This window comes from Triturus cristatus, chromosome 1_2 (genome assembly GCF_964204655.1).
Source record: "Triturus cristatus chromosome 1_2, aTriCri1.1, whole genome shotgun sequence".
In the NCBI taxonomy this organism is placed as follows: Eukaryota; Metazoa; Chordata; class Amphibia; order Caudata; family Salamandridae; genus Triturus; species Triturus cristatus.
This window is the reverse complement of record NC_140580.1, coordinates 60,848,893-60,993,071: the sequence shown is the minus strand read 5'-3', so window position 1 is coordinate 60,993,071 and position 144,179 is coordinate 60,848,893.

Below are 144,179 nucleotides of genomic sequence, written 5' to 3'. Positions count from 1 at the left end.
TAGCAAGATCGCCCATTTTGAGTATGGGGAGGGTGCCGGGAAACTTCTTGCCTGGAAAATTAGATCAGACCGGGCAAGGAATCATATTAGTTCAGTGTCTAAATCTGGGATATTGTATACCTCTGATGAGGACATCAAAACACAATTCTATTCTTTTTTTTCAGACTTATATAAGGAAGAGGGTCACCATGACTCCGCTAAAGTTCTGTCCTTGTTAAACAATATAAACCTTCCTGGGTTAAATCCAGATCAACAAACGAAAATAGATGCACCTATTACATATGATGAGGTATATAGGGCTGTGATGAGCTCAAAGAAAGGGAAAGCAGTTGGGCCGGATGGTTTACCCTCGGAAATATATATATGCTTGGTAAAAGAGATCACCCCTTTCCTAACTACCTTGTTTAATGAAATCTTACAAGAAGGCACTCCTCTTCCTCCCTCGTGGAATAAAGCGACAATATCACTAATATTGAAGCCTGGGAAATCAGCTTCAAATTGCGAATCTTACAGGCCAATCTCAATTTTGAACACCGACTACAAGATCTTTGTTTCCATCATGGCCAATAGATTGGGAGGAGTCGTAGGTGCTCTATTACATCTAGACCAAAAGGGTTTTGTCAAGGGCCGTCACCTGTCTGATTTAACCTATGATTTCATTGGAGCCATTGATATGGCTTCAGCATGGTCCCTTCCTTTGGCGGGAATGACATTGGACGCGGAGAAGGCCTTCGACAGGGTCAATTGGCTGTTCATGTCGGAGGTCTTGGCCAAATTTAAGCTAGGTGATAAATTTAGACGAGTTATCTCTCTTATATACTGCAATCCATCGGCGAATATCATGGTTAACGGCTCCCTCACAAAATCCCTTGCGATAACAAGGGGTACGCGTCAGGGATGCCCTCTTTCCCCTTTATTATTTAATTTATATATTGAACCTTTTGCACAGATGTTGCGAGATGACATTAGGGTGTCTCCATTCAAATGCGGGGAGTGGGAAAGGAAAGTGGCATTATATGCCGATGACATCCTTATTCTGACAGACAACCTGAATATGGCATTCCCAGCTGTTATCGAACTAGCCCAGAAATTTGGATCTGTCTCAGGCTATAAGATAAACACCTCGAAGACGGAAATTATGGCCTGGAATATGTATGTAGACTTTCATCTTCCTTCCTTAAAAACCGATATAAGATATCTAGGTGTCCATATCCTACATGAAATTGATAAGATCCCCTCTCACAATTTATCATTAATTACAAAAGAAATCAGAAAACTATTGAAAAATTGGGCCAACTTACCTCTGTCAATGTTGGGTCGGGTTAATTTGATCAAAATGTCAATTTTACCAAGGTTTACTTTTCTTTTTGATTGTATCCCCTTATTTTTTGAGAGTGCTTCGCTAGCAAAAATACAGAGTGAGCTTAACACCTTCATTTGGGCTTCTAGAGGGTCCAGGATCGCTTGGAAGAAAATAAGAAGACGTAGAGAGAAGGGCGGCCTGGCAGCCCCAGACCTGCAAATATATGCTTGGGCCTTCCAATTCACCCATTCACGGATGCTATTAAAGGTTCCAACAAGTAGTGGTATGGGTTTGATGTTCCTGTCCATGCTAAGAGTGAGTGGCTTTTCCGAAGATGGCTTCCTATTTAAATATGGAGATCCCAAGTTTTTTAAAAAAGTTAGATTAAAGGTTTTATGGGGTTTGTTAAAAACTTGGGTTAAAATGCGAGCTGCAATGAAGATGGGGTATTTTTCTAACCTAGCCCCAATCTGGGACTCGCCTGGGACACCTGAGTTCCTAAAGGATAGTTTGTCCTTACCACTAAGGGTAGCCGGTATAGCGAGGTGGGGTGAACTTTTCGTGGAGGGCTCACTGATCCCTTGGGAGGCCCTCCGAGAAAATACTGGCTTTTCTATCTCCAGATTCAAATTTCTCCAGCTTTCTAGCTGGGCCACCACAAATTATGCTATTAGAAGCAATTACACTCTAGGTAGGGTTACACAGTTGGAGACACAGGCTACACAGAAACCTCCATTTAGAAAAGAGGTTGGTTTTTGGTATCGCACTATTCTTGAAGAGATCGATGGTGACTTTAAACTCCCAACTTCATTGTGGAATAGCTGCATTCCACAGGTTGATCTTGAGCTGTTGTGGCTTAATTCGTGTAAGACTCTATGGGATATTGTAAAGCCTGCCTGGTTAAGAAGGAATCATATCTTCACGATTCATAGAGCCTATTTTTCACCACAGAGGCTAACTAAATTTGCAAAAGATCTTCCTGTGTGCTGTGCTAGATGCGGTGAAGAAGCTGCGTCTGATGCTCACATGTTCCTGACTTGCCCTCTCCTATCGAGCTTTTGGTACCAAGTGGGTAAGGCTCTGTCTACCTCTTTGGGGATACCTATTACCCTTGACTTTTCTCTGATTTTCTTTGGATTAATACCCAATTTGACTGGTTCACCCAAGCATCTGCTATTTTATGCCATCTTAATAGCAAGAAGAGAGATTTGTATTAAATGGAAAGATCCCAAGCCTCCGGAATTTTTAGACTGGCAGACTTCTCTCTTAAGGATATCCAAGATGGACCTTATAAGACCAGGAAGTAAGAAGAAGCAGGAATTTTGGAAACTTATGAAGTGGTGACGGGGTTTTTTTTTTTTTTTTTTTTTTTTTCCCCCTGTCCAATGATTTCATTGCCCTTCCTGCCTTGCTACTGCCTTCCGGGCCTAGCAATTGGGTCCCTAGTGTATGTCGCCGCTGGCTAGTGTTTGAGAAGGAGATACACCGGTAAGCTTGTCTGTTGATAAAGTTTACAAATCCAGTGCACTGAGGCGGTGTCACTCTTTTCTTCTCGCTCCAATGCCTGGGTGGCTTCAAATGGGCTGAATATGAGGACAAAAAAAGGAGGGAAGGGGGAAAAACCAATTGAGAATCATTACACAGTGTCCGGCCTTTTTCACGTTTACTGTGTAATGACCAGAAGTTACAGAAGGTCCATCATGGAAAATTATTGTAACTGTAACAAAAGTTTTTCCAGAAATTGATATTTGCTGTCCTATATCCAATTTTGAACCATCAGCTCTACAACGTTGCATCATTAAAATGACATACTGTCCATATTTCTTTAAAAGTAACGTTGAAAACATGTCTGATTTACATACACAACATTCCATGTTGTGATTGGCATCTTTAACTAATTTACTAAAAGTCACTGATTTACTGTCTGGTAATGTTAAATAGATAAACCTTTCTGAATCAACATTAGAGCTGCATGTGTTGAAACAGTTTTCACAACTATGTTCCCATTTGTAGGAGAGACCAAACATATTCTCAACTTCTATGCCTTCATCTTCCAGTACCATAAGGATATACATCAAGAATTCCTGTGCATCTTGCTGGACATTTTGAGTAAACTGTTTACATCCTGAACATTCATCTAAAAGTTTTCTAATTTCAGTAGCACTTTCTATTTTAGTTTTATCAATACTCAGCTTCTCATAAAGGAGACTCAGCACAGAACAGAATCTTTTTTCATGATTTACTATTATCTGCTCTTGCAAACTTTCAAGATAAAAAACAACATTCAGCACTACATTACCGTAGCAGTTGACACCAGAGCTATTTTCAAAATGATAACCAACAACCTCTTCAACATTGTCCTTTTTCTTCTTGCTTGCAATCATATCACTCTTCTTCTGTTTTCTCTTCTGTAATTCTCATTACAGATATTCTCAATTCTCCTTTTCCGAGAAACAACACACTTTTCAAGCACAGGATACTGACCTAAATGAGGAGCATAGGTTCTTCTTAATCTATTATACTCCTTCACACAGTTTGCATCAGCACTAACTTTTGACTCATCAAAGTCTATCATGAATAAACCAGATAATGTTTTCACTCATGACAAAGCAACATATGCCATACCTTCTTTGAACACAGTAGAACCAATGTTTACAAAAGCACTATCTACAGTTAATCCTTGAGAATTGTGAATAGTTACAGCATATGCTAGAGAAAACGGAAACTGCTTCCTACGTACATATAAGTCTTTCACAAGCAAAAAACGGACTGAACAACGACTAATCTCTTTAACCTCTTCAATCTGATCAAATTTTATTTTTAAAAATTCAATTCCATCTTTTTTCTGGTACTTCACAAAACCCACAACTTTACCCATAGCTCCATTCACTAAACCTTTTTCAACATCCAAATTTCTCCTTAAGAATAGTCTACAGTTCATGCAAACATATAGATTTTTTTCTAATCCACCTGTTTTTGAAATGTTCTTCTCTAGAGAATCCAATTTATTTTTCAGTTTGCCTGTTAATGTAATAGTAATTCCTTCATGCTGAATTTTGTCCACTGCTTCCATTTTCTTAATCTCTTCCTTTTCCAATTTCAAAAGTTCCTCATTGAATATCGAGCATTCACGTAGTGTTGGCATTAAGCAGATCACAGTATTTTTTTCTGCAATGTTCTTATATATTTTCTCTGCAACTATTTCTTCATTTGGAAATAAATTATGTAGCAACCGACTTTTTAATGCTTTTCTGCCAACTTTTGTGAGTAGTCCAATTCTGATATCTTTCAGAATACTTGCATAATCTTCATCGTTTGCTTGCCTCATATTGGTAGTGAGTTCTTTGTACTCAAAGAACGAACAAATATTCGCATTACCAATACTTCCTAATGACTTCTTCGTGTCTTCATGTGTTACAGTATTGAACACTGGTTGTCCTTTAACTGGAGTGAGGTGCAGAAGATCCCCAAAAACTATAACATGTTTTCCACCAAATAACACGTCATAGTCTCTCTTTAGAATTTGCTGCATTCTTAAATGCACAAATGCAAGCATTAAGTTTGATACCATGCTTACCTCATCAATAATGAGAACTTGCATCTTCTTCAACACACTTGAAACTTCGAAGCATGCTTCTCCTGTTAATTTATGATATTCTATTTTGTTTTCATGCTCCACTGGTAACATTAACAAGCAATGTAAGGTAACTCCTTTTATGGTATATGCTGCTAACCCAGTTGGAGCAGTAACAACACAAGACAAAGTTGAATCTGTTTTTTGCTGTAGGTAGCTTCTGATGACTTTAATTAAGAAACTTTTTCCAGTTCCTGCTTGTCCACTCACATACATCCTGATTGGTTCAAATGATGTGCACGAGCACTCTTTATTGTCATGTAGTAATACATGATCAATTTTTTTTCTGACTTCTTCATAAATTTGTTGTTGTTCTTCATTCAGTTGTTGTTCCAAATTTGGTAAGTCTATTAAATCTTCCTGAGCTTGATTCATAGCCGTTTCCACTTCAGTCATGGCTATTGCAGCTTCATTTTCTACGATTGGTTGTCCTAAGGGATCTTGACTGAGTGTTCCAGAACTTTGGCTGTCTTGAGAACTGTCTCTAGCTACTTCAGCTGCAATTGTAGCTTCCTGTTCAATTTCTTCATTTAACATTTGTACATAATTTGTGAAAGTACTGCATTCAATCGTATCTTTACATGCATTAAAGGAATCTTCACAGCTTTGAAATTCTCCAAGTAGTTCATCCTCTAAACGCCATGGTTTAAACAGCTGTAAAAGTGCCAAGTAGTAAAATTCCTTTTTGTCAGTAGTGTCGCAACTCAGCTTTCTGTGATTAATCAAACTTCCTTTTGTTTGCTTCACCAAACCTCCTTCCTCACCAATGACTTTATATTTTCCATTGTTGATGTCTTCTGTGGCTTTCCGTGAAAAAATGTAGTTCTGCAGCACTTCATAGAGACACATGTTCTCAAGATGACGACTTCTTTTTGGATAATACGTGTCCAACATGTTTGATTTCAAAATATCTGTACTTTCCGGCTCGTTCTCTGCCAAATATTCAATTTCTCCAACAGATTTCAGAACCCGATTTCGCATTGCTGCTAGGCCTAAACTTACCCAAATTATTCTTCTTGATTTCGAGTACCGACTTGCAGAAGATAACCTATCTGAGCATTCGTAGGATACAATTTCTCGATGCGATAACATCTTTAAACTGAAACTGTATAGCTTCTTACTGACAGTCTTCTCGTGAGAAATCTCTTCCCACATTTCCTTCAATTCCGTTTTCTCAGATTTAGTGATGTACGATGTGACATACAGAGCAACAGCAATAGAATTGTCAGCCACATACTGAATATCCATGTTAGCATTCCACATGGATAAAATGACTGGGTTGTAGTCATTTATATATTTTGACTCTTCTTTTCTTCTTAGGTTGTACGTATTTTTTGGAGATTTTCTTGTAATAGTATGTCGCACAGCTGCCATAAAACTGTTTACTCTTCCTTTTGAAAGAACAGGTCTGGGAAATCCAAATCGACATTTTGTGTAGAATTTATCTTTGCTCTTGTACTTTCGACGATAGTATTTTCCGCACCGATGACTTTGGAAACGTAAAACTTGCTCTTTTAACTTTTTCTCTTCTGTGCTTTTAGTATAGCATATGATGCATATTCTTCAATGAAGGATAAAACTGCCTCATCAGAATCTGTTCCAAATTTTGGGGCATCCTTGATCCACAACAGTATACGAATATGAGGAGCACCTCTTGCTTGGTACTCTTTTCTCCAAAAGAAATCCACAACTTCTTCTCCAAGAGGTGGATTTTTCTTATTGCAGATGAAGGTCATCATAGCCTCAAATCTATGATTGAAATATCTGCAAACAATAACCGGATCCAATGAGCACAATTTTCCTGCTGTCTTGTATTCGATGTTTTTAATGTTTGAATTTGCCTCTCGTAGAAAATCCAGTAAATCATCCCAAGTGTACTCGGCACAGCTTAGGGTAAGGAACCATGTAGGAGTTCCTAAATTCCGTAACATACATTTCAATTCTCCATGGCGTCGGTACCAATATTCATTTGTCCCACGCTGACAAGCCATCAGATTGATCAATTGTGATTCCAAATGATCATCTCGCTGCTGCACTTTGTTCATAAAATCCTTAGCAGACACATTATGTAGATGTACTCCACTTTTTAAAATGTGATTTACTGCATAAGATAGTGCAGACAAGTCACTTTCAAATAACAGATGGAACAAATAAGGAATACTTTGACGAAATCTTGGATCTTCTGCATATAATCTTGTAGTCCGATACTCAGAAGCAGGAATCTGTACTGGGCGTTCATCGTATCGTCCACCTTCTCCTGTAGGAAATAGCTGGGGAAAACAACGAGCTTCCAAGCTCTCCTCCCATACACTCACGGGAGTTCCTTTCGCTTTTTTCATCTGAAACAGATCAATAGTGTTTGCCATAACTTCTTTTGAATTAAGAGGATGTATGCTGAAATGTTCATAAATTTCTTCTTCTTTTGACTTGTCCACTTTTTCAATTTGCCCAGTTGGTGTTTCTGTGTCTCCTAGTAAATCTTCTTCATCTTCATCTATATAAATTGATTCATACCATTTATTATTCCTTTTCAAATATAAATTTGCTCTTTGTACTTTCCGTACATCTACCAGCTCCTGCCAAATTTTCTTATTCTTTGTAGGTACACCATTAACCAGAATAACTAATGGTTCAGTTTCCAAAGTATCTGCATCAATAGTTTCCATATTTTTTTTCAAATCCAATGGCAAATACACAACTCTTCCTTTTAAACCTCTCTGTAAATCTGAAGGAGGTAATTTACCGGTTTTGGGCTCCATACGAACTATAGTCTGGAACGGATGAACACATTGAATAAGTATAGACTCATACGTATTTAAATCAGAAAGTTCAGCAGGAATATCAACCAATTCTAAATTATTATGTACAGCTCTAGCTGGCATTTTATTTTGTTCTAACTTGTTATAACAGTATTTACAAATACGCTGATCTTCACCCAAATCAAAACAATTTTCAAGAAATATATATGTTGCAAAATCCTTCCACTTATAATTATCGTCTTCTTCACTTTTTTTATAGAGATCAACATTCCTTGTTTGAATTTTATAATGGCTTCTCCGGCAACAAATACAAGTAATATTTGGTCTTTCATTAGAGATGATAGCAAATTTTGTCATTTGATCTTCAAATTTCTTACTTACGGAGGGTTCTACATTCTCTTTCACATTTTCCTCAATAACTGTGTCATTACCTGCATTTTCTTGTTCCGGACCAAAGTAACTAAACTGAATTTCATCAGTAACCTTCTCTACATCTGATACAGATCCACGGAACAGAGCCCTATTCAACTCATTTAATTTTAGTGCTGGACTTTTAGCAGAATACAATCTTCTCACAAATTTTCTTATCTCAGTATGATGTACTGCCAGCATCCTAAAATGGTGAAAAACACTTTGGCAAACTTTCCTAGCTAGACAAGCCAGAGAGTGTCCTTGCAAACCAGTATTCTCTCTCACTCTGCATGGATCTAGTTTTTGAAGCACCTTAATCTTCTGTTTAACACTTTTTTTTACTATATTCTCTTGGAAACTCACGTAATTTATCAATATATTCCTGTCGTACAGTACAAATACTACTACAATTCCAAGTATACACTGGGGCTTTAGGACGTATCCCCATAACCTCAGCCGCCATCACTTCTTCCTCATTTCTTGGAACCATTTTCTCCTTTTCCATTACACAACCATTTTTCACTTCATAAGCACGACCTCTGGTGTCAACTGCATGCAGCAAACTATTACTTTGAAGATAACTCTCTTCATTAAAAAATGGTTCAGAACTTGAACTATGCATCCATTCTCCTAAAAACACTTTACAAAATTTATTTCTTTTCACTACTCTTTTCGATTTGCTTTGTGACTTCATTACATTGACCATTTTATCTAATGTATGCATCCCGTTCAAAATTAAAATGAATAGTTTTCTTTTTAATTCTAAAGCCTTAGCTACAATGGCTTCAATGTCTTTTTTTCTCTTATAAAATTTTGCTTTTTTCTTATATTTTTTCACATCCTTTAGCAAATTGGACATCACTCTTCTCTGAAACATTTTTCTACGGATCTCTTTAAATGCTGTTTTTCTTCTTAAATCAATCTTTATTACTTCTGATTGTACATTAGCATTTAGTAATTTCTCACGTTTGTCCTGTTGTTTTCTACTTGAAATAGTATTTCCAGTGCGGATATTTTTTAAATTTTTCCTTTTTTTGAAGATATTTTTAAAGAACTCCTTTGTCTGCTTACCAGAAGACTTTTTCTTTTTTCCAACATGAGCATCTTCAACTAATTTGGGTCCTCCAGTTGTCTTCAAATATACATGTTTTTTCTGTTCTGTTCTTTTCTCTTTCTTGATTTTATAGGCATCTTAAATTTGCTTCACTGCTCTGCAGCAATACCTGAAAGAAACGAAAAAAAATACCTTTATGTAATTTAAATATATTACTATATTTTTTATGAGCTTTTCAAATCTTATAATACTATCTACCCCTTTCCTACGAGTGAAAATCACAATAAAACCAACACAAAATAAATCTCTAAGAACAATTCCTGTGTGCACACAGACTCTTGGTGTGATTCTAGGCAGAAAACAAAATTTGATCAGAAATTCAAACGGACACTTACTACTGTTTTTTTGCAAGTGATAATTACTTTAACAGTCTGACACATTTTCCTTATAGTTTTCAGAAGCAGAAAAAAGAACATGTCCTAACAGCTACTTGAGACTATGACCAGGTGTAACCTGGGTAAGTGACTACACTCCAGCAAAGGAAATGAGCCTTGGTGATGTTGAATGTATTAGCGTCACTCACTCCAAGCTGAAACACCACACAGTGCTGATTAGTAAGCATAACTGTGCAGGTGAAGCTGCTGGCTGTGTGCTAAGAGTGTACTTCTGGAGACTGTTTATTCTGAGGTGCAAGAGACGTCTGCATTGACGCTTGCACAACTGCCTGATCACTAGATAGATATATGTAAGACTACATGTGTGATAAGGGTTAATTTGAGTTTTGAACATGTGGAAACTGCATGACCAATTGCTCGAGCGGAAGGAAAATCTACCATGTTGATTTTGAATGTGTTACCATTGCCCTCTCATTTGTAACATATTAATTTGGGCTCAATGCTATACTCCAAAGTTCATAAAAAAAAACATCCCCTTTCCCACAAATGCAATTCTAAAAGAACCAGAGTGACAAGAATTAAATCTCTGACAACAATTCCTGTGTGCACACAGACTCATGGTGTGATTCTAGACAGAAAACGAAATTTGATTGGCGAATTAAAAGCACACTTACTACTGTGGTAGTGCAAGAGATAATTACTCTAACAGTCTGTCACATTTTCATTAAAGTTTTCAGAAGCAGAAAAGAGCATATGTCCAAACAGCTTTTTGAGACCATAAACATATGTAACCTAGGTGACTGACTACACTCCAACGAAGGAAATCAGCCTTGGTGATGTTGAATGTATTAGCGTTACTCACTCCTATCTAAAACACCACACAGTGCTGATTAGTAACCATGACTGTACAGGAGAAACAGCTAGCTCTCTGCTAAGACTGTGGTTCTGGAGACTGTCTACTGTCAGTTGCAAGAGACATCTGCATGGACCCTTACATAACTGCATACACACTGGAAACATGTATGTAAGACTACATGTGTGATAAAGGTTAATAGGAGTTTTTTACATGTAGCAACTACATGACCCATTGCACGAGTGGAAGGAAAATCTACCATGTTGATTTCAAATATGTTAGCATTTGCCTCTCATTTGAGAGATACTGATTTGGGCTGAATGCTAACCATCACAGTTCAAAAAAACAAGCTTCCCCTTTCCTACGAATGCAATTCTAAAAGAACCAGAGTGACACGAATTAAATCTCTGACAACAATTCCTGTGTGCACACAGACTCATGGTGTGATTCTAGGCAGAAAACGAAATTTGATTGCCAATTTGAAAGCACACTTACTACTATTTTTTTAGCAAGTGATAAGTACTCTAACAGTCTGACACATTTTCATTACAGTTTTCAGAAACAGAAAAGAGCACATGTCCAAACAGCTTTTTGAGACCATAAACATATGTAAGCTAGGTGACTGACTACACTCCAGCGAAGGAAATCAGCCTTAGTGATGTTGAATGTATTAGCGTTACTCACTCCTATCTAAAACCCCACACAGTGCTGATTAGTAAGCATGACTGTACAGGAGAAACAGCTGGGTGTGTGCTAAGAGTCTGCTTCTGCAGACTGTGTATTTTCAGTTACAAGAGACATATGCATGGATGCATCCATAACAGCATAAACATTGTAGTAATGTATGAAAAAGTACATGTGTGGCAAGGGTTAATTAGAGTTTTGTATATGTAGGACCAAGTTCACCCATTGCATGGTTAGAAACAAAATCTACTATATCAATTTCAAATGTGTTAGCATTTGCCTCCCATTTGTGTGATACTGATTTATGCTGAATGGAAACCATCACAGTTCCAAAAAAAAAGCTGACCCTTTCCTACAAATGCCATTCTTACAGAACCAGACCAACACAAAAAAAATCTCTGACAACAATTAAAACATCCCCTTTCCTACCAATGTAATTCCAAAAGAACCAGAGTAACACAAAATAAATCTCTGACAACAATTCCTGTGTGCACACAGACTCATGGTGTGATTCTAGGCAGAAAATGAAATTTGATTGCCAATTTGAAAGCACACTTACTACTATTTTTTTTGCAAGTGATAAGTACTCTAACAGTCTGACACATTTTCATTACAGTTTTCAGAAACAGAAAAGAGCACAGGTCCAAACAGCTTTTTGAGACCATAAACATATGCAACCTAGGTGACTGACTACACTCCAGCAAAGGAAATCAGCCTTAGTGATGTTGAATGTATTAGCGTTACTCACTCCTATCTAAAACACCACACAGTGCTGATTAGTAAGCATGACTGTACAGGAGAAACAGCTAGCTCTCTGCTAAGAGTGTGGTTCTGGAGACTGTCTACTGTCAGGTGCAAGAGAGATCTGCATGGACCCTTACATAACTGCATAAACACTGGAAACATGTATGTAACACGACATGTGTGGTAAGGGTTAATACGAGTTTTTAACATGTAGCAACTACATGACCCATTGCACGAGTGGAAGGAAAATCTACCATGTTGATTTCAAATATGTTAGCATTTGCCTCTCATTTGAGAGATACTGTTTTGAGCTAAATGCTAACCATCACAGTTCAAGAAAACAAGCTTCCCCTTTCCTACGAATGCAATTCTAAAAGAACCAGAGTGACACGAATTAAATCTCTGACAACAATTCCTGTGTGCACACAGACTCATGGTGTGATTCTAGGCAGAAAACGAAATTTGATTGCCAATTTGAAAGCACACTTACAACTGTTTTTTTGCAAATGATAAGTACTCTAACAGTCTGACACATTTTCATTACAGTTTTCAGAAACAGAAAAGAGCATATGTCCAAACTGCTTTTTGAGACCATGAACATGTGTAACCTGGGTAACTGACTACACTCCAGCAAAGGAAATCAGCCTTAGTGATGTTGAATGTATTAGCGTTACTCACTCCTATCTAAAACACCACACAGTGCTGATTAGTAAGCATGACTGTACAGGAGAAACAGCTGGGTGTGTGCTAAGAGTCTGCTTCTGCAGACTGTGTATTTTCAGTTACAAGAGACATATGCATGGATGCATCCATAACAGCATAAACATTGTAGTAATGTATGTAAAAGTACATGTGTGGCAAGGGTTAATTAGAGTTTTGTATATGTAGGACCAAGCTCACCCATTGCATGGTTAGAAACAAAATCTACTATATCAATTTCAAATGTGTTAGCATTTGCCTCCCATTTGTGTGATACTGATTTATGCTGAATGGAAACCATCACAGTTCCAAAAAAAAAGCTGACCCTTTCCTACAAATGCCATTCTTACAGAACCAGACCAACACAAATAAAATCTCTGACAACAATTAAAACATCCCCTTTCCTACCAATGCAATTCCAAAAAAACCAGAGTAACACAAAATAAATCTCTGACAACAATTCCTGTGTGCACACAGACTCATGGTGTGATTCTAGGCAGAAAACGAAATTTGATTGCCAATTTGAAAGCACACTTACAACAGTTTTTTTGCAAATGATAAGTACTCTAACAGTCTGACACATTTTCATTACAGTTTTCAGAAACAGAAAAGAGCTCATGTCCAAACTGCTTTTTGAGACCATGAACATGTGTAACCTGGGTAACTGACTACACTCCAGCAAAGGAAATCAGCCTTAGTGATGTTGAATGTATTAGCGTTACTCACTCCTATCTAAAACACCACACAGTGCTGATTAGTAAGCATGACTGTACAGGAGAAACAGCTGGGTGTGTGCTAAGAGTCTGCTTCTGCAGACTGTGTATTTTCAGTTACAAGAGACATATGCATGGATGCATCCATAACAGCATAAACATTGTAGTAATGTATGTAAAAGTACATGTGTGGCAAGGGTTAATTAGAGTTTTGTATATGTAGGACCAAGCTCACCCATTGCATGGTTAGAAACAAAATCTACTATATCAATTTCAAATGTGTTAGCATTTGCCTCCCATTTGTGTGATACTGATTTATGCTGAATGGAAACCATCACAGTTCCAAAAAAAAAGCTGACCCTTTCCTACAAATGCCATTCTTACAGAACCAGACCAACACAAATAAAATCTCTGACAACAATTAAAACATCCCCTTTCCTACCAATGCAATTCCAAAAGAACCAGAGTAACACAAAATAAATCTCTGACAACAATTCCTGTGTGCACACAGACTCATGGTGTGATTCTAGGCAGAAAACGAAATTTGATTGCCAATTTGAAAGCACACTTACTACTGGTTTTTTTGCAAGTGATAAGTACTCTAACAGTCTGAAACATTTTCATTACAGTTTTCAGAAACAGAAAAGAGCACATGTCCAAACAGCTTTTTGAGACCATAAACATATGCAACCTAGGTGACTGACTACACTCCAGCAAAGGAAATCAGCCCTAGTGATGTTGAATGTATTAGCGTTACTCACTCCTATCTAAAACACCACACAGTGCTGATTAGTAAGCATGACTGTACAGGAGAAACAGCTAGCTCTCTGCTAAGAGTGTGGTTCTGGAGACTGTCTACTGTCAGGTGCAAGAGAGATCTGCATGGACCCTTACATAACTGCATAAACACTGGAAACATGTATGTAACACTACATGTGTGGTAAGGGTTAATACGAGTTTTTAACATGTAGCAACTACATGACCCATTGCACGAGTGGAAGGAAAATCTACCATGTTGATTTCAAATATGTTAGCATTTGCCTCTCATTTGAGAGATACTGTTTTGAGCTAAATGCTAACCATCACAGTTCAAGAAAACAAGCTTCCCCTTTCCTACGAATGCAATTCTAAAAGAACCAGAGTGACACGAATTAAATCTCTGACAACAATTCCTGTGTGCACACAGACTCATGGTGTGATTCTAGGCAGAAAACGAAATTTGATTGCCAATTTGAAAGCACACTTACAACTGTTTTTTTGCAAATGATAAGTACTCTAACAGTCTGACACATTTTCATTACAGTTTTCAGAAACAGAAAAGAGCACATGTCCAAACTGCTTTTTGAGACCATGAACATGTGTAACCTGGGTAAGTGACTACACTCCAGCGAAGGAAATCAGCCTTAGTGATGTTGAATGTATTAGCGTTACTCACTCCTATCTAAAACACCACACAGTGCTGATTAGTAAGCATGACTGTACAGGAGAAACAGCTGGGTGTGTGCTAAGAGTCTGCTTCTGCAGACTGTGTATTTTCAGTTACAAGAGACATATGCATGGATGCATCCATAACAGCATAAACATTGTAGTAATGTATGTAAAAGTACATGTGTGGCAAGGGTTAATTAGAGTTTTGTATATGTAGGACCAAGCTCACCCATTGCATGGTTAGAAACAAAATCTACTATATCAATTTCAAATGTGTTAGCATTTGCCTCCCATTTGTGTGATACTGATTTATGCTGAATGGAAACCATCACAGTTCCAAAAAAAAAGCTGACCCTTTCCTACAAATGCCATTCTTACAGAACCAGACTAACACAAATAAAATCTCTGACAACAATTAAAACATCCCCTTTCCTACCAATGCAATTCCAAAAGAACCAGAGTAACACAAAATAAATCTCTGACAACAATTCCTGTGTGCACACAGACTCATGGTGTGATTCTAGGCAGAAAACGAAATTTGATTGCCAATTTGAAAGCACACTTACTACTGGTTTTTTTGCAAGTGATAAGTACTCTAACAGTCTGAAACATTTTCATTACAGTTTTCAGAAACAGAAAAGAGCACATGTCCAAACAGCTTTTTGAGACCATGAACATATGTAACCTGAGTGACTGACTACACTCCAGCAAAGTAAATGAGCCTTGGTGATGTTGAATGTATTACCGTTACTCACTGCTACCTGAAACACCACTCAGTTGTGAATACTAGGCATGATTCTACAGGATAAACAGCTGGGTGTGTGCTAAGAGTCTGCTTCTGCAGACTGTGTATTTTCAGTTACAAGAGACATATGCATGGATGCATCCATAACAGCATAAACATTCTAGTAATGTATGTAAAAGTACATGTGTGGCAACGGTTAGTTGGAGTTTTGTATATGTAGAACCAAGCTCACCCATTACATGATTAGAAGCAAAACCTACTATATCAATTGCAAATGTGTTAGCATTTGCCTCCCATTTGTGTGATACTGATTTATGCTGAATGGAAACCATCACAGTTCCAAAAAAAAGCTGACCCTTTCCTACAAAAGCCATTGTTACAGAACCAGACCAACAAAAATAAAATCTCTGACAACAATTAAAACATCCCCTTTCCTACCAATGCAATTCCAAAAGAACCAGAGTAACACAAAATAAATCTCTGACAACAATTCCTGTGTGCACACAGACTCATGGTGTGATTCTAGGCAGAAAACGAAATTTGATTGCCAATTTGAAAGCACACTTACTACTGTTTTTTTTGCAAGTGATAAGTACTCTAACAGTCTGAAACATTTTCATTACAGTTTTCAGAAACAGAAAAGAGCACATGTCCAAACAGCTTTTTGAGACCATGAACATATGTAACCTGAGTGACTGACTACACTCCAGCAAAGGAAATGAGCCTTGGTGATGTTGAATGTATTACCGTTACTCACTGCTACCTGAAACACCACTCAGTTGTGAATACTAGGCATGATTCTACAGGATAAACAGCTGGGTGTGTGCTAAGAGTCTGCTTCTGCAGACTGTGTATTTTCAGTTACAAGAGACATATGCATGGATGCATCCATAACAGCATAAACATTCTAGTAATGTATGTAAAAGTACATGTGTGGCAACGGTTAGTTGGAGTTTTGTATATGTAGAACTAAGCTCACCCATTACATGATTAGAAGCAAAACCTACTATATCAATTGCAAATGTGTTAGCATTTGCCTCCCATTTGTGTGATACTGATTTATGCTGAATGGAAACCATCACAGTTCCAAAAAAAAGCTGACCCTTTCCTACAAAAGCCATTGTTACAGAACCAGACCAACAATAATAAAATCTCTGACAACAATTAAAACATCCCCTTTCCTACCAATGAAATTCCAAAAGAACCAGAGTAACACGAAATAAATCTCTGACAACAATTCCTGTGTGCACACAGACTCATGGTGTGATTCTAGGCAGAAAACGAAATTTGATTGCCAATTTCAAAGCACACTTACTACTGTTTTTTTGCAAGTGATAAGTACTCTAACAGTCTGACACATTTTCATTACAGTTTTCAGAAACAGAAAAGAGCACATGTCCAAACAGCTTTTTGAGACCATGAACATGTGTAACCTGGGTGTCTGACTACACTCCAGCAAAGGAAAGAGCCTTGGTGAAGTTGAATGTATTAGCGTTACTCACTGCTACCTGAAACACCACTCAGTTGTGAATACTAAGCATGATTCTACAGGATAAACAGCTGGGTGTGTGCTAAGAGTCTGCTTCTTCAGACTGTGTATTTTCAGTTACAAGAGACATATGCATGGATGTATCCATAACAGCATAAACATTGTAGTAATGTATGTAAAAGTACATGTGTGGCAAGGATTAATTGGAGTTTTCTATATGTAGGACCAAGCTCACCCATTGCATGGTTAGAAACAAAATCTACTATATCAATTTCAAATGTGTTAGCATTTGCCTCCCATTTGTGTGATACTGATTTATGCTGAATGGAAACCATCACAGTTCCAAAAAAAAAGCTGACCCTTTCCTACAAATGCCATTCTTACAGAACCAGACCAACACAAATAAAATCTCTGACAACAATTAAAACATCCCCTTTCCTACCAATGCAATTCCGAAAAGAACCAGAGTAACACAAAATAAATCTCTGACAACAATTCCTGTGTGCACACAGACTCATGGTGTGATTCTAGGCAGAAAATGAAATTTGATTGCCAATTTGAAAGCACACTTACTACTATTTTTTTTGCAAGTGATAAGTACTCTAACAGTCTGACACATTTTCATTACAGTTTTCAGAAACAGAAAAGAGCACATGTCCAAACAGCTTTTTGAGACCATAAACATATGCAACCTAGGTGACTGACTACACTCCAGCAAAGGAAATCAGCCTTAGTGATGTTGAATGTATTAGCGTTACTCACTCCTATCTAAAACACCACACAGTGCTGATTAGTAAGCATGACTGTACAGGAGAAACAGCTAGCTCTCTGCTAAGAGTGTGGTTCTGGAGACTGTCTACTGTCAGGTGCAAGAGAGATCTGCATGGACCCTTACATAACTGCATAAACACTGGAAACATGTATGTAACACTACATGTGTGGTAAGGGTTAATACGAGTTTTTAACATGTAGCAACTACATGACCCATTGCACGAGTGGAAGGAAAATCTACCATGTTGATTTCAAATATGTTAGCATTTGCCTCTCATTTGAGAGATACTGTTTTGAGCTAAATGCTAACCATCACAGTTCAAGAAAACAAGCTTCCCCTTTCCTACGAATGCAATTCTAAAAGAACCAGAGTGACACGAATTAAATCTCTGACAACAATTCCTGTGTGCACACAGACTCATGGTGTGATTCTAGGCAGAAAACGAAATTTGATTGCCAATTTGAAAGCACACTTACAACTGTTTTTTTGCAAATGATAAGTACTCTAACAGTCTGACACATTTTCATTACAGTTTTCAGAAACAGAAAAGAGCACATGTCCAAACTGCTTTTTGAGACCATGAACATGTGTAACCTTGGTAACTGACTACACTCCAGCAAAGGAAATCAGCCTTAGTGATGTTGAATGTATTAGCGTTACTCACTCCTATCTAAAACACCACACAGTGCTGATTAGTAAGCATGACTGTACAGGAGAAACAGCTGGGTGTGTGCTAAGAGTCTGCTTCTGCAGACTGTGTATTTTCAGTTACAAGAGACATATGCATGGATGCATCCATAACAGCATAAACATTGTAGTAATGTATGTAAAAGTACATGTGTGGCAAGGGTTAATTAGAGTTTTGTATATGTAGGACCAAGCTCACCCATTGCATGGTTAGAAACAAAATCTACTATATCAATTTCAAATGTGTTAGCATTTGCCTCCCATTTGTGTGATACTGATTTATGCTGAATGGAAACCATCACAGTTCCAAAAAAAAAGCTGACCCTTTCCTACAAATGCCATTCTTACAGAACCAGACCAACACAAATAAAATCTCTGACAACAATTAAAACATCCCCTTTCCTACCAATGCAATTCCAAAAGAACCAGAGTAACACAAAATAAATCTCTGACAACAATTCCTGTGTGCACACAGACTCATGGTGTCATTCTAGGCAGAAAACGAAATTTGATTGCCAATTTGAAAGCACACTTACTACTGTTTTTTTTGCAAGTGATAAGTACTCTAACAGTCTGAAACATTTTCATTACAGTTTTCAGAAACAGAAAAGAGCACATGTCCAAACAGCTTTTTGAGACCATAAACATATGCAACCTAGGTGACTGACTACACTCCAGCAAAGGAAATCAGCCTTAGTGATGTTGAATGTATTAGCGTTACTCACTCCTATCTAAAACACCACACAGTGCTGATTAGTAAGCATGACTGTACAGGAGAAACAGCTAGCTCTCTGCTAAGAGTGTGGTTCTGGAGACTGTCTACTGTCAGGTGCAAGAGAGATCTGTATGGACCCTTACATAACTGCATAAACACTGGAAACATGTATGTAACACTACATGTGTGGTAAGGGTTAATACGAGTTTTTAACATGTAGCAACTACATGACCCATTGCACGAGTGGAAGGAAAATCTACCATGTTGATTTCAAATATGTTAGCATTTGCCTCTCATTTGAGAGATACTGTTTTGAGCTAAATGCTAACCATCACAGTTCAAGAAAACAAGCTTCCCCTTTCCTACGAATGCAATTCTAAAAGAACCAGAGTGACACGAATTAAATCTCTGACAACAATTCCTGTGTGCACACAGACTCATGGTGTGATTCTAGGCAGAAAACGAAATTTTATTGCCAATTTGAAAGCACACTTACAACTGTTTTTTTGCAAATGATAAGTACTCTAACAGTCTGACACATTTTCATTACAGTTTTCAGAAACAGAAAAGAGCACATGTCCAAACTGCTTTTTGAGACCATGAACATGTGTAACCTGGGTAACTGACTACACTCCAGCGAAGGAAATCAGCCTTAGTGATGTTGAATGTATTAGCGTTACTCACTCCTATCTAAAACACCACACAGTGCTGATTAGTAAGCATGACTGTACAGGAGAAACAGCTGGGTGTGTGCTAAGAGTCTGCTTCTGCAGACTGTGTATTTTCAGTTACAAGAGACATATGCATGGATGCATCCATAACAGCATAAACATTGTAGTAATGTATGTAAAAGTACATGTGTGGCAAGGGTTAATTAGAGTTTTGTATATGTAGGACCAAGCTCACCCATTGCATGGTTAGAAACAAAATCTACTATATCAATTTCAAATGTGTTAGCATTTGCCTCCCATTTGTGTGATACTGATTTATGCTGAATGGAAACCATCACAGTTCCAAAAAAAAAGCTGACCCTTTCCTACAAATGCCATTCTTACAGAACCAGACCAACACAAATAAAATCTCTGACAACAATTAAAACATCCCCTTTCCTACCAATGCAATTCCAAAAGAACCAGAGTAACACAAAATAAATATCTGACAACAATTCCTGTGTGCACACAGACTCATGGTGTGATTCTAGGCAGAAAACGAAATTTGATTGCCAATTTGAAAGCACACTTACTACTGTTTTTTTTGCAAGTGATAAGTACTCTATCAGTCTGAAACATTTTCATTACAGTTTTCAGAAACAGAAAAGAGCACATGTCCAAACAGCTTTTTGAGACCATGAACATATGTAACCTGAGTGACTGACTACACTCCAGCAAAGGAAATGAGCCTTGGTGATGTTGAATGTATTACTGTTACTCACGGCTACCTGAAACACCACTCAGTTGTGAATACTAAGCATGATTCTACAGGATAAACAGCTGGGTGTGTGCTAAGAGTCTGCTTCTGCAGACTGTGTATTTTCAGTTACAAGAGACATATGCATGGATGCATCCATAACAGCATAAACATTCTAGTAATGTATGTAAAAGTACATGTGTGGCAACGGTTAGTTGGAGTTTTGTATATGTAGAACCAAGCTCACCCATTGCATGATTAGAAGCAAAACCTACTATATCAATTGCAAATGTGTTAGCATTTGCCTCCCATTTGTGTGATACTGATTTATGCTGAATGGAAACCATCACAGTTCCAAAAAAAAAGCTGACCCTTTCCTACAAATGCCATTGTTACAGAACCAGACCAACACAAATAAAATCTCTGACAACAATTAAAACATCCCCTTTCCTACCAATGAAATTCCAAAAGAACCAGAGTAACACGAAATAAATCTCTGACAACAATTCCTGTGTGCACACAGACTCATGGTGTGATTCTAGGCAGAAAACGAAATTTGATTGCCAATTTCAAAGCACACTTACTACTGTTTTTTTGCAAGTGATAAGTACTCTAACAGTCTGACACATTTTCATTACAGTTTTCAGAAACAGAAAAGAGCACATGTCCAAACAGCTTTTTGAGACCATGAACATGTGTAACCTGGGTGTCTGACTACACTCCAGCAAAGGAAAGAGCCTTGGTGAAGTTGAATGTATTAGCGTTACTCACTGCTACCTGAAACACCACTCAGTTGTGAATACTAAGCATGATTCTACAGGATAAACAGCTGGGTGTGTGCTAAGAGTCTGCTTCTTCAGACTGTGTATTTTCAGGTACAAGAGACATATGCATGGATGTATCCATAACAGCATAAACATTGTAGTAATGTATGTAAAAGTACATGTGTGGCAAGGATTAATTGGAGTTTTCTATATGTAGGACCAAGCTCACCCATTGCATGATTAGAAGCAAAACCTACTATATCAATTGCAAATGTGTTAGCATTTGCCTCCCATTTGTGTGATACTGATTGATACTGAATGGAAACCATCACAGTTCCAAAAAAATAGATGACCCTTTCCTACAAATGCCATTGTTACAGAACCAGACCAACACAAATAAAATCTCTGACAACAATTAAAACATCCCCTTTCCTACCAATGCAATTCCAAAAGAACCAAAGTAACACAAATAAAATCTCTGACAACAATTCCTGTGTGCACACAGACTCACGGTTTGATTCTAGGCACAAAACAGTATTCCTCAGTGATACCAGTACACCTTAACTTATGGTGAAGACATACTCCATAATATTTTACAAGTTCAAGACAATTAAATATCTCCCAAAACACAAAATGTAAAACACAACTTTAAAAGATGAATCACAATTCTATTATTTATATCAAAATTCACCACATACATCCCCTCTCAAACTCATAACTCACCTTTAAAATTAGTTAGTTGAGAAAGAAATGTGGCACTCAAACATCAGATTATCAGAGTCAGAATCTCAGAGCTGTACACCTCTCTCCTCTCACCAGAACCAGTAAATGGCAATGTTTCCCTCTCTTTTTTCACACATATACATGTTAACTTCAAATCACAGTGCTTCCCACATTTTTTCAAATAAAATCACACATTTCTATTGGTTGCAAAATTCAAATGATCCCTTCCCCCAACATGACTTCTACCTGCTAGCATAGCAACAGGTCATGGAACACTGGTGTGAGCAGAGAGGTCAGAAGTTCAGCACACAATGTTTCTAATCCAAAGAGCAAGAGTGCTTGACCTGTCAAACCTAACATTAAATCCAAATGAATCTTCTGTGGGAACACAATTTTCTGAACCAATACAAAACATGCTTCTAAAAATGTAAACATACAGCCTAGTTTTAACTGTAAAATGGTTTGAATCAGCCAATGAGTTATTTGTATTAAAAAAAAGTATGCATGCCTCCATTTTACAACTGTCTTTCATTTCATATTGCCATTCTACTGAAAGACACCTCCTGAGTGCATCCAGATCTCCTTGAAAGATGTTCACAATGTGGATTGTAGGTCACAGCTATGTCTTCTGGAGTGAAAAGTATGCAGAAAAAAGAGGTATGGTGAGAGACCTTGCTTTGCCAAATGTAGACATTAAATGGATTGGTCAGAGAGGGTTAAAGTGGCATCAATTAATGCTTTTGGTGAATTCTTTTCTACATCTCCAACAGCCTAACCTTATTATTGTGCACTGTGGTGGAAATGACCTAGGCACTTTAACTGGGGTAGGTTTGGAAATGCTTGTCAAGGACACCTTTGTGCAATTGATGTCACTTTTTCCACAAACTGCCTTTGTATATTCTAATATATGCCAAAGGCAAAAGTGGAACTGGTCCAACCAATTTTGTCCGCAGATTGACAAAGCAAGGAAGCACGTCAACAAATCTGTTTCTGCTTTCCTCAGAGACTATGGTATGGGTTCTATATACCACAACAACTTGCGTTACAACATGCAAGGCATTTATAGAGGAGATGGTGTACATTTCACTGATGAAGGCAACAGAGTCTTCCTCTTGAACTTTAGACTCTGCAGCGGTACTTACTTGTAGGTACCACAAAAAAACACTTCATAAACACAACGGCTCTTTTTAGAGCCCCCTAATATCTAAACACTTAAATGTGATTTTTAATTCTATTTTTTTAATGGTTTTTTTTCCGCCGTGCGCGTACGGAAAGCTTACCGTACGCGCACGTAGCGATTTAAAAAAAATAAATATATAAAACGTATTTTTCACACTTTTGGGTCCTTCTTGGACCCCCTGACAAATGCTAGGGGTCTGCAACTCTCTTCGTTGCCCCCTTTTCACGTTCTCCACCTTTGTTTATCAGTGTGAGACACACAAAATGGCGGCCGACACTTCCTGATTTCGACTGATTCGAATGTTTACAGTCATGTAACCACCAATCAGAATTAAGCTCGCGCACGGCAGCGTGCGCGTACGGTAAGTTTTACCGTACGCGCACGGAGCGCGCTTATAGATATATATATGCTTTTAACTGTAATTTGCTCAGGAACTACTGAACAGATTAACTCCAGACCTGCAAAAGGCACATCCCTGACCTGAGGACTACCTCTCTGCCAAATATCAAGTAATTCTGTTCAGCCGTTTGGGCTGTAGCTTGGACTAAAGGTCCTATGGAAAAATGCATGGGGAAAATGCGTTTTGGGACCCCCACTTTTTCTCAGTCCCTGCTTTACGAATCCCCCCCGAGACTTTCAGGGAAGGAGCGGAGCGGAGCGCCCCACCTATTTTGAAAATTTCGCGAGGATTCGTCAATCGGCGCCAAAGTTATTCCAAATAGAATGTTGCGGATTTCCTATGGAAACACGGTCCTAACTATAACTATCTACTGGTGACCGCCAGTAGGTAATATATATATATCTATATATATCTATACATATATATATATATATATATATATATATTCACTGAAAATACCATAGGTTTCACACACATTATAGTTACGAATTAGCATTTAAAAAACCTTGCAAATTCACTTAAAAAACCATAGGTTTCACACATGTTATAGTTAGCTGGACATTTCACTCGTAAAAAACCAATGAAATTCCCCCTTTATAGTTAGTGCTGGCAACTATAACTCATGCGACCGCAATCCTCTGCTGATGACGTCAGATATTACATCACTGTATTTAGACACTTATTTACCCATGTCTTCTTCCATTAATCTTTAGCTATACATATATTACAAAATATTTATTTTTCAAAAAGACACATATGTCATCAGTGATGTAATATCTGACGTCATCAGCAGAGGATTGCGGTCGCATGAGTTATAGTTAAAGTTTGGGGCCCTTGGGGGTCCTTCTGGGACCCCCTGACAAAGGCTAGGGGGTCAGGAACTGTCCACCCTGCCCCCTTTTTACGTTCTCCACCTTTGTATTTCACCCCCTCAGACTGCGAGAGACAAAATGGTGGCCGACACTTCCTGGTTTCGACCGATTCGAATGTTTACCGACATCTAACAACCAATCAGAATTGCGCTCGCGCACGGCAGGGTGCGCGCACAGTGCGTGCAAGCTGCGGGTGTATAGATATTGATATGGTTTTAAATGCTATTTTCTCAGGAAATACTAAACAGATTTACACCAGACCTGCAAAAGACACTTCCTTGACCTTATGGGTACCTCTCTGCCAAATTTCACGTAACTCTATTCAGCCGTTCGGTCTGTAGCTGCGACTAAAGGTCCTATGGAAAAATGCATGGGGAAAACGCGTTTTGGGACCCCCTTTTTCTCGGCCCCCGCTTGATGAATCACCCCGAGACTTTCAGGGTACGAGCGGAGCGGAGCGCCCCACCTATTTTGAAAATTTCGCGAGGATTCGTCAATCGGCGCCAAAGTTATTCCAAACAGAATTTTCAGATTTCCTATGGAAAATAGGTTGTAACTATAACTATCTACTGGCGACCGCCAGTAGATAATATATATATATATATATATATTATATATATATATATATATATATATATATATATATATATATATATATATCAAGACCAGGCTCCCTTTGCACAAAGAAGCTCGAGCACACACGGGTCACCAAGAAAGAATGCTCCTTTATTTTGGCACACGGCATGACGCGTTTCGTCATGAAACTGACTTCCTCAGATGCCGCCAAACTAGTCAGTACTTTCCAAGCCCACATTTAAAGCACCATGCCCCGCTGCGATTGGTTGGGACATGATGACAGGCTAGCGAGGGGAGTGTCCCGAACTCGGAACTCCGAGTCCGTGTGGAGCAGAGGCATCGGCGTCAGTGCTTCCCCAGTGGGCGGTCTCTGCTCCTTCTCCACGTTTTGCCTGGATCTCTTTGCGGGTGGCGAACAGCTCCCCGGGACCCTCACCCCACCGCTTGCACCCCACTTCTGGCTCAGGGATCCCGCCTCAGTAAGTGGATTCCCCTTGTAAAATAACAGTGCTGGTTTGCGGGATACAGTGGTGGTTCGGCGTTTCCAAAAAGTTTTTAGATTTCCAAAGTTTGCCACTAATACGCCGAACAGCTTCTGGGGTGGGCGCTCAATGGTGCTCGTGGCTGCACCAAAATACCAAGACCAGGCTCCCTTTGCACAAAGAAGCTCGAGCACACACGGGTCACCAAGAAAGAATGCTCCTTTATTTTGGCACACGGCATGACGCGTTTCGTCATGAAACTGACTTCCTCAGATGCCGCCAAACTAGGAAGTACTTTCCAAGCCCACATTTAAAGCACCATGCCCCGCTGCGATTGGTTGGGACATGATGACAGGCTAGCGAGGGGAGTGTCCCGAACTCGGAACTCCGAGTCCGTGTGGAGCAGAGGCATCGGCGTCAGTGCTTCCCCAGTGGGCGGTCTCTGCTCCTTCTCCACGTTTTGCCTGGATCTCTTTGCGGGTGGCGAACAGCTCCCCGGGACCCTCACCCCACCGCTTGCACCCCACTTCTGGCTCAGGGATCCCGCCTCAGTAAGTGGATTCCCCTTGTAAAATAACAGTGCTGGTTTGCGGGATACAGTGGTGGTTCGGCGTTTCCAAAAAGTTTTTAGATTTCCAAAGTTTGCCACTAATACGCCGAACAGCTTCTGGGGTGGGCGCTCAATGGTGCTCGTGGCTGCACCAAAATACCAAGACCAGGCTCCCTTTGCACAAAGAAGCTCGAGCACACACGGGTCACCAAGAAAGAATGCTCCTTTATTTTGGCACACGGCATGACGCGTTTCGTCATGAAACTGACTTCCTCAGATGCCGCCAAACTAGTCAGTACTTTCCAAGCCCACATTTAAAGCACCATGCCCCGCTGCGATTGGTTGGGACATGATGACAGGCTAGCGAGGGGAGTGTCCCGAAATATATATATATATATATATATATATATATATATAAATAGTTATAGTTAGGACCGTGTTTCCATAGGAAATCCGCAACATTCTATTTGGAATAACTTTGGCGCCGATTGACGAATCCTCCCGAAATTTTCAAAATAGGTGGGGCGCTCTGCTCTGCTCGTACCCTGAAAGTCTCGGGGGGATTCGTCAAGCGGGGGCTGAGAAAAAAGGGGGGGTCCCAAAACGCATTTTTCCCATGCAATTTTCCATAGGGACATTTAGTCCAAGGTACAGCCCAAACGGCTGAACAGAATTACTTTAAATTTGGCAAAGAGGTAGTCCTCAGGTCAGGGATGTGCCTTTTGCATATCTGGAGTCAATCTGTTCAGTAGTTCCTGAGAAAATCAAAAGTAAAATCATATACATATCTGGGCGGAGCCCAACCACACATCTCATCGTGAGATCTGATTGGCTGTCAGCACTTCATCCAAGAAGTGTTGGCAGCCATCTTGGGACCAATATACATGATAGCACCTCATTAAAAAGCCTTGCAGTTAATAGAAGGTTTTAAGACTTTAGCTACATTATAAATCATTTGTTGATGGTACCATACTCATTTTAGGAATTGTGGTGTGTTCTAAGGTGATTTTACCATGTGAAAAAGCCTTCTGCTGTGATATCATGAATCATGTTTGAGAGAAAACTATTTTATCATGCTTTTCCCACAGAGGTTTGGAAGGTGATCTATAAGCTAAACTGAGAGCATATTTTCTGTAAATTCACATTATCTTTCTCAGTCATGGGAGAATGAAGTCTGACAGTCTCAGTAAAACATGTACATCCAACAAGGGCAGAGACTGTCAGTTGATTCCTTTGTGTTCTACTGCAGCTTCCCAGAGTGTTCTAAAGAACAACTAGAGTGCTAACAGTCCTACTTATCACAAAAGTATGGCACACCTGAAGCCATCTTGCTTGGAATAAAGTGGTAACTCTTAAAACATTTAATTTAAAAAGGAACAAAATGAGGGGGTTCATTTTGCCATAGAAAGTATGATTAGTGCTGCAGAAAGAAAAATTAGGGCATATTTTGAGTGACTTCTCAAATCCTCTTCTATTTCATTAAAAAATTCTGACATGCAGACTGAAACATGCACTTTCAATACCAGCAGCAGACTTCCCTGGTGAGCAGTAGCTTTACTACAGTGATCTAATAAGCAACTAGAGTGCTAACATTCTGAATTTATGGCAAATGTGTGACCCATCTGAATGCCTTCTTGATGGAATCAAAGTAAAAAACTGAAAGTTTTTCCTACTGAGGAGACTGTAGTAAATGAGGAAATTAGGAAACATCATAACAAATAAGTCTCCCAAAATGGCCACCAGAGGCAAAAGAGCCCAAATGTAGCACAAATATCACCCAGATGTAGCCCAAGTATAGCCCAATGACAGAATGTCCCAGAGTGTTCTAACAAACAACTAGAGCGCTAACAGTCTTACTTATGACAAAAGTATGGCACACCTGAAGCCATCTTGATTGGAATAAAGTGGTAACACTTAAAACATTTAATTTACAAAGGAACAAACTGAGGGGGTCATTTTGCCATTGCAATTATGATTAGTGCTGCAGAAAGAAAATTAGGGCACATTTTGACTTCTCAAATCCTCTTCTATTTCATAAAAATATTCTGACATGCAGACTGAAACATGCACTTTGAATACCAGCAGCAGACTTCCCTGGTGAGCAGTAGCTTAACTACAGTGATCTAATGAGCAACTAGAGTGCTAACATTCAGAATTTATGGCAAATGTGTGACACATCTGAATGCCTTCTTGATGGAACCAAACTAAAAAACTGAAAGTATTTCCTACTGAGGAGACTGCAGTAAATGAGGAAATTTGTAAACTTCATAACAAATAAATCTCCCAAGATGGCCACCAGAGACAAAAGAGCCCAAATGTAGCCCAAATATCACCCAGATGTAGCCCAAGTATAGCCCAATGATAGAATGTCCCAGAGTGTTCTAACGAACAACTAGAGCGCTAACAATCTTACTTATGACAAAAGTATGGCACACCTGAAGCCATCTTGATTGGAATAAAGTGGTAACACTTAAAACATTTAATTTACAAAGGAACAAACTGAGGGGGTCATTTTGCCGTAGCAATTATGATTAGTGCTGCAGAAAGAAAATTAGGGCACATTTTGACTTCTCAAATCCTCTTCTATTTCATAAAAATATTCTGACATGCAGACTGAAACATGCACTTTTAATACCAGCAGCAGACTTCCGTGGTGGGCAGTAGCTTTACTACAGTGATCTAATGAGCAACTGGAGTGCTAACATTCAGAATTTATGGCAAATGTGTGACATATCTGAATACCTTCTTGATGGAATCAAAGTAAAAAACTGAAAGCATTTCCTACTGAGGAGACTGCAGTAAATGAGGAAATTAGGAAACTTCATAACAAATACATCTCCCAAGATGGCCACCAGAGACAAAAGAGCCCAAATGCAGCACAGATATCACCCAGATGTAGCCCACATGTAGCTTAATGACAGAAGTGTGCAAAACACTTATTTTTTGTGTATTTGCAGTTTTATATAGTGCAGACTTGTCAGGTATTGGAGTGCTTTACATGAGCATTGGTTACATCACACAAGATCAAATTAATTTTGTTTGTAGACGTGGGGAGATTAAGTGATTTGACCAGAATCACAGAATGTTGAGCTGAAGCAGAAACTTCAACCTGGGGGGCGCTAGGTGGCGCGCGCACGGGATGGCCGCACCGATGTGAGGCTCCCATGGCCCGATGACTTTATCTTTCCATGATCCTGCTCGGCTACGGTTGCGGCTGTAACAGACTGGCTTCCCAGGTGTGGGAAACTTAGATGCAGACTCGCTGGCGATTTGGGGCGATTTGCGCCGAGGACTGAGCCGCTGGACCGAAGCGAAGTGGACCCGAGGAGCTGTGGGGAAGTGCCCTGGAGCCTGCTGGCGGCTGGTGGCGTTGCCTGAGACCGCGGCTGCCCATGCGGCGGTAGGCCGCGAGGAGGAGGTCCGGAGAGTGTGCGTGCCGGCAGAGAAGACCCGCGATTGCAGAGGTGGTGAGCGGCGCGACCTTGCGTCCTGCTGGTGGCTCTGAGCTGGGGCTCTGGCCGAGGTCCCATTAGAAATTGGTAGAGGAGTGAGCGGGACAGCGGAGGTGCCGTAACGGGGCCGGGAGGAGGTGGCGGCGACATACGGGAGAGCAGAGAGTGCGAGGGACGGAGCGAGGCCTCCCCCCCTCTCCCTGGCCGCGGACCTTAGCTTGGTGCTGGAGAGGCGGCGGGACCCTGCGGCGGTACGGAGCTGAGAGCTGCACTGAGCGCCAGAACTGATCGTGCCTGGCAGGTTGGAGCTGGCACCCGGCTGGGACAGTCTGCAGCACCCGGTGAGTCGGGAGTGCTGTGGGGGACGGGGGCACAGCCGGAGCTGCGGAGGTGAAACACACTGGCGGTGATCACGGAATGACTCTGCCTATTGCTGGCCATATCCTTCGCGGCCGGGATATTGACGCTGGTGGCTGTCGCTATTAGCGGGCGGAGGCTGCCGTGAGGTGGAGGTGGGGCGGCGCAGGAGTGCCCACGCGATCTGGGGCCTTAAGGAGAGGAGCAGAAGTGGCGCATTCACTGCGAAGGTGTGCTGAAGCGGCATATCCCGGGGCATAGCGCACTGTGGTGTGGCTGGGATCGGTGGCGGCGGTACGTGACTGGCATTGGAGAGTTTCCGCTGCGACAAGGAGCGACTGCTGGTAGGAGGGTGACAGCACCGCCTCGTGTAAGGACAGACAGGGATTGCTGGCCCCCCGGACTGGTAACACGCCACTGCGACAGAATGGGCAAGACGGATACAAGGCAGCCGAAAATGCAGTTCGAACCGGTGAGGTGCGGTGCCCAGGCCCCGCCGGCGGGTTCGGAGCGTGAAGGTCGCACTGGGACCCAGGGTGATGTGGCGGCACCGGAGACTGACGTCCAACGCATACTACAGGAGATGCGGCAGGGCTTTGCCACGGTGATGGAGAAGGTGGACAGTATGTCTACGAGAATGGACGCAATCGTTCATAAACTCGAGGGACATGAGAAGAGGCTCGTGGAGGCGGAACGACGCATTTCGGAGGCGGAGGATGCGACCTCCGGCCACGCCACGCGGCTAGCCCGGATGGATAACCTGCTGAGGGTCATTTCTGCGAAGAATGAGGACCTGGAAGCGCGCAGTTGGCGCAATAACATACGCGTTTTGGGAATACCGGAATCCACCAATGTGGGGAAGATGGAGGACTACATAGAAAAGTTGCTGCTGTCCTCTGTTGGCAGGGACGCATTCTCCAGCCAGTTTATAGTGGAGCATGCCCACAGGGCTCTGGGCCCGCGGCCGCCGCCGGGGAGCAATCCTCGCCCGATCATCGTGCGACTGTTGAATTACAGGGACCTGGATGTGGCATTGCGCGCTGCCAGGGGGAAGCAAACCCTGACGTACGATGGAAACAACTTCTCCATTTATCCTGACTTCACGCCTATGGTCCAAGAGGAAAGACGTAAATTTCTGGAGGTCAAAGCGAAATTGCGAAAGGCGCAGATTGACTATGCATTGCTATATCCAGCGCGCCTCAGAGTGACATACCAGGGGAAGCAGCATTTTTTCACCACACCAAATCAAGTGGAAGACTTTATCAAGCAGCAGAAAAGAGCAAATCGGAATGGCAGGAGTGGGTCTGCGGCACGACGGCTGGAATCGGAAGGAGAGACGGAGGACTCCATGGGGGCTGCTGCAGGTGGCACCCGAGAGGACGTGCACGAGACTTGAGGAGACCGCTTTTGTTTCTCCTTTATTCATACTTTTCCCCTCTTTCTCTTTTTCTTATTTTAATGGGAGGTGACAGGAGGCGAGTCTGGCTTGGTGTTATTGCTGCCAGCTGCGCTAGTCGAGCGACTGATTTTGCACACTGGGCTCCCTCTAGCCCCTGAGGCCTGAATGTCTCCCCAGGGGGGGCCATCGATTGGTATTCGGGGGCGGGAGATGAATGCGCGGCTACCTAGTTGAAGCCCCCAGCTGTGCGTCCACATTGGACGGTGTTATTTATACAGTTGACATGTTGGGGCTGGGGAGGGCGGGGGGGAACACATAGCTGGCAAGTTGGGGCTGCTTCAGTGGGTGGGGGTGGGACTTACGGGGGACACTCCTGGCCACAGCATGCCTGCCTCCTGGGGGCGTGATAACGGAACTGGGCTAGGGAGATGCTGGGGTAAGTTAAAAGTTGTGCATCTTGGATTGATTAGCGACTTCTTTACAGTGGGGGACGGCTGGATACACTATAATGCTGATATGATGTTTGGAGGCATGTCTGATGGCTGGGAGTATGGCTAATGGGGACACTGGCAGTCTGAACGTCATTACGTGGAATGTTCGGGGACTGGGGGACGCAAGGAAGAAGCGGCAACTGCTTGCTTATTTAGACAGGCATCACATACACATTTTCCTGTTGCAGGAGACACACTTCACTCCCCAAAACGCTGGCGGATTTGCGCGCAAATGGGCAGAACATAGAGTTTTTTTGTCCTACTCTTCCTATGCTCGTGGGACGGCTATTCTTATAAAAAAGCAGGTGCCTTTTCACCTAGCGGGGTCGATTACAGATACGCAGGGCAGATATTGTATAATGTGGGGGCGGCTGGGCACAGCCTCGATTACATTGGCCTGTTGTTACGGTCCTAATGTGGATGATCCAGTGCTTTTTAATACACTATGGGCCAAGATCTTTGAACTGGGTTCCCAACATGTTATATGGGGTGGGGACTTTAACGTCACATATAACCCAGGGCGTGATAGATCACACCCAGCCCCGCATCATTACACTAAAGCAGCTAGAGTCATTGGGGACACAATAGATGCGTATCACTTACTTGACGCTTGGAGGCATATACATCCCACCTTGCGAGAGGGCACGCATTACACAGGGCACGCTGCTTCATGGGCGAGACTAGATTATTGGTTAGTGTCCAGGGGGTTGGGACCCGCGATCACCCACATGCAGCATATGGCCAGAACATACTCCGATCATGCCCCGGTCCGGCTAACACTGTCATCGACGGACCTTAGCGTGCCGCGGGGGGGCTGGAGATTACAACCCACCATGCTTTTAGAGGAGGTTTTCCGAGAGGAACTGCTGGAGGAGGTGCATGGATTCTTCGCTCGCAATAAGGGCTCAGTGGACAGCGTTGAGATCATATGGGAGGCATTTAAGGTAACAATGAGAGGGTTCTGTATGTCCAAGGGGTTCGGAGTACTGAAGACTCTAAATGGCACATTCAATACACTGGAAAGGGACTTGAAACAGATGGAGGGAGAGATGGCTCAGACCCCGTCTGCGGCGGTCCAGGCTCGCTTCAGGGACACGCTCTCGGAATACATGACAGCGGCGGAGCGGGAAACACGATTTAAGGGGAAATATTGAAGAGCCCGTTGCTATGGTGAGGGCGAGAGACCGGGGAGAGTGCTGGCAGCCTCGGTACGGAAGCCTCGGTTTTCAAACTACGTCCTGGAGACTGAGGATCTGGAGGGGGAGGTGTACCGGGACACAGCTAATATTCTCAATGCTTTTACGAGACATTATGGACGGCTGTATACCACCACCAGAACGGATGAGCTTGATCTGGAGGGGTTTCTGGGGGATGTAGCGTTGGGGTGTGAAGGACTGGGTTATTCTAAGACCCAGCGGTGCCAGGGAACAACACCTGAAACCTTCGTGGGTTACCTGTTCTGGCGTACAAAACACAGAGACACGGGACACTTCCAGCGACGTCAGAGATCAGCGTTTATTTACTGCAGGGATACAGAGGTCACAAGAAGTACACAACGTGTAGGTTCTCGGAGACTGCTTCGATTTGCAAAAGTGGATCGCTCCTTTTATACACGTTTTTGCCCTTGCACAGTATGGCGAACAAAGGTTACAACTCAGTTCCCACAATAAACTTCAACAGAGTCGTGTTCATGTTTCAGGAGGCCGGAACATAATTACAACAGCATTGCCGGTTCCCAACTGTAAAAACATATCTTTTCTGCAATAAAACACATTCCATCCTGACCGTAAACACATTAGGAAAAGGGACGAAAACAGATGCAAAGAAAGGACAAGGATGCACAACAGATTACGAAAGAGTGTTGGGAGTAATAAAGGAAACTTGATAACGGGATCAAAGACCTCGTGTCCAATGTATGCATGACTGAAACAATAGACCGGCACGGCAAGATGAGCCTCGAGCGGGGCCATCTGCCTTCGCCGTGTCATTTCCCTCATCGTAAAAAGTCACCCTCAAAGAAACACGTGTCCCTCGTGTAAGCTTGGGAATCCCAGGGTCACGAAGCGGACAAAGTCCGTTCGCTGGCTACTTGAGGGCAAGAAACAAAATGGATGCTGTATCTAAAATGGAACCCGAGGGTTTGGATGAACAAACCCAAAAATAAGACGAACCATACGTGGTTGCATAGCGAAACTGAGTACACCCACTATACTCGTCATTTGCTGTTCGTAGACACCAAACTCATCCATATTCGTCACCACTCAAAAGTGTCATTCCGTCCCACACGGAACCTCAGACGCTCCTTTTGCCCTCATGTAGGCAAGCACTAGTCAAGATCGGAATCTATTTCAATATTCATCAGATCGTTCAGCTGCTGCTGAAACATCATTCTATTCATCAACGTCTCCTTGGTAACAGATGGCCGTCTTATACACGTTGTAGCACAGAGGCCACATAAGGCAGGACCACACTGTACACAAAGACAACACGTGAACAGAAACGTTACAACAACCCCTACGATCATCAGAATCTTCCAACCCCAAGTTGACCTCAGGCCCCAAAACCATCCTAGAAGCGTCCAATTACCTTCGTCCACGTGTATGGACTCGGAAATCTTGTGCAACTTCGAGATGGCTTGGTAGACAGTTGGAGCATTGTCAGGAATAAAAATGCAACAACTCGAATGGATAACTTTACACACACCACCTCTATCTGCAAGAACAACATCTAGAACCATACGGTTCTGCAACGTCATGAGTCTATCCGCCTGAAGTTCAGCTGTTAAATTACCAAGGGCACTTGCAGTAATATTAGCAGTCGACTCAACTACACGGGTCAACTGTCTTAGGTTCCTACTATTAACCATAGGCCCCCAAAACGGCAAGAAACCCTTAAAGAAGTCTCCTGCTTCTTGACCGGCAGTATCCTCTTTGCTAATAACGCCTCTCACAACTCTAGTTTTGTGATAGTCTGAGGCAACTGTGAAAGTCGGTGGTAAAAGATTCGCAATATAACAGGTACCCTAAAAATCACGGGGTAACCATGTATATGCGCGTTCATAACATACAAAATAAGTTCCCCTAGCGGTCAGAAAAACAGGGGAAGAGAGCATCGGTAGGACATACGTGTCAGTGCAAGCACTGTTCCCAAGTTGTGCTCTCGGATTTCGACCCAAACCTTTCAAGCAGAAATTACCGAGGTGTGGTACAATCCATATTGGGGACGAGCTCTTAAGCTGTCTATCACCCACTGACGTACTATACTCAGCCTCGCTCAGATCCTTATAGGCCTGCACTTCTTCATCTGGGATAAGCGATACATCAAAAACATCTCTATCTGAATCCGCTATCGCTATCGCCAAAGGCTTGTGATACGGCCCAGGACCAAAATTGACAGAACGTGGCTCTCGACTGGGGTAGGAATCTAGTGCACTACGGAACATAGTTTGGAATGCTCGAGCTGAGCCCTGGGAGCTGTAAGGAAGGACCAAATACGGAATACCCCTATCCATGGTATGTGGCATTAACCCACACACCCAACAATTGGTAGTATTCATCACCAACTGATGCTGATGTAGAAGTTGAACGAAGGAGTTATTCATAAATTCCGAATCTAACCTGTTCATGTAGAGGCAAAGGATGAAAAGAATGTGGGGAAACAGTGGTGAGGGAGCTTAGTTTGGGAGAAAGAGTAGGTGGAACAGAAGGTAATAACAACGGTACTCCAAAATACACTCCACCCACCAATAGCATAGATACGGTCAGAAACAGTAGGAACACCTGAAATAGAAACCATTTTGTTCGTACGACCCTCCGTAACTCTAATCTCTGCGCCGACATCCTTTCTACTTCCAACAGCTTAGAGAATGCCATCCTCTACAAACCGTCCGTGACGTACTTGACGCACTTCGTTCTGAGTAGCGATTATCAATCCCCAGGAGTTCCCAGGAATCAACAAAAGTAACCGACCTAGCGTCAGAAACCTGCTAAACAGAAAGGAGTACCCGCACGGCCCTACGGTAACCCGGATGGTAGGGTTTCCTCAAAACATTCAGTTTTATTACAAATCTCTTAGCAGTGAAAAGCACATAAGAACTCAAAAAGAAAGGATATAATTGTTCATAATACTCATAGCATCAAAAAGCAAATATACAACTAATTTTCATTAGTCCTTGAACGAAGCAAGTATCGACTTCTTCCAGGTCGAGTTTGCTCTACAAACAATTGTTCAGCTGGCGCAACAGTGTTCGATGAAGTGAACGACGAGTCAGACCTTGGGTTCTCTGCTACCGATGACTCCACATATGGGTTTGGCAGTGACAAATCATCCCCTAGAGGTTGAGCGTCACTAAACGGCACAAAGTGTAAAGGAGTCTCAGTTTCCGTTGCCGAAATCCCAGTTCTCACCCAACCGTCTGTTGGTAAGGGGATCGGTACCTTTTTCGTATGGCTAGCGTGGACCCAGTTTTTCCGGCCCTCCAGTCAAACCGCAGTCCTCGTTGTCAACAAGACTTGAAAGGGTCCTACGAATCTCGGCTCCAAGTTACGTTTCCGACCAAAATTTCGGGTAACGACCCAGTCGCCTGGCCGGAGCTGATGTCCAGGACCCTCTGTCTGCGCCGGTAGAGCTTCAAAGACCTGTTGATGGATTAACCGTAGTTTAGTGGTCAAATCATGAAGGTAATCAATTAGCATTGGATACTCAAGACTATCAAAAGCCTTAGGTCTCGGGACTCCCCAAATGTTCGCAGGGCGGCCGAACACAATCTCATATGGGCTAAGCCCTACTCGAGAGTGTACAGTCGCTCTGGTTGATAGGAGAGCCAGAGGCAAGGCATCTGGCCATGATAGACCAGTCGTAGCTTGTATCTTTGCGAGTTTGAGTTTCAGGGTACCATTGTACCCTTCAACCAAACCCGCTGCCTGAGGATGATTAGCGCTATGGAATTTTTGACGAATTCCAAGGCCCTTACACACACTCTGCATTACACTTCCCACAAACTCGCTTCCATTATCCGACCACACGATCCGTGGCATTCCATACCGAGGAAAGTATTCCTTCAGCAGGATTTTCGCTGTGGACAGGGCAGTATTATCCTTAAGAGGATAGGCCTCAATCCATCTGGAGAACGCACAAACCACAACCAAAACATACTTCAAGTTATTGCATCTCTCCATATGGATAAAGTCCAGTTGGATAACCTCAAAGGGACAGACAGGAGGAGCAAAATGACCAGGTGGAGTGGGGGTGCCCTTGCCAGGAACTGGACAATTAAACTTCAAATGGCCCTCCCCTCGACAATACGCACACTGATTATATCCCAACACAAAACAAGGTGCGGGAGAGTCATTTCGCGTCTGCGACCTGGAAAACTGTGATTGTGATCGATTTGGCTGTTGCGAGTCACTGAAATTTGAGCGCGGAGGATACGCTTGCTGCAATAAGACCTTAGTTTTAAGATCCTTCGTTTTCTTATCTGCACGTTCACTTTCTTCCTTTTCTCTATTTTCGTAATATTGGGCCGTAGCCAATATTTGAGCAGTGGTAGAAACAGCCCACGAACTCTCAGAATTTTTCAACTTGTTGCTAAGTTCGGGCAACAAGTTCGATACAAACTTATCAACGAACAACCGCTGACCACCCTCCGAACTCATGTCCTGACCACTATGATCAACAAATGCTTCCTCGAATCTCGTAAAGAAATCGGAGACGCTTTCATCCCTCTTTTGCTTGCACGTGGACAACTTGTCCCAATTGACGCGCATCGCTGGCATAAGCGTTTTCATAAGGGTAATTATCCTCTGGGGCAGCTCCACAATAAGCTGTTCAGGTTTAGCCCCACCAACTTGCTGAGCGTCTGCCGCCGTAAGGGCAGCCCAGTCACCGCCTAACTCGGCCGCGTGATTCTCGTGACGAATTTTCGCCCAAATCGGCTGAGGCACTACATTGCCAAACAACATGTCAATATCAGCAAGGTTCATAACAGTAGCATCCACTAATTGGGACAGCTCCTTATAATAACCTGCAGGATTTTTACGAGGATCAGGCAAAGTTTGCTTCACCTGTAAAACTTCCGATCGTTTCCAAGGGAGGTGTATCCACACTCTCTGAAAACGGCCTGGGACAGCAGGGTTAGCATTAGGATCACCTGGCATCCACACTGGAGGAACTTCCCGCATAGGATATTGACCAGGTTTCGCCATCCACTCTGCGGTCTCTTCTTTAAACAATGCTCGAGGTTGCACTGTACACCGAAAGGATAACAGGCGTTCTAGAGCATCTCGAACCTTATCCCCTACAATCACGCCAGTCGTGAATTGATGCTGGAGCTCAGAAACCTCAGACGGTACATTATCGACCACATCATGATCCCACTCCTCCCTCAACGATTTACACATTTCCTCAAACACGAGTCGTTGCGTGGGCGCATTAAACTGAGAAAATGTTTCAAACACTACACGCGAAGTGTATTTAACAGGATTACGAATCCATTTACGTGCCATTTTTACCAACGATTCACGTTCCCTACCATCAGGAAGCTGGCTGCGCCTCTGGGCAACATCTGAAAGAGTCGAGCCGAGTATTGTCCCAAAAAGTGGAGAATAAAGAGTAGCAACAGCAGTCAGGAGATGCCTACGAACAGAAGGAGAAGAGGAAGAAGGTGCAGGCGCAGCGACAGTAGGAGTGGAGGCAGTAGAAGTAGACGCGGCACCAGGAGTAGCGGGAACGGCAGACTGAGGAGGGACTTGGAGAGGCGCAGTAGGAAGAAAAGCCGGTAAAGGAGGATGAACGATCTGCGGTACAAGAGGATTCGGGAGAGCGGGAGGAACGGCGGGCTGACCAGCAGCCGCCAAAACAGCAGGTTGAGGAAGAGGTAGAATCACAGGACCCACAGTATCGGGAGCATAGGGAGGTGGCGATTTCAACAAATAAGATAGTAGCGAATCCTCTATCGCTTCTTCTCCCGTCTTATCAGCATTAGACGGTAACACCGGATAACATTTATCCACCGCCATATGATGAAGTCGAGCACTAATTTCTTGCTCTTTCTCATCTTTGTCTCGCTGATACTGTTCTGCATTTCGCATCACCGTAATGACACCTTCTTTTTTATTTTTCTTACTCTGTTTGATTTCTTTCTGCTTAGCCTCTTTCCGCCATAACCGGAAGGAATCAAACATGGCCGGCCTAGCCTTCTTTTTAAACAGTTTAGCTTCCAAATTATCTAAGACGGCAGTTTCGAAACTACCATGTGATGGCCAACTAAGAACGCCATCATTTTTAGTGTAGCGGACCCAATATTCATTATATACGATAGGACCCACGCCATGGCGACTATAGAGCTCGTAAATTGGAGTTCCAACCGGAGGTATCGGACACGAATCCTCCAGCCGGGAATCCATTCTGCAACATTTGAAAAACCCAAACAAAGTACTACGGCCAGGCATCGTGCACACTAACCGAGTATACAAACTTCAAGGGCTATCGAATTATGATGTCCTCGCACAAAAAATGCAAGACCCTCGGTTTTTGGCAATTGCAATCGTCAAATAAAATCCAACAACTAAGAACCACAAATGCTATGGAACCATGCAAACAACAAAGGAACACTGGGAGCGACCCACAAATACTTAACTGAGAGAACAATGGCGTCACCAGGAAGGCCCGTCTATCGTCTCGCCGTACAAAGGACTACGCCAGGCGCCAAAACAGGTCGACAGTCAGGGCATCAGTCCGTCGCAGCCGTCAGGAGGCGGGGATCTTCGCGGGAAAAGTCTTCGGGCCACTTATTTCGACAACTGGATCGATGAAGCGGGGTGCACCTTCCCTCGGAGATTTCACACGAAGTTCCTCACGATCGTCGGGCTTTGGACCGGTACCGTTGATGTCGCCCAACGTTGGGCGCCAACTGAAGGACTGGGTTATTCTAAGACCCAGCGGTGCCAGGGAACAACACCTGAAACCTTCGTGGGTTACCTGTTCTGGCGTACAAAACACAGAGACACGGGACACTTCCAGCGACGTCAGAGATCAGCGTTTATTTACTGCAGGGATACAGAGGTCACAAGAAGTACACAACGTGTAGGTTCTCGGAGACTGCTTCGATTTGCAAAAGTGGATCGCTCCTTTTATACACGTTTTTGCCCTTGCACAGTATGGCGAACAAAGGTTACAACTCAGTTCCCACAATAAACTTCAACAGAGTCGTGTTCATGTTTCAGGAGGCCGGAACATAATTACAACAGCATTGCCGGTTCCCAACTGTAAAAACATATCTTTTCTGCAATAAAACACATTCCATCCTGACCGTAAACACATTAGGAAAAGGGACGAAAACAGATGCAAAGAAAGGACAAGGATGCACAACAGATTAGGAAAGAGTGTTGGGAGTAATAAAGGAAACTTGATAACGGGATCAAAGACCTCGTGTCCAATGTATGCATGACTGAAACAATAGACCGGCACGGCAAGATGAGCCTCGAGCGGGGCCATCTGCCTTCGCTGTGTCATTTCCCTCATCGTAAAAAGTCACCCTCAAAGAAACACGTGTCCCTCGTGTAAGCTTGGGAATCCCAGGGTCACGAAGCGGACAAAGTCCGTTCGCTGGCTACTTGAGGGCAAGAAACAAAATGGATGCTGTATCTAAAATGGAACCCGAGGGTTCGGATGAACAAACCCAAAAATAAGACGAACCATACGTGGTTGCATAGCGAAACTGAGTACACCCACTATACTCGTCATTTGCGGTTCGTAGACACCAAACTCATCCATATTCGTCACCACTCAAAAGTGTCGTTCCATCCCACACGGAACCTCAGGTGGCTTAGTGACCGGCAGAGGGAATTTCTATGTGCTCCGTTTGAGCTGGATGAGGTTAGGGAGGCTATTATGAGCATGCAATCTGGGAAGGCCACTGGAACGGATGGTATCCCGATAGAATTTTATAAGACCTATATAGATATTATGGCCCCCGTCCTGCGAGAAGTGTACGAGGAATCGCTGGAGGTGGGCTGTCTCCCTGCGTCCATGAGGGAGGCACTAATACTTTCGCTGCTGAAGCCGGGTAAGTCGCCTCGACAGTGTGACTCCTATAGGCCTCTATCCCTTCTAAATTGTGATGCCAAGATACTAGCCAAGTTAATCGCCACGCGCCTGAATTTGTTACTTGAAAACTTGATACTCCCTGACCAGTCAGGCTTTGTACCGGGAAGGGCTCCGTCCCACAACTTGCGGACACTGTTTGCGATTCTTAATAATGTGTCGCCTGATCTGCCGCTTGCAGCTGTTTTTTTGGATGCCACTAAGGCGTTCGATTCCGTAGAATGGGATTATATTTTTGGAGTGATGCTGCGTATGGGCTTTCCACCACTTTTTTTATCGTGGATCAGACTCCTGTACAATGTACCGGTGGCCAAGGTTCTCATCAATGGGCACACGTCTTCGTCGCTGTTCATCACGAGGGGTACCCGGCAGGGATGCCCGCTCTCTCCGCTGCTTTTTGCCATTGCGGTCGAGCCCTTGGCAGCGAAACTGCGACAGCATCATAATGACAAGGCATTGTGTTGTAATCTGAGACAGATCCTTATTTCTCTATATGCGGATGATATTACGTGGTAAACTACCTTTACAACGCAACTTTTACAACGCAATGCTATTACAACGCATTTTTTACAACTCAAAAGCTTTTACAACGCATGCATTTACAACGCATGCTTTTATATGGTAAGTACTTTTACAACGCATAGACCTTTACAACGCAAGCTTATTAATTAAAATAAAAAAATTACAGAATTTTTTATAAAAATAATGATTAATATTTGAGTATTTAGTAAAAATATTAATAATTTAAAAATATGTTTGAGTAATTTTTGTTTTTTAAAAAAAAATAATAAAGAAAATGAAAAATACATGAGTATTATAAATAATGATTAATACTTGAGTATTTATAGATTTTTAATTTAAAATGTAAGTAATAATATTAATAATTTAAAAATATGATTGAGTAATTTTTGAGTATTAAAAAGTAAATAATAAAGATATTGTAAAATACTTGAGTATTATAAAAAAAAGATGAATACTTGAGTATTTATAGATTTTTAAATTAAAAACAAAGTAATAAAATTAATAATTTAAAAATATGATTGCGTAATTTTTGAGTATTAATAAATAAATAATAAAGATATTGTAAAATACTTGAGTTTAAAAAAAATGATTAATATTTGAGTATTTTTAGAGTATTTAATTAAAATGTAAATAATAATATTAATAATGTAAACAATTTGAAAGAGTATTTTTTGATTACTAAAAAATAGAATATAAAGATAATGTAAAATACTTGAGTATTAGCTTAAAAGAAAAATGTAAATAAATGTATTAAAAAAAACATTTTTATTAAATACATATTTATTATATGTATTATTTTTAAATATTACTGTACTAAAAATAAATATAATTATAATATATATATGTAGGATAAATAAATAAATAAAAAAAAAAAAAAAGTTGTATTGATACAATATAATAATATTTTAAAAATTATGTTAAAAAATAAATATATTTAAATAATAATAAAAAAAAAAGATTTTAAAAAAATGATTAAAAATAAGAAATAATTTTATATTATTATTTGAGTTTTTTAAAAATAATATTACTTTTAATATTAAAAAAATAATAAAGATCAAGGAAATTAGAACAAACTTTGAAAAAATTCCCACGCTTTTGTATTGAAGTCTATGAGAAAATTTGTCCTTCATTTATTCTGGCAGCTTAAGAAGATACAATCCGCGGAACAAGAAAGGAAGGAGTGAAAAAAGACGACAACTAAAGTTTGAAAGAAAAAAGAAAGTAGAGTCGAGGTAAGGAACAAATTTAGTAAATTTAGAAATTATAATATATATTTAACATGTTAAAAAACCAATTAATAATAAATAACCGTAAACAAATAAGGTGTAAAAAATAAATCTTTAATGAAAAAAGCATAGGATAAACATTTTGGTTTTATTTTTTTTTATAACATAATGTACATATTTTTTCAAAATTATACATTATTTATTAATAATTTAAAACATATATTTAATGAAACAATAAATAAAATAGTCCTTTTTTAACATTGCTGCACGCGATGACGTCATGACGTGAACGTAAACGTAAGGCGCCATTTTGGAGAGCATCGGAGGAGGAAGCAGCAGGAAGCTGATCTGCGTCCAGGTAGGAACATTTTTAACATTTATTTATAGATATAAAGTTAAAAATGGATACATATATAGTAAAAAAAGAATAAGGAGAGGTTGCGGAATAACTAATTGATGTTTTAAATGTAAAAAAGCATGTCCACGTTCATGTCATTAGTGTATGCCTATGTCGGGTCGAGGAAAGTTAATTGTAACAAAAAAAAATCTTGTTTTAGTGTAACATTAATTAAAGTTTGTAAAAAAATGTTGATTAAATCACTTCGGTTGAAATTTAAATAATTTAAAACTTTGTTTAGAAAAAAAAAACGTTTTGCCTTTTTGGAATTTGTGAAAAAATGATTGTATTTTTACTGTTGTTTATGCAGCAATGTGCATTTCGTTTCATGGATTGACATAGCGATATTTAAAGAGGTAGAGACATTTTGGTTTTTTGGTTGTTAGTAATTAAGGATGTTTACCAGTAATTAATATCTTGATTTTGATAATTGGAAAATGGGAAACATATTCTAGGGAATTAGTTTTTGATACTTTGGTTGTTTTGAAAAAAAGTAGATTGAAAAAGAAAAAGTGAAAAATAAGTAGACCCGACTCGTAATTTGGAAAAAATGTTTGTGTAAGATTTGTATGCCAATTGTAATTAATGGTTATTTAAATTTTATGCAAAGCAGGAAAGTAAGTAGAAATCTATATTTAAAAAGAAAGACTGTTAGCAAGATTTTCGAGGTAGTCTAGAGCCACACACAACGTAAATTGTTGTAAAATACCTAATAGTCTCTCAGACATTTCCTTTGTTTTTAGAGTTACTCGTGGGTTTAGACTACCAGCAAGTGTTTGGGAAAGTCTAATTTCTTGAAAACTTTGCTCCTTCTTCAAAGTTTCCAAGAAAGAGTAGAAATTAGGATGAGGTTTGCCAATTGTATGGTTGAAGGAGTTATGCCATCCCTCAATGGCATTATTTGTTTTCGCTTCTCCCTCTAAACAACTCGTGTAACAGTTCCACCACTCCACATGGAATCGTGGCTTCCTCCTGCGACCCGATCTGCTTAGGTGCCCAATCCATGTGTCTTCGAAATAATTTAGGATGGGTGCCAATTTTTCTTCATTACTTGTAAAATATTCAGATTCTGTAATAGCAGTGTAGTACTCGTCTACACTATCGGGAGGAACAAAACAAAGTGCTGTTAATTTTTTTAATTCAAACTGTAGTTTGCTATCTCGACAGTATTCTGCAACTAGGGATGTTTTCTGTAATTTACGCCAGAATGCCTGGGAGAAATGGAAAAAACATCCCTGAATTTGGGTATCCATGTACGTTTTAGTGATCACATTGATCATGCTCAATTCAAAATCTACTATTATTTTCCTAGGACTTTTGGAAGTTTTATTTTTAATAACTGATAAAAGTTCAGAGTATGTTGCAGAAGTCTTATCAGGTAGCAAACTATATACTAAGGGTATTACATTATTGTTAATTTTTGCATGTATAGTGTAAATTTGAGTGAAAGGATGGGGTGTACTTTTAAACGTCCCATCCATCATCCAAATTTCACTATTTTCTAACTTAGCAAGGTTACGTGGGGTACTAAAAATAAGAATTCGTTTTTGAGGGTTTTCGTTATCATGCAGAAGGAAAGGTTCATCAGCAAAAGAAATAGAAAGATCATGTGGAATTCTAATATCAGAAAATGTATGTGGTGTAGATAATTGGATGTTGCTTGCCTGCTTTTGTCTTTGAATAATTCGTCTCAAATTAGGAATTATAGGCATATTACTAGCAACATGACTGGGGACATGCTGTGCAACCTCTCTTGAAAAGGATCCTGTAGAATCATTGGAGGTGCTTGCAATGGCTTTCATTTCATTTACTGTTTCTCTTATTTCTACCTCCATTGCAGAGGCAGAGTGGTTATGCTCTGTTGTTTTTACAACTAAATTATCAAGTGTAACCGCTCTGCCACTGCAATGGGAAGAGTAGTATTGCACACACCTCCAATGATTTCTAGGAAAACTTATTCTTTCTTTACTATATATGTATCCTGCATGGTTCAGTAAATTTTTCCCTTTCCTAGATTTAATATATTTAGCAGCTTCAAGAGTAGACATTATCTGTGAAGAGAAGAGAAGAAAAATAAATTAGTCTTTAAAAGTAAATACACTGTCTCTAATGCTGCACCTTCCAGGAGTTAGAATAGTAATTGTTACCCATACACCATCCCACCCTTTCCCTACTGCTGCACCTACCTGGAGTTAGAATAGTAATTTTTACCCCTACACCATCCCACACTTTCCCTACTGCTGCACCTTCCTGGAGTTAGAATAGTAATTGTTACCCCTACACCATCCCTCACTTTCACTACTGCTGCACCTTCCTGGAGTTAGAATAGTAATTTTTACCCCTACACCATCCCTCACTTTCCCTACTGCTGCATCTTCCTGGAGTTAGAATAGTAATTTTTACCCCTACACCATCCCACACTTTCCCTACTGCTGCACCAACCTGAAGTTAGAATAGTAATTGTTACCCCTACACCATCCCACACTTTCCCTACTGCTGCACCTTCCTGGAGTAAGAATAGTAATTGTTACCCCTACACCATCCCACACTTTCCCTACTGCTGCACCTACCTGGAGTTAGAATAGTAATTGTTACCCCTACACCATCCCACACTTTCCCTACTGCTGCACCTTCCTGGAGTAAGAATAGTAATTGTTACCCATACACCATCCCACACTTTCCCTACTGCTGCACCTACCTGGAGTTAGAATAGTAATTTTTACCCCTACACCATCCCACACTTTCCCTACTGCTGCACCTTCCTGGAGTTAGAATAGTAATTGGTACCCCTACACCATCCCTCACTTTCACTACTGCTGCACCTTCCTGGAGTTAGAATAGTAATTTTTACCCCTACACCATCCCTCACGTTGCCTACTGCTGCATCTTCCTGGAGTTAGAATAGTAATTTTTACCCCTACACCATCCCACACTTTCCCTACTGCTGCACCAACCTGAAGTTAGATTAGTAATTGTTACCCCAACACCTTCCCACACTTTCCCTACTGCTGCACCTTCCTGGAGTTAGAATAGTAATTGTTACCCCTACACCATCCAACACTTTCCCTACTGCTGCACCAACCTGTAGAAAGAATAGTAATTTTTACCCATACACCATCCCTCACTTTCCCTACTGCTGCAACTTCCTGGAGTTAGAATAGTAATTGATACCGCTACACAATCCCACACTTTTCCTACTGCTGCACCTTCCTGGAGTTAGAATAGTAATTGTTACCCCTACACCATCCCACACTTTCCCTACTGTTGCACCTTCCTGGAGTTAGAATAGTAATTTTTACCCCTACAGCATCCCACAGTTTCCCTACTGCTGTACCTACTTGGAGTTAGAATAGTAATTGATATTCCTACTACAACCTATAGATTATGTATTGTGGCAGCTTCTTTTAATTATTAAAAAAAAAGGTTAGTCCATAAGATTGTTGGATTTATAAGAGTGTTTATTTTAAATACCTTTTGCTTTTTGAGTTTTTTTCTTGGTTTTGCTTCTGGTATGGTTTTTGCCTGCTGGCTGGAGTGTTTGGGTGTCTGGTCTTCTTTTTTTCAACTTTTCATATAAAGTAGCAAAGATTTATCTGAGAAACAGAAAGAAAAAACAATTCTGAAATGGGAAACATTGTCAATGTTTGGAAAAATTGCAAAAAGTAAAAACATCTGTGTATATTTGACATTTTATTTAAGTCTAACTACATCAGATATCACATATACCCTGATGCTGCACCTATCTTTAGTTACATTAATATTTGTTAACCCCACCACATTCAAACACTTTCTCTGCTGCTGCACATAACTGGAGTTAGAATAGTAATTGGTGCCCCTACACCATCCCACACTTTCCCTACTGATGCACCTACCTGGAGTTAGAATAGTAATTCTTACCCCTAGAGCATTCCACACTTTCCCTAATGCTGCAACTACCTGGTGAATGAATAGTAATTGTTACCCTACACCATCCCACACTTTCCCTACTGCTGTACCTTCCTGGAGTTAGAATAGTAATTTTTACCCCTACACAATCTTTCACTTTCCCTACTGCTGCACCTTCCTTGAGTTAGAATAGTAATAGTTATTCCAACTACAACCCATATTTTCTGTATTGTGGGATTTTATTTTAATTATTAAATAAAAGGTTTGACTATTATATTGTTGGATTTATAACAGTGTTTATTTAAAATACCTTTTGTTTTTGGTGTTTCTTTCTTGGTTTTGCTTCTGCTATGGTTTTGGCCTGCTGGCTGGAGTTTTTGGTTGGTTGTTTTTCTGTTTTTTGACTTTTTCGACAAAGTTGCAAATAATTATCTGAGAAAAAGAAAGAAAGAACAATTAAGAAATGAACAATTTTGACAACGTTGGTGAAAATTGCAAAATTTGAAAACTTCTTTGTAAAGGTGACATTTTATTTAAGTCTAACTACATTACATATCACACATTCCCTGGTGCTGCACCTATCTTGAGTTAGATAAATACTTTGTACCTCTAAACATCCTACACTTTCCATAATGCAGCACATTACTGGAGTTAGAATAGTAATGGATACCCCTACACCATCCCTCACTTTCCCTACAGCTCCACCTTCCTGGAGTTAGAATAGTAATTGTTACCCCTACACCATCCCATACTTTCCCTAATGCTGCACCTACCTGGAGTTAGAATAGTAATTGTTACCCCTACACCATCCTACAATTTCCCTACTGCTGCACTTACCGGTAGTAAGAATACTAATTGTTAAACATACACCATCCCACACTTTCCCTACTGCTGCACCTTAATGGAGTTATATCAGTAATTGTTACCCCTGCACCATCCCACACTTTCCTTAATGATGCACCTTCAAGGATTAAAAAAAGTAATTGTTACCCCTACACCATCCAACACTTTTACTAATGGTAAAGTTAATGTTTTTATTTACAAAATTAAAATTTATAAGAAGTATTAATTAATTTACCTTCACATTAAGAAAGGTGAGTCGTGTAGGTTGTGTTGAAATTTTTTTTTGCAGAAGATATGTTGGTTTTGTAAGAAAAACAAATTCCCGTTTTAGTAAAAAAAAAATAGATAATATAAGTTCGTATATATTAAAGTTACTTCACAGAAAAAAAATGGTTAGAGTACATTTTAAAAAATATTAAAAATAATATTGGCTGCACTGTTTGGATGGAAATGAAACATGATTTATGAGAAAACATTGTGTTAAAATATAATAGTAACTTACTTGTAGTAGGAAAGAAAGAATGCTTCTCCAATGGATTGCAGTGTTCTCTCAGTGTAGGAGTCAGAGGGTCAGAGGGTCAGGTTTTTGCGTCTGGTCTCTCTGGTAGTTGATAATCAACTGATTGTAAAATAGTGTCTTGCTGGTATTTATAAGTTTTAGTCAGTGTCATTATTAATTTTTTTTAAAACAGCGTTCGTTGTGTTTTTTAGTATACTTTTATTTGCTGTGGAAAATGATAATTTACAAAAGCATTAAAAGATGTGTTGTTTTCAATTATTTGCTCCGTTTTGGCATCCATTTTGTAACATGTATTTTGCTATTGTTTTCATAGAAAGTGTTGTAGGACAAGTTTTACAAGTGGGATGGTTAAAATGGCGACTATGGTGCCGATCACGATCCGGCAAAAACTGGGTACGAACCGTCGGACGGAGCACAATCTCCGCCCAACGCGTACCCGGTCGTCAATTTTTACAAACAAGGAATTACGATTCGCACGGGTACACCATTACCGTACGAATCGTAAAAAAGCCCGACCGAACAAAAAAACACCTACCAATGCGATCCGGGAAAGCGCCGACCTGACGTCGGGACGCTCGCAGCCAGCCATTCACGACCCAGGAATCACGATTCGCACCGACGTCACCCCGCACGGTGAATATTTTGCGGCAGCCAAAAACTGCCGGGAAATCAGGACGACGCGAACAAGGACCACCAGTACGCGACGGACAGACGACGACGCGAACAAGGAGGACCAGTACGTGACGGACACACAGGACGACGCCACCAAGGAGGACCCGTACGCGACAGGACGACGCGATCAAGGAGGACCCGTACGCGACAGGACGACGCGAGCAAGGAGTACCAGTACGCGACGGACAGACATGGACCCGAACCTACGAGTCATCCCTGCCCTCATAGCAGTCCACCTCCTCTACAGGTTACGACGCAGACGCCGCAGAAGGTCAGAATAACTAAGGGAGGGGGGAAAGTGGGGTGGGGTGGGGGTGGCAGGACCAGGGCAGGCCACAAAACAACCACATAAGTCACACACCACACATGGCCTGGACATACCTGACTCCCATGCCCTGGTCACCACGAGGGGGTGGGGGCGTGTCCTGATAAGCCAGCGACCGCCACAACGGAAGTCCGTCACCACGCGAACCGGCAACACAACCAGACAGGTACGTCCCGTACCCACGCCTGAAGAGCGTGGGTACGAGTCGGACCACGCCCACACACGTCACCCCAACAATGGCGGGACGGATCGCACCCACGTGGCAAAGGCCTGGGTACGGGCCGCACAAACATCACATAGCGTGGGGACGGATATGTACGGACCCTACCCCCACCCCGTATGCAAGGAGCGTACCCCCCACCCCAACAGTGAAAGTACGACCCATACCCCCACCCGCGTATGCATGGAGCGTACCCCCCAGCCCAACAGTGTAAGTACGACCCGTACCCCCACCCGCGTATGCATGGAGCGTACCCCCCATGCCAACAGTGTAAGTACGACCCGTACCCTCACCCGCGTATGCAAGGAGCGTACCCCCCAGCCCAACAGTGTAAGTACGACCCGTACCCCCACCCGCGTATGCATGGAGCGTACCCCCCACCCCAACAGTGTAAGTACGACCCGTACCCCGACCCGCGTATGCATGGAGCGTACCCCCCATGCCAACAGTGTAAGTACGACCCGTACCCCCACCCGCGTATGCATGGAGCGTACCCCCCAGCCCAACAGTGTAAGTACGACCCGTACCCCCACCCGCGTATGCATGGAGCGTACCCCCCATGCCAACAGTGTAAGTACGACTCGAACCCTCACCCGCGTATGCAAGGAGCGTACCCCCCAGCCCAACAGTGTAAGTACGACCCGTACCCCCACCCGCGTATGCATGGAGCGTACCCCCCACCCCAACAGTGTAAGTACGACCCGTACCCCCACCCGCGTATGCATGGAGCGTACCCCCCATGCCAACAGTGTAAGTACGACCCGTACCCCCACCCGCGTATGCATGGAGCGTACCCCCCAGCCCAACAGTGTAAGTACGACCCGTACCCCCACCCGCGGACGTACGGAGCGTACCCCCACCCCCACCAGTGTAAGTACGACTCCTACCCCCACCCGCGGACTCACGGACTGTACCCCCACCCCAACAGTGTAAGTACGACCCGTACCCCCACCCGCGTATGCAAGGAGCGTACCCCCCAGCCCAACAGTGTAAGTACGACCCGTACCCCCACCCGCGTATGCAAGGAGCGTACCCCCCAGCCCAACAGTGTAAGTACGACCCGTACCCCCACCCGCGTATGCAAGGAGCGTACCCCCACCCCCACCAGTGTAAGTACGACCCGTACCCCCACCCGCGTATGCAAGGAGCATACCCCCCAGCCCAACAGTGTAAGTACGACCCGTACCCCCACCCGCGTATGCAAGGAGCGTACCCCCCAGCCCAACAGTGTAAGTACGACCCGTACCCCCACCCGCGTATGCAAGGAGCGTACCTCCCAGCCCAACAGTGTAAGTACGACCCGTACCCCCACCCGCGTATGCAAGGAGCGTACCCCCCACCCCAACAGTGTAAGTACGACCCGTACCCCCACCCGCGTATGCAAGGAGCGTACCCCCCAGCCCAACAGTGTAAGTACGACCTGTACCCCCACCCGCGGACGTACGGAGCGTACCCCCACCCCAACAGTGTAAGTACGACCCGTACCCCCACCCGCGTATGCAAGGAGCGTACCCCCCGGCCCAACAGTGTAAGTTCGACCCGTACCCTCACCCGCGTATGCATGGAGCGTACCCCCACCACACCAGTGTAAGTAGACTCGTACCCTCACCTCGAATGCATTGAGCGTACCCCCACCGTGTATGTTCCAAGCGTACATATCCTGAAATCGAAGGTGTGTGTGCAGAGTCCACCCAGCAGTGCCCTGAGACAGGAGGGGTGGGTGCCTATCACTCCCAGCAGTGCCCTGAGACAGGAGGGGTGTGTGCAGAGTCCTCCCAGCAGTGCCCTGAGACAGGAGGGGTGGGTGCCTATCACTCCCAGCAGTGCCCTGAGACAGGAGGGGTGTGTGCAGAGTCCTCCCAGCAGTGCCCTGAGACAGGAGGGGTGGGTGTGGAGTCCTCCCAGCTGTGCCCTGAGACAGGAGGGGTGTGTGCAGAGTCCTCCCAGCAGTGCCCTGAGACAGGAGGGGTGGGTGCCTATCACTAACAGCAGTGCCCTGAGACAGGAGGGGTGTAACACATGTGTGTGAGGCCAGAATTATCCACATGCATACTGGCTACAAGGGAACATGTCCCCATGAACTCATGTCAACAGACTCCACACACAAGTACAGTGATCACCAAGGATGCCACGATTGTTGCAGGTGGAGACATGGCCCTGCATGCATGGCCAAAGTAGAAGGGCTCCGTCACACACACAGCTCATGTAGACACAGCTCTGCGCTAAACATTGGGAACACCCTGCAGGGAAGAAAGCTGGGTACACAGAGGAAGGAATACACCCTGGGACAAGTGCACTATGCAGTAACTGCTTACATGAACAAAGAAAGTTAGCCAACACCTTGTGATGGCACACAGATCACAGGGTCCCACCAATGAGCAGTACACTACTACATATCCCACACACCCAAACCCTTACACACCACCCAAAACCATGTAGCAGCCCCACCAACACCAATACCAGCATAGCAGTAGTGTGATAATGAAAACAAAATTAAGCTTTATTCAGCATGAGCACAATGTCCGTGGATCGCAGGCAGTTCAATCTTCACAAAGCCCATAGGGCAGTCAATGATTCTCAGCTGGATGGGGGACTCAGTGGGATGCGTGTCCCCTACCTTGCCTGCACAGTCAAATGGCATCGTCTTCCACACTGGTGAGGGCATCAGGGGGGGGGGAAGCAACAGGCACCGCAGGGACATCAGGGCAAAGGGGCGGCGTTGTGGGTGCAGGGATGGAGGACTCCACCACAGGGGGTGGGTCAGTGCCAAAGGCGGAGGCCAGGATGGCACTACACACCTTTGCAAGGTCCTCCAGGGAGTCCCCTGCACCCGAAGGGACCTCAGGCCCCAAGGAGGGGGGGGGGTCAGAGGGATGGGTCGCAGCGCCACCGGGGGAGGGTGGAGACAGGGGGGGAGACTCAACCACCCTGACCGGGGACCTCCTTGACCGCTTGCGTGGTGGTGTAACTGTGGGGCTCAGGGACAGAGCGGCCATGAAGGAGTCCTTGGGGGAGATGTGGCCAGGAGAGCTGAGGGGAGGGGATTTGGAGGGAGTGGACTGGGTGGAATGCGGACTCCCACTATGGCTGCGTGTCACACGTTTGCCCCCCGACCCAGTGGGTGTGCCTACCTCACCCTGTGTGTGCGTGTCAGGAGGAGTGCGGTGGACCTTCCCTGCTGGTGTGGTGCCCGTGTCCGTTGATGTGGGTGCATGCCGACGTCTGGGTGTACGTGGGACAGGCATGGGAGTGGGACGTGTGGATGGGGCAGGGGTAGGTGGGGGGAGGTCGCGCTGCAGGAGACCCACTGCTGCAGTCAGTGTGGAGTCTATGGACCTCAGCAAGTTGCGTTGGTCAGCCTGCGATGAATGAATGCCCTCCAAGAAAGCCTCGATGTTGGTGAGGGTTTTGCCGTGGGCATGGAGGACATTAAGGATCGCAGCCTGACCAACCTGCAGTTGCCGCTGGATGTCCACAGACTCTGCATTGGCGGCAGCAGTGGAGACAGGGGCAGGGGGTGCGGTGCCTGGCAGGAAGGAGACATGCTGTGACCGGGCACGCTGGGAAGGGACACGAGCAAGTGGGAGGCGGCTGGTGGAAACTGAGGGGGCGGTGCAAGGTGTTGTTCCGCTGTCAGCTGCTGGTGCAGCCTCCGCCCACTCGGAGACATCCTCCTCGGACCTGTCAGCTTCGTAGTCTGATGTGCCAGTCGACAGGTCCTCGGCCACACTCTCCTCCGCCTCTGTCCCACTCGATGTGCCAGACCCGATGTCACGGCTGGCACTGGTGCTCGGTCCCTCCGCCTGGTCTGTGTCCATGTCTCCCTCTGTGTCCCCCGACGATGCTGTGGGCAGGGTGGAGAGACAGAAATTAATCAGACACCTGTACACATCTGTCACATGAGTCCAATCTACATAGGTAACATTGCATGGCCTGAAAAGGAAGATCCCTAACATCTACTGAACAGGGTACCGATGTAGGGCATGAAACACACAGTTGGTTGAGCCACCATGCCACTGAAATACCATGGAGAGCATGAGACAATAGCTAAACACAGGAAACGGAGTCTGACATAGCACCCAGGCCCTGGGGACAATCCAGCACTGCATCTGCACCACACAGCGTTGGCGAAAATACCGATGACCAGGGACCATATCCATGAACTTGAGACACATGCTGCATAGGTAATGCTGAAAACATGCACAACATGACTCGGTCACTGCACATTGCGTGTGTGTCCAGACACATCACACACTGCCCAGACCCAGCAAGTGGAAATCAGGAGTTAACACATAGGCATTGCCCACCCCAACAAGACCCTACACGAGGCAAATTGTTGAGACACAGGTGGCACCAACATCTCATAGTCTGGGTGATACACACAGGGGCAGGCAAAAAGCAAGATTGGACGCCAAACAGCCAAGGTGCGCCTGTACAAATAATGAGGTACCAGTGCCCATCCTCAGATGAGTATAACAAGACACACAGGCACTGGCAACTGTGAGTATGAAGAAGGACAATCAGGTCAGGCTGCACAGTGGACACCTGTACAAAATAGCACGTCTATATACATGGTGACAGGGGACAATGGCACAGAGCACAACCTACGCTGTAGACACTGAGATTGGCCACGTTTATGATGACACATACACCACTGAGGAAAAGGTGCCCCAGGGGACAGTAGTGGGCACGCAACTACATGCTACTGAATGGTAATGACTGCAACACACGTCACCATCCCTGCACTATGTGTATCGCACACTCATGCACATCATGTCACAGGCCACTACATAGGACATGCGCACTGTAAGGCATGACACATGAGAGACCAACTCCCATGTCTGGAGTCAGCATCAGTGCCAACTGACATGGAACCCACATGCAGTGAACTTGACAGTGCACAGGCAAGGTCCCACAACCTGTTACACACCACCCCCACACATGATGCTACAGTCATTGTTCTCGTGGACAAAGCGCCAGCCTACATTACCTTGTGAAGGAGTGACTACACACAGACCAGGGAACACATTGCAAGGAGGGGAAGGGTGGCAGGGGCACAGCGCTATACTGGGGCAAACAGGATCTGCACAGCACCTTTAAACCCTGCCAGTGAATTCATGCTACTGTGCCCTTACAAATGCCGGTGACACACAACAAACACACATGTACCTACCCCCTTCCGGCTGCTGCATCGCCTGTAAGCGCCTCTCCAGGTCTGGAAAGACCATCGGCAGCACACGCCTGTGGAGGTGGCTCAGACGGCGGCGGCCGCGGTTCTTGTGGCTCTCAGGTGAGTCCCCCAGCAGGAGCCGTGCAATCCTCCGCGTCCAGCACCGGATATCCTGCCAGCGTTTCCTCACCTGGGGCAGGCTCCGCCTCCGACCATCCACACCCCTCACGGCACTGACGGCGGTCAGCCAGATCTGCTCCTTGGCAGTGGCGCCTACCTGTGAGGAGGAACAAGTGACACCACATCAATACACCAGCCACATGTCACAGAGAGACATATGGGTACAAATTAGCTGGTTACAACAAGGCATGTCATGCAGCCAACGCATTGCACCTTTGTCATAGGGACATCATCCCCTGGTGAGGGAAAAAGCAGTACGTGCCACAGTGGGTACACAGGTGGAATGATGGCAATGTCACAATCAATGATCAAGGCTCACACTGTGCATCACACCCACGCCTCCTGTCTCAGGGCACTGCTGTGAGTGATAGGCCCCCACCCCTCCTGTCTCAGGGCACTGCTGTGAGTGATAGGCCCCCACCCCTCCTGTCTCAGGGCACTGCTGGGAGACATCAGGCACCCCCCCCCTGGGACCCCCCCGACAGTACATGGCATGTGTGTTACACCTGGACGCAATGGCAGAAGTCACAGTCACAACATAGGGACAGTCTGTGGCAGTGGCCTATGCACTCACCTGATACCCTGGTCGCCCATACAGCATGGAGTACTGTGGGAGGATCACATCCAGCAGAGCCATGTTCTCCTCCAGGGTGAATGGCTGTGTCCTCTCCACAGCCCTTGACATGGTTCCAGGGAATCAGTAGCAGCAGCTGGGTCGACGAATGCAAAGATGTGCAGGCAAGTGCTCCCTCATGGGACCTGGCTGCCTTATATGTGCCCTTCTGCCCAGTCTCATGCACAGGAGTACAGAGTGATTGGTCACTCACATTTGCATCCTATGTTTCCACCAATCCCTTCAAACCTAGCAGTCTGTGGGTTCTCTATCGGTTTCATTCTCCTGCATGATGTCAGCCCCACAAACACATTGCAACAAAGTAGAAGAATTCCAACTGACTTCTGCTGTGCACCTTCCAGAACAATTTCGAAATTTGAACTTGGTCTCCATGACAACCAGCATGCATGTAGGCCTTAATACTTGTCCCCTATGTAATTTGGAGCATCACACACAGGTACGGTGCGTTTCGGGGCCCTAGGGCACCCCAAATGCATGGCAACGGCCCGTACATGCATGCCTACGCTCACTATCACTATGGGTCTGCACGCGTATGCGTACTCGTAGTGGTACGGGCCGTACACTCGCATGTACGCTCACTATCACTACGAGTACGCATACGCGTGCAGACCCATAGTGATAGTGAGCGTAGATGCGTGTGTACGGTCCGTACCACTACGGGTACGCATACGCGTGCAGACCCATAGTGATATTGAGCGTAGATGCGTGTGTACGGCCCTATCACTATGGGTCTGCACGCGTATGCGTACCCGTAGTGGTACGGACCGTACACTCGCATGTACGCTCACTATCACTACGAGTACGCATACGCGTGCAGACCCATAGTGATAGTGAGCGTAGATGCGTGTGTACGGTCCGTACCACTACGAGTACGCATACGCGTGCAGACCCATAGTGATAGTGAGCGTACATGCGAGTGTACGGTCCGTACCACTACGGGTACGCATACGCGTGCAGACCCATAGTGATAGGGCCGTACACACGCATCTACGCTCACTATCACTATGGGTCTGCACGCGTATGCGTACCCGTAGTGGTACGGACCGTACACTCGCATGTACGCTCACTATCACTATGGGTCTGCACGCGTATGCGTACCCGTAGTGGTACGGACCGTACACTCGCATCTACGCTCACTATCACTACGAGTACGCATACGCGTGCAGACCCATAGTGATAGTGAGCGTAGATGCGTGTGTACGGTCCGTATCACTACGAGTACGCATACGCGTGCAGACCCATAGTGATAGTGAGCGTACATGCGTGTGTACGGCCCTATCACTATGGGTCTGCACGCGTATGCGTACTCGTAGTGCTACGGACCGTACAAATGCCTGTACGCTCGCCATCACGATGGGTACACATACGGCAGCACTCCCACAGTGATTTGGGAACATGCACAGGCCCTCTCAGCAGCAGTACGGCGGTTTTTACACATCACTGTGGTGATAGGCGACACACAGGTAGGAATAGGGCGGACATACTTGTCCATGGATGGACATACTTGTCCAGGAATGGACATCAAGGCATCGTCTGTGCATTACTACATGTGTGGGGCACAGGTGTCACAGGCTGTGATGTGGAACATGCCTCCTGAGTGGAGAAGGCACCAGATGTATGATGAGATGTGTACAGGTGTACTGTGTGAGGGTGCAATGTGTGCCAGGCATGCCCTTGACTCCTTTGACATGTGTGCATGTGGGACTGCGCACTTGGGGTGAGCGTCACTGGCATGGCACGGACACCAACACACGGAAGTGTCCCATGATGCCCGGTACAGGGGTCATGACACATGACTTGTCACTACCCACAGTGCACAATGTGACTATGTCATATATGTGTCCGGGATTTACATCAGGTTGATGTTGTAGCACCCTCAAAAGCTGCAGCCGTTGCAGCAACCAACATGTGGCTGTGTGTAGATTGTCATTGCACACTGTTCCGCACACCATGCCACATGTGTTATCGGATGTGAGGTGCACATGTATGCATGGGACACGGAGTAGCGTGACTCCCTATGTAGCATGTGTGTATTGCCAGATTTACATGTGCTCAGTAGACATGAGTTGTTCTCGTAGTGCACTCACTCTTCCTTGTCACTTCCAAATTACTGCAGAGCGCCGCCTCTTGCCCGAAGAATTCCAGACTTGGCTACCATGCAGGAGAATGACAGGATCCGGCTCTACTGCTTCACCCAACCGTTGATTCTGGAGCTGACGGCGAGACTCGCACCACACCTGCAACCGCAGCACAGGTATCCTACGGCACTGACACCCCAGCTGAAGGTAATGGCTGCCCTACATTTTCTTGCCATGGGTACCTTCCAAAATACCATAGCTCATGTTGGTGGCATGTCCCAGAGCATGGTCAGCGGTGTGCTGCATGATTTCTTGGAGGCCATGTTGATTCACCTGGATGACTTCATCAAGTTCCCAACCCCTGAACAGATGACTGAGGTCAAGCGTGGATTCTATGCCCTGGGAGGGATGCCCCATGTCATTGGGTCCATAGATGGGACACATGTAGGTTTGGTACCACCACACGCACGGGAGGTGGCGTACCGCAATCGGAAGCACTACCACTCCATCAATGCCCTTGTGGTGTGTCTGTCCAATATGGTGATTTCACATGTCTGTGCTCGTTTCCCAGGGTCAGCACACGATGCCTACATCATGAGGCGTAGCGGGATGCCTGATATGATGATGCAGCTGCGCAACGAACGGGCATGTGTTGTTGGTGGGTACAGTCTGTCTGTCCTGTATTCTGTATAGCCGACCAGCACGACCGTTTCACCAGTTCTAACGATGTCCATGTGCTTCCCATGTAGGGGACGCTGGCTATCCCAACATGCCTTGGCTGCTGACACCTCTCGGCAACCCCATCACGCCGGCCCAACTCCGCTATAACACCGCCCATGGCCGGACAAGGCGAGTGATAGAGAGGACGTTTGGCACGCTGAAGAGCCGATTCCGGTGCCTCCACAAGACCGGCGGTGCACTCCCTTATGCCCCGGCGAAGGTCTGCAAGATCTTCATGGTCTGCTGCATGCTGCACAACATGGCAGTTGAAAGAGCTGTGCCACTCATCCTGAATCAACATGACGAGGACCATCCACCCGTGGAGGACGAAGGGCTTGGCAATGGGGCTAGTGATGTGGAGGATGTGGAGCCGCAAGAGGACATCCGGACTCGGCTCATACGCGACTTCTTTGCTTAGTGGTGAGTACCGGTGTCTGAGTGTGCACGCATTGGTCCCCGTGTGGCATGCGTTGTGATGTGTGTCTCCACCTGCATGTATGGCACGTGGGTCAGAGGTGTGTGTGGGTGTGTCACTGGAGTGATGGTGGCAGTGATGGTAGTATTTCCCCAGTCATAATTGTGACCTAGCATGTTGTCATCCATACATGTGTCGAGTAAATGCACATGCAAGTGGCTGTGCTTTTTGTGGCTGACTTCTTGTGTGTCTCTCTTCCCCAGGTACCTGCGCATGCCGTTTGATGGTTGCATTGTTGTGGCACTGCTATTCCTCATGGACATGACATCGTGGGCTGACTCAGCGTTACAGGCACGGACACGTTTGGAAGTCTCCATGGGGTAAGGGATGCATCTGGGGTGTATTGGGTGTGGCAGTTGTTCACGATGTGTGCACACTGCCCCGGTCGGGGTTTGGTTCCTCTGCAGACATGTGGCATCCCCATGGGACACGACATGCAGCTGGGTACACCTGAATAGATGGGCTGCCTGGTTGTCAGTCATCAGTGATGGGATAGTGGATTGTGATGATGGCATCAATGTGTGTGACACTGCCCTCGGACACATACGGTTAACATTGTCTTGACATGGCGTGGGACTTCCACATCAGCGGATCTATGGTGTATGTCAGGCTCTCCGTGTGCAGCTGTGGGTTTTAGCTGTTAGCCGACACTTGTGTGCCAGTTCCATGGCTATCACGCATTTGTGCTGCAGAAGGGGGGTGCCAGTGTTGGACCCACATGTTACTCCACATGATGTGTTCATGTGTACTTCAAGTTGCCTCTGCAATCCCAAAAACATGACTAATAAAGGTGTCCCTATGCCTCCAAGGTGCCTCTTCTCAGTCAATGCTGGTGTGTTGGCACGGTGCTATGTGTCAATGTCTCGAGTGGCAAGATGCAAGCTGTGTGTGTGTGCTGAGACTGTGTATTGGGCATGATGTCCATGACTGTGTGGGTATTGTGACATGTGCCATCCCCATGCATCCAACGTTGTCCATGACCCCATTCTCTGCATCCACCGGACTCAAGCTTGCAGGACATGGTTCTGCCACCTGTCTACACATACCTGGGTGCCCCCCAGGGCACTGGCCAGGATCCCTGACCTCTGCGTATGACTGTTGCTGTACTCAATGTGTCTGTCAGCACGGTTGTTCAGCCACCCCCTCAGCTGGTTCTGCCCATCACGGGTGTGTATGGTGCTCCATGTCTGTCTTGCCTAATAAACTGTGACCCATGTGTCCTGTGCCAGACTCAGGCCCCAGGGTGTGGATGGTTGAAGTGAACAGATGACTCAGGCATGTTTAGACTGTACACGACACATGTTAGGTAATAATGCTACCAGCAGGCATCTACTCTTAATAGTGTGATTTATTATTGGGGGGGGGGGGGGACAAAGTGAGGGGCTTTCCGGGATTAGGGAATCCAAAGTTCAGTAGGGGAGTTGGTGTCCTTGCCATTGGAAATCCTCAGAGTCCATGCCACAGTCTTTGTCAACATTGGTCAGCCAGTGACCAGCAGGGCCATGTGGCAGAGAATGTCTCTTGATGCTGTGATGCTGTTGCTCCAGTGGGCCAGGTGCCAGGCCAGGTGTCCTGGGAGATGGTGATGTAGCAGCCACCCTCACGGTCCTTTCCGTGGACGACCCGGCTTCCTGCGGGGAACCTCAGCAGCAGGCCGTGACGACGTCTGGGATGCTCCGTCGGATGTTTCCTCCTCCTCCTCCTGATCCCTCCCTGTGGGTGGTGATGTTCTCCGCCTTCTGGCACAGGGAGGGTCGGCCATGGTGTCGGCCATCCGACGGAGTGTAGCGTGAATCCCCTGGAACGCCGTCACTTGCTCAGCCTGTCTGTCCTCCATCCTCCATTGGTGTACCTGTAGACAGGCTATTAGCTCCGCATGTTGCTGGGCCTGCTGGACCTTGATCCCCTCGAGGACGGACACAACCTGGGCCATGCCCGTGGTGTCCTGCCGGTATGAGTCCAGGATGTTACGGACATGGGAAAATACCGGATCCCCAGCCAACTGGTCAGGCTCGCGCCTCCGCCGTCCTCCACTCCCACCACCCCTGCCCACTTGCGTCTGGCCTGCACTTGTGGGCACATCGGGTCTCCGGGACCCCTGAGGGGTGGCATTGGCGTTGTCGCCTGCCTCCTCCTGGGTGCCCGGGACACCGTGTCCCTCCTGGCGAGCCTGGCTGCATTGTGGTGTTGGGGCAGGGATCCTGGGTGTCTCCTGGGATGTGGCAGGAGTGGGGGTGGTGGTTGGCACGGTTGTACCTGACGCAGGTGCTGCAGGTGGTTGGACACCAGAGGGGCCAGGTCGGTCGGGGTCGTCCGCAGAGTGGTGAGAGTGGTCGCTGCCGGTGGGATCGGTCTCCTGCAGATCCGGGTCCTGTGAGTGTTCCCCCCCAGTGTTGGGGGGTGCAGCACGACGTTGACCTGTGTGTGAGAGAGAAAATGTTAATTTTGGTCCATGCAACATCCATGTTTCATCCGTTTCAAAGTTGGTACATTTCCTCTTGGAATTAGGATCTGCCTTGCATTCCACTCACAGTGCACTTGTGCATGGGTGTGTCCCTTGGGCACCAATTTGGCCCCTTTAACTATGTGTGGCACAGTCTTACTTGCTGCGTCAAGTGTGACTGCAGTCAGCAGTGGAGTGTGCAGGTGTGGCGAGCCATGCATTTGCGCCTTCCTTGTAGCACTGTACATGTGCACATGGAGTGGATCCACACACTTATATGATGCAGGTGGCTGTCCTTGTGCTCGTGTACAGGTTGTGACATGGCCCTGCGTTTTGCCATGATGAAGAGGGGGGGTTCTGGCACTGGCCACCCTTGTCTACATGCACGCAGTCCACCTGCTGACGAGCAGACATTCCCACACACCAAAGGACTGATTTGCTATCCCTGTGTCTCCCTCCTTCTCTGTCCCCCTCTCCCTCCCTCTCTGTCCCCCTCTCCCTCCCTCTCTGTCCCCCTCTCCCTCCCTCTCTGTCCCCCTCTCCCTCCCTCTGTGTGTCAGCCTCCTCCCTCTGTCCGTCTTCCTGTGTCTCCCTCCCTCTCTGTGTCAGCCTCCTCCCTCCCTCTCAGTCCCCCTCTCCCTCCCTCTGTGTCCCCCTCTCCCTCCCTCCGTGTGTCACCCTCTGTCACCTTGGCCCAGCTTCCTGGGCACACACTGTTAGCAGATCTTTGAGTGGCCCTTGGCCTGTTGATGTGAGTTTGTTTCTGATCTCCAGGCACCCATTTTGTCTGCTGTGTGTCTGTGCGCTGCTGCTGTGGTGGTGTGTGCTGCCACTCTTTCACAATGTTGGCTGTTCATTAGCTGCTGTCATGTGCAAAACAGTGCCTTCACCCCCATGTGTTGATGCAAGGCGTCCGCCATTTGCTGGCAAGTCATTCCTGTGTTGGGACACAGTGTTTGTCTGGCTGTGACCTAGGCCATATGGGCAGAGGGCATTGTTGTCTGCTTTGGAGTCGCACTACGTGATTTTTGGTGCCCAGCCTCCCGCCATCCGGGTTACCGTGTCATGTGTTGTTGTCTTCTGTGGCCTGTGACTTGACATTGTCCAGCTGGGTGCATGGGGCATGGTGGCAGCATTGGCATGTGCCTGCTCATGGAGTGTGGTTGAGTCATGCGATGGCTTGTGGTGGTTGCGTGCCTGTTAGTAATTTTGGTTGTGGTTGCAGTTCCCCCCATGTGAGGTGCGTTGTTTGTGTACTCACCCGGGTCTCGGAGTCCTTCTACTCCTTCAACTGCCTCCACCGGCAGTATGGCCATCACCCTCTCCTCCCAGGGATGGTACTGTACGGCTCTGCGGGAGGGCCCTCCTCCGGTGGCGTTGGCCTGGTCGTGTTCCTCCTGCCTCTTGGCTCTGACCCTCCTCCGCAGATCGTACCACCTGTTCTGGCAATCCTGCTTGGTCCTCCTGGTGTCCGCAACGGCATTCACAGCATCGACGATGGTCTGCCACATGGCTGTTTTGGCTGCCTGGCTGGTGCTTCTGACCAATGTTCCAAATATCTGTGGCTCGACTCTGAGGATTTGATCAACAAGGACCTCCAACTCTCGGTGACTGAACTTTGGATTCTTGGTAGTGGGCATGGTGAGGGGTGTGGGTGGGGATGGTGTGGGTGTGGGGGGTGTGTGGATGTTGGGGGGGGTGTGGATGGTTGTGTGTGTGTGTGAATGTGATGAGAGGGTGTTTGTGAGGGTGGTCGTGTGAAGGTGTGCAAGTGTAAGGTGTGGTGTAGCTTGTAGTCTGGTTCTGTGGTGTCTGGCAGCAGTGAGTCTGTTGCAAAGGCTCATGGTTTGTGTGTGTGGGCCCTTTTTATTGGTCCATGGGTGGGTGTGGCAGTGTTTGAATTTTGGGTGGGTGTGTTATAAGGAGTGGTGGTGTATTGGGCCTCTGTTTGTTTTTGGCAGGTGCAGGTCAGTGATTGTGTTATTTTAGTGGTTGTTGGCCATGTTTAGTGGCTGTGTGCCTTTCGAATGGTGTATTCTTGTGTTGTTTTGTTTTGTCCTGGTTGTGTACGTGCGTTTTGAGCGTGTGTACGGTGTGTACATGGGCCATTTGGTTGTACGATTATGTCCTTGTGTGTGGCTTTGTACGACTCGTACATGCGGTTGTGATGTTGGGGCATGGGGTGCGCTCCGTACTTAGGAGGTTGTGTTGGGGGTGCGCCAGGAACTACTGGGGTGTACATCGACGGTGGTACGACACGTACAGGGGTGGGGGGGTGTACATTGACGGTGGTACGACACGTACAGGGGTGGGGGGGTGTACATTGACGGTGGTACGACACGTACAGGGGTGGGGGGGTGTACATTGACGGTGGTACGACACGTACTGGGGTGGGGGTACGACTGGAACGTACTGGGGTGTAGGTTCACGGTGGTACGACACGTACTGGGGTGGGGGTACGACTGGAACGTACTGGGGTGTACATAGACGGTGGTACGACACGTACAGGGGTGGGGGGGTGTACATTGACGGTGGTACGACACGTACTGGGGTGGGGGGTGTACATTGACGTTGGTACGACACGTACTGGGGTGGGGGTACGACTGGAACGTACTGGGGTGTAGGTACACGGGGGGTATGACACATACTGGGGTGGGGGTGGGGCTCGAACGTACTGGGGTGTACATAGACGGTGGTACGACACGTACAGGGGTGGGGGGGTGTACATTGACGGTGGTACGACACATACAGGGGTGGGGGGGTGTACATTGACGGTGGTACGACACGTACTGGGGTGGGGGGGTGTACATTGACGTTGGTACGACACGTACTGGGGTGGGGGTACGACTGGAACATACTGGGGTGTAGGTACACGGGGGGTATGACACGTACTGGGGTGGGGGTGGGGCTCGAACGTACTGGGGTGTACATAGACGGTGGTACGACACGTACAGGGGTGGGGGGGTGTACATTGACGGTGGTACGACACGTACAGGGGTGGGGGGGTGTACATTGACGGTGGTACGACACGTACTGGGGTGGGGGTACGACTGGAACGTACTGGGGTGTAGGTACACGGGGGGTATGACACGTACTGGGGTGGGGGTGTGGCTCGAACGTACTGGGGTGTAGGTACACGGGGGGTACGACACGTACTGGGGTGGGGGTACGACTGGAACGTACTGGGGTGTAGGTACACGGGGGGTATGACACGTACTGGGGTGGGGGTGGGGCTCGAACGTACTGGGGTGTAGGTACACGGGGGGTACAACACGTACTGGGGTGGGGGTACGACTGGAACGTACTGGGGTGTAGGTACACGGGGGGTATGACACGTACTGGGGTGGGGGTGTGGCTCGAACGTACTGGGGTGTAGGTACACAGGGGGTACGACACGTACAGGGGTGGGGGGGTGTACATTGACGGTGGTACGACACGTACAGGGGTGGGGGGGTGTACATTGACGGTGGTACGACACGTACAGGGGTGGGGGGGTGTACATTGACGGTGGTACAACACGTACTGGGGTGGGGGTACGACTGGAACGTACTGGGGTGTAGGTACACGGGGGGTATGACACGTACTGGGGTGGGGGTATGGCTCGAACATACTGGGGTGTAGGTACACGGGGGGTACGACACGTACTGGGGTGGGGGTACGACTGGAACGTACTGGGGTGTAGGTACACGGGGGGTATGACACGTACTGGGGTGGGGGTGGGGCTCGAATGTACTGGGGTGTAGGTACACGGGGGTACGACACGTACTGGGGTGGGGGTACGACTGGAACGTACTGGGGTGTAGGTACACGGGGGGTATGACACGTACTGGGGTGGGGGTAGGACTCGAACGTACTGGGGTGTAGGTTCACGGTGGTACGACACGTCCAGGGGTGGGGGTACGACTGGAACGTACTGGGGTGTAGGTACACGGGGGTATGACACGTACTGGGGTGGGGGTGGGGCTCGAACGTACTGGGGTGTAGGTTCACGGTGGTACGACACGTACTGGGGTGGGGGTACGACTGGAACGTACTGGGGTGTACATAGACGGTGGTACGACACGTACAGGGGTGGGGGGGTGTACATTGACGGTGGTACGACACGTACTGGGGTGGGGGGGTGTACATTGACGGTGGTACGACACGTACTGGGGTGGGGGTACGATTGGAACGTACTGGGGTGTACCTAGACGGGTGGGGGTATACATATACGGGGGGTACGGGTCGGACGTACGGGGGCTGGGGGGAGTGTTGGGCGCGTATGCGGGCACATGTCTCCATGGTTGCTATAGGTGTTCGGTGCGGACGGTGTTTTTTCCATACGGTTGTACGCTCGGACGCACGGAATGGATCGTGATTCCTCGGTCGGACTTGGATTTTTACGTTTGTAAGGTAAATCGTCCGAGGACGTGTCGGACACATTTTCCGACCCGAGGACGTGTGGGGAATGATTCCCAGTGCGGTTCGTATGGACTTTTTACCATGCGAATCGTGATTGCCAGTTCGTACGGCACTTGTACGATTCGTACGGTAAAAAGACCCGATACGAGTCGTACGGGGACATTTTTTACCGGATCGTGATCGGCACCTATGTGTATGTGTTTTGTGTTTTAATCCGTTTACTTATTTTCTGATATAATCATGATTTGCATGTATATGAACTGTTGTTTAATTATTAGTTATTTGTGTAAAACTTTTAAATTTGTTCAAACGGATTTTTTGGGGAAAAAGGAGTATTCATTTTAATACTTGTTTATTTATTTTAATACTCGAGTATTAATTTTAATACTCGAGTATTCATTTTGTAATGCATTTCAGTTAATTTACGATCAGTTTTGCTCCACATTTTAATACACTTCCCCACCCAAAAACCCCTAATTTCCCTGCATCCCGTGCCAGATTTTATTCTACTTTTAAAAAATATATATATATTTTGGCGTTGTAATGATATGCGTTGTAATTGTTTTCGTTGTAAATGCACTTTTAAGTAATTTACTCACTTTAGCGTTGTAACAGTATTCGTTGTAAAATAATGCGTTGTAACAGTGTTTGCGTTGTAAAAAATGCGTTGTCATGGTCTGCGTTGTAATAGTATGCGTTGTAACGTCATACATCCATATTACGTTATATATCCGAAATCCCCAAGAGAACCTGAATCCGATACTGCAGGAGTTTATAGTGTTTGGAAAATTGTCGGGAATTCATAGAAATTTGAGTAAATCTAGTATATTCCCGCTGACGCAGGCTACGACTCGGTTTGCACTGGACTACCCCCTAGAGTGGTGCGAGGAGGAGCTGCGCTATCTTGGTATCCGTGTGACGAGAGATAGAGAGGAGCTTATGAGATCGAACTATGGCACAGCGAAAACGCGGATTGCAGGCTATGTGACCAGGTGGATTACGCTCCCCCTGTCCATGGCTGGACGGGTGTCACTGATCAAGATGGTGATCCTGCCTCAATTACTCTATTTATTTCTTAACATCCAGTTCTATCCGGGACGGTATTTCTTTGCGATGCTCCGGACTGAGTTGACGCGATGGGGAGGGCGGCAGCCGCGGCTGAAGTGGGAGGTACTTACTAGACCATACGTACAGGGAGGGTTTGGGGTCCCATATTTTGAGCTATACTATCTCAGTGCGCAGGCCCACTATGCTTGGTTCTGGGTGATGCAACCCAGGTATCTGCCTCAAGTGGCGGCGGAGCACTGGCTCACGCATCCGATACCGCTAGATGGTGTGCTGTATGAACCGGTTGCACCTCGGGATCAGGCGCCGACCACGGTTACCTGTACGGTTGATGCTTGGCGTCGAATTGGACACCTCTTGCAGACCCCTCTGCTGTATGCTGCTTCATTGCCGCTCACATATCACCCAAGCCTGCCCTTGCTGCAGGAGGTGCTGTTCCATAAGTTTAGGACTCGAATGAAGATACAGACATGGGGGGATCTGTATCATGAGGGAACGTTCCGATCTGCAGAGCGGATGTTACAGGGTCCGCAGCAAACCCCGCTTTATCTCTTTTTATATGTCCGGTTACGGCAGGGGATTCGAGCTATAACTCCGGATTTTCCGCAAGAACCAACGGAGTGTGCCCGACTGCAGGCTATGTTGACATGTAAGACTGCCACACAATTGGTCTCGCTGATCTATAGCATGGTTCATACCCAACGGGAACTGCCTGACCCACTTGCCCTTGCGCGATGGGACGCTGAGCTCCGTGTGACGCTATCGGACGAACAATGGAGGTATTGCTGTCTGCAGATTGAAGGAGTGTCGGCCAGCAGTAGACTCCGCATGATACACTATAGGTACCTGCACAGATTATATTATATGCCAGTGAAAATGTTTAAATATCACTTGAGGGATACGGATTGCTGTGATAGGTGTAGGGCCCCGGCAGCGGATTTTTTACATCTCCCGTGGGAATGTCCAGGGGTGACTGAGTATTGGCGACAGGTTTTTGCTGCACTGACTAATATGGTTCACACGCACATAGACCCCACACCTCTACTGGCACTACTTGGATATGTCAAACCGATACACGCAGCCCATAGGAAATTTGTGGCGCTGGGGCTTCTGATGGCAAAGCGAAGGGTGGCCTGCCGCTGGGGACGGGGACGGGCCCCAAAATTCAAGGATTGGATTAATGACCTGATAACTTGCCAGGAGCAGCTTGCCACATGCACTGAGTTGCTGCCTAGCGCCTCTAGGCCGCGGGACATATGGGCCCCCTTGACCTGCTATCTGCTTGAATATCCGCAGGAGGCAGCGGGACAGGGACGCAGGGAGATACCTCACTAGAAGCCTGGGGTCGAGGTTGCAGGAGTGGAGGTTGGGAGGGGAGCTGCCAGGTGGGAGGGTGTAACATTGGATGTCAGGCATTCGCACGTGGTGGGAGGGTGACTGGAATGTTTGCCGAGTGGGAGACTGGGAAACTGAAGTGCGGGAGTCGTATTGTGGCTGGCGGTGGTACTGTTGTCCGCTCCAGCGGGGAGTGCTGAGACTGGCCCCTGAGAATGTGATGCATTTCTGCCTAGTGTTGATGCTCTACAGCTTTTGGATGACTATGCTTTTAAGGATAATGTGGAAGGCTAGTCCATCTGTTATACACGACTGTGATTTCTCTGATGATGCACTAGTTTGTTATTAATTGTCTTGAAAACTACTAAAAAGATTTAAAAAAAAAAAAAAAGAAACTTCAACCTGGTTCCCCATTTGCAGAGTCTGCAGCTCTGGAAGTAACACCACATCCTCTCCCCTAGGTGCAACATTTAATCAAGTGGTCAACTGGATAAAAAAACATAAAGATTACAAATAATTTAAAAGTTCTTTGTCGCTATTTGAAAACTCAGAAAATATGTCCTCATTTTAGTTTTTTAGAACACTAACCATAATTTTGATGCAAATAAGACCCTCTCATATATGTAATTTCTAAAGGAAATACTCTAGGTATTACAGTTTTGATTACATCAAGATGACGTCAGGCGTTCCACACTTTTGTAATAAATATAGAATGTTAGCAATCTAGTTGTTTATTGGGATACTGTTGAGAGGCAGAGGCCAGGGGCACGGACTCTGAAAATTGAAGGCAGGTAGGAGAGTGCAGAGGCAACAGTTTGACCACACTGGGCAGGCAGGAAGGGCAGTGGCAGCACAACAGACTATGGTGGGCAGTGGAAAGGGGGGCAGGGGCAACAAACCAACAATACAGGACTGGCAAGAGAGGCTGTGGCAATATAATAGACCATTGTGGGCAGAAGGAAGAGGCAGTGGTAGTACAACCATACGTGCCAACAGACCCGTTTCAGCCAGGAAACGTCCAATGTTTTTAAGCTCAAATGGGCTTTACTTGATCTGTCTCCTGTCTACAATCTCCTCTTTTTTAATGTAACTCAAAGGGGAAAATCAACACCCCATTTTTTTTTCAAAATCTCCCTCTTACCAAGTTCAAAATGTTTGCAAGTATGGTACATTGGATCATGGTAGGCAGGAGGAATTGGGGTAGGGACATGGACTCAGATAACAGACGACAGGAGGGACATGGAGAGGTGCACCAAACTGACCCTACAGGGCAGGCATCAGGGAGTGCAGCACAACAATCCATGGAAAGCAATAGGGAGGGGACAGGACCATGCACATGGACAACAGAGAACAGAGGGGAAAGAGGCAATGGTAGCTAGCTGACCATAATGGACAGACAGGAGAGAAAGCTGCAGCATAACAGACCATAAAGGGCAGGAGGGACGGATCAGAGGCATTACAATGGAACAGGCAAGCCAGGAAGAGGGAATAGGGGTCTGCACATGGAAACAGAGGGCTGGGGGCAAGGGGGCAGGGCAGGCGCAGCAAGATGACCATGGAGGTCAGGCAGGATGGGCATTAGAAACAAGACACACCATGGAGAGCAACAATGAGACTATGATGTCGTGCACACAGACCATGGAGGGAAGGTGGGAGGGGGTCAGGGGCAGCTAGCTGACCACACAGGGAAGGTGGGAGGGGCCATGGCAGCACAGAAGACCATGCATGGCAAGCAGGAGGGTTAGTGGCAGCACAATGGCTATGATGGGCAAGAAGGAGGGTGCAGGGGCATGCACAAAGGACCATGGAGGATAGAAGGGAGGGTCAGGACCCAGGCACAGACAAGAGAGTGCAGGGGAAGGGGCCTCACAACAGACCGCATGGGGCAGGCAGGAGGAGCAGTTGCAGCACCACAGACCAGGGAGGGCAGAAGGGTGTGGCAGTAAAATGGACCATGGAGGACAGGAGGAAGGGGATGGGGCATGGCATGTGGACAGGCAGGGTGGAGGTGGCAGGGACAGGTTACAGTCATCTGACAATGCTAGGCAGGTGGGAGGGAAGTGGCAGCTCAACAGAACACTCAGAGTAGATAGGAGTGGCAGGTCCATGAAACATGGTGGGCAAAAAGGATGGAGCAGGGGCATGCACAAAGACATCGGAGGGCAGGGGGAAGGAGAATAGGGGCAGCAAGCTAAGCACAGAGACTAAGCAGGAGGTCAATGATGGCCATAGAATTGGGCAATGGAGGGCAGGAGGAGTGGACTGGTACATCATGCTAAATGGAGGGCAGTGGTAGCACATCAGACCATGCATGGCAGGAGGGAGGAGGCTAGTCCATGGATTCAGACAACAGAGGATAGGGAGGAGGTGGATGGGGCAGCAAGCTAACTGTTCAGAGAAGGTGGGTATTAGGAACTTTATTGTTTTTAAAATGTGTGTCTGTGCGAACTACTTAAAATATGAACAAGTATGCAGCATAATCTCACTTTTATTAAGGAAGAAGAGGACGTTTGTGACTGTGACTCCGGGCTCACTTGGCAGAAACACCCCCTGACCCTCCACCCCCATCGCAAAATGTAATGTCCGTGAAAAGGGTAGGTGGACGCAGTGTTATATAGAACATAGTCCTGAGAGCACGATTGAAAATGAAAACTAGATATAGTATATGGTATAAACTATGCACCAAAAAGTGTGATATAAGATGAACCGGGGCATGAAATATAATATGCAATACATTGTGCGCAATGATAGATTCGTTGGAGAGCGTGAGATAGCACAGGCACTAGCTCGTGCTATGCGATATGCGCCTTGGAGTGTAATATGCACAGGGCAGTGTTGTGTAACCTAACTAGTCTCTAAAGCTGTAATATAAAATATGTACTGGGGAGTGTAACGTTGCATTTGCACTGTGACAACGATATGGATCCCAGATTGTAATATGTATGGCATAACGCTGTGCGTTATAACATAGGCATCGAGAAAGGCACGTTAGATGGGGCAATATAACCTGTGCGAAGGCAAGTGTGGCACGACATATTCACGGGGTGGTGTTACAGTGCACATGGGCTAGAGAGTGTCATAGCATACGCACTAGCTGGTGGAATACAACACAGAGGTGTGAGGCACTCGGCGGGCACTGGTGGGTGTAACACAGCATTGGGCTCAGCCAGGAGCACGCTGTGACTCTCAAGTGAGGTTCGTCTCCTTTCCAGAGAGTAAAATAAAAAGTATTACACATCCGGCGGTGGATGTGTGTTTTATTAACCGTGAGGGGGGTTTCTTGCATAGTTTGTTTGAATTTTTGTTGAATCCCCTTTGAATGGCTTGGTGTGCGTGTATATTAAATGTGCCCGTCAATAGCTACCCATGTTTGTATAAATAAACGACAAGGGTGTCTACTTGGAGAGTACCCACCGGCGGGGGCGCCGGGATTAGGCACGGTAGGGCGTCAGATACGTCAGAGCTTCACTAGCGGTGTAAATACATTCCACGTGGATTCATTGTATGCATAGTCGCCTTTTAATGAATATCACGCAAATCGTCATGGTGATAGGTACATACGGTTTGTCCAGCATGTCCTAAGTGTTTCTATAAATATATATATTTTTAAAATATTAAAAAACAAAGGCAGGCCCCGGGGGATGAGGTCCCCGGGGCCATAAGTGGCCTGAGGAGGGGGACAACGCAGCCCCCTCCTAAAGAATTTTAAAAAAAAAGGCCATGACCCGGGGGTTGGGTTCCCCTGGGCCGATTAAGGCCTTGGGAGGGCCAAATTTTTTTTTAAACAAAACAATTAGGGTGCAGGCCCTGGGGGATGGGGTCCCCAGGGCCAGTAAATTAGAAAAAGAAGGGGGGGAACACAGCCCTCCTTCTTAAAAAAATAAAATAAATAAAAGACTGGCATCGCGCCGGAGGCCACGCCGCCTCCTAGCAGCACTCTGCAAACACACCCCCTGGCCAGTTGTAAGTTGGGGAATTAATTCCCCTTCAACACTGAGGGTCCCTGAGGGCAAACTAGCCCAACAGGTATCTCCAGTATGTGCCAGGGAGCTGCGTTGCAGACAGGTGTTCTGAGGCCACGCCCCTTTTTATACCTCTATGCAACGCAGCTCTGTGGCGCTTACTGGAGGTACCTAGTGGGCTAGTTTGACCCTAGGGACCCTTAGGATTCAAGGGGACTTAATCTCTCAACTTAGAGCGGCCACAGGGCGTGTTTACACAGTGGTGAAGGGAGGGGACGGGGCCTGAGGCACGCTCTGTGGCGCTTACTGGAGGTACCTAGTGGGCTAGTTGGACCCTAGGGACACTCAGGATTCAAATGAACTTAATCTCTCAACTAAAAACGACCACAGGGCGTGTTTACACAGTGGTGAAGGGAGGGGACGGGGCCTGAGTTAACGTGTGCAAACAATCCCTGTGGCACGTTTTAAGTTGGGGAAATAATTCCTCTTCAATCCTTAGGGACCCTGGGGGCCAACTAGCCCACCAGGGTCTTCCAGTAAGCGCCACTGCGCTGCGTTACTGAGAGGTGGTCTAGGCCGTGCCCCTTTTTACATCTCTCTGCAACGCAGCACTGTGGCGCTTACTGGAGTTACCTAGTGGTCTAGTTGGACCCTAGGGACCCTCAGGATTCAAGGGGACTTAATCTCCCAACTTAAAACGGCCACAGGACGTGTTTACACAGTGGGGAAGTGAGGGGACGGGGCCTGAGGTGACATGTGCAAACACGCCCTGTGGTGCGTTTTAAGAGGTAGTTTTAATCACCTGCCCTATTATATACTAGGGGCTTACAGAGGAGGTCATGCTGATCACAGGGGGACCCCAACGCATAGTGTTCCCTAGTGTATGTAGGTGTTTTCACTGTATTCTGAGTGTCTTTTAACATAGCACTGGCTCTAGGACTGGTTAGTCAGACTCAGTTAACACCAGTATTTGTCTGAAAAAGTTGAGGGTACAGGATGATTTTGCAACAAGGCTTCTTTCTGTTCTTCTGTTTGTTCTTTCTGCACGTTGTCCTTCTTCCTGCACTTTTCTTCGTCTTTGAGGACTTCTGTTGCTTCTTTCTGCATTTCTTTTTTTTCTTTCTGTGCGTTTTCCTTCTTTCTTCACATGTCCTATCTCTGTAGCCATAGTTAGAAATTAGCATTTATAAAACCTTTGAAATTCACTGAAAAAACCATAGGTTTCCGGCACGTTATAGTTAGGAATTAGCATTTAAAAAACCTTAGAAATTCACTGAAAAAACCATAGGTTTCAGGGGCGTTATAGTTAGCTGGACTTTTCACTCGTACAAAACCATTGAAATTCCCCCGTTATAGTTCAGCTAACTATAACTCGCGCGCCCGCAATGTACTGCTGATGACGTCACATATTACATCACTAATGACATGGTCAGTGACATCACTCATGACATCACTGATGACATCTCAAATGAAATCACTGATGACATCACTGATGACATCATCCAGTGAATGTGTGTTTTTCTGAAAATTACATATGTTTTATATATGTATATCTCAAGGTCGATGTAAGAATAAATGGGTATATAAGTGTCTTAATGGATGATTTGTTTTTGAAAAATAGATTGAATAACTGACTGATTAAGTGTATCTTAGTGAATACATGGCTTAGTGAGTAATGTTTAAATATGTAAATATCTGTATCAGTCTCTCACTTTGTGTATAAGTGGCTGCATGGGTTGGTGAGTAGCTACATGAGTGTCTATATAGGTTATTAGTTGGTTTTTTGAGTATCAGTATGAGTGTCTGAGTGTCTGTATGGTTCGGTGGGGGGTATTACGTAGTGCATAAGTGCATGAATGAGTGACTCACTGTTTGTATGTGTTGAAGACAGCATGTGTGCAGGACTTTGTGGGTGGATGAGTGTGTGCATGGGTGTGTTAGTGAGTGAATGACTGTCTCAATAGTGTCTTTATGAGTAACTACATATGTGTTAAACTAGTATATGTGACTATTGGTGTATATAAGTGAGTATATGTGAGAGTGAGAGATTGAAAGAGTTCCTGTATGAATAAGTATGTGTTTCTATAAGTGATTGTTTAAAAGACTGAGTATGTGTAAGTTTCTGTAGAAGTAAGTGTGGTGGTGTGTGTATAACTGTATATGCAAGTAAATGGATGTTTGATTCTTTATTAGCATGAGTGACTATGTGTGTGAGTAACTCTATGGATGAATGGTGTTGTGTAACAGGATGTATAGGTGTATGAGTACATATGATGAGTGAGTACATATATGAGTGACTGTATAAGACTGTTGGTGAATGAGTGGATGTGTATGTGGATCTTAAAATTACTGAATAGGTTGTTGTAACTGATATTGGTATGTCCATTGTTTTGAAAATTTTAGTTTCTATTTTTGAATGTGTGTATCAAAGGTTATATTAGGGGGAGAGGAGGTCTGCCTCTCTATCACAAAGATGATGTCATCAGTGATGTCATTTGAGATGTCATCAGTGATGTCATGAGTGATGTCACTGACCATGTCATGAGTGATGTAATATGTGACGTCATCAGCAGTGCATTGCGGGCGTGCGAGTTATAGTTAGCTGAACTAACTATAACGGGGGAATTTTAATGGTTTTGTACGAGTGAAAAGTCCAGCTAACTATAACGCCCCTAAAACCTATGGTTTTTTCAGTGAATAGATATATATATACCGGGAGTACTGTAAGAAAGGAATCACTATTCCAAGGATGCGACAAACAGCAATCAAATCCAATCATAACACACACTGAGTGTTATCACAGGAATACGTATCTTCCCGATTAATTAAATTATTTCTACAAACATTGTACGTAAATAATCACAATATACGGATACGGTAACCTGCCTTGTTGTAATAATGGAGATATATCCAGAACGAAAGAACTTAACATGCTGAAAAACGGTATAAGGAGTATACACGACATCTCCCATAATTCCTCTTAAACGGTCAATATGGGTAGAACTATAAATAAAGAACACTGAAAATGGACTCACACACCGTGAGCAAGACCAATTGTGGTTGAAACGCGTTGGTGGTGGATGTTGGTGATTAATTGCACGAAAAATAAAATCCCTGAAATTTTCAAAACGTACAACTTCCTTTGTGTGCAGTGCTTCCTTCTTGAGGGAAATTGGTGTAAAAAAAAAAATATATATATAATATATTCACTGAAAAAACCATAGGTTTCACACACGTTATAGTTAGGATTTAGCATTTAAAAAACCTTGCAAATTCACTGAAAAAACCATAGGTTTCACACAAGTTATAGTTAGCTGTACATTTCACTCGTAAAAAACCAATGAAATTCCACGGTATAGTTAGTGCAGGCAACTATAACTCACGCGACCGCAATCCTCTGCTAATGACATATGTGTCTTTATGAAAAAAAAATATTTGTAATATATGTAGCTAAAATTTAATGGAAGAAGACATGGGCAAATAAGTGTCTAAATACAGTATTAGCATCAGCAGAGGATTGCGGTCGCGTGAGTTATAGTTGCCTGCACTAACTATAACGTGGAATTTCATTGGTTTTTTACGAGTGAAATGTACAGCTAACTATAACTTGTGTGAAACCTATGGTTTTTTCAGTGAATTTGCAAGGTTTTTTAAATGTAAATTCCTAACTATAACGTGTGTGAAACCTATGGTTTTTTCAGTGAATTTGTACGTTTTTTTAAATGCTAAGTTACTTTACGCCGTTCGTGCCCTGCGCGCCCACTTCACGCAGTTCGTTCCGTGCGCTTACGGTGCGCTTCGCGCACCATGCGCGCACAGTGAGCACGCGGTGCCCACTTAACGCAGTTAGTACCGTGCACGCACGGTGGGCACGCGGTGCGCTACGCGCGCCGCATGCCCACGTTACGCTGGATGGGCCATGTACGCACGATGCCCTTCACGCACCGTCCGCACACGGAGGACATATTATGCGCTTCGTTGTGAAAGATTTTCTATTACATGTTCCTATAAATATATGCCGTGCACAAAAGGTGCCCTGCGTGCACCTTTTGCACACGGGGGGGGGGGGGGGAAATATGGATTTTGTTTTTTTTAAATTTTTTTTTTACCGTACGCGTACGGTAAGCATATTCGGCGTTTTTAAAAAAAAAAATAATAATAATTTTTTGCCCTTGGATGGCCTTCTGGCACACCATAACCAAGGCTAGGTGGTTAGGAGGTGTCTAGCCTGCCCCCTTTTTATGATATCCAACTTTGTTTTTCCTCCACCCCTCAGAGTGCGAGAGAGAAAATGGCGGCCGACACTTCCTGGTTTCGACCGATTCGAATGTTTACTAAGATCTAACAGCCAATCAGAATCGCGCTCGCGCACGGCACCGTACGCGTACGGTAAGCTTACGGTGCGCGCACGGAGCGCGCTTACAGATATATATATTGATTTAAATGCTATTTTCTCAGGAACTACTGAACAGATTTATACCAGAGGCACTTCCTTGACGTGAGGACTACCTCTCTGCCAAATTACAAGTAATTCTGTTCAGCCGTTCGGGCTGTAGCTGTGTCTAAAGGTCCTATGGAAAAATGCATGGGGAAAACGCGTTTTGGGACCCCCCTTTTTTCTCAGCCCCCGCTTGACGAATCCCCCCGAGACTTTCAGGGTAGGAGCGGAGCGGAGCGCCCCATTCGTTTTGAAAGTATCGCGAGGATTCGTCGACCGGCGCCAAAGTTATTCCAAATAGAATGTTGCGGATTTCCTATGGAAAGAGGGTCCTAACTATAACTACCTACTGGCGACCGCCAGTAGGTAATATATATATATATGAACAACTTCGCTTGTTTGTAACCGTCGCCTCATGAACAAAGGGCGCGTCGTCGAAACGGGTTATACAAGCTCGATCCATATTCAATTGTAGAAATTACCAGTACCAAAGTAAAGGATGACGATGCCGTGTCATGCTGAAAATATAAATTTATTTGTCAACTGCTGGACGAGTTCATCTGTCCCGCAGGCTTGTTCACCAAGCCTGCGGGACAGGAAAAAACACGTCCAGCAGCTGACTATTAAATTTATATTTTCAGCATGAAACGGCGTCGTCATCCTTTACTTTGGTACTGGTAATTTCCACATATGTATATTCACTTAAAAAACCATAGGTTTCACACATGTTATAGTTAGCTGGACATTTCACTCGTAAAAAACCAATGAAATTCCCCCGGTATAGTTGGTGCAGGCAACTATAACTCACGCGACCGCAATCCTCTGCTGATGACGTCAGATATTACATCACTGATGACATATGTGTCTTTCTGAAAAATAAATCTTTGTAATATATGTATAGCTAAAGATTAATGGAAGAAGACATGGGTAAATAAGTGTCTAAATACAGTGATGTAATATCTGACGTCCTCAGCAGAGGATTGCGGTCGCGTGAGTTATAGTTGCCTGCACTAACTATAACGGGGGAATTTCATAGGTTTCACACATGTTATAGTTAGCTGGACATTTCACTCGTAAAAAACCAATGTTTTTTTAAGTGAATATATATATATATATATATATATATATATATATATATATATATATTTTTTTTTTTTTTCTGATGTGAATGCAGCTTTCATATAGGAGGCTAACACAATGGAATACAAAACACCCATAGACTGCTTTTGCAAATATACATAATGTATGTATAAAAAACACATGAGGGCAAGATGTACTTTAACTGTGTTTCTTTTTTAATGAGTAAAACTCATGAGTAAACTGCAAAAGAAAAACAGGCATTGTTAGCCTACAGGCTGCATTGTAAAACATAGAAAATGAAAGCAATCTTTCATAATAAACTGAGACTGTGCCTTTAAGGCAGCCATGACCCCTAGCTTCCCATCATGCCCCAGGGGCGACAGTTTGGTCAGTTCTTTATGGCTCCTTCTGTCAGGACCCTGGATTCACAGCTCTCTACTTTTTGGGCTTTTCTTTCAAAAATACCTCATTTTCCTGTGGTTTTCTTTGCTTCACTCCACGTCTTTTGTCGATTTTAGTGAGGTTTAAACCATTTTTTGTGTGGCAGAAAGGGCTTTTTTCTGTCAAATATGCATTCTTAGTTTGATCCTTGCCCTTCCTGTAGCAAAAAGGCCTAGTCAGACACTCATGAAGTGTGCATTCTCTGCCTCCCTGAGTCATAGTTTCCTGTCCTCACTGCAGGAAGTTATCCAAGAGAACCTTAAAAGAAAGGCAATGGATACGTCTTTATGGCCTGTCAGAAAGAGGTAGGTCTCCTTTTAAAACTAAGAGGACGCGTTCGACGTCAAGGAGCAAGGTCCCGATGTGTCCCCCTTTGGCGTCGGGCTCGTCGTCGAAGGTTATGGCGACGGATCAGTCGTCGAGGACCTTGGCGCAGGAGCGCCATTCGTCACCTTCAAAGAACAAGTCTCCTTTGGCATTGGGGAAGCGTCCGGCGCCACGACAAGCTCCTCCGCCGTCGACTTCGATCGACGTCAAGACGTAAGTCTACATCGAGACCGAAGTCCCCGTCGACTCAGCAGAGATCAGCGTCTAAGGACATCATTCGTCGGCGTCTAAGCAGAAGTTTCCGTCTATGTCAACCAGGCACTCGCCGTCGAGACCGCTGTCTCCGTCGTCACAGCCGACGTCGAGACAAGATCCTCTGTTGCAGGGAAAGTGTTCGATGTCGAGCCAGGTGCCTCTGTCGAAGCAAAGGCGATCGACGTCGAGGCAGCAGTCTCCGTCAGCGCAAAGGTCAACGTCAAGGCAGAGTCCTCCGTCGAAGAGAAGGTCGCTGTCGAGATGTAGGTCTCCGTCGACAGTATGCATCGAGGCGCATGCTTTTGCCGAGATCCAGAAGATAGACGTCGAGCAAGATCTCCCTCAAGTACCACGTTGAGACGGAGGTCTCTGTCCGTGTCAGTCCCTGTAAGTCTCTCTCCGTCTCCTTCATCGACGTCTAGAGCAGGCTCCCGCCGTGCCATTGCCAGGTCCGGTTCTCCACAGGTGATTATCTCCACGTTGTTCTCCGGTTAGGGAGCAGAGGTCTCCTTCCAGTCATCTCTCTCCCAGATGGATGCAACCATTACATGTCTGGGCTCACAAGACACAGACGACTGGTGTTCGAGCTCCGAGTCCGGCTCTCAAGTCTCTTCTAGCTCGGTATGCAGATTTTTCTTCACGAAGAGGAAGAGCTCGTACACTCTCTCCTGCTCCACCCTCCAGGAGGAGATCAAGATCATGCCCCAGTAGGAGATGCAGGTCTCCAACGCCATCCTCCTCTTCTACATATTCTTCAAAAAGACTACTCGCCAATCCCTTAGTGACAGTCCACCATTGAGGATCTCTCCTGTGGATGATGTAAGCCCATTCCAGGACGTGCTTTCTAGGGGGGCGGCCAAACTGAACATTTCTATGCTGGTTCAGCAGAGTTTGTCTTCAGTTATTTTCGAGACTTTGAACCAGAGAACATCTTCTTGCCCGTTACCCCCATTAGTACCGGGTCTTCTTAATCCTATGATGGACATTTTCCTCACGCCGGCCACTCATGACTGCCCTGGCAAGAATTTTAAGAAAGAGGGATCCCCCTCCGGTGGACTATACTTTTTTTTTAGAAGTCAGACCCACCACGGGGCTCTGTGATTGTGGCTGCCTGAAAAACCCATTCAGTAGCCTCTTAGTCTACAATACCACCAGACCAGGAGAGCAAGACACAAGACTCATGGGGGAGTTAAGTATGTGTTAGTTTGGCTTACATGATTAAGGTATCCAGTGCTTCAGCTCTCTTGGGACGATACGATGGAGCTTTATGGAATTCTCTGCAGAGGTTTACAGAGAAACTGCCCAAGGAAGACCGTAAGGACTTTGAGGAGGTTTACAGGAGGGCAGCTTGGTGGAGAAACCAAATAATTAGTGCTGCGGCGGACGGAGCTACTCTTTCAGCATACTCCTACGCACACTGAATATGTGCCAGAAGATCTTCATGGCTTCATCTACAGCACTGAAGCCAGAGGCGCAGTCCCGGATTCTCAACCTGCCATTTTACGGTTCATTGTTCGGCACACACACAGATGAAGAAATGGCACGGATGAAGTCTGCGCTAGATACCCTCAAGGCGGTGGGGATAGAAAAGAAAAGTTTTGTCGCCGTTACCGCAATATAGATCGCCGTTCCTTCCAACAGAGGGTTCAAACCCCTCATTGGTAAAATAACCAAAACCAACAGGGTCAGCAGAAATTGCAATATCAAAACCGGCAATCCAAAAGGGGAAGAGGAGGGAACAGTCAGTCCTCTACCTCAACAAAAACTCCAACCAAGCAATGAGTGCCCGCTTCCTCCTTTTACCGTTCACCACTCCAGTAGGAGGAAGTGTTCAAAATCATCTGCAAGACTGGCGAGCCATCACAAAAGACCAATGGTTGTTGGCTACGCTGCAGAATGGGTACTCTACGTTCCCTCGATCCCTCCGGTGACTTAATCATGCTACCAGATCAACAAGCTGCAGAGGGAAGTGGGCATCCTTCTCAAAAAGTCAGCCATAGAGAAGGGCCCACGATATCAAAGAGGTCGGAGTTTATTCCAGATACTTCCTGGTAAAGAAAAAAGGGCAAAAGTCAGAATACAGCCCTATTCTGGATCTACGAGCACTCAAGTCCATCAAACAAGAACAATTTCGCATGCTGGCTCTCCACCAAATATATCCTCACCTCCGCAAAGGGGATTGGATGTGTTCGCTGGATCTGCAAGATGCATATTTTCATGTGCCCATAAACCAGCATCAACGGCAATACCTACTCTTCATAGTCGGAACGTCCCATTATCAATTCAAAGTTCTGCCCTTCGGGCTGAAGTCGGCTCCTCGGGTGTTCACAAAGTGTGCGGCAGCTGCTCTGCGATGCAGAGGCATCTTCATCTACCCCTACCTGGACGATTGGTTGCTGAAAGGCCCTTCTCCCCAAAGTGTAATGAGCCATTTCCAACAGTGCTTAACGCTTTGTCAGACACTGGGCCTTCACGTGAACTTCAAGAAGTCGACGCAGCAGCCCACGCAAACGATCCACTACCTGGGGGCGCTGATAGACTCCGAAAGAGGAAAAGTGTTTCCTTCGGAGGAAAGACAATTATCCATCATTCACAAAGGCAGGCAGATTTTTAAAGAGCAAACTGTCGTCGGTGCGTCAGATCGCCTCTCTGATGGGGTCGATGGCATCCTGCATTTTTGTGGTGCCAAATGCCAGATTGAAAATGCGTCCTTTGCAGCAAGATCTGGACGACAAATGGGATCAGCTGTCTTCTCACTGGGAAGACGAGATCTGTCTATCGCATGCAGCCAGAGCATCCATTCCGTGGTTGATGAAAAGGGGCAACCTGAGAGTAGGAATACAGTTCTATCAATCTCCTCCATCTCAGACTCTGCTCAGATGCATCCCTGCAAGGATGGGGAGCTCACATGGGTTCTCTCCAAACGCAAGGCTTATGGTCCTCAAAAGAGCAGTTGTACCACATAAACATGCACGAGCTGGGGGTGTTTTCATCTGGCTCTCAAGGCTTTCCTCCCTTCGATTCAGACGAGTTCCATCCTAGTACAGATGGACAATACCACCACCATGTACTACCTGAACAAGCGGGGAGGAACTCGCTCGGACTCTGGAGGTGCAGACCCTCTGGCTTCTGGCGAGCGATCTATCCATCACAGCAGGTCATCTGCCGGGAGAGCAGAATATTCAAGCGGATGACCTCAGCGACCATTTCGAGGAACAGCAGGATTGGGTCCTCAACGACGAGGTGGTCGAAGATATCTTCCAGGCTTGAGGCCGTCCAAGCATAGATCTGTTTGCAGACGACGAAAACACAAAATGCAGAGACTTCACCTCAAGATACTACCGACCAGGGTCGAAGGGGAATGCCCTTTTGATCGACTGGTCAGGGGCATTTGCGTACGCCTTTCCACCTCAGCTTGGTCACCACCTTCGGGATGAGAGGCAATCACACTCTGACACCATAATGATTCTGATTTCTCCGGATTGGCCGAGACAGTGGTGGTACCCGGACCTTCTGCATCTGTCAATCTGCTCACACAAGAGGCTGCCTTGCAGACCGGACCTGCTGTCCAAGATGAGCGGGAGGATTCATCACCCCAACCTTCCCTCACTGAACTTGGCGGCATGGCTCCTGAGGTCCTTCAGTATGGGCATCTAGGCCTTCCACAGGACTGCATGTCCATATTAAAGGCAGCAAGGAGACCATCTACAAGACACTCTTATGTTTGCAAATGGAAGCGTTTTTATATCTGGTGTGTACAAAATAATTGCAGTTCCACCAAGGGGCAGGAAGAGGTATATTTGTCCTACTTGCTTTACCTGGCCCAAGCAGGTTTTAAATTTTCATCCATCAAGGTACACCTGGTGGCCATTATGGTGTACAGGCGTTCTCCTTCTCAACCGTCATTTTTTCAGCTACAGGTGGTGAAGGATTTCCTGCAGTGTCTTAAAAAGGTCTACCCTCCGGTCCGCCTCCTTCGCCTCCTTGGGAGCTGAATTTGGTACTGATGGGGCCACCCTTTGAGCCTATCCACAAAGCAACCTTGCAACACCTTACAAGGAAGGTAGGTTTCTTGGTAGCCATCACCTCAGCTCGTAGGGTGAGCGAGATTCAGGCTGTTCAAAAGAGCCCTATTTGGTTTTTCATCTCAATAGGGTAATCCTCAGAACACCTCTTTCTTTTCTTCCGAAGGTGGTGTCTGATTTTCATGTAAATCAGACCATTTCTCTTCCGACCTTTTTCCCATCCCTACACCAACTGAGAGGGCTCTGAATTAGTTAGTCCTTAAAAGGGTGTTGAAGTTTTATCTAGACAGGTCGAAGCCCTTGAGAAAGTTGGATCGACTATTTGTTAATTATGGTGCAGTCAGAACAGGTTTCCCAGCATCAAAACAGTCCATCGCCAGATGGATAGTCTCATGCATAAAATTGGCTTACCAGTTAGCACGGAAGCCTCTCTTGTCCGCTCCAAAAGCGCATTCCACGAGAGGTAAAGCAGCTACGACTGCTTTTCTCAATGTACCGCTCCGAGATCTGCAAAGCAGCCACTTTGAGTCAAGACAGTAAAGTCTTGTAAATGTATGCACTGATCGCCGATACTAGAGCGGAACTCAAGTAGGCCAAGCCTCCTTGAGGAATCTGTTCAACAGCCGATTTTTCCCCAGTTGTTTGTTTTTCTCATTTGCCTACAGGTGGTTGTTGGGCTTGCTATTCTATTCAGTGCTTATGACTATTGATGAGGATTCCCTGGAAGAGAAGGATAAGTTACTTACCTGTAATCCTAGTTCTCTTCCAGGGGTATCCTCATAAGTCATAAGCAACCCACCCACCTCCCCAGGCAAATGAGATTATGCCACTGTTAAATTTAATATTGGTGCCCTGATCTTCAGGGTTGAGCAAAGAACTCACCTAACGGTCACCCCTGGAGCATGATGGGAAGCTAGGGGTCATGGCTGCCTTAAAGGCACGGTATCAGTTTGTTATGAAAGATTGGTTTCATTTTCTATGTTTTACAATGCAGCCTGTAGGCTAACAATGCCTGTTTTTTCTTTTGCAGTTTACTCATGAGTTTTACTCATTAAAAAAACGAGTTCAAGTACATCTTGCCCTCGTGTGTTTTTTATACATATATTATGTATATTTGCAAAAGCAGTTTATGGGTGTTTTGTATTGCATTGTGTCAGCCTCCTATATGAAAGCTGCATTGATATGAGAGTATGTGTGTGTGTGTGTGTGTGTGTGTATATATGTATGTGTGTGTATATATATATATTCACTGAAAAAACCATAGGTTTCACACACGTTATAGTTAGGAATTAGCATTTAAAAAACCTTGCAAATTCACTGAAAAAACCATAGGTTTCACACATGTTATAGTTAGCTGGACATTTTACTGATAAAAAAACCATTGAAATTCCCCCGTTATAGTTAGTGCAGGCAACTATAACTCACGCGACCGCAATCCTCTGCTGATGCTAATACTGTATTTAGACACTTATTTGCCCATGTCTTCTTCCATTAAATTTTAGCTATACATATATTAAAAATATTTTTTTTTCATAAAGACACATATGTCATCAGCAGAGGATTGCGGTGGCGTGAGTTATAGTTGCCTGCACTAACTATAACGGGGGAATTTCAATGGTTTTTTATCAGTAAAATGTCCAGCTAACTATAACATGTGTGAAACCTATGGTTTTTTCAGTGAATTTGCAAGGTTTTTTAAATGCTAATTCCTAACTATAACGTGTGTGAAACCTATGGTTTTTTCAGTGAATTTGTACGTTTTTTTAAATGCTAAGTTACTTTACGCCATTCGTGGCGTGCGCGCCCACTTAACGCAGTTCGTTCCGTGCGTGCACAGTGAGCACGCGGTGCGCTTTGCGCACCGCGCGCCCACGTTACGCTAGATGGGCCATGTACGCACGATGCGCTTCGTGCACCGTGCACACATGGAGTACATATTATGCGCTTCGTTGTGAAAGGTAATCTTTTAAATTTTCTTTGGGCACCATTTGCACACGGGGTGGGGAGAGTATGGCTAATTTTATTTTTTTTCAAATTTTTACCGTACCGGCAAATTTTTCAAAAAAAATAAAATTGACTTTTTGGCCTTGGGGGATCTTTGGGGACACCTTCATCAAGGCTAGGTGGTTAGGAGCTGTCTAAACAGCCCCTTTACATGTTTTTTGCCTTTGTTTTTCCACCCCCCCCTCAGAGTGCAAGAGAGAAAATGGCAGCCGCCGCTTCCTGGTTTCGACCGATTCGAATGTTTACTAAGATCTAACAGCCAATCAGATTCGCGCTCGCGCACGGCACCGTACGCGTACGGTAAGCTTACCGTAAGCGCACGGTAAGCGCACCGTAAGCTGCCACAGATATATATATTGATTTAAATGCTATTTTCTCAGGAACTACTGAACAGATTTACACCAGACCTACAAAAGGCACTTCCTTGACCTGAGGACTACCTCTGCCAAATTTCAAGTAACTCTGTTCAGCCGTTCGGGCTGTAGCTGTGTCTAAAGGTCCTATGGAAAAATGCATGGGAAAAACGCGTTTTGGGACCCCCTTTTTTCTCAGCCCCCGCTTGACGAATCCCCCCGAGACTTTCAGGGTAGGTGCGGAGCGTAGCACCCCACCTATTTTGAAAATTTCGCGAGGATTCGTCGACCGGCGCCAAAGTTATTCCAAATAGAATGTTGCGGTTTTCCTATGGAAACAGGGTCCTAACTACAACTACCTACTGGCGACCGCCAGTAGGTAATATATATATATATATATATATATATATATATATATATATATATATATATATATATATATATATATATATATATATATATATATATATATATATATATATATATATATATATATATATATGTATATGTTATTTCCGGTGTCCCCGCACATGGGTGGGAATATTCAGTGCTTAGGACTTTGAGGATACCCCTGGAAGAGAACTAGGATTACAGGTAAGAAACTTATCTTTATTTCCTAACTAACTTTAACATGGAGTGTGAGTGCATCAGTGTCTCAGTGGGTGTATGAGTGTCTGAGTTGGTTTTTAAGTGGCTGTGAGTATGAGTGGGGCTGTAAGTGGGTATATGAGTGTCTGAGTGGGTATGTGAGTCTGATAGGGGTGGGGGTAGATTTCCCTCCGGCAGAGTTTGTAGAGTTTTCCTCTACACGATCCACTTAGAACGTGGGGTTCATCAAAAACTCCGCTGGCCAAGGAGAGTTTACTGGCGTGATCACCCCTAGACTTCATCCCCTGAGAGTAGTGTGCCAGGAGGCATGTTTGCAAAGGGGTTGAGAATAGGGCAGGCCCTTGTGGGTGCGATTTAGCCCTGGGGAGGTGCTGGTCCCTGGGGCTTATAGAGCCCATAAAGAGAGGCCCTGTGTGACCCCCCTCCTTTTTTATCAAAGTCTCGGGGAGGTGGTGGTGCTCAATGAGCTTTGGGGGGGGGTGAGGTCCTGTCAGTAGGTAATATATCACAGTTCTAGTCAGGTGCCGTCCTTTGCATAGGAATTGGTTGAGATCTGTCTGAATGTAGATACATTTTTAGTTCTGCAACTAGTTGGATTACCTATTTTACACTCTGCATCAGGTAATAGCTTTAAACCCCAGTAAGATAGGTCATAGAGTGGGTAGAGTGGAGGCCTAGCAGTAGTAGAATAACTGAAATTTGAGCAAAGTGGAGAGGAATGGCAGAAAAGTGTAGAATGCAGAAAGAATATGGAGATGCAGGGTTTTATAAAGTGACAGATGGAAAGACTGGAGGTAGGATAAAGTTGGGGCAGTAAAGAGACCGTACCGTGTAGGTTAGAGCAGTGGCTTGGTTCTCAACCTGTGCTCCGTGGACCCCTGGGGATCTGTGACACCTACTCAGGGGCTACGCAATGGTTTGTAAAATGAATTCTTAGCAGATTAGTAAAGTACATATACGTAAGAAAGCAAAATTAAAAATGTTACTTTATAAAACGCTCTGTATATGCGAAAGAATTCGAATTTGGAAGCTAAACATGAATTTGGTGCTTATGTTAATTTGTTGTATCAGTGCTAGTACAGCAAATATAATTTAGTATGGATGATGGGAGGTGATTGAAGCAGCACTTGTATGTGCAGACAAAAAAGAGCATGCTTTTGGAGCAAAAAAGACCACGTGATGGGCTAGACTCTCGCATAAAATTACTTTCTGTAACAAAGCTATACCTTGAAAAACTCCAACTTTCCTAGTGAAACATCGATTTTCACTTTTTTTTTGTTTCTTGTAAGTGAAATAAAATATCCCATACTCTGTGTATTTGTTTACAGTATATTTGTTTTCTGTGTTTTCGTGTATTCTTTGGAAGTTTGAATCGAAGAAAGGTGCTCTGCAAAAACCTACATTAAAGGACAGACTCTGTATGTATGCTCCGAGAAATATTTCATGATTTCTGGGAGAGGAGTATATAGGTCATGTTCGACTTTAGATTGTCTTAGACTTTGGAGTTTAAAAAAAAATAGATTCTTCAGGAAAGGTTTCACAAGCCCAAATTATATGATGTTAAGGCAATTTAAGTGGGAGAACCCCCCCCCCACACGCACAATCTTAATACCAGCAAAAATGGGCTCAATAAAAAGGCAGAAACTCAGGGAAGACATCAAAGAAACGAACAGACTTCCTACAGTTTGGATCCTCGAACAGATTTCAATATATGCCACAGTTGGAGCTTGAAATACAAATTGAATTGGGAAATGTTCTTCCCTACGTTTGGGTTTCAGTGACTGTAAAAAACACGTAACCTGAAACTTTAGAAATCCAGAAGCTGCACTTCATACATGTGCAAACGAGGCGTTTCATTTACTGTTCACGGAGCACGGCACCCTCAAATGTACATTCGTTCTATCTTAACGTTTTCAGTCGACGCTCTAGGATATTAAATTGCTTTTATAAGAATATCTTAAGGTAGGCACTTTTTGCACTCCTTTTTCGTACAATTTAAAAATAATTATCAAGATTAACTCCTCTGCCATTGGGACGTCCTGTAATTTCCAACATACTTGTACTGAACATTTGGCTAAAACTCCGTAAGCTTCCTTAGTGAACCGAAGATGGGCACATTAGTGTCACCATCTGTGCATCCTGTCAGTAGATCTAGTTAAGCTTCCACATCTGACCAGAAGCCCCTGAGTGAAGGGAAGGAACGCTCCAAGATTTAGTTATTGATCACAACTAATCTAAATGTAATTGAAACTCCGGTTTTATGTTATTCTATTTTTACATGTCTGTCCATATTTTGATCCATATATGTATGTGTGTATGTATATATATATATATATATATATATATATATATATATATATATATATATATATATATATATATATATATATATATATATTCAGTGAAAAAACCATAGGTCTCACACATGTTATAGTTAGCTGGACGTTTCACTCATAAAAAACCAATGAAATTCCCCCGTTATAGTTAGTTAAGCTAACTATAACTCGCGCACCCGCAATCCACTGCTGATGACGTAACATATTACATCACTCATGACATGGTCAGAGACATCACTCATGACATCACTGATGACATCTCAAATGACATCACTGATGACATCATCCAGTGAATGTGTGTTTTTCTGAAAATTAAATATGTTTTATATATGTATATCTAAAGGTCGATGGAAGAATAAATGGGTATATAAGTGTCTAAAAGGATGATTTGTTTTTGAAAAATTGATTGTGTAACTGACTGATTAAGTGTATCTTAGTGAATACATGGCTAAGTGAGTAATGTTTAAATATGTAATTATCTGTATCAGTCTCTCACTTTGTGTATAAGTGTCTGCATGGGTTGGTGAGTAGCTACATGGGTGTTTATATAGGATATTAGGTTGTTTTTTGAGTATCAGTCTGAGTGTCTGCATGGTTCGGTGGGGGGTATTACGTAGTGCATAGGTGCATGAATGATTGACTCTCTGGTTGTATGTGTTTAAGACAGCATGTGTGCATGACTGTATGGTTGGATGAGTGTGTGTATGGGTGTGTTAGTGAGTGAATGACTGTCTCAATAGTGTCTTTATGAGTAACTACATATGTTTTAAACTAGTATATGTGACTATTGGTGTATATAAGTGAGTATATGTGAGAGTGAGAGATTGAAAGAGTTCCTGTATGAATAAGTATGTGTTTTTATATGTGATTATTTAAAAGAGTAAGTATGTGTAAGTTTCCGTAGAAGTAAGTGTGGTGGTGTGTGTATAACTCTATGGATGAGTGGCATTGTGTAACAGGATGTATAGGTGTATGAGTACATATGATGAGTGAGTACATGTATGAGTGACTGTATAGGACTGTTGGTGAATGAGTGGATGTGTATGTGGATCTTAGAATTACTGGTAAGATATATTAGTATAACATACTGATTTTTTTTTTCATTTTTTTTTTTTTTTTTTTTTACGTACGCGTACGGTAAGCTTACGGTAAGCGTGCGTTTTGCGTAATGTTCGTAATATTTCTACTCTCTTTGCGTATGGTTACGCAATTTACGTAGCCGTGCGTACTGCGTACGCGGCGCGTAAGCGTGTACGCTACACGCGCACGTTACGCGGAAGTGTTTGGGCGTGCCTGTTATGCGCATGCGCGCGAGCGCGTGTCTTTTTTACGCGCATGCGTACTTTTACCGTACGCGCTCCGTAAGCGCTCCGTAAGCGCACCGTAAGCGTAACGTACGTGCACGGTGGGTCATGTGATCAAGAAACAAAACTTTTGATTGGTTCAAAGTAGTTTCAGTTCTAGAACTCTCCTACACCACACCCATTCCCCTCATTTCTGCTTGTGATCCCTTAGGAGAAGGAGCTGAGTTGTCTTTGGGATACGATGGCAGACCAGCAGTCCTCTGCTGAGAGTGAGGCTAGCAGCACCACCATCAGGCAGAGAAAGAGGAAACAGAAGAGCTCTTTTATATGGGAGTATTTTACTTTTCCTGAGGGCGAGAAAAAAGTCAATGCTGCTTTGGTGACTTGTAAGCTGTGCCAGCGTGTACTTTCAAGAGGTAATCCTAACAAGAAGTATTCCTTCGGGAATCACACTATGTTACGACACCTTGAGGATGTACACCCTAGGACACATGCTCGACATACTGGAGGAAACCCTTCAGTAAGTCGACCAAGCACATCCACAGCAGCTCAACCGAGTCCTTCTTCGGAAACTCAGCAGAGCCCTTCATCTGTGGGGGCAGATTCACCTTTTTCTGATCCTGTGGAAACTAACCCTCGGTTTGCGAGGGTTACAATGCGGTGTTCATTTTGCCATGGTCTAATTGTTCATAGGTAGACCAGTCTTCCCCTCATTAACAACAAAATAGACCAGCACATTTGTCCTACCAGCTAATGTTCCCATTCTTCCTTTCCTCTGTCCCTGCATGAACACAACGGCTCTTTTAAGAGCCAACCTTACCTCTCAATTTTTTTAAATTTTTTCTTCAAAACTTTTTTTTTTTTTTTTTTTACCGTACGCGTACGGTAAGCGTATTTTTTTTTAAAAAAAAAACACTAAAAAACAATACCACATTACAAGGTCCTTGAGGGATTAATAACTATATACTGAAAATCTGTTTGAGGAGAAGTGGAAGAAAGGAAGTAATTTCTGACTTACCTGACCCACCCAACAATTTAATTTTTAATTAAAATTTAATTGAAATTACTTGTAAAAATGGATTTTTTTTCCCAAAATTTTCTTTCACAATCTGAAAAAAAAGAAAAATGTATTAATATTTAATAAATTATTATATAATACAGTACACGTATTTACATATTTTCCAAAAACATTTTTTTGCCATTTTTTTGCTGTTTTCAGAATATATTGCATCTCACTATAAATCGAGAAAGCAATTGCATTCATCACTTAACAGCGGGCAAAAAAAAAATAACAATCTCAAAGATTGTTTTAAAAAAGCCCAGAATCTCTTTTCACTTAAACATAACATTATAGAAATGCAAAATATTCAAAAAAAATATCATCTAATAACAATAACTATTTCTTTAAAATACCGTCAGACAATTTTGTAACAGAAGCATAATTACAAAAATAATATATCTCAAATAACTCCACAATACATCTGGTTACATTTCCTTTAGGCGAAATGGTAATTTTAAAATTCTTTTTTGATTAAATTTCCAATGGTAATCTAATAAAATTCCAAAATTTAAATTGTACAGATGTTACCGATTCTCTCTAAAATTTTGGTTTCCGAAAGATTAATTAGTATTTAAATAAGTCCACAATGCAATTGGTTACCTTTCCATATGGCCAAATGGTAATTTTAAAAATCTTTTTTGATTAAATTTCCAATGGTAATCCAATAAAATTCCAAAATTTAAATTGTACAGATGTTACCGATTCTCCCCAAATTTTTGGTTTCCGAAAGATTAATTAGGAATTAAATAAGTCCACAATACAATTGGTTACCTTTCCTTTAGGCCAAATGGTAATTTAAAAAATCTTTTTATTTGAAAATTCCAATGGTAATCCAATAAAATGCTAAAATTGTTTTGTACAGATCTTGCCAATTCTCTCTAAAATTTAGGTTTCAGGAAGATTAGATAGGAATTTGTTAAATCAAAAGGCAAACGTTGCTTGAAAATCAATTGGGAATCATTACACAGTGTCCAGCCTTTTTCACATTTAAGATAAACTGTGTAATGTCCTGAAGTTACAGTAGGTCCTTCATGGAAAATTATTGCAACTGTTACAAAAGTTTTTCCTGAAATTGATAATTGCTGTCCTATAAACTTCTTTATTAAAGTATCCAATTTTGTACCATCAGCTCTACATTGTTGCATCATTAAAATTACATACTGTCCGTATTCCTTTAAAATTAATGTTGAAAACATGTCTGATTTACACTCACTGCATTCCATGCTATGATTAGCATCTTTAACTAATTTAGCAAAAGTGACTGTTTTACACTCTGGCAATGTTAAATAAATAAACCTTTCAGAATCAACATTAGAGCCACATGTATGGAAACAGTTTTCACAACTATGTTCCCATTTATAAGAGAGACCAAACATATTTTCAATGTGTACCCCTTCTTCTTCCAGTACCTGAAGAAAATACATCAAGAATTCCTGTGCGTCTTGCTGTTCATTTTGAGAAAACTGTGTTCGTCCTGAACATACATCTAAAAGTTTTCTAATTTCAGTAGCACTTTCTATTTTAGTTTTATCATTGCTCAGCTTTTCAAAAAGGAGACTCAACTCAGAACAGAATCTTTTTCTCTGATTTACTATTATCTGTTCTTTCAAACTTTCTAGATAAAATACAACATTCAGCACTACATTAGCGTAGCAGTTGACACCAGAGCTATTTTCAAAATGACAACCTACAACCTCTTCAACATTTTCCTTTTTCTTTTTGCTTGCAATTACATCACTCCTCTTTTTTTTTCTCTTCTCTACATCCTCATTATAGATATTCTCAATTCTCCTTTTTCGAGAAACAACACGTTTTTCCAGCACAGGATACTGACCTAAATGTGGAGCATAGGTTCTTCTTAATCTATTATACTCCTTTACACAATTTGCATCAGCACTAACTTTTGAGTCATCAAAGTCTATCATAAATAAACCAGATAATGTTTTCACTCGTGACAAAGCAACATAAGCCATACCTTCTTTGAACACAGTTGAACCAATGTTTACAAAAGCACAATCTACAGTCAATCCTTGAGACTTGTGAATAGTTACAGCATATGCTAGAGAAAACGGAAACTGTTTCCTACGTACATATAAGTCTTTCACAAGCATGAAATGAACTGTACAACGACAAATGTCTATAACTTCTTCTATCTGATCAAATTTTATTTTTAAACATTCAATTCCATCTTTTTTCTGGTAATTAATAAAACCCACAACTCTTCCCATAGCTCCATTCACTAAACCTTTTTCAACATCCAAATTTCTCCTTAAAAATACTCTACAGTTCATGCAAACATATAGATTTTTTTCTAATCCAGCTGTTTTGGAAATGTTCTTCTCTAGTGAATCCAATTTATTTTTCAGTTTGCCTGTTAATGTAATAGTAATTCTTTCATGCTGAATTTTGTCCACTGCTTCCAATTTCCTAATCTCTTCCTTTTCCAATTTCAAAAGTTCCTCATTGAATATTGAGCATTCACGTAGAGTTGGCATTAAGCAGATGACACTTTTCTTTTCTGCAATGTTCTTGTATATTTTTGCTGCAACTATTTCTTCCTTTGGGAATAAATTATGTAGCAACCGACTCTGTAATGCTTTCGTGCCAGCTTCAGTGAGTAGTCCAATTCTGATATCTTTCAGAATACTTCCATATTCTTCATCATTTGCTTGCCTCATATTAGTAGTAAGTTCCTTGTACTCAAAGAAGGACCAAATATTTGCATTACCAATGCTTCCCAATGACTTCTTTGTGTCTTCATGTGTCACAGTATTAAACACTGGTTGTCCTCTAACTGGAGTAAGCTGTAGAAGATCCCCAAAAACTATGACATGTTTTCCACCAAATAACACGTCATAGTCTGTCCTTAGAATTTGCTGCATTCTTAAATGCACAAAGGCAAGCATTAAGTTTGATACCATGCTCACCTCATCAATAATGAGAACTTGCATCTTCTTCAATACTCTTGAAACTTCCAAGCATGCTTCTCCAGTTAGCTTGTGGTATTGTATTTTGTTTTCATGCTCCACTGGTAACATTAGCAAACGATGTAAGGTGATTTCTTTTATGTTATAGGCTGCTAACCCAGTTGGAGCAGTAACCACACAAGACAAAGTTGAATCTGTTTTTTGCTGTAGGTAGCTTCTGATGACTTTGATTAAGAAACTTTTTCCAGTTCCAGCTTGTCCGCTTACATACATCCTGATTGGTTGAAATGATGTGCATGAGCACTCTTTTTTTTCATGTTGTAATCCGTGATCAATTTTGTTTCTGATCTCTTCATAAATTTGTTGCTGCTCTTCATTCAGTTGTCTTTCCAAATTTGGTAAGTCTATAAATTCTTCTTGAGCTTGATTCATAGCCGTTTCCACTTCAGTCATTGCTATTGCAGCTTCATTTTCAACGATTGGTTGTCCTAGGGGATCTTGACTGAGTGTTCCAGAACTTTGGCTGTCTTGAGAACTGTCTCTAGCTACTTCAGCTGCAATTGAAGTTTCCTGTTCAATTTCTTCATTTAACATTTGCACATAATTTCTGAAAGTACTGCATTCTATGCTGTCTTTGCAAGCATTAAAGGAATCTTCATAGCTTTGAAATTCTCCCAGTAGTTCGTCCTCTGAACACCATGGTTTAAACAGCTGTAAAAGAGCCAAGTAGTAAAATTCCTTTTTGTCAGTAGTGTCGCAACTCAGCTTCCGGTGATTTATCAAACTTCCTTTTGTTTGCTTCACCAAACATCCTTCCTCACCAATGACTTTGCATTTTCCATTGTTGATGTCTTCTGCAGCTTTCCGTGAATAAATGTAGTTCTGCAGCACTTCATTGAGACACATGTTCTCTAGATGAACACTTCTCTTTGGGTAATATGTGTCCAACATGTTTGATTTCAAAATATCTGTACTTTCTGGGTCATTCTCGGCCAAATATTCAATTTCTCCAACAGATTTCAGTACCCGATTTCTCATTGCTGCAAGGCCTAAACTTGCCCAAATTATTCTTCTTGATTTTGAGTAGAGACTTGCAGAACATAACCTATCTGAACATTCGTAGGATCCAATTTCTCGATGTGATAACATCTTTAAACTGAAACTGTACAGCTTCTTACTGACAGTCTTCTCGTGAGAAATCTCTACCCACATTTCTTTCAATTCAGTTTTTTCTGATTTCGTAATGTAAGACGTAACATATCGAGCAACAGCAATGGAATTGTCAGCTACATACTGTATATCCATGTTAGCATTCCACATGGATAAAATGACTGGGTTGTAGTCATTTATATTTTTTGATTCTTCTTTTCTTTTTAGGTTGTAGGTATTCTTAGGTGATTTTCTTGTAATAGTATGTCTCACAGCTGACATAAAACTGTTTACTCTTCCTTTTGAAAGAACAGGTCTAGGAAATCCAAATCGACATTTAGTGTAGAATTTATCTTTTGTCTTGTACTTCCTTCGACAGTATTTTCCACACCGATGACTTTGGAAACGTAAAACTTGCTCTTTTAACTTTTTCTCTTCTGTGCTTTTTGGTATAGCACATGTTGCATATTCTTCAATAAAAGATAACACTGCTTCATCAGTATCTGTTCCAAACTTTGGGGCATCCTTGATCCACAACAGCATATGAATATGAGGAGCACCTCTTGCCTGGTACTCTTTTCTCCAAAAGAAATCCACAACTTCTCCAAGAGGTGGATTTTTTTTATTGCAGATGAAGGACATCATAGCCTCAAATCTATGATTGAAATATCTGCAAACATTAACCGGATCCAATGAGCACAGTTCTCCTGCTGTCTTGTATTCGATGTTTTTAATGTTTGAATTTGCCTCTCGTAGAAAATCCAGTAAATCATCCCAAGCGTACTCAGCACAGCTTAGGGTAAGGAACCATGTTGGTGTTCCTAAATTCCGTAACATGCATTTTAATTCACCATGGCGTCGGTACCAATATTCATTTGTTCCACGCTGACAAGCCATCAGATTGATCAGTTGTGTTTCCAAATGATCATCTCGGTGCTGCACTTTCTCCATAAAATCCTTAGCAGACACATTTTGTAAATGTACTCCACTTTTTAAAATGTGATTTACTGCATAAGACAATGCAGACAAGTCGCTTTCAAATAAAAGATGGAACAAATAAGGAATACTTTGTCGAAATCTTGGATCTTCTGCATATAGACTTGTAGTCCGATACTCAGATGCTGGAATCTGTTCTGGACGTTCATCGTATCGTCCTCCTTTTCCTGTAGGAAACAGCTGGGGAAAACATCGAGCTTCCAAGCTCTCCTCCCATACACTCACGGGAGTTCCTTTTGCTTTCTTCATCTGAAACAGATCAATAGTGTCTCCCATAACTTCTTTTGAATGTAGAGGATGTATTTCTTCTTCCTTTGACTTGTCCACTTTTTCAATTTGACCAGTTGGTGTTTGTGTGTCTTCTTGTAAATCTTCTTCTTCTTCTTCTATATAAATTGATTCATACCATTTGTTATTCCTTTTCAAATACAAATTTGCTCTTTGTACTTTCCGTACATCTACCAGCTCCTGCCAAATCTTCTTATTCTTTGTAGGTACACCATTAACCAGAATAACTAATGGTTCAGTTTCCAAAGTATCTGCATCAATAGTTTCCATATTTTTTTTCAAATCCAAGGGCAAATACACCACTCTTCCTTTTAAACCTCTCAGTAAATCTGAAGGAGGTAATTTACCAGTTTTGGGCTCCATACGTACTATGGTCTGGAAGGGATGAACACATTGAATAAGTATAGACTCATATGTATTTAATTCAGAAAGTTCGGCAGGAATAGCATCCAATTCTAAATTATTATGTACAGCTCTGGTCGGCATTCTATTTTCTTCTAACTTGTTGTAACAGTATTTACAAATACGCTGATCTTCACCCAATTCAAAACAATTTTCAAGAAATATATATGTGGCAAAATCCTTCCACTTATAATTATCTTCATTTTCACTTTTTCTGTAGAGATCAACATTCCTGGTTTGTTTTTTATAATGACTTCTGCGGCAACAAATACAAGTAATATTTGGTCTTTCTTTAGAGATTATTGCAAATTTTGTCATTTGATCATCAAATTTCTAACTTACAGAGGGTTCTACATTCTCTTCCACATCTTCCTCGATAACTGTGTCATTACCTGCACTCTCTTGTTCTGGACCAAAGTAACAAAACTGAATTTCATCAGTAACCTTCTCTACATCTGATACCGATCCACGGAACAGAGCCCTATTCAATTCATCTAACTTTATTGCTGGACTTTTAGCAAAATACAATCGTCTCACAAACTTTCTCATTTCAGTATGATGAACAGCCAGCATCCTAAAATGATGAAAAACACTTTTACACACTTTTCTAGATAGACAAGCCAGAGAATGTCCCTGCAAACCAGTATTCTCTCTCACTCTGCATGGATCTAGACTTTGAAGCACCTTAATCTTCTGTTTAACACTTTTTTTACTATATTCTCTTAGAAACTCACGAAATTTATCAATAGATTCCTGACGCACAGTGCAAATACTACTACAATTCCAAGTGTACACTGGGGCTTTAGGACGTCTCCCCATAGCCTCATCCGCCATCACTTGTTCCTCATCTCTTGGAACCATTTTCTCCTTCTCCATTATACAACCATTTTTCACTTCATAAGCACGACCTCTGGTGTCAACTGCATGCAGCAAACTATTACTTTGAAAATAACTCTCTTCATTAAAAAAAGGTTCACTACTTGAACTATGCATCCATTCTCCTAAAAACACTTTACAAAAGTTTGTTCTTTTCACTAGTCTTTTCCTTTTGCTTTGTGATTTCAGTACATTGACCATTTTATCTAATGTACGCATCCTGATCAAAATTAAAATGAATAGTTTCCTTTTTCATTCTAAAGCCTTTGCTGCAATGGCTTCAATTTCTTTTTTTCTCTTAAAAAATTTAGATTTTTTCTTATATTTCTTCACATCCTTTATCAAATTGGACATAACTCTTCTCTGAAACATTTTTCTACGAATCTCTTTAAACGCTGTTTTTCTTTTTAAATTAATCTTTATTGTTTCTGAAGGTATATTTGCATTAACTAAATGCTCAATTTTTTCCTGTTGTTTTCTATTTAAAACATTCTTTCCAGTACAGACATTTTGTACATTTTTCCTTTTTTTGAAGATATTGTTTAAAAAATCTTTTGTCTGCTTACCAGAAGACTTTCTCTTTTTCCCAACATGAGCATCTCCAACTAACTTAGGTCCTCCAGTTGTCTTCAAATATAGATTTTTTTTGTGGTTTTTCCTTTGTCTGGATTTTGTAGGCATCTTAAATTTTGTTCACTGCTCTTCAGCAATACCTGAAAGAAACTAAAAAAAAAATTCATTTATTTTATTTAAATATATTACTATATTTTTTATGATCTTTTCAAATCTTAAAATACTATGTACCCCTTTCCTACAAGTGAAAATCACAATAAAACCATCACAAATTAAATATCTAAAAACAATTCCTGTGTGCACACAGAGTCATGGTTTGAAATTAGGCAGAAAACGAAATATCTTTGCCAATTTGAAAGCTCACCTACTACTCTTTTTTTGGCAAGTGATAAGTACTTTTACAGTCTGACACATTTTCAATCCACTTTTCAGATTCTGAAAACAACACATGTCCAAACTGCTTTTTCAGACCAGGAACATGTGTAACCTGGGTGAATGACTACACTCCAGCAAGGGCAACCAGCCTTAGTGATGCTGAATGTATTTGCATTACTGACCGCAACCTCAAACCCCACTCGGTTGTGAATACTATGCATGATTCTACAGGGTAAGCAGCTGGGTGTGTGCTAAGAGTCTGCTTCTGCAGAAAAATAGGTGCCCCTTTCCTACTAATGCAAATGTAAAATTACCAGAGTAATACGCAATAAATCTCTGTCTATAATTCCTCTTTGCACACAGAGTCATGGTTTGAAATTAGGCAGAAAACGAAATTTCTTTGCCAATTTGAAAGCTCACTTACTACTCTTTTTTTGGCAAGTGATAAGTACTTTTACAGTCTGACACATTTTCAATCCACTTTTCAGATTCTGAAAACAACACATGTCCAAACTGCTTTTTCAGACCAGGAACATGTGTAACCTGGGTGAATGACTACACTCCAGCAAGGGCAACCAGCCTTAGTGATGCTGAATGTATTTGCATTACTGACTGCAACCTCAAACCCCACTCGGTTGTGAATACTATGCATGATTCTACAGGATAAGCAGCTGGGTGTGTGCAAAGAGTCTGCTTCTGCAGGAAGATAGGTGCCTCTTTCCTACTAATGCAAATGTAAAATTACCAGAGTAATACGCAATAAATCTCTGTCTATAATTCCTCTTTGCACACAGAGTCATGGTTTGAAATTAGGCAGAAAACGAAATTTCTTTGCCAATTTGAAAGCTCACTTACTACTCTTTTTTTGGCAAGTGATAAGTACTTTTACAGTCTGACACATTTTCAATCCACTTTTCAGATTCTGAAAACAACACATGTCCAAACTGCTTTTTCAGACCAGGAACATGTGTAACCTGGGTGAATGACTACACTCCAGCAAGGGCAACCAGCCTTAGTGATGCTGAATGTATTTGCATTACAGACTGCAACCTCAAACCCCACTCGGTTGTGAATACTATGCATGATTCTACAGGGTAAGCAGCTGGGTGTGTGCTAAGAGTCTGCTTCTGCAGAAAAATAGGTGCCCCTTTCCTACTAATGCAAATGTAAAATTACCAGAGTAATACGCAATAAATCTCTGTCTATAATTCCTCTTTGCACACAGAGTCATGGTTTGAAATTAGGCAGAAAACGAAATTTCTTTGCCAATTTGAAAGCTCACTTACTACTCTTTTTTTGGCAAGTGATAAGTACTTTTACAGTCTGACACATTTTCAATCCACTTTTCAGATTCTGAAAACAACACATGTCCAAACTGCTTTTTCAGACCAGGAACATGTGTAACCTGGGTGAATGACTACACTCCAGCAAGGGCAACCAGCCTTAGTGATGCTGAATGTATTTGCATTACTGACTGCAACCTCAAACCCCACTCGGTTGTGAATACTATGCATGATTCTACAGGGTAAGCAGCTGGGTGTGTGCTAAGAGTCTGCTTCTTCAGAAAATAGGTGCCCCTTTCCTACTAATGGAAATGTAAAATTACCAGAGTAATACGCAATAAATCTCTGTCTATAATTCCTCTTTGCACACAGAGTCATGGTTTGATATTAGTCAGAAAACGAAGGGGCATATCAACAACAACCGGCGATAATTATCTCTAAGCGCACTTAGCGCTAGGATAATTATCGCCGGCTAGCGTGAATTTTTATCGCTGAGATAGCGTGCTATTAGCAACGCTTATCTCAATAGCGATAAAAATCCTCACGCTAACAGGCTAACGTGAGATTATCGCTGGAAACCCAGCGATAGTCTCACGTTACCTTCTTGATAGGGAAAGGCAAACTTAGCCATGATATCCTCCTTCCATAGGATATCATGACTAAGTCAAAAAAATACCAGACGTAAAAAAGCAGCGTTAACCGCGGTTAGCGCTGCTTTTTTTGTCTCTAACAGGGTTAGCGACATTCTTGATAATAGGAGAAATGTCGCTTAGCGACATTTCTCCTATTATTTTACTCTGGAACGCCCCCTTTGCATCTCATTAGAGATGCAAGGGGAAGCGTAGAGTAAAAGGGTGCTAACATGCAAATTTGCATGTTAGCACCCTGTTGTTGATAGGGCGCTAGTTTTATCTCTCCTTTTTTGGCTTTTAAAGCCAAAAAAGCAGAGATAAAGCCCTTGTTGATATGCCCCCAAATTTCTTTGCCAATTTGAAAGCACACTTACTACTCTTTTTTTGGCAAGTGATAAGTACTTTTACAGTCTGACACATTTTCAATCCACTTTTCAGATTCTGAAAACAACACATGTCCAAACTGCTTTTTCAGACCAGGAACATGTGTAACCTGGGTGAATGACTACACTCCAGCAAGGGCAACCAGCCTTAGTGATGCTGAATGTATTTGCATTACTGACTGCAACCTCAAACCCCACTCGGTTGTGAATACTATGCATGATTCTACAGGGTAAGCAGCTGGGTGTGTGCTAAGAGTCTGCTTCTTCAGAAAAATAGGTGCCCCTTTCCTACTAATGCAAATGTAAAATTACCAGAGTAATACGCAATAAATCTCTGTCTATAATTCCTCTTTGCACACAGAGTCATGGTTTGAAATTAGGCAGAAAACGAAATTTCTTTGCCAATTTGAAAGCTCACTTACTACTCTTTTTTCGGCAAGTGATAAGTACTTTTACAGTCTGACACATTTTCAATCCACTTTTCAGATTCTGAAAACAACACATGTCCAAACTGCTTTTTCAGACCAGGAACATGTGTAACCTGGGTGAATGACTACACTCCAGCAAGGGCAACCAGCCTTAGTGATGCTGAATGTATTTGCATTACTGATTGCAACCTCAAACCCCACTCGGTTGTGAATACTATGCATGATTCTACAGGATAAGCAGCTGGGTGTGTGCTAAGAGTCTGCTTCTGCAGAAAAATAGGTGCCCTTTTCCTACTAATGGAAATGTAAAATTACCAGAGTAATACGCAATAAATCTCTGTCTATAATTCCTCTTTGCACACAGAGTCATGGTTTGATATTAGTCAGAAAACGAAATTTCTTTGCCAATTTGAAAGCACACTTACTACTCTTTTTTTGACAAGTGATAAGTACTTTTACAGTCTGACACATTTTCAATCCACTTTTCAGATTCTCAAAACAACACATGTCCAAACAGCTTTTTCAGACCAGGAACATGTGTAACCTGGGTGAATGACTACACTCCAGCAAGGGCAACCAGCCTTAGTGATGCTGAATGTATGTGTATTACTGACTGCAACTTCAAACCCCACTCGGTTGTGAATACTATGCATGATTCTACAGGGTAAGCAGCTGGGTGTGTGCTAAGAGTCTGCTTCTGCAGAAAAATAGGTGCGCCTTTCCTACTAATGCAAATGTAAAATTACCAGAGTAATACGCAATAAATCTCTGTCTATAATTCCTCTTTGCACACAGAGTCATGGTTTGAAATTAGGCAGAAAATGAAACTTCTTTGCCAATTTGAAAGCTCACTTACTACTCTTTTTTTGGCAAGTGATAAGTACTTTTACAGTCTGACACATTTTCAATCCACTTTTCAGATTCTGAAAACAACACATGTCCAAACTGCTTTTTCAGACCAGGAACATGTGTAACCTGGGTGAATGACTACACTCCAGCAAGGGCAACCAGCCTTAGTGATGCTGAATGTATTTGCATTACTGACTGCAACCTCAAACTAGGGGTGGGCGGAATTTGCGGAATTAACCTCCGCAAATTATCGCGAGATTGCAGAAAATCTCCGCAAACACGCCGGAAATATCGCGAAGATGCGGAAGTTTTTTGCCGCCTGTTCGCCGTATTTTTTGCGTGTTCGCGGGTCGCCAACTTACCCATGCGGTCGCTCATGGGCGCGGCCATCTTGTTTTCACTTGTCCCGCCCTCTGGCGTTGTTTACTTCCTGTTCCGGGTCGCGCAATGCATGTTCGCGGTCGATATTTCCTGTTCGCGATCGCTTTTACTTGATCGCGTTGCTTTTTGCTTGCTCAGGGAGAAAATATCGCGCGAACTTGCCCACGTGGTCGCAACGGGCGCGGCCATCTTGTTTTCCACTCTATTGCATGGTTCTGGGGCCTGATTTTCAATCCTCCCTAAATCTTTTCAATCCTTTGTTTATAGCCACTTTTTTCGGATCTTTATTACTTATTATTTCTCTAACTATTTTCCTGCCTCTATATTTTTGGTTTTTGTGTACCTTTTTTTTTGTTTTTTAGCTACTTTTTCTCTTTGTATTGCCTGCTATTTATTTCCTTTACTCCTTTATTTATTTTACCTTTTCTTTCCCGCCCCGTCCCCAGAACCATGTCCAAGGGCAGGGCTGTTCGCCGGCGCAGCCAGAGCCGCGACCGCCTTCCTTGCGGAAGGCGGCGCCCACAAGGGGTGCATGCACGGGCCTTATTTGGGGAGGCGGAGTTGGCTGCACTAATTTTCTTTGTGCAGCGCCACCTCCCCTCAACCCTGGCAGCAGGTGGCAGGCCTGGGTCCGGGTACGGCCTCCGGGAGCGTCGGCAGCGGTGGGGGAAGGTGCGCCGGGCAGTGTCTCGCATCTCTGGGGTCCGGCGCACCCAGGCACAGCTGACGCACCGGTGGTCCGACATCCTGGACCGTGAGCAGGACCTGCTGGACCTGCTAGGAGTGGAGGTCCCGGGGCTTGGTGAGTACCTATTTAATTATTACAACTTTGTGTCTGTTCTTCTGCTCTATGTTATATATTGCGAATATCTTTTTTTCCTTCCAACCAGATAGAATGTTGCTGCTTGCAATACATTCCAGGTTAATAATGTTTAAAAGTCTTCTGTGATTATGACACAGGTGCTCTTCTGCGCTACTACTAATCTTACTTGTTTGCAGCTTTGCGTTTGCGCTTGCTTAGCGTGATTCTTTACGAGTTTATTTTAGAGAAATTAAGTTACGTAATGCTACAGTGACTCATGTCCACTCCTTACTTTGTCCTGTCACTAATAGATAGGGGCGGATTGATACATAGGTTTAGGTACTTTGTATGAGCTTCTAATTGGTTAGTGGTATGCGTGATGCCCCCTCACTCAGTTACGTGACGTGCTGCTAGTACGCCAGTCTTTAGAACCTTTCTAGTTTGTTCAATGAGTGGAGGTAGGCTTTGCAGTTACTTAGCAGTAGCAGATGAGCATCAATCAAACCAAAATTGTGTATATACAAAAAATGTAGTCATGTTAATGTGTCCTCCATGATTGGATCATACACATTGTTGAGGAATACAGTCGAAATGCATACTTAATGTACAATTGGCATGCCTGGAATAGGTGGGCTAGGTTGGGTGGTAGGTTGTACTAATACTTAGGCTTACTTGTAACTTAGTTTTCTGGAATCAGAATGGAAGAATGGATTACTGTTGATAAATAGTAACTTAAGTAGTCGAACTGCGAATCCCCCGATATTACATGTTGACCAGATGAGATCGGTCAATGTAGTTATTGCAATTGTTTAGATAAGTGTTTTTTGACCGTTGTTGAAAAAAATTGTATTTGCTTAAGTTGACACCATCCATCAATGTTTGTCTTTCTTATATCTTTCCTGTTCATCAGCACCCAGGGGCAGACGGGCAGGGACTGGGCAGTCGGCGGGACAGGAACACCACGAGGAGGACACCGCTGAGGGCTCCTCTGCTGGCCCCAGTAAGTCTTCTTGTTTTTAATAATATTTCTTATTCCATAACTTTTACTGCCCCATTTCTCCCGAACTATAGTGTGTTTCCAAATGCTATTTTTTTTACCACCAATTATCCTTCGATCTGTACGGTTTCAAAAAGCTTATCCCTGCCTCCGCTACGATGACTGAGTACTACTACATACTATCAGTCTGTCTGTCTGTACTGTAGTAGCTAGTCTTGCCCAGTGGCACTCTTTGTGAAAGGTTGTAATATAAAACTCATATTCACCAGTAGCTCGTACAATCCGTTGGGTCGTTGTCTTGTACTACTTTTTACTCTTGTTGATGTTTAGGCTTTGAAAATTCACAGCAACAGCCCTACCAGATTTCTTAATATTTTGATATGATACCCTATAGGACATACAACTGTTGTAGGGATCTTGCACATACATTTGCACCAGAAAATAGGATGTTGGTGATGGTAGGTTGGACCTTCCTTGCACACCTCAATCAGAAATTCCGCACCCACCACAATTCCACTGCTTGACTATAGTACTGTCTTGTCATACCTATTAGGTCTCGGAACCCTCCCCCCAAGACAACCAACAAGTAGACAACCCAGAACATTAACACACCCAACCTCTGTCGTGGAAGCAATTCACATGCACACCCTTACTTTAATTTGCTCAATCGTGTAAGTTAGTCCACTCCACACCAAATACCACGAAGTCTATGTAAGTTTAAAATTTTTATTTCAATTTGAGAAGGTCTGTACACTGTTATCTTAGCAGCACCAACCGGCAAATCAATAACATTAAAACAAAATACATTGTTACACTAATACAGTTGGGAATTAAATCATGATAACTGAAGTGGTGGAAGGCAGCACCACCATCCCATAGCAATTTAGTTTATATACATTTATAAATGAAGATGTGAGTGAAGGGACCCCTCACCTCAGAAGAACCTAGTACTGGTAGTTGGTGCATCGTTCAGAAGCTCTGGTTCGTAGAAGCGAATCTTGCGTCTGTAATGCGAAAAAAGAAATGGTGTGCGTTAGTATATTGCAACTTGCAAGCATTTCTCAGCCGTGCCAAAAAGTGTAGCATCTATGGATAAGCAATATGGACTAACAGTAACAGTAGTACACCAGTTCTTCCTAAAAAAGTGGCTGGTTAATGTTTGTTGACCGCCTGTACGCAGCGCGTAGACTAGACAGTAGCAGTGTGAGGCAGGTCATGTGGGCTCAAAGGTGTCTTAAGAAGCTGCAAGGTAAAGGTAACGTCACATGTGCATGGCTAGGGCTAATCAAGCAAATGCTACAATGATCATATAACTTAGTGTCTACTCTACTACTACCTGATTTGTACTAGTGATTTATGTTAGTATTAACTCATTTTTCAACCTTGCTACTGATCAATAGGGGGGAGGTGTATATGTTGCCTAATAAATGTGTAATGTTTTCTAGGCGCACTACCGACCACCATTGCTGGGGCCAGCGAAGGCGACGCCGAGGGCGAGGATGCGGCAGTTGCAGATAGCAACGGAGGGGGAGTGGCAGCACCAGTGGCAGGCGGTGGTAAGTTAGATTCATAATCTTTAACTATTGTTGAACTTGACAGCACACTCACTGCAAAGGTGTACTGTATGTCTATGTATACTGTAAAGTTGTGAATTAGGGCCCCATTAGGATGGTGGGCGTATTGCCCCCGCCGGGCTGGCTGGAATTCACTGCCGTCACAGCAGGGGCAAACCTCCCGCCATCCCTGTAGAAAATATTCAGACATGTCTAGGCGGAAAAGGGTTCAATATGGCGGTGGTGTCTCTCTCACCACACCGGCAGCCATATAATCTGCATTTTGGAATGCCTTTGCGTGGCGGCATTACCGTCCGCCACGGAAAGGCATGCACACATTGCAGAGTATGCTTGGGGGCCCCCATGGAGGGTACCTACCGATGCTATGGTACCCCCCGACTTTCAAAGCAAAACGTGACAGGCTCCGTGCGAGGCCCGTCATGTTGTGCTTGGAAAAGCAGCACAACATTTTAGCATTGCTTTCAGCAAAGCCAACCAGAATTTAAAATTAAAATAACAGGGTGCGCCCGCCACTGTGCCGGGCGCATCATCCTAATTAATTGTCCCCACGGGACCCCCACCCTTTTTAGCAGTCGGATGGCGGGCGGACAAAGTCCGCCCGCTATCCGATGTCGTAAGTAAGTATGAGTTCTTGGGGACGTTTGAAGAGTGAACTAGAAGACTAGAATTCCCTTTAATTGGTATAGGACTAGGAGCCAGAGTATTGAGTAACCAATGGCCTCATCTATCTGATTTCAACTCCGCTTTGAAAGTTTTATGGAGAAGAGCACCTGGTGCACTGTTCAACTAAAAAGTGTAAGACAGGTGGAAGGAAGAAGGACGGGCGACATTTAAAATGTTATGTACTACTGTGCTTTATTTTATAGTGCTACTCTACCATGCCACTATGTGTATAAATAATTACCTTGTCCTACTGTTTTATTAAGACTATATTTTACAATTGTCGTGTTTTTTTCTTTTTGATACACAGCTACTCCGAAAATCAACCGCAAGGAGTTGGCCGCCAAGGCACGGCGCCGGAAGCTGGAGGCAATCCAGCAGGAATACCGGCGGCTGGTGGTCCTAGCCGAGGAGGAGGAGGAGAGTGCAGCAGCAATTGAAGCCTCCTCCAGTGCCCCGGGCCCCAGCCACCGCCCTCCAGCGGTACGGCGCCACCGTCTGGCGGCTGCCCGCCGCCACCGTGCCATCTCCGGTGCCCCCCCCCACTGTGGTTGCAACTGCCGCGGCCTTAGACGCCGCGTCGCCCATTTAGAGGACCAGATTCGTGTCCTCCTCCAGTCCCGCCCCACCAGTTAGTCCCTGTCACTGCCCCTTTTTTAATTCCTGTTTGTTTCCTCACTCGTTTGGGCGTTCTCTATTTCTATGGACAGTCGTTGGGGTTAGGGAGGGGGGTGGGTCAGCTTTTGTGGGTTTAGTTTATTTGTTAGGGTCAATTAAATATATTTTTCTATGTTACATGCAATGTTGTTAATGTTTTGTAGGTGGGGTAACTGTTTTACATCACACTGTTTCTTTGCTGGTGCATGGCCGCCCATAGCGTGTGTTTGATTTCAATAATTTGCTGACTGTATAAGACACAAACAGATAGATGCGACACACCTCACTCATTGACTGGTCCTACTATGCATTCTTTGGAGTGGTGTTTGAAACTGACATCATTGACATGTCCATTATTGATTCTGCCTCCCCCAAACTTCTCTCTTACCGGTGCTTGATGTTTATGTCCAACTGTGGCACAGCACTGGCTGCATGGTGAAGATGGTTTCCTTTTTCATACATGCCATGATTGGGGTGGTGGTGGTAGTATAGTAGTAGTATACACTGGCAGGGTAGCAGCATTTCCAAAAAAAGAAAAGGAGATAGTCAATCGCCTTTGAGAGACTGTTAGAGGAGTAGTTGAATGAAGTACATCACAGAATTTACCGAGCAACAATTATATGTTCAAATATTTGACAAAAAAAATGAATGCTGGATATTATGAGGATAGCCTACTAGACAGAGTTACAAACTATAGTTTTGTCGACTTGGCTATGCCTACAGTCTAACAGTTAGTGCTGTATATGAGGAATGACAACAAACAAATCAAATCAATGCCGGCAATTCATGCTGAGGTATATGTTCCTTTGTTAAATAAAATAACCTGTGAAATATCCTACTCATGGGTGGGCAAGCAGAAGAAGATCATCGCTCTGCATTGAAATTGAAGTAGTGTTGCTTTCACCACATCCGCCCCAGCAAGTGTGTGATTAAGTATTGGTGTACTTTTAATTTAGTTACACCTCGACAATAAGTCACACAGCCCGGGGGAAGAGGGTTAGGGTCCGTTGATTGGATGGGAAGGGGGATTTTGGGAAAGGTTTGACATAGAAAAACAGTATGCATACATAGACAAACAAACGACAATCATTGAAGACTACCATACCATATCCATTCCATATGTTAAGGTATAAAAAAGGAAATGCATGCATGATGAGACCCGGATTACATACACTTCTATTTCTTGTTCTGTTCCGGCCTTAAAACTTTAACAGATAGCAAATAGAAATTTTAAATATTGGTAGTGAAGAATCGTAAACACAGAGAAAACGTAATGATGATTGATAATAACAACTCCAAGAACACACTGTTGTAAAGAATGTATACAAGATATTAATCAAATTTTTTAAAAGAAGTGAAAAGTGGATACTGTTACTGTCTTATCCTGGTCAAAAATGTGGACTGGTTTTTTGCATCTCGGCATTCCTCTTGCTCCTCTCGTCCATCAATCTAGGGTGTGTCGCCTCACCACTCGCCACTGCCCGGCTGGAATAAAAAGGTGATTGATTGGTAAGGTAATTAATATGCATTGTAATGTTTTACAAAGTTTTGGACAAGGCCCGGCCTGTAATTTTAGATTGAAAACCAAAGGGGATATTCAGAAAGAAAGTGAAAACAAATGCACAAGTGATGGTGTAGTGCAACAAGAACACTTTCCGAGGTGGCATGTATGCATATGCATCATCTCTACTGTAGTCTGTTTCCAGCATAGACCTTCAACAGTAACAGGAGAGATCAGGCCCACAGTGCTTACCATTAGCACATCCTACGTTACCACTTTACAGTCCTTTTTTTTTTCTCTCAAAGAGTTGGACAAACGCAAAGCACATTATCCATTCCAGACATAGCATTTTACAGTTAAAGTTAGTAAAATCAATGCACTGCAGTCATCCCACCGCTACACTCTATTCAACTTCTACACAGACATTTGGGTGTGCTGTGGTTGTGGTTCACGTGTTTACCTTTAGGCTTTTCCGTTTTATGCCACTCATGAAACATCCTCCTGACTTCATCATCAGCTCTGATACTTCTACTGACTGAAGATCGGCCTGCAGTACAAGTGTAATTTTTAGAACACAACAAGAGTAGAAATATAAATATTACTGACTTGAGTCATTCTTTATTGTGTACAGAAAGATAGATTAACACTAGTACACTTTGACATCATTCACTTTGTGCACAACAAACAACGCCAACACAAAGATCAATAGCTCAGAGTCAGGTGTCCAATGCATGCCATTAATTATCATCATTTATTACCTGTTACTTCTCATCTTAAGTTAACGGGCCGTCTCTTTCGCCATCATCATGACGGACGGTGCTGTTTAAGTCACAGTCATTTGCATTGCGCAGCAGATTGAGTGAGTGCCCTTCCTGTATTGAATTAAAAGCAATGTATCACCAAGATGCAGGAGAGAAGTACACATTTCTTGTTTGCCAGAAGAGGAAAATTAGTAATTACTAGTGTGTTCTGTAGAAAGTTGATTAGTGGCAGTGCACAATTACATCAATTCATGCGAAACACACCACAAAATCTACATCATTCAGTCTGCTATTCTGCGGCCAATGCATGGCATCAATCATTACCTGTTGCATCTCATCTCGTTAACGCTGCAGGCCGTCTCTTTCGCCATCATCATGATGGACGGTGCTGTTAAGTCACAGTCATTTGCATTGCGCAGCAGATTGAGTGAGTGCCCTTCCTGTATTGAATTAAAAGCAATGTATCACCAAGATGCAGGAGAGAAGTACACATTTCTTGTTTGCCAGAAGAGGAAAATTAGTAATTACTAGTGTGTTCTGTAGAAAGTTGATTAGTGGCAGTGCACAATTACATCAATTCATGCGAAACACACCACAAAATCTACATCATTCAGTCTGCTATTCTGCGGCCAATGCATGGCATCAATCATTACCTGTTGCATCTCATCTCGTTAACGCTGCAGGCCGTCTCTTTCGCCATCATCATGATGGACGGTGCTGTTAAGTCACAGTCATTTGCATTGCGCAGCAGATTGAGTGAGTGCCCTTCCTGTATTGAATTAAAAGCAATGTATCACCAAGATGCAGGAGAGAAGTACACATTTCTTGTTTGCCAGAAGAGGAAAATTAGTAATTACTAGTGTGTTCTGTAGAAAGTTGATTAGTGGCAGTGCACAATTACATCAATTCATGCGAAACACACCACAAAATCTACATCATTCAGTCTGCTATTCTGCGGCCAATGCATGGCATCAATCATTACCTGTTGCATCTCATCTCGTTAACGCTGCAGGCCGTCTCTTTCGCCATCATCATGATGGACGGTGCTGTTAAGTCACAGTCATTTGCATTGCGCAGCAGATTGAGTGAGTGCCCTTCCTGTATTGAATTAAAAGCAATGTATCACCAAGATGCAGGAGAGAAGTACACATTTCTTGTTTGCCAGAAGAGGAAAATTAGTAATTACTAGTGTGTTCTGTAGAAAGTTGATTAGTGGCAGTGCACAATTACATCAATTCATTCATGCGCAACACACACAACAAAATCTACATCACTCAGTCTGCTTTTCTGCGGACAATGCATGGCATCAATCATTACCTGTTGCATCTTATTTTCAGTTAATGGCCAGTCTCTCTCGGCTCTGAAGGAGGATAGCTATAGAAGTCATCAGATTCATGGTCCACTTGTTTTGGAAGGACGAGGAAAGTTTGAATTTGTTGTTACCATCATCCAATCATCATTCATGAGGGAAATGGAATTGACCAGGAGATGCAGTATGATCGAGCGGAGGAGCTGGATTCTGAGGACTGTAGTGTCAAATGGCAGACACCTGAAACTTGTATCTTAAATTAGAAGATTAGAAGACGGTGATAATGCATTGGTTGCGATTCACAAGTTTATAACCGGAACAACAGACACAAACAAAGGGGGAAAAAAGGGAGGAAGACAGTAAGTGCGAGCCTAATTGTCAGGGAAGTATAGCTCGTCCTCAAACTCTGGGGGATCTTCCAGTAGTAGGTAATCATCTGACACAATACTACCGTCACCTGAGCCGCTGTCCTCATCTTCCTCTGTTGATTCATGCATTGTGTAATTCGGTGGTATGAAGTGCTGATTCATTTTGATCATTGTTAACCTCTCCACGTTTTTGGGAGATAGACTGGTCCTTCTCAAGGTTACAATGGAACCAGCAGCACTGAAAACACGTTCGGAAGAGACACTTGCGACAGGGCAAGCCAGATAGCTTATCGCCAGCCTGCTGAGCTGTGGCCATTCAGACCTTTTCCTATACCAATACTGCACTGGGTTTTGATCAACGTACACCTCTGTTGGATCGTCCAGATAGGCCTGGACCATCCGCTCAATGTTCAGGGTTGCTGCTGGTAAGCTTTTGTGCTGTTTTTTCTGTGCATCAGCACTGTGCTTACGGCCCATCTTTACATACCAATCTGATAATGATTGTACTCGGCCGAATGATCCAGTTATTGTTTTTGTAGTCGATGGTGATGGTGAGTGTTGCGATTGTGAGCCAACCGCACTGCCCTCAGCCGACGAAGTTGCACTTGATTCTGCATGGCCTGCTTCAGTATCAGTACTTGTTGTGGGTTGATGTGGCGGGCTTTTAATTAGCAGCCCTTCGTTTTCAAACTTGATGGCTGCTTCAGCTATACAACTTTTGTAGCGGGCAACATCAGTGTCGGAAAAAGAACGGAATAGTCCTAATTTTGCACGTGGATCCAGAATTGTGGCACAAATGTAATGGTCTTGTGACAAAATTTTATTTTGTATCCTTACATTTTCTGATAAGCGCCTGGATAAGCTCTCCACCAAGTCATAGGCTTGCCTTCTGTCCTCTACACCTTTGTAGGATTCAGACACATTATTCAGCTCATGCTCTAGCATTTGCAACAATGGGATCGCTTGGCCCATTGTACAGTCCTCCTTGCTGACTTCACGTGTGAAGACCTCAAAAGGAGACAGCATCTCAGTCAGGCATTGAATTAGGGTCCATTGCTCCCTCTGAAGGGTCATGCCTTTAACACTAGCATCACTGCCTTTGTACCAGACATAATCATTGAGTGACCTGTGCTGTTCGTACAGACGATCAAGCATGTAATACGTTGAGTTCCAACGTGTTGCCACCTCCTGGATGAGTGCCTTGACTGGCACCCTACGCTCACGTTGGAAGATCCTCAGCTGCTTCCGAGCTTTAAAAGAATGGCTGAAATGAGTGCATATTCTTCGGCAGATGGACAGTAAATTGCTTACTATGGGTTCTTTTTTCAGAAAGTCTTGCACTATAATGTTTATGCAGTGTGCCAAACACGGAACCCTGAAATAGGAACCAAGTTCCATGGCCTTAAGTACATTACTGCCATTGTCTGTGGCAACAAAACCAATACCAAGCCCTCTGGGCTGCAGCCATTCCAAAACCTTGGTGCGAAACTCTTCTAAAATGTTTTCAGCCGTATGAGATTTCTCCATGGCGAACATGGCTACAGTTGCATGTTTCCGAGTACCTTCAAAAATCGCAGCTGTGTCAACAACACCTCGTGCAGATAGTAGATCTTTAACCCCCACAAAAGAGATCCAGTGTGCAGTGATACACATGTAATCTGTGGCTTGGCAACTGGTCCACATGTCTGTTGTCAGGTGGATATTGTGCACAGCACTCTTCTGCAAAGCTTGTCCAACCAATTCCAGCACATCATGATGTAGTGCCGGAACAGCAATTCTTGCGAAATAGGACCGGCTTGGAACTTTCCATTTCGGGCAGATGGCAGACACAAATTCAAGGAAACCCACCCCTTCCACAAATGAAAAAGGAAGAAGGTCCAGCGCTAACATTTTAGCCAGCTTCGCATTGTACAATCGTGCCGTTGGGTGGTTGCGTTGGAACTGCCCCTCCAACCTAAACATGCTGTCAATGGTAGGCTGGCTTACTTTCCTTAGTGGTGCCATTAACCCACTAAGGCTCAACGACACAGATTGTCTCATTGAGGTACTCGCCGCCGGTCGCCTTGGTGTCTCACCCACACTCTGAGTATGGCTCTTACTGCGGTGCCACTCTGATGTTACTGAGGAGGATGTGGGCGTTACCACTGCAGTGACTGCACTACTGGAGACAGGGCTAGAAATGCCTCCCTGTTCTTCACCTGCCACCACAATAATATCGCTCCCTGATTCCTGACCAACTTCAAAGGGTTTAGTTTTCCTACTTTCTTTTAACTTAAGTAGGTGATCCTCCCACACAATAGTGTGGTGTGTTCTGAGATGACTTGCTTGTCCTCCGGTACCATAGTTTGTACCAAGCTTACCACGCCGAACACCTTGCCGACAAATTGCGCATATAGCAACGTTCTCCTCCTTGGCGCTAACAGAAAAGAAGTCCCAAACTGGGGAGGAGAACTTTCTGGCACTGCTGGATGTGCCACTTTCAACACCAGATGAACTTGAGGGGGTCCTTGAAAATATGTGACCCTGTCCACCTACACTGTGACTTTTACTACCACTTCCTACTGAGGTGGTTGAGCTGGATGTAGGTCCCTGCCGGGCCTTGGAAAATATGGCAGCTGGAGGTAGTGGTGGTGTAACCTGTGTTGGTGAGATCCGTGCTGCATCCCGCTCAGTAGCAGCCTTTCTGGATAGGGTTAGAATGTCGGTCTCCAATCCCTTTGGGGCGGGAGTAATGTGCGTGATGACTGGCTCGTCTTCATCAACATCATCACCCCCCTCTTCTACATCTACCTCCATAACTCTAAGTTTTTCTGGGACCTTCCTTTTCAGAAGCAATGTCTTGTGGCGTACTTCACTCTCAGACCGAGCTGGTGGGACCCAAGTGTCATCACGATCATCAGAAGCGGGGCTTGAAGAAGAAGATGATGGACTAAGCCTCCTTTTCCTTGCTGGTGGTCTGGAAGACAATAGATGTTCTGGAACAGTGGTTTGACTTCGCTCCGCTTTGTCTGCAGGAAGCTCGATTTCCTGAAATGCCCCTACGTCAGGAGCAACAACTACTATGGTGGGCTGTTGTGGCGGCTGCTGCTGTTCTGGTTGCGGCGGCTGCTGCTGCTGGTCTGGTTGCGGCGGCTGCTGCTGCTGGTCTGGTTGCGGCGGCTGCTGCTGCTGGTCTGGTTGCGGCGGCTGCTGCTGCTGTTCTGGTTGCGCCGGCTGCTGCTGCTGTTCTGGTTGCGCCGGCTGCTGCTGCTGTTCTGGTTGCGCCGGCTGCTGCTGCTGTTCTGGTTGCGCCGGCTGCTGCTGCTGTTCTGGTTGCGCCGGCTGCTGCTGCTGTTCTGGTTGCGCCGGCTGCTGCTGCTGTTCTGGTTGCGCCGGCTGCTGCTGCTGTTCTGGTTGCGCCGGCTGCACACTGATCTGCTGAGTTTGCGCCTGCGTTGAACTTGATTGTGTACTACTTTGCGGTAATGACATTTCTTCAACACCGCTGCCCGTTAGTAGACTGGCTACCTCTGCGACAGTAAAGCCCTTGGGCCTAGGTTGGTGGGGTTGCTGGACCGCTGTGCTGCTCCCAGCTTGGTTCCCGGACAACGCTTTGGTGCCAAAAAAAACCTTGGCCGGCACACCACCAGTCGTGGTTAATGGCACTTCCTTTTTCTGTTCCTTCTTCTCACCAGCAACTTTCTTGGTACTGGACCTGGTACCTTTCTTTGGGGCCATCTTATTCCGACGTCAGGCAGGAGGCAGATGCACAACAAGTTCTGGTCACACGTGGGCGTGATGCGCAGCAGGACTTCTGTCTGGCTGGCAGTACAACGGGTAGCCAGGTGATGCCGATGACACCTCCTACTCTGTCTTTTGTGCACCTAAAAGCAAAGAAGACAGGAGAAGAACATCAGTGAAATGTTGCATTTGTTTTTGTGGTTCAGTTACTTAGTACTGTACTAGTGCAAACAAAAGATAGTCTAGCCATTTATGAATTTTTTTTAACTAGAGCTATGTTATACTACTAGTACTGTGTACAGCCACACTACACTCTCAGGAAGGTGATGTCTAAAAATTCAACAGATCACATAGAAAACACTTGATCAATAAAGCTGTGGCTACCTGCTCTGGTAGCAGTGGATGAAAGCAGGCCTGCTGGCAGACAAGGCCAGGCAAGCTTGCAGGCCTAGGCCTCAAAATGGCCACCAGCCACATGTCCAGGCCCAACAACATCAGCAAGGCCACCCCAAAAAACACACTTCCCCAACTCAATCCAATGCCATCCATGCCCAAAATGATGTCTAAAATCAACAGAACACACAGAAAACAGTAGATTACTAAAGCTGTGGCTACCTGCTCTGGTAGCAGTGGATGAAAGCAGGCCTGTTGGCAGACAAGGCCAGGCAAGCTTGCAGGCCTAGGCCTCAAAATGGCCACCAGCCACATGGCGAGCCCCAACAGCATCAGCAAGGCCACCCCAAAAAACACACTTCCCCAACTCAATCCAATGCCATCCATGCCCAAAATGATGTCTAAAATCAACAGAACACACAGAAAACAGTAGATTACTAAAGCTGTGGCTACCTGCTCTGGTAGCAGTGGATGAAAGCAGGCCTGTTGGCAGACAAGGCCAGGCAAGCTTGCAGGCCTAGGCCTCAAAATGGCCACCAGCCACATGGAGAGCCCCAACAGCATCAGCAAGGCCACCCCAAAATACACACTTCCCCAACTCAATCCAATGCCATCCATGCCCAAAATGATGTCTAAAATCAACAGAACACACAGAAAACAGTAGATTACTAAAGCTGTGGCTACCTGCTCTGGTAGTAGTGGATGAAAGCAGGCCTGCTGGCAGACAAGGCCAGGCAAGCTTGCAGGCCTAGGCCTCAAAATGGCCACCAGCCACATGGCGAGCCCCAACAGCATCAGCAAGGCCACCCCAAAATACACACTTCCCCAACTCAATCCAATGGCATCCATGCCCAAAATGATGTCTAAAATCAACAGAACACACAGAAAACAGTAGATTACTAAAGCTGTGGCTACCTGCTCTGGTAGCAGTGGATGAAAGCAGGCCTGCTGGCAGACAAGGGCAGGCAAGCTTGCAGGCCTAGGCCTCAAAATGGCCACCAGCCACATGGAGAGCCCCAACAACATCAGCAAGGCCACCCCAAAATACACACTTCCCCAACTCAATCCAATGGCATCCATGCCCAAAATGATGTCTAAAATCAACAGAACACACAGAAAACAGTAGATTACTAAAGCTGTGGCTACCTGCTCTGGTAGCAGTGGATGAAAGCAGGCCTGCTGGCAGACAAGGCCAGGCAAGCTTGCAGGCCTAGGCCTCAAAATGGCCACCAGCCACATGGCGAGCCCCAACAACATCAGCAAGGCCACCCCAAAATACACACTTCCCCAACTCAATCCAATGCCATCCATGCCCAAAATGATGTCTAAAATCAACAGAACACACAGAAAACAGTAGATTACTAAAGCTGTGGCTACCTGCTCTGGTAGCAGTGGATGAAAGCAGGCCTGCTGGCAGACAAGGCCAGGCAAGCTTGCAGGCCTAGGCCTCAAAATGGCCACCAGCCACATGGCGAGCCCCAACAACATCAGCAAGGCCACCCCAAAATACACACTTCCCCAACTCAATCCAATGGCATCCATGCCCAAAATGATGTCTAAAATCAACAGAACACACAGAAAACAGTAGATTACTAAAGCTGTGGCTACCTGCTCTGGTAGCAGTGGATGAAAGCAGGCCTGCTGGCAGACAAGGCCAGGCAAGCTTGCAGGCCTAGGCCTCAAAATGGCCACCAGCCACATGGCGAGCCCCAACAACATCAGCAAGGCCACCCCAAAATACACACTTCCCCAACTCAATCCAATGCCATCCATGCCCAAAATGATGTCTAAAATCAACAGAACACACAGAAAACAGTAGATTACTAAAGCTGTGGCTACCTGCTCTGGTAGCAGTGGATGAAAGCAGGCCTGCTGGCAGACAAGGCCAGGCAAGCTTGCAGGCCTAGGCCTCAAAATGGCCACCAGCCACATGGAGAGCCCCAACAACATCAGCAAGGCCACCCCAAAATACACACTTCCCCAACTCAATCCAATGCCATCCATGCCCTAAATGTGATTGAAAATGAAATATATTCAAAAAACAAAAGGAACAGTTGCTTCATCATGCACACACACACCCATGAGGCCATGCCCATGGCTAGCTCGGGCCTACTACTACAACCCACAAAATTAAAATAAATAAAAAAAAAAAAAAAGGAATGATGATAATTAATTATCAAAAATAAATTGTAGTTACACAACAACTGCAATGCCCACAATCAAACACAACAACCACTTACTTGTAAAATATCCTATTCCAAAAATCCTGAAATCCAATTGCAATGATGCAGCAGACAAAAAGAGAGATCTTTCCAGCTCCAAATCCAAAGGCAGAATGAGCAGGAGATGGACAAAGCACTGGGAGGAGCCTGCTGGACAGGAACAGGAAGTTGGAGAATCTGTGTCACTTCCTCCCTCTCTCCACTTTGTAAAAAAAAAATGAATCCTGGAGTCCTTGCACAAAAAAGGAAAGCCAAATGTGAATGTAAGGAGTTCTTTTCATCCAAAATCAGTATTTGCAGATGGTTTCATGCTGCTAGAGCCGATATTCCTCTCCAAATTGTAAATTTTACATTGTTGAGTTCTCCAGCTTCACATTACTTCCGCCGGCGTGTCGAAAACGATATGATCGCGTTCTCTTCTTTGTCCCTGTCGCGTTGGATATGACGTGTTCGCGGTCTCTTTCTCCTGTTCGCGTTCGATTTCATGTGCCCGCGTCCTCATTCTCTGGCTCGCGATGTAGAATGACATGTTCGAGATCTCAATCTTCTCATACTCGCGCGGTGCATGATCGCGAGAAGAAATACCTGATCGCGCGACAAATGACGTGATCGCGTGAAAAATTACTTGAATGCGGCCGCGAACTCTCGCGAGACAGCGCAAAATGGCTACCAAAATCCAACATCTCGTGGAGAACGCGACCGGGTCAAGAAAACTTGTCGGAGAACGCAGGGATTCAGGTAAGGCGATCGCGCGCGCGCGAGAATGTATTGTTTTACAGCGCGAGCAAGAAAAAAATTATCGCTAAGCTGCGGAATGCGGAAATTTTGACATTTTCGCGCTTTCCGCGGAACGCGAGAATGCCAAAATATCGCAACTTCCGCGAACGGAACGGAATTTTGGCCCAGGCCTACCTCAAACCCCACTCGGTTGTGAATACTGTGCATGATTCTACTGGATAAGCAGCTGGGTGTGTGCAAAGAGTCTGCTTCTGCAGAAAAATAGGTGCCCCTTTCCTACTAATGCAAATGTAAAATTACCAGAGTAATACGCAATAAATCTCTGTCAACAATTCCTCTTTGCACACAGAGTCATGGTTTGAAATTAGGCAGAAAACGAAATTTCTTTGCCAATTTGAAAGCACACTTACTACTCTTTTTTTGGCAAGTGATAAGTACTTTTACAGTCTGACACATTTTCAATCCACTTTTCAGATTCTGAAAACAACACATGTCCAAACTGCTTTTTCAGACCAGGAACATGTGTAACCTGGGTGAATGACTACACTCCAGCAAGGGCAACCAGCCTTAGTGATGCTGAATGTATTTGCATTACTGACTGCAACCTCAAACCCCACTCGGTTGTGAATACTATGCATGATTCTACAGGATAAGCAGCTGGGTGTGTGCTAAGAGTCTGCTTCTGCAGAAAAATAGGTGCCCCTTTCCTACTAATGCAAATGTAAAATTACCAGAGTAATACGCAATAAATCTCTGTCTATAATTCCTCTTTGCACACAGAGTCATGGTTTGAAATTAGGCAGAAAACGAAATTTCTTTGCCAATTTGAAAGCTCACTTACTACTCTTTTTTTGGCAAGTGATAAGTACTTTTACAGTCTGACACATTTTCAATCCACTTTTCAGATTCTGAAAACAACACATGTCCAAACTGCTTTTTCAGACCAGGAACATGTGTAACCTGGGTGAATAACTACACTCCAGCAAGGGCAACCAGCCTTAGTGATGCTGAATGTATTTGCATTACTGACTGCAACCTCAAACCCTAAAAGTATTCCTCATTTATACCAGTACACCTTAATTTATGGTAAAAACATAGTCCATAATATTTTACATGTTCCTTACATTTAAATTTCTCCCAAAACACAAAATGATAAACACAACTTCAACAAAAGGAATCCCAATTCTATTATTCATTTCTTAATGTACCACATACATCCCCTCTCAAACTCATAACTCACCTTTAAAATTAGTTAGTTGTGAAAGAAATGTGGTACTCAAACAGCAGATTATCAGAGCCAGGATCTCTGTTCTGTACACCTCTCTCCTCTCAGCAGAACCAGATAATGGCAATGTTTCCCTCTCTTTTTCCACACATATACATGTTAATTTTAAATCTCAGTGCTTCCACCTTTTTTTCAAATGTAATCACACATTTCTATTGGTTGAAAACCAACCCTTTTCCAAAAGTACCCTTCCCCCAACTTGACTTCTGCCTAGCACCCTTCCCCCAACTTGACTTCTGCCTGCTACCATAGCAACAGCTCATGGAACACTGCTCTGTGAAGTCAGGTCAGAAGTTCACCACACAATGTTTCATTTTCAAAGAGCAAGAGTGCTTGACTTTTCAAACCTAACAGCAAATCCATAGTAATGTTCTTTGGTAACACATTTTTCTGTACCAATACAAAACATGCTTCTATAAATTGACACGTACAGCCTAGTTTTTAGTGTAGAATGGTATGAAACAGCCAATGAGTTCTTTTTATTTTAAAAAAATATGTATGCCTCCATTTCCAAATTGTCTTTCATTTCTTTTTCCCATTCTACTGAAATACACCTCCTGAGTGCATCCAGATCTCCTTTGAAGATGTTCACAGTGTGGATTGTAGGGCACAGCTATGTCTTCTGGAGTGAAAAGTATGCAGAGAAAACAGGTATGGTGAGAGACCTTGCTTTGCCAAATGTAGACATTAAATGGATTGGTCAGAGAGGGTTAAAGTGGCACCAATTGATGCCATTGGTGAAATCCTTCATGCAAATCCAACACCCTGACCTCATAATAGTGCACTGTGGTGGCAATGACCTAGGCACTTTGGCTGGGGTAGGTCTGGAAATGCTTATGAAGGAAACCTTTGCACAACTGTTTTCACTTTTCCCTAAAACTGCCTTTGTGTATTCTAACATATGCCAAAGGTAAAAATGGAACTGGTCCAATCATTTTTGTCCGCAGATTGACAAAGCAAGAAAGCTCGTCAAGAAATCTGTTTCTGCTTTCCTCCGAGACTATGGTATGGGTTCCATTTACCACAACAACTTGCGTTACGACATGCAAGACATTTATAGAGGAGATGGTGTACACTTCAATGATGAAGGGAACAGAGTCTTCCTCTTGAACCTTAGACTCTGCGTCGGTACTTACTTGTAGGTACAACTAAAAAATCACTTCAAAAACACAACGGCTCTTTTTAGAGCCCCCTAATATCTAAACACTTAAATCTGAATTTTATTTATTTTTTTATTTTTTTTTCTACCGTACGCGTACGGTAAGCTTACAGTAAGCTTACCGTACGCGTACCCCGCGATTTTTTTTTTAAATTATTAAATGTATTTTTTATACTTTTGTGTCCTTCTTTGACCCCCTTTCAAATGTTAGGGGGTCTATAACTCTCTTCCTTTCCCCCTTTTCACGTTATCTCCCTTTTTTTCTCTGTGTGAAACACACGAAATGGCGGCCGACACTTCCTGATTTCGTCCGATTCGAATGTTTACAGTCATGTGACAACCAATCAGATTTGAGCTTGCGCACGGCACCGTACGCGTACGGTAAGCTTACCGTAAGCTTACCGTACGCGTACCCTGCGATTTTTTTTTTAAATTAATAAATGTATTTTTTGTACTTTTGTGTCCTTCTTTGACCCCCTTTCAAATGTTAGGGGGTCTGTAACTCTCTTCCTTGCCCCCTTTTCTCGTTATCTCCCTTTTTTTCTCTGTGTGAAACACACGAAATGGCGGCCGACACTTCCTGATTTCGTCCGATTCGAATGTTTACAGTCATGTGACAACCAATCAGATTTGAGCTTGCGCACGGCACCGTACGCGTACGGTAAGCTTACCGTAAGCTTACCGTACGCGTACCCTGCGATTTTTTTTTTTAATTAATAAATGTATTTTTTGTACTTTTGTGTCCTTCTTTGACCCCCTTTCAAATGTTAGGGGGTCTGTAACTCTCTTCCTTGCCCCCTTTTCTCGTTATCTCCCTTTTTTTCTCTGTGTGAAACACACGAAATGGCGGCCGACACTTCCTGATTTCGTCCGATTCGAATGTTTACAGTCATGTGACAACCAATCAGATTTGAGCTCGCGCACGGCACCGTACGCGTACCGTAAGCTTACGGTAAGCTTACGGTGCGCGCACGGAGCGCGCTTACAGATATATATATTGATTTAAATGCTATTTTCTCAGGAACTACTGAACAGATTTACACCAGACCTACAAAAGGCACTTCCTTGACCTGCGGACTACCTCTCTGCCAAATTTCAAGTAATTCTGTTCAGCCGTTCGGGCTGTAGCTGTGTCTAAAGGTCCTATGGAAAAATGCATGGGGAAAACGAGTTTTGGGACCCCCTTTTTTCTCAGCCCCCGCTTGACGAATCACCCCGAGACTTTCAGGGTAGGAGCGGAGCGTAGCGCCCCATTAGTTTTGAAAATGTTGCGAGGATTCGTCGACCGGCGCCAAAGTTATTCCAAATAGAATGTTGCGGATTTCCTATGGAAACAGGGTCCTAACTATAACTACCTACTGGCGACCGCCAGTAGGTAATATATATATGTGTGTGTTTGTGTGTATATATATGTATGTATGTGTATACCTATATATATATATATATATATATATATATATATATATATTTTCACTGAAACAAACATAGGTTTCAGGGACGTTATAGTTAGAAATTAGCATTTAAAACACCTTAGAAAATTACTGAAAAAAAAAACGTTTCAGGGACGTTATAGTTAGTTGGACATTTCACTCATACAAAACCAGAGATATTTGGTTGTTATAGTTAGTTGAGATGACTATAACTCACGCCCCCACAATGCACTGCGGATGACGTCACATATTGCATCATTCATGACATGGTCAGTGATGTCACTAATGACATCACTGATGACATCTCAAATGACATCACTTATGACATCATCCAGTGACTGTGTGTTTCTGTCACGTTTAAATATGTTATATATATATATATATATATATTCCAATGTGTATTGAAGAATGAGTGGGTTTGTATGTGTCTGAATGGATGATTTAGTAGGTGTGTGACTGACTGTAGAAGTGAGTGATTAAACGTGTCTTACTGAATGCAGCTCACTCAGTTGATGTGTAAGCAGCTGCATGGGTTGGTGAGTAGCTACATGAGTGTCTATATGGGTAATTGATTGGTTGTCAGAGTATCTGTATGGGTGCCTGAGTGTCTGTGTGGGTGGGTGCGGGGAGTGTGACTCTGTGCATACATGTGTGAGTAATTCACTGGGTGTATGTGTGAGAAGGTGGCCTGAAATATGTTGTCTACTAGTTCTAGTGGGCACCCTGTATCAGTCCAAACAACCCCTTATGGTGATAGGTTAAAGACAACCTTTATTGAAAGCTATCCTAGTGGTAGCTATGGAGAGCAGCCTTCAGGCTAAGTATTGAAGGAATGTAAAGCAGCTTGTTTTACCAGTCTATAATCTCTTGAATGATCAAATGAAAGGACACCCACACCAGGTATATATTTAAAATATATGTATTTAAGATAACACACACCCCTTTAGTCTCTTTATGAGACTGGAGTTCGAAGTACTTTAGTTACATATGTTTAAGCATCAGTAAAAGCACAAATACACGTTTGGGCCCTAGGGGCGTACCAAACCATATACCAAAAAAGTGGTATTAGAACCACGACTGGAATAGGCACTAGGCCTATTGCTTCTAGAATCGCTGAGACCCCAAGGAACCACCGAAGGTAGTGACACAGGGGACCCACGGGAGCCGTATGCAGTGTGAAAACACAACCGCGGGTTCCCATTATCTTCTACGGGGAATGTCGCGGTTGGAAATTTAAAGATTAGGGACACTTCTAATCGAGTCAGGACCAAACCCTTTTGGACTTAGGCAGTTCTGGGGCTAGCACCCACGAGAGCACCAGAGTACTCGAGTTACCTCACCCAGGGAAGCCGGGTGCATAGGTGCCTTTTGGTGTCGGGTCGCGTCGTCGATTTCAATGGAAGCCTGCAAAGAACTGCTGCTGCCGTGAAGAGGAGAAGTGTCCGGAGAGATCCAAGCCTGGATCTGGGATGTAAGGAACCTGAAAGCAGAGGTAACAGAGTCTGGGTCACTAGCCAGTGACCTACGGCAGGATGGACCAATGCCCACAGTTGTTGGGTGCTTCAGGTGAGTTGATGGGTGTCTTGACTCTTCAGCCACGAGGTCCAGGAGGTGTCAACAAAGTCTATGCATCAGATTCGAGCTGTCCCACAAAGTCTGTCGAGTGCTGCTGTGTTGGCGACCAGATTGGACCCAACAAGCCTTGGCAGTGGCAAGTCATTGGAAATCAGAGAAAGGACTGTGGTGCAGACCAGCAAGGTCTGATGGAATCACCCAGTGAGGGTAAGTAAGGGCACATCTGGACCAACCAGCAAAGCACAAGCAGAAGAGGAGTTGCCTTTGTGGGGACCTGCTAGCCAACGGGCTAGTGATCACAAAGGAGCCTTGAGCGGTCGCACTTGAAGCTGGCCCATGGGTCACTTGTGGAGTGGAGGACAACAATCTTCGGTGCAGGAGGTGCTCAAGGCTGGGGCTACTCGGAGCCCAAAGCACAACTTTGAGGAAGACCAGGAAGATAGTGTTGCTGCAAAAGTTCACGGTGTCCAGGGGTCATGGTTCCACGTCACCCACGATAGCCACGGGCCTCCGCTTTCCTGTGGACTCAGGGTAGCCTTGGGGAAGTCTGAAAATCTACCTCTGGGGATGCAGAGACTTCAGCGTCCGGCAGGAGCTTCAGAATTGCAGACCAGTCAGTTGCTTCTTTGGTGCCTGCCAAGCAGGGGAGTCACTCCTTGACCCCAAGGGAGATATCTTCAGTCTTCTAGTCAGGATAGAATGTCGAAGGTCCAGGATGTACATTGCAGAGTTTCGTCCAGGGTAATCTAAAGTCCTAGGGACTGGTTTCCTATACTTCTACTAAGTTTAGGGGATGGACTAACTCTAAGGCCCCACCTATGGGTGGGCCAGGAAAGAGGGGTGGTTACACCCATTTCCTTTGTCCAGTTTCACACCAGAGCAGGGGCAGGTAGCCCCTGCAACCGGTTTGAACTGGAGTATGCACAAGGACACCAAGTGTGCACCCAGTGCAGGACTTCAAAGCACCAAAGAGTGCTCCCGCCCAGCCCCAATACACATCAGCCTGTCTGGGGAGGTGGTTACACCTCCCCTCGACAGGAAACCTATTGTCCAGGCCTCCCCTGCCAGAGTTTTGGTCAGCAGCAGGAGGCCAGACCCGTGTCTGTGGCAGAGGCATCCATTTTGTGATGCCAGGGCTCAGGAAAGTCCTACCGGGTTTAGCCAGTGTGAACATGTCTCTCCCTCTAGAAGGGCGGAATGCTACCCCCGCCGCCAGAACTGGCTGGGGGGTAGTATTCCAAAGCGTGTTTTGATGCAGCCATCCCAAAGTTAGCATTTACCGCGAGGTTATAATGCACTTAAGAGTATATGGTATGGCTGTATCCCAGAACAGCCATGAGGAAGTATTTCCGAAAGCTGCAGAGAGGCTCAGCTCATGCTCGGGCACCTTCTCACATAAAACCAAGCACTCTGCCTTCAGGATTGTCAATTCCTGCCATAGGAGTGGCTTATAGGTTTATATGTATCTGTATAGGGTAGTGATATAGGTAGCCTATACCACAGTAAGGGGTGCAAGCACACCCTTACCCAGGTTGCAGTAGCAGACCTGTGGTGTCATTTTGGAGTGCTTCCCAGGGGTGGCATAATATATGCTGAAGCCCCTGGTAGGCCTCTGAGATACCTATACCCTAGGTACATAGTATACCATATACTAGGGGCTTATAAGGCACTCAAGAATGCAATTAGATATGTATCTAATGTACATGGAAACCATTTTACAGAGAAAGCAGATAGACTGGGGCCCTGAATAGCAAGATCCCAGTCCAACTAAGTCATAAACTAGGAAAACACCAGGCAAAAAGTGGGGGCAACCATATAGTCAGATTCCACCTTCCTACAGTATGGGTTCAAGAGTGCATCTAAGAAGGGCTGTATGGGTGGGTGAGTGTGCGTATGGGTATGTTGGTGAGTGAATGGATGTCTCAGTGGTACATGTGTGAGTAACTACATATGTGAAAGGCAGTTTATGTGAGTGTTGGAGTATATAAATCACTATATGGGAGAGTGAGTGATTGTGAGAGTGGCTGTATAAATGAGTGTGTGCTTGTATCAGTGAGTGTCTTTTAGTATCTGTATGAATAAGTGAGGCGTTGTGCATATAACTGTATAGTTGAGTAAATGGGACTGTTAATGATTCTTTGCATGACTCAATCAATCAATCAATCAGGGAATTGTAAGTGCTCTACTCACCCGTGAGGGGCTCAAAATGCTGAGGGGGGGGTCCGCAGATCTGTTTAGCCGAAGAGCCAGGTCTTGAGGGTCTTCCTGAAGGTGTTCAGGGGGTGGCGCGTCTGTATGTCTGCCGGTAGCTTGTTCCAGGTCTTGGCTGCAATGTGAGAGAAGGATCTTCTGCCTGCTCTGTGGATGCAGGGGGTTTCGGCCAGTGCAAGGTTGGAAGATCAGAGGTTTCTTTTGGGTACGTGGAAGTTAATTCTGTCGTTGAGGTATTTGGGTCCGTTGTTGTGTAGGCATTTGTAGGCATGAGTGAGGATTTTGAAAGTGACTCTATTCTCCACGGGGAGCAATTGGAGACTTTGTAGGTGTTGGCTGATGTGTTTGTGTCGGGGGATGCCGAGGACGAGTCTGGCGGTGGTGTTCTGTATTGTCTGGAGATTGTGGAGTAGGGACTTGTTGATGCCGGTGTAGAGTGCATTTCCATACTCCAGTCTGCTGGTGATGAGCACGTGGGTGATGGTCTTCCTTGACTCAGGGGGGATCCACTTGAAGGTTTTGCAGTGGATGCAGAGGGTGTTGAAGCAGCTGGAGGCGATGGCGTTGACCTGTCGGTTGATGGTGAGTGATGAGTTGTGTACGTTGCCGAGATTCCTGGCGTGGTCTGAGGGGGTAGGTGTGCTTCCAAGGGTGGTCAGCCACCAGGTGCTGTCCCATGCAGAAGGGTTAGTACCGAGGACAAGGACTTCTGTCTTCTCGGCGTTGAACTTCAGGCAGCTGTTTGTCATCCAGACTGCGATGTCTTGCATTCCTTTATGGAAGTTGAGTTTGGCAGTGGCGGGTTCTTTGGTGAAGGAGAGGATGAGCGTAGGGTACGATCTTGAGGCCGTGTTGTCGGACGATGGCTGGGAGGGGGGCCATGTAGATGTTGAAGAGGGTGGGGCTCAGTGCTGTACCCTGTGGGACTCCGCAAGTGATTTTCGTGGGGTCGGAGAGGAAGGGTGGGAGTCTGATCCTTTGGCTTCTTCCGGTGAGGAATGATAGGATCCAGTCCAGGGCTATTCCTTGTCTGCCAGCGTCGTGTAGTCTGGCGACTAGTGTGCGGTGGGAAACGGTGTTGAAGGCCGCTGATTGGTCGAGTAGGATGAGGGCTGCAGAGTGGCCTTGGTCCAAGAGGGTGCGGATGTCGTCTGTGGCAGCGAATAGGGCGGTCTCTGTGCTGTGGTTGCTTCGGAATCCAGATTGGGACGGGTCAAGGGTGACGTTCTCTTCAATGAAACATGTCAGTTTCCTGTTGACTGTTTTCTCTGCAACTTTGGCTGCAAAGGGGAGGAGCGAGATGGGACGATAGTTCTTGAGGTTGGTGGGGTCAGATGTGGGCTTCTTGAGCAGGGGTCTGACTTCTACGCGCTTCCAGTCTTCAGGGAAGGTGCCTGTTTTGAAGGTGGTGTTGATGGTGCATTGTAGTTCAGGTGCGATGGTGGCTGTGGCTCTGTGGTAGATGTGAGGGGGCAGGGGTTGGTGGGGGCCCCTTTATGGATGCTTTTCAAGGTTGAGGCAGTTTCCTTGGCCATGATCAGTGTCCAGTTGAAGATGGTGGGCTGGCTGGTGTTTTTGGGGGGCGGGGGCCGTCTTTGGCTCCTGGTGGTTGGTCGATGAAGTTGTTGTAGAGGTTTTTGATCATGAGGTGGAAATAGGTTCCAAGCTTGTCGCAGAGGTCTTGGGATGGGGTGATGTCTGTAGCTTCACTGCATGGGTTGGTGGATTCTTGAATTGCACTGAAAAGTTTCTAGGAGTTAGTGGAGTTGGCCAGGATTTTGTTGTGGATGAAGGTTCTCTTGGTGGCTCTGATCTGGTTGTGGTAGTCTGTCATGGTGTCCTTGTAGGTGGTGTGGTTTTAGGTTGTCTTGGTGTTTCTCCAGTTCTTCTCCAGGCATCTGCAGGTGCGTCTGGCTTCTTGGAGAGCGGTGGTGAACCAGGCGACTTTCCTGGGGTGTTGTCTGTCGGGGTTGCACAGCGTGCGAGCTCATCTGCGCAGTTGGAGATCCAAGTGTGGAGTTCTCTGGCTGCGTTGTTTGCATCGGGTGCCCAGGTGTGGTGTCCCGGGTGAGGGTGGAGTTAAGTTGCTCATTGGTAACTTTGCTCCAGTTCCTTTGAGGTGGGTGTGGGGCTGGTTTGGGTTTGTTGATGGCGAAGTGTATGCAGTGGTGGTCAGTCCATGGCGGCTGCATTGTGTAGCTGAATTGTACGCTATTTCCTGCCGCGAATATGGGGTCGAGGGTTTGTTCTGCCCTGTGGTTTGGTGTGTTGATGAGTTGTTTAAGTCCAATGCTGGTGAGGTTGTCACGAAGGATAGTGGAATTGGGGTCGCTGGGGTTGTCGAGGTGGAAGTTCAGGTCTCCAATGAGTATGTAGTTTGTTGAGGCATTGGCGTGGGGTGCATTGAAGTCGGTGATGGTGGTAGCAAAGGGGGGTCTGTAGATGAGGGTTCCTCGGAGTGTGGCTTTGGGGGTGCTCTGGATTTGGAAGTGCAGGTGTTCATTGGAGGGGAAGGTTTCGCTGGAGGTGGTGAGGCGGAGGGTGCTTTGTGGGCGATGGTGAGGCCCCCCTACTGGGTGGTTGGGGCGGTCTTTCCTCTGGATCTTATATCCGTCTGGGATGGCAGTGCTGATGTCGGGGGCGGAGGATGCGTTGGTCCAGGTCTCTGTGAAGAAGGCGATGTCGGGTGAGAGAGAGTCAAGTAGGTTCTAGATTTCCATGGCGTGTTTGTGTACAGAGCGTATGTTGAGGAGGATGCATTTTAGGGTGTCACCAGTGCTGGCGTCGACGGTGTTGGAGGCCTGGGTGGCGGTGAGGGTCTGTCGGCAGTGGAGGCAGGAGAACTGGCTGTGGGTCGTGTTCGGCGAGGCTTGTTGGCATTCTCTAAGTCTTCCAGGGTTGAGTGCGAGGAGGGTGATGGTTTTGTAGCGATGGGTAGTGGGACATTCAGGGTTCCTGGTGCTGGATGCAGTCAGGTCACAGATGGGAGCAGACCGGCTTGCCTGTTGCATGCCGGTGGCGCGCCGGTGCCGCGCCTTTTGCGTGCGTCCGCTGCGCGACTGCCCGCTGCGGCTGCCATTAAGTAGATGAGGTGGGAGGGAGGAGAGGCTGGGAGGTGGGAAAGGGGGAATTCTGGGGAGAAATTCCAGGGGGGAGAGGCCACAGGGGCAGCAGCAGTGAAAGGTGAAAGGAACAGGCAGGCACGAAAAAATTAAAACAGTGGTGGAATTAGAGCAAGACACAGATGGGCACAACAGGGAAAATTTAAGAAAAAAAACGGCTGAGAAAGGTTATGGAGGTTGCAGGCAGTCTGGTCCCAGTTGGAGCGGGCAGCAGGCGCAGGAGCAGGCCGCAGCCTCAAACCTCCCAAGAAGGAGGTTGGGGTCTGGAGGCAAGAGACGGCACAGCGGAGATGTGGGGAGAGAGTGGACCTAGACTGAGGGTCAGAGGTCTTACTCTGGCTCCCCCGCAGAGGCTGCCATTAAGTAGGGGAGGTGAGAGGGAGGAGAGGCTGGGAAGCGGGAGCTCCCAGCCTCTCCTTCATGACTGACTAGGTGTGTGAGTAACACTATGGATGAATAGGTGTGTGAGTAACACTATGGATGAGTGTCGATGTGTGAGTGTCTGTATAGGTGTATGAGTGCATATGACAGTGCTGTATTGATGAGTGATTGCATGTATGAGTGACTGTATGGGTGAAAGAGTAGATGTGTGTGTAGACCTAGGGATCGGTAAGTGGGTATGTAGTTACTGGTATTGATGTGTCTATGGTTTCGAAAATGGTAGTGGGTGTATCAAAGGTTATATTAGGGTGTAAGGAGGTGTAAGGAGGTGCATCAGATTATCACGTGGATGATGTCATCAGTGATGTCATTGGAGATGTCATCAGTGATGTCATATATGCAAGGAAAGTGACCCAAGAAGTGGTACAAGGCACCTCGTGAAGAACGCCCGTAACCAGCCACACGCTAGATATTACTAGGGCTGGGCATCTACGCCGTGATGGCTAATGGCAACCATAGTTTAAGGCAACTCAGACCCATATAATAGAAACCGTCAGTAACAGAAGTCCCAGAGAATCAGGGCATAGCAAGTCATCCCTACACTTGCATGGGGTAAAGTCCATACCTTGATAAGATATTGAAGCGTAGACACCATCCGGTAATGGTATAAAAAAACAAAACCCGCGCTGCGCCGCATCCGCATTATAAAGCGCATGCAGCGAGACAAAGTAAAATGTCATGACATCATTGTCCAAGGAACGTCTCTGATATTGGTATTTCAGCCGTGCAGGTGGCTGCCATCTTAAAAGGTGCAAATATGTGGCATAAATGTGATAAATCCAAAGGAGCCCCAATGCATGGTCAGAGGCATTGAAACTGCCTTACTTGGGGTAGTCAAAGTAAATACAATGTCAAACGTTGCTGGGCCACATCAAATAAGAGCACAGGACAAGAGCATAGAGAATAAATACACCCATCCACTAATGTAGTAGATCACAAAGTTATACATATCATCTGTAATGAATCCAATAATTGCAGCCGTACGGGCACCTGTCCCAGTCATGTATTATACCAGCCAGAAATCGAACCCTGGCCATGATAGTAAGCCTAACACAGTACCACTACAAATGAGAGATAATTTGGTGTATAAATGGACACCATATTGCGCGATAAGTTGTTCAAGAGATAACAAGCTGTGTATCATAAATTTCACCACACGGAAAACCGTTGCGGGCGTATATTGAAACTACCAAACACCCATTGCTCTAATGTTCAACCTAGTAAGATACCACCAGAGGAAAGGCGGGTATTGCATTGTCACAACAAGGAAAGTCATAACAATGACAAGATGGCATTCTTATACTCAAACTAAACATGAGGTCAATGCATAGATTGTCTGTGGTTTGGGCATCAACCTATACAAATGTGAAACATGAATTTCACCATAGATAATAAATGGTGGTGGTCCCCTGGGCGTGGGGAGGTCCGTGAGGCCCTTGCACAATTTTTTTTAAATCTTTATGTAGCCTTGGGAGGATGTGGCCCCTGTGGCAGCGGGGGGCCGAGTGACCCTTGTGCCTATGTAAATAAAGCCCCAGAGAGGTGGTGGTCCCTGTGGTATGGGGGGCCTGAGAGGCCCCTGCCTTTTATTAAAACAAGCCCCATGGAGGTGGCGGTCCCCGGTGCTGCATGGGGCCGTGTCCCCTGCATATAAGTAGAATAGCCCCAGGGAGGAGGTGGTCCTTGTGGCTGCGGGGCCCCCGTGGGCCCCCACTATATAATTTGTCATTGCCCCCGAGACCTGTCCACCTGGGGGCTTACAGATAACGAAGTGCGGCAGGCCGCGCTTCATTTGTTTAAATTTTCTCAGCAGGATTCGCACACTGAGCGTGAATTCTGCTGTTTTTTTTTTAAAAAAGGGACCCCCTGAGCAGGCCTAGGGGGTCAGGGTGTTTCTACCCTGCCCCTTTTCTTCTTTTTCAACCTTTGTTCACTATTTTTTACCGTGTCACAAGATGGCTAGCAACTCTTCCTGGTTTGGAGTGTTGGCAGCAAATCAGAGTGAAGCTCGTGCCCGGGAGGAGTCACAACTCCTCCTCTGTGCTCGGATAACGAAAGTTTTCTTTTTATAATTTCTCAGGAACTACTGAATGTATATTCACAATTTTAAAAAAAAGTCGCTCTCTGAAACAAGGGCTACCTTTTTGCCCAATTTGGTGTAATTCCATTCAGCAGTTCGGGCTGTAGCCTGTTACAATATTTCCTATGGAAATTAACATGGCGAAAATGTGTTTGGACCCCCCTTTTTTCTCATCCCCCGCTTGACGAATCACCCCAAAACTTTCAAGACAGGAGCTGACCGGAGCGCCCCATTACTTTAAAAAATTTCGCAACCATTCGGCAAACGACATCAAAGTTATTGGCAAAACAAAAAACGCTTTTTGAATAGAAACAAGGTCCTAACTACAATATATATATTCACTGAAAAAAAACATAGGTTTCAGGGACATTATAGTTAGCTGGATATTTCACTCGTACAAAACCAGAGAAATTTGTCCATTATAGTTAGTTGAGCTAACTATAACTCACACCACCACAATGCACTTCTGATAACGTCACATATTACATCATTCATGACATGGTCAGTGACATTACTGATGACATCTCAAATGACATAACTGATGACATCATCCAGTGAATGTGTGTTTTAGTAAACTTTAAATACATTTTATATACATATATGCCAAGGTGTATTGAAGAATGAGTGGGTGTATAAGTGTCTGAATGGATGATTTAGTAGGTGCGTGACTGACTGTAAAAGTGAGTGATTAATCATGTCTTACTGAATGCATGGGTTAGTGAATAAACTGTTAGTGCATCTGTGAAGAGCTGTAGGGGTGGGTGAGTGTGTGTATGGGTGTGTTGGTGAGTGAATGGTTGTCTCAGTAGTACATTTGTGAGTAACTATATATGTGAAAGGCAGTATATGTGAGTGTTGGGGATACAAATCACTATATGTAAGAGTGAGTGATTGTGAGAGTGGATTTATGGGTGAGTGTGTGCTCGTATCAGTGATTGTATAAGAGAGTAAGTATGTGTTAGTATCTGTATGAATAACTGAGGTGGTGTGTCTATAACTGTATAGGTGAGTAAATGGGAGCGTGAATGATTCTTTGCATGATTGACTAAGTGTGTGAGTAACTCTATGGATGAGTGGCGATATGTGAGTGTCTGTATAGGTGTATGAGTGCAAATGATAGTGCTGTATTGATAAGTGACTGCATGTATGAGTCACTGTATGAGGAAATGAGTGGACGTGTGTATAGACCTAGGAATCAGTGATTCATGGGTATGTAGTAACTGGTATTGGTGTGTCTATGGTTTTGAAAATGGTAGTCGGTATTTTACAGTGGGTGTGTCAAAGGGTATATTAGGGTGTGAGGAGGTGCCTCAGATTATCACATGGATGATGTCATCAGTGATCAGTGATGTCATCAGTGATGTCATTTGAGATGTCATCAGTGATGTCACTGACCATGTCATGAATGATGTAATATGTGTGGTCATCAGCAGTCTATTGTGGGGCGGAGTTATAGTTAGGTCAATTAACTATAACGGCCAAATTTCTCTGGTTTTGTGTGAGTGAAATGTCCAACTAACTATAACGTCCCTGAAACCTATTATTTTTCAGTGAATTTCTAAGGTTTGTAAATGCTAATTTCTAACTATAACATCCCTGAAACCTATGTTTTTTCAGTGAATTTCATAGGTTTTTTAAATGCTAATTTCTAACTATAACGTCCCTAAACCTACGTTTTTTCAGTGAACTTCTAAGGTTTTTTAAATGCTAATTTAAAACTATAAAGTCCCAATTAAGTCCCATTGAATCCTGAGGGTCCCTGGGGGCCAACTAGCCCACCAGGTACTCCCAGTAAGTGCCACAGAACTGCGTTGCAGAGAGGTGTTCCGAGGCCATGCCTCTTTTTACACCATGCTGCAAACGCGGCTTCTGGCGCACTGCTGCTCGGAGGATAAAGTCCACTTGTGTCCTGAGATCCTCAGGACACAAGAGGACCACATAGCCCCAACAGCAGTACACCAGAAGCTTTTAATAGCTTCCCATGTCATGAATTCCTAGTCACAGTCCTTGCACCTACCTCCGCCTTACATCTTCAATGTAGCCCAGAAGCCTGTTAGACCATTTCATGATCTTCTGGCGAGTTGTTTTCTGTCAAAGAATCACTCTGAACCTTCTGTCCATGGCTTTCTGCGACCTGAGATACAAATTGGCACATTTAGTCTTCTCCATCAATTTGAAGTATCATTCTTTGAAAAAGGGCAATGCGTGCACATGTGCATCAGACCTCGGATCTTTCAATCACAAGTGGTTGCTTTCACACACATCACCACGCTATGCTCGCATATTTTGTTATATATCCTGAATACCTGCACCCTTTACTCCTTTTTCACTCCTACCTCTGCTCCTTAAAGAGATACAACTGAGGTAGCAAGGCTGTTAAGTGTCATTATGCAAGAAAGTAAAAGTGGCTCTCAGTGCCTCTAGGTTGTGTGATAAAGACATTCATAGTGAGGATGTGATTCCCTCAGAACACTGGATCCTGGAGCCATTACCCATGCTGCACTAATGATAGCTACTCCCCTGAGGAAGTACAACAACTGTCCCAGACGGGGGATTTTTATATACTCCTCAAAAACAGGGCAAACCTAGAAATAAAAACAGCAAGTATAGCCAGGGGACAGTTCTTAGGAACTGTGGGAAAACCATGGTAAGACAAGAGATAAATAAGTGGAATAAGCAAGACAGGAGATCCACCTTTGTAGATAACAAAATGTAAATTATTTAGAGAGTGTAATTCTTGATACTCAGTAATATTAATCATAATTGCTTATTGTACTCATATGACATTTCTTTGTACCTTACCAACTGGTAGCAGGTTTAGTACTTATTGCATTGACTCTCGAATAGCTCTGAAAATTAGCTGGACCTCTGGGTTATGAACCGGTGACTATCAAGTTCCCTGCAGCAAATGCATAAACCCTCTGAGTAATCCTTGTCTTTTTTTTCCTTCACAGTTTCTGTAAACAGTGTTTTGAACCAGTAGTTTGCTGTCAGTGTTCCTTGCATAGTGAGCAAAGTGCTCTGCAGATCTGCATTTCTATTACCTACTGGTACATAATCTCAGTCTTCTCAATAACTTCTACTTGACTGGCCAAAACCAATACCTTAAAATGACAAAAAATTAAACATCCACTTTCTGTGTTTCCAGAATCCATCTAACATTGACCACACACTGCAGTTGCAGAATGAACTTCTATCCTGGACCAAATTAACCAGTATGTAAAAATTGCATAAAATATAATGTGCCGTACAGAAAGAAGGCTTGCTGTGTATTTAAAAAGACTAATCTAGCGTGAGTACAGTTTTGTAATAGCAAACAGAATAAGATGATGGAGGGATGTTGAAACATTTCAGACACTCACCCCCAGTCACAGATACATTTTAATTCCTCATCATTCTTCTGCTCACGAAGCCATCCCAGTTTGCACCCAGCTATATTCAAATAAACGGTGGCAAACTCCACTCCGCTAGCATAATTTGTAGAGTTTTTCCAACTCCGTGCTCCACTGGGAACGCAGAGTTCGGCAAAAAAACAGTGTCAATCCCCGTCTAGGAAGGTAATGGCCATCTTTACCTAGAAATACACTTAGACTTTCTCTTGGGTTTGTCAAGAAAAATAAAAACTTAATTGATTTCTTCTCTTTCCTTGATTGTTCTTTTGGTCCCTTCTTTTCCTTTATGTAAAGTTCCCTCAGGCAGGAGGTTCTCGTAGAACCTAAGACAAAGGCAAACAAGAATGAAGGAAGCCAAAGAAAACAAAATAAGTCCCTCAGTCTTTCTTCTTTCCTTTTTAGGTCGTGGAGTATGCTCGGCCGGTCTGCGTCATGTCCTTGGCCTTCTTTAGGATGTCTGCCGTCCCGGGATGAAGTTCTGCAACTGGCAGCTTAATTACCCATCACATGTGCAAGCACCCGGTGTGAATGGAATGGGGTGAGGTGAGAAAAGTGCCCTTTTAGGACAGCTTTGGTGTGCACCACTTTTTCCCAGATCCCCACCAGTTGTTTATCAAAGAAAAAATAGACACTTGCCTGGAGCTACGGCCCTCCTGGACTGTAGCGAGGGGTATCACCGTGCCCTCCCTCTCCTGGAGATAGCAGGATACTTGAGCATTGCCAGTGGGCGGTTTCCCTGGGATCTCCTCGACCCTGCTTTCTTTTGGTTTGCCTTTGACAGCTGTGTCCTCCGTTGTTAGCGGTAAGGCTTCCTTCTCCTCCAGAGTTTCATATCTCTCTTCCTACTTCTCACACACTCCACACACCTCGGATTCCCCCTTTGTAAGATCTGTCGTCGCATCCGGTGCACTGCCTTTCTCTTCCAACAGTGAGTTGGTGGGCGCCATCTTGCAATCCTCGGCCACCTGAGACACGTATCACATTGCCTTTTTCCTAGGTATGGATGATTGGGCCATACAGATATTGGAAAGCGGGATAGGTAGTCCACATTACCCTGTGCTCTTCCTGGTACATGTAAAGTAAGAAATGAAAAAGTCTGCGATGCTAAGAACCACCTAAGTATCTTAGGATCTGTGTTTTTGTGGGTGGCTAACAAAGTTAACGGGGTGTGGTCAGTTAAAAGAAAGAAAGAACAACCCACTAGATAATATTGTAGTGCTTCCATTGCCCATCTTATGGCTAGACATTCTTTTCCATGAAGGCATAATGTACCTCTCTGGGAAATAACTTTCTACTTAGATACAATACAGGGCATCGTAGGCCTTGTGAATTGAGCTGCGACAGTACAGCACCTAATTTTTGCAGTGTGTTACATCTGTGATACACACACACATTTAAAAAAAACTTATATTCACTCCTAAATTTGAGAACTTTAGGATTGTTTCTCTTCTGTGCAAAACAAGGGATCATCTTCTCACTCTCCGCTCTCTTGCAGAAGCAGTGATTTTTTTTTGCTCTCTTCTTTCTTCTTTTCTTGTTCTCATTTTTTTTTTCTTCTTCTTAACCATTTTTATTCCACAGGTATTCTACTAACATGCAGAGTGTTACTACACCAGCGCCTTTTTTACAAGAGCCTGGAAAACCACCATTAGAATTGAAGTTAAGGTTTCGATCCTTCAAAACGTACTTAGGTGCTATTGATGGTCAAAGATACAGACCTGAAAGGAAAAAGAATCTCATGAATTACCATCTAGGGGTCGAAGGACAAAATATTTTTGACCCTCTACCTCTGTATGATCGGCCCAAAGGTGAAGACCCTGGCGAGTTTGAAACAGCTGTAGCACAATTGGATAAGAACTTGTTGCAGGGATTCTGCTTATACACAGAACTATGCGTAGAACCCCAGGACCTCAGTGAGTTGTGGTGTACCAGAAACTCACCTCAGAACCCAGAACCCAGTATCCGGCTAGCATAAGTGTCCCATTCGTTATCCGAGATTTAGCTCGGCGGTCCCAATGAAAAGACAACCCAGAACAAGCGACTCAGTACATACTCAGGAATGGTGGGAATCGGAAATACCTGTTCGTATATTATTCTCGCATCAGTCCACAACAAGAATCAACAGAGACACGGTGAAAATAAAAAGAGTTTATTTTTATAGACCACGTGTCCTAATATGCAGTACTTTGGCTAATACAAGCAGACAAATGATTAAAATCAAAACCATCAGCATAGTTACAATTCCATAGAATATAAAAGGGGTGATCATGTTATAATGACAGTGGATACTACCACCTTCCCTTTATTAAGAAGCTAATATTATTATTAGACTAACAGAAGGTCTCTTAGGCTTGAATAGGGGACCCCATACCTCAAAGATCAGCTTAGTGAAATCACATCAAAGGAGCATCAGGAGTCTTCTCGCAGGAAGGCTCGTCTTCGGTCTGAATAATAAACATGATGTCTGTGATATTAAAAGCACCAACTTTCAGGTATGTGCAGCTGCTCGTGTGTTATGACTAAATAGTGGGTCCATCAACCTAGAGTGGAAAACATGCATTGTCTAGCAACTCAGACTGTTTGTCACATCGTGTGCAGACCAAGGTCGCTGCGCAGAGCTCAGGATGGTAACAACAGATTGCTCTCGTGTGAGGCAAAACTCGAGTCAGCAGTTTGTTTAAGCAATAACATGTGAACGCAGTGTCGTGTGCAAAAGCAGCAAGATTGCTTTCTAACTTCTAACGTGGTTATGCTAACTTAACAATGTATGTACGTATTAAGGGAGTCCTAATACATGCCCCCTTGATCGAAGCACTACTTAGTATGCAAGAAAAGAGAGAACGCAGAGTTCAAACGCGACAGAGCAGAACAAGGCGTATCCAATTTAAAAAACACTGATCAGTTCAGGCAAAGTCCGAATAGGAAAAAACCAAAAAGTGGAAAGAAAAAACAAAAACCTCAAACATGCCTTGGGGGGTGAAAAAATGAAAAAACGCCTCACCGGGCAGAAGTGCAGACGTACAGGGACAGTTCAAGACACGTGAGGAAAACACAGTGGACGATAGTTCACTCAATCCATGAAAGTATATGCAGCATATGTGGCCACTGCCTCCAGCAGAAAATCATTGGCACGGCCACTGAAGGTTTCAGCCATCCAGTTAAGCAAAGAAAAGGAACATACGTGTTCTTCTATTAGCGGAGCCTCTAGCACCATCAGAGGGCAACCAGCGTGTACTCATATCCAAGAAGTCATATGCCGCTCTCACGACGTCCCAATTACCCAGGATACCATGCGCCGCACCGCAGGCCATAATCCGAACACCAGAACAGGCAGACTCGTGAGACACTAAGGGCCTCATCAGTCGATCATAATCCGGGTCCGGAGACACCATGTTGGACAAGCACAAATCCATAGGCCATTCAAAGGGACAATCTAGGCAGTGGAAGACAGGTTGCACGCAGGTGAAGTAGGAATACCGGAAGGATAATCCATATGCCAGGCTCAAAGTCGCCAACGGCAGGACACCATAGTAATCAAGCATCCTGTCACGAAGAAGCTGCAGGCGGGACAGGCTGCCGTGTGGAACAGAAAGAGCAGCCATTCCGCAAGATGAAAAGTAAAAGTAGCACACCTGCCACTAGAGCCAGAATTAACGGGACACCTCCAAAGACGCTGGAGAAAATAGAATGAAAAAATGCCGGAATCACACCAAAAATAGTTTGGAAAGAGGTCACGAGGCCCGAGCCCACAAGTTTAAAAAAATGAGCCAGGCCAGTCGTGGACGAGGCATTGAAAATTGTTTGGATCAAAGCTCCAAAATGCAGGGGGAGGTCAGTATTCAAAAGCGCCTGTACCTCAGTGCGCGTATTTGCTACGTGAAGGACAAATGTTTCCCGGGAGGAAGTCAATGGCACCTCCTTTTGGGACAATAGCGCTCTTATTCTGCTCATCTTGTTGAACTCTGCTTTCAAGGTTGGAATCGAAGGCCAGATGGAAGCATCCAGCCTCCCATGCGGGGGTGGAAACAGGACGTTATTGCAGCAGACAACCCTCTGTGATACAGTTACTATATACGGGATCCCTACTAACATCCCGCAGCAAGCTTCATTGTTTAAAATTAAATAACTACCGTTTGCAAGCAGCGTGAAAGATGGCGTAATCACTGGTACCGGGATACCTTTGAGGATGCAGGCCAAATTCGGAGCGTGCACATTACAAGCTCTGTGCAATTGAATGTGCCTACATACAACAGAATGATCAGGTGACGTTGTACATTCTTCACCCTTCAGATAAACCTCAGTACCGTCCCTTGTACATCTATACGTAAAGGGGAGGGACCAGACTTCATGTATGAAAGCGGTACCCAGCTGTTCATATCTACCCAGAGCATAGTGTTTCATACAAGAGGTAAACTTAAAAAGTGCAAACGGTAGAGTTATCAATCCGTGTAAGAGCCACACAGCGGAGTCGACCTCCGCTACAGAGAAAGGTAACGGCTCCAATTTTTCAATATGGAGCAAGGAATATGTAGCATCCTTCATGGACATGAACTGCTGTTTGTCAGTAAGGTTAAAGGGAAGAAATAACGATGTTGTATTCAGATAGTCCCAAGGGACCTTCCCTGCCTTCAATGTTTGTAATGTCCATGCAAACTGCATAACAGAACGCAACTGGTTTTGACCATGATACAACACAGACATATCATCCTGCACAATATCCACAATTGAAGAAACAATATTATCTAATGTATAAATGCGAGAAGAAAGAGTGTTAATGCTGTTATCAATAACTGCTAATACTTTTTCCATATTAGCTTGATCAATAGCTCTCAATCTTGAAGCTGCCTCAATCTGCGACAGTTTCCATACTTCGTTGTAAATAGCATACGCCCATCTCTTGGATCTGCCACCCACAGGACCTTTAACAAAATCATTCAAATCTATTTTGTCATGTAACTTTGATAAATGAACTTTGACAGATGCCAAGGTGGAATGTCGCAGCCAGGACTGACATAATTTCCCTACAGAGTATGTAGTTACTGTATGTGACGACTCAAACCGGGGGTCCACGCGATCTTGAGTATACCCCGGTTTCAGTCCTAGAAAACGACGTTGACAGGTATCAGAACTGCTTTGCCAAATTAACCATCCCTCACTATTAAATTTCGAAATATTGAAAGATGAATTAGAAACTAATAACTGCAAAGCAGGAAGGGACAGATCTGTGTGATTATTCCAATTTGGGTAAGCACCCAGATCCGGCACAGAAGGCGAATTTAGTTTTTTAGAAGTGGCCAATCCGAAACAGGTGGTTTGGAAGATGGTTGCATTTAAAAACAACATATGATTTGGTACTAGACAGGCACGGTGTAAAGCTTCAGTTCCCTGAACCTGCCATGGTTTGGAACCCCAAACCGACTTAAGATCAATAGTAGCCTTCCATAGATCATAACCTTTGATTGACAACTCATCCATAAAGGACTTAGAATATAGCAATTTAGTGTGTGTCAGTCTAACCTTGGTGGCAGACTCAGGCTTAACTTTAAAATAAAAGGACGCCGGGGCTGAAACACCGAAATCAGTAAAATAAGTAAACTTATCAACTAATGTATGTGAACTGCCAAACGAGGGGGTGGGACAATGTTCCCACTGGGTAAAATTCACAAAATTTCTAAACGAATTCGATTTATGCAGGAAATGATTGCCATAATGTTGAAAACAATACTGTTCCGCATAATTAGCCACATTTTCATACAAATCCTCAGCATCAAAGGCGGCATAATATTTTAAATCTGAAAAGAGTGCTTCAATGGCGTGTACATCCCAATCATCAGAACGTATGTTCTGTTTAACTACATCACCCATAGAAACACAAAATACATTAGGCACATTAATGACCTCTGTAGGCCCATGAATTTGAAATTTAACTGCATCCCATGCGATTCCATCCATTACGGGCCAGGCAGTAATATTCACAAAAGTCTGGTCCCTTTTCATGATGTGGGATGAGGAGTGGGGGGCCAAAGTTCCATTGATAAGTCTAATTGTCGATCTCTCTTTGAGATAATGGCCATCCACCAAACGGAAGAAAACTACAACAAATCCAATGGACATGAACAAAAAAATACCAAAAAGCATCAACCAGATGTATGTCCAAGGGGCCATCAAAAAATGTTTCTTAAACCAACTTACAAAAACAGCAATGTTTGATGGGGGAGTTAAGGGCAAAGAGTTAGTGTCAAAGGAAAAACGGGACTGGCCAAGCGCTGTAGATTGTAAGACAGGCGAGGGTCCACGTGTAGGATAAGCATACTCAGTCTCTTCGGGCAAACCACCAGTCGGTGGTATCAGCAAGGGATCAGTAACTGAATGCATCTCGATGGCAACATCAGACAAGGTGGTAGAAGCAGGAACCAACATTGAATGTCTTTGCATCGTCTGGCATGAAACTGCCGGAGTCATACTAAGAAGTATCGGCCACTCGCTGAAGTCTGACATTGTCAATAGAGATGTACCTGTTTTCTTTGCGACCAGGAAGTGGAGGTAAAATGACTGTTCTTGTACCCTGCACTCCAAGCACTGGAACTGGTGCACGATAAGAGGGGCCGAACTCCTTCTTGTTCTCCACCTTCTCACGGACCAGATCTCCAACTCGGGGTAGCCAGCCGACTACCGGAATCTGAACCTCAGCTTCAGATGTGGAGGGCAAATGTTCTTTCGAAAGAGAGTCTCTGGCTTCTTGTAGAGTCTGCAAAACAGCACAGTGATCATCTACGTCAAAGGGTGCGGTCGACGCCGCAATGTCTAGACCATCAAGGTCTGGAACAAACATTCTGATTCCGAAGAGCATCATGTACGGGGTCCGCCCACCCAGAGACCTTCTAGGGAGATTATTAAGTGCACGTTGGACGTTATACAAATGGGCTAGCCAGTTCCGGCCTGTGCCTAAAACACGTGCTGTCAATGATTGCTTTAAGTCACGGTTCATTCGCTCCACCACACTATTACCCTCAGGTCGGTAGGGAGACGAAAATTTGACAAGGACCCCCAAATTTTTCATAGCCTCCTTGTAAGCCTTAGAGGTGAACGCAGGGCCCTGATCAGAATGGAAGGTACCACACGCAAAAGTTCCCACAAAGACACGCAAATCCCTGATGACAGTCCGCGAGTCAGCACTCCTTTGTGGCCATACCCATAGAAAACGTGTGCACGAATCCACTGCAACCAAGATGTACTTGTACGCAGTATCAGAAGAAAAAGGACCGCAGTGATCTAAATAAACACAACCAAATGGCTTATTAGAGATGTACAGCTGTGTCTGTGGTGGGCGCGCAACAGTAGAAGGTTTAATCTGTTGGCAAATGTCACAATCAAGAACATAAGCGCGCGCTTGTTTATATAAACCAAACCACCAGTAACGTTGTTGTAGCAGAGATATTGTAGCTGACACACCGGCGTGGGCTGACGCCAACCCCTCGTGCGCAGCTAGGATCAGTGCTGGTCTGCAGTCTGCGTTGGGAATAATTCTGTCACCAACGTCGTTAATCCTCACTAATGGGACGTTATCAGGACTTAAATGATAAATATAACGAGAGGGAAAACCCTTCGGGTAATCACCTCCCTTCTCTGTAGCAGCAATAGCTGCCAAGATGTCATCATCAATCTTACTTTTGGATCTTGTAACTGCTGCCACTAAGTATGTAGCCACTGCTGTTTTCGCTGCCTCGTCAGCTAAGCTGTTGCCGACAGCATGGACACCAAGCCGCTGGTGACCAAGAGTGTGAATAACACTCACGAGAGGGAGACGTTCTTTAAAGTCTGCCACTCGAACCCAAAGCGTTTTATGCTTAATCGTGCTACCTTTAGTGTCTCGATTATCATTCTGAGACCAGAAGTGTAAATTGTCATTATAGGACTGGACACAGTAGAAGGAGTCACTAACTATAGGAGTAGTGACTCGGGGATCAGCAAACTCCAGTGCAAGCACCAGAGCCCGGAGCTCCGCTAATTGCGCGGTACAATCACCCAACGACTGCGTATGCACTGCATCAGATTGGAATTCACCATTTCCGAATGTACCTACGACAATTGCGCAAGCCGCTGAATAAGCGTGCTTCGATCCAATAGCGGGTTGCGCAGACCCGTCAGTGTATATGACACAATGGTATTCTTCGAGCGGGCGCAAAGACAGAGGTGCCGATGAACGAATTCATACTGCAAGTACTCTTGAGTCTGTAATGAGGCATCAAAGATGTAAGTGACATCTGGCGACGTCAGTGTTGTGGCCCATTGTATCCACCGTGGATGCAAAGCTTTAGAATTTGGTACACTTGCTTTAGTCACTGCCTCTAAAGCAGGATATGGTGTTACAACCAGAATCTGTTTCCCATGCGACAGTGCGCGTTCCTTGAGGATCGCCATCTGCACAGCAGTCAGAACTTTTTCGACCGTGGAAAAACGTAATTCAGCAGAGGTGTACAAGTGGGATTTGTACGCAATGGGGACTGTGTCGCCCTCATTAAACGTCAAATACGTGAACCCCACGGTGCCTGGTACTATTCTTATTACCAGGTTAGTGCGGTTATCACGTGTCAGCAAGTATTGTGAAGCAAGAAGGTCAGCCTGTAAAGACTGTAAAATCGCAGAGTGTTCTAGCTGCCAGCTAGACTTCGAAAACGAAGGTTGTACCAAGGCGTAAAGCGGCTTGATACGCTGGGCATAATCAGGAATGTACGTACGGCCGAAATTCAGAAAACCCAGCAGAGATTGTAATTTCTTCAGTGTCGTAGGAGCACTTAAGCGTGCACACTTTTCCAGAAAGTGGGGGGCTAACCCCTTACCTTCATTGTTGAGCTCGTAGCCCAAAAACAACACCGTATATTCTGCGATGTGTGACTTCGCAAAATTGAATTTGTAGCCATAGTCAGCAAAACTCACGATAATATTGTCGACTCGAGACAGATGTGGCATCAGCTCATCATCCGTAAGATAGATATCGTCAACATAGGAGTATGCGTCGGGGTCTATTCTTTCTAAGAGAGAAACCACGCGAGCAGAAAAGACGCCAGGGCTATTTTTGTAACCCATGGCCAATCTTGTAAACTGTTTTTGTTTGCCGCCCGAAGTAAACGCTGTCCACTGGCTACTCAGTGTGGACAGGTTGTGGCTAAAAAAGCCATTGGAAATGTCAAGTGTCGTTTTAAATCTTTTACGCACGAGACTGTCGACCAAAGCCGAGCTATGTGTATTTTGTACCGCGCAGGTCCGGCAATGGGAGTTTAGGTGCCGGTAATCCAAAACTAAACGGTACGAGCCGTCAGGCTTCGTTACAGTGAATAAAGGGTTATTCATAGGGGACACACATGTTTCAATAACACCCTGATATTCCAATTGTTCAAGGATTGCCGCGACGTGGGGTCTCGCTTCACGACGCATAGGATATTGAGTTTGAGGCTGGGGCATAGACCGCAATGGAATCTCATGGCAGGGGGACAATCTGTCCCATCCCACCTGAGTACGATACACCGCCGGCGCAAGCGCAAGCGCCCACTCCCCAGCATACACTTCAGCTTGGTCCTTAGGCACTGTGTGCGCAAAGGACGGGAGGATTACTTCCTCCCCTCTAGGAGCCTCTAAAATGAAAGCTGGGGGCCAATCTGCCTCCGCTAGGAGGATATCATAGGTGGTGGTCAGATTATCCCAAAAAATCCCTTTTATTGTACGTTGTATGTCACCCTCAATTAATAAGACTATTTCATAAAGTCTGTCAGGGGGAGCCACTCTGGTGTCAGCTGTTTCAACAGTAACCGAGATATCAGTTGCTCTCACCGCCAGAAATGGACGCAGAGCTTGAGGGACTATGGTAATTTCCGCTGCGCTGTCCAGGAGCGTCAGCGCCCATGTCCGGTTCCGAAGCTGTGTCCGCACTATCTGAGGCATACCTTGCCGTCAGAGCCTCCACTTTCTTCTTTTGAAACGGGGGTCTTTGTCGTGCAAATTCGTCCTGCTTGCCTTTACCCTCAGTCTGTCGGGGCTGGTCACGCTGTTGTGGAGCACCCCGACTTTTGCCACCGCCTCCGCCACCGGACTGTGTAG